This window comes from Pezoporus wallicus, unplaced genomic scaffold, assembly GCF_028554395.1.
Source record: "Pezoporus wallicus isolate ANWC-B61680 ecotype Strahan unplaced genomic scaffold, APGP_CSIRO_Pwel_v1 scaffold_3294, whole genome shotgun sequence".
NCBI lineage: Eukaryota > Metazoa > Chordata > Aves > Psittaciformes > Psittacidae > Pezoporus > Pezoporus wallicus.
The window spans coordinates 1,996,131-2,140,309 of NW_026635478.1; the positions used below are offsets into that span (position 1 = coordinate 1,996,131).

Below are 144,179 nucleotides of genomic sequence, written 5' to 3' on the forward strand. Positions count from 1 at the left end.
AAAAGATCATGTATCAAAAGTATAATCTGTCAGAGGAACATGAACTGGTGAAATGTACCTCTGGTGCTGGTTTCCTATGTTATTATGGAGAGTGTTTGTAATTATCTTGCTGAGTTGTAATCCCTGACATTTGCTTTCACAAAGCATCTAGTGAAGAATGCAATACCCTAATTATCTTTCTGTGAAAGAGTTGTGGGGGAAGACAGGGAGGGGGAGGAATTGTGCTCTTTAGCACAGCTTTTTAAAGAAAAGCTATTTCATTAATAAAAATTTTGGGAAAACTAAGGATACCTTATCAACTGTAATTCCTTATTGGCTTACATTACAGTGTACAAACGTAGTTGAGCATATGTTAGTTGTAAGTTCTTTTCTAAACTACATGCTGGACTTTCCTACATCCTAATCAAAACAGGCACTGGCTCCAGTCTAAATATTTTTATACCTTTAGCTTTGGTATCTTATGTTTTTCAGTATTTTCTGAGATACAGGAAGTCTAGTTATCACATTTTAAACAAATATATTCTGTTTGAAAGCAACAAAAAAAAAAAGCCCAGTGCTTTCTCATATGATGATTTACAGTAGCTTTTATATTAAGGAAATGAAGATCAAGAATAACAGTGAGTTAAAATTGAATTAGAGCTCATGAAGATCCCCTTATGTTATATTCTTTTATATGGGGAAGTAGCCATAAACAATGTGAAGTTTTAAAACTGATTTTTAATCACAGGAGAGCTCACTTTTTATGGATAGGTTTGTCCAAAAGCTGAGGCAAAAGGTTAATTGAGGTTGCATACTTGAATACATTATGTGCTTTTCACCTCTGTAACACAGTTGCTGGAACGCTGTGCTTTTCTTATATCTGAATAAGTTTTAAATACAAAGGTATTTACTAAGGAATCATTAAAATGGAATCTCCAAAGGAAACTGGATACACGATACCAGTATGTGGCTTTGTTCACCAAAGTGGGGCTGTGTGGGTTAGCTGAAAGAAATGATTCCAGCAGTCTGTTCTCAAGCATATTTCTCAGATGCAGGATTGTTCTACAGGACATACCTGGCTTTCTTTATGCTCTCCTTTTGGTAAATCAATTCAAACTGTTCAAATATCACATGGTACATGAGACTAGTTATCCAATGCTTTGCCCATAATGCCTGCTTTTATTAGATGAGCTGTACAATTTTCATATATTAAAAAAAAAGAAAGTAAAAAATCCTTGCTTTTCTTCCCCCTTAAGCAGCTCTGTTTTCCTTCTCTCTCTGTGCTTCTGTGTTTTTGTTGTTAACCCCCCCCAAACCAACCATTAGAACCAATAGACAAACATCACCCTTTACATAAATCCCATCATTTGTACTTTATAACAAGGCATCTTATTACCAGTGACTTGGGGTAGACTTGTCAGGGAAGAATGGCCATCTTCCTGCTCAAAGGTGACCTCCAGAGAGTGCAGAAAGTCTTTGGGCAGAATACTTCCCTCTTGTCTCAAAACTTGAAGAGAGTTGTTTCCCTCACAGACACAGCCTGGGTTTCTTTCTGTAAAAGCAAGGAGGGTGTTTGAGGCAGAGGTCATGCCTTCTTAGCAAGCGTTGACTTCTCTGACTTCCCACAAGCTGCCATGCTCTGACATGAGCTCCCCGCAGAAAGTTTTCCTTCCTTTTCATTCTTGCATAAACTGATGTTTTTTAATGCTGCGTTGTTTTTGAACGACGTGTGTGTTCATGTAGCTACCAAACCGGCAGCTGATGAAGATGTAGCAGGTGTTGGAAGATGTACGGGAGGCTCAGTTCAGGGTGAAATATCCCAGGGTATTACACTGAGGAAGGCCTAACCAGTCATTTTTGAAATCGAATATGACTGTGCTCAGGAACCTGTCACGTGGTCCTTGGTGGGACCTCAGACCATTCTTTTCACAGCACAGTATCCCTGGTCTCCATTTTGCAGTGGTATTTGTGTGCTGGGTAGGGTATACATTACCAGGCAGGAAAACGTGTACTCCACAGCCTTTTGGTGATACGGCTTCATGGCCACATTGTCATTTGCAAGGGGCTGGTACAGCTCTTTTTCACTCTACACTAACTCAGGGGATCTGCCTGGTATGTATTTCCCCAGCAATTTTTTACTCAGTTTAGTGACAACAGTTTGCTCAAAACAGAAGGGAACAGGTGCAGAATGCTTTAGATTTTGTAATAAATTATTTTTTTTAATATATGAAAACTATTAATTGTAAATATATTTATGATTGAAAGTTGTTTGGGTTTTTTTCCCTACATGATGCCAGGCATTTACATAAGCTAAAAAGTACAGTCCTATGGATATCTCTGTCTTTAAGAGCTGGTATTCCATTTGACATGAATGAGATACTCTGGAATTAGACAGGACCAGTGCTGAATGCAGTGTCCTGGTTCTTTAAAACGCATTGGGTAGTCTAGAGGTATTCTGCCACACAGGGTGACTTACACTGAATAACCCTTATTTCCTTTCCTGCTTGTCTGCCTGTTTTCTTGTTGGACTGGAAGAATTTTGAAAGGCACTGGATGCTTGGCATTTTTTGTATGAGTGTAATTAAATTGTCAAACATGCAGAAAAGGTTGCTTTGAAACACTATAAAGTGACCATTGGCAAGTTTCAAAATAACTGACATGCGGAGTTTTTAACATGGCGTTTTGAAGTTGCTGATAAAGTGATTATTTATGGAATGGGTAGGGAGGCTTCTCTGAATTGATAGGTTCTGCCCGGTTAAAATACTGGTTTTGATGTTATGTCTCTGATTTAGCAGTCTGAACTGTTTTTAAAAACCCTACGTTTTATAAATCTAATTTTATTGCTATGTGAAATATTTTCTGGTAATCTTCAACCTTTACAGCTTAAAATTCCCTTGGAACAATCCAACCCACCCACCCTAAGGCAAGTATACCCATACACATACGCATCTTTCTGCAACCTGCTTGAGATGAAGTTAAGATTGGCTTAAATAGAAGGAGAAAAGTGTTTTAAAGCTGAAGTCTTACATATAGGCTGAGCTTATACAATACTTATACAGAATGCAGAATCATTAGCTTTTCATATAATAATGCATTGCTTCCTGAAAGTCCAACACAGAGTGTAAATGTGAGGATATTTTGTCAAACAGCTTCATTGACTGTGTCTTTCTGAATAAATTCTTAAGCTCCATGTCATATAAAATAAAAACACCCACCTTTTTGTGCAGGTAAAATCTCCTCATTGAAATATAAAACTGCTGCAAGACTGAAATGAGTATCTGCTGCTTCTTATGCCAGATAATTGGCTATCTACTTGCTCTAGCACAATTTTCTGTTGGAGACACTAACTCCATTTCCAGTCACTGCTGAGAACTGAATTCTGATGGAAAAACTGCTGAAGCATTTGCACTAAATTGCTCTGTTTCTTAATACCTAGAATATTTGAGCAAAGATGCATGTTATATATTCAAACTGTTTTATTTCTCCATGTATTACGAGAATTCAAAGGAAGGCAGAGCAAGAATTATTTACCTTAGAGAATTGGAATCCTGTTTTACTGCTGAAGTCTTATTGCTGTGTTGTCCAACAGCAGACTAGATGAGATTTCAAAATTAAAATCAATACTCCTAAATTTGCATAGGATTACTGCCTATGTATGTGAAACCTAAAACATTTTTCTCTAGCACAACCAGAACAATTTACTGATTTTTTTATTATTTTTTTTTTTCCCTGCCCTCCCTCTCCAGGGTGAAAGAAGATCTGTGTAAAAAGTAAAGTGCTAGCAGATAAAGAGTTAAACTGAAGGCAGGCTCACTGGTTTGTTGAGATCTGTCAGAGTCTGAGTGGCTGACTACATATCTGTCTCAGGAACAATAGCTACCTGTATTCTGCACGGACTGTTGGGCAGGCACTAGCAATATGGAGAAGGTCTGCCTCTCTTAGAGGCTTTTCAGTGGGAATCCCTAATGACAGCCCTACTTCTCATTGGGAGGGGGGAGGACTCTTGTCTACTTCGTTGATGAGGGACAGAGCTTTGATCATTTTCATTCAGCCTTGACTTGGCCTGAGGTTTAGGTTCCCAGTCCTGAAGTCAGCAGGCTCTCTTCTCACACATGCACGCACACACATTCACACACACCCCTTTGCTGGTCTGTGCAGGCAGATTAGTGTCACGGCTGTAACTGAGGCACAGAGCAATAAACATAGCAGAACCAATCTCCATGGTGGCAAGAGGGGGCACTGGAGGTGACAACAATGGAGAAGGATCTTTCTTCTGACAAGTTTTAGGTAAGAGAGAATATTTATACCCTCAGCCAAGTATTTTATAGCCTTCTAAATAAGTTGGAAATTGTTAGGTTGCAAACGTGCCTTGTTATAGAAATATTTGAGTTTACTGCTGTATCCAGGCTGTTACTAGCTTTTACAACCTGTAATTGCTGTGCTTTGTGTTATGAGAATGTTTGCAGAAAGCAGGCAGGGTTTTTCCATGGAAGTACTAGCTACTATAGTTACCTTCTTAAAAATACAATATTTCTAACATTTGCATTTTTAAAATTAACCATGAAGCTTCATTTTTGCCTATGTTAAAATTATGCTTAGGTATAGTAAATATCCATATCTGGTAAAATGTTGTGTAGCTGATAGCATACATGCAATATTAAAACAGTGCTCCCTCAACCCTAATTCGTAATTATTTTTACACCCTTAACTGCATTGGGGTCAGAGAGTTTTAAAAATTAATGAGGTTCCCTGCTGAGTTCAAATAGTATAATCTACATGAGTTGTTTCTGCAGAGGGCTGAAATTACTTCTGCGTATTTTTAATTAGGTTTAGAAATTTTGCTTAAATATATTGCTTTCAAACACTTTCTTTTAAATGTCAGTTTATGCAACCTGCAGTAAGAAAGGAACAACGATCCATTTATAATAATGACAAATTGAGTGAGAGAAATACAGGACATACAGTGACAATACAACACAAACATTTGCTGGATGCGTTTTTTGATTTCTTATGTTAGATCTGTGTTAGATTGCTGAAGCTGTGATCAGCTTCACCTGCTTACAAATAAATACTGCTCTAGGGAAAGGAAAAACAACAATACTTAATGCTTTGTGTAAGATTGGAGTAATAGGTTACCGATGTGTTTGGAACGTTAAGAAGAATTGGTGGAGCACTTGAAAATATATATAAAAAGAGAATAGCAGCAGTGTGAAAAGAGGCAGTAAAAATGAAATAACGTGCTATCCTTTTTCCTGGAAGCGCGAGACAGATAGTATCATCAGTGCTCCTGGAAAGTAGAATTTGCTGAATATCTCAAATGGAAGGACTAGGAAGAAAGGGGGAGGGAGATGTTTACTATGAGATTTCCATATTGAAATGATGACAAAGTTTCATATCAAAAGATTTAAAACATTGTTTATAATTTATTCTAATCTACAGTGCATTATGTTTAAATGGTAAGCGTTTTAAAGCTGAATGTAATGTAATCAGCAATAAGGACGCGCCTACCATTTGCAAGACGGACTCTGAGCTTCCTGTGATATATTGTTATGTAAATATGGTGCAGCAAGGAAAAGCAGCACTATGGAGATTCAATTTACTTTGAAAGTTGTTCATTATGGAAGGGATGAATGTTATTTATTGGATGTGAATCAAAGGCTAGAAATGACTTTTTCACTGTGAAGTCTATTGTGATGGGTGCAGCGTGATCTAATCTTTTTAATTTTGGCTTTCACACCAGTGGAGATGAAAAGAGATCTGAGCTCATTTATTGGTTGCTAAGTCTTACTGGAGGCCTAAGTACCATTCTTGGTTGCTATGGCCAATCTGACCTCAATCTATGAAGTTTTAGAGACTTAAGCAATCCCTTTTTTATTTAGGAGCATGTACCTTGATTTATGTCCAAAATTGTGCCCGAATGTCTTTGTCTACAAGTGATAAATGGTGGTGTACAATTCATCAGTTCTTACAAGTAAACACTGCTGTCCCACTAAAAATATGTTTTGTTCTGAGTTAATGGTATGGAACAAGCCAGTCTCCACAAACAGCTATCTTTTATTGTAGAGAGCCACTGAAACTTGGAGCAAAGTGAAGGAAATTGGCATTCATCTTCACTGCCATTAGCATTTCATTTGTGCTCTCTGGTGATGAGACTGTATGTCAATTGACAATGAAAGGCCAGCATTGTGTTTCCTTGCTTGAATATATAATCGATCAATTATGAATTTATTTATTCTGTAGAGATAGTAAAAAGTCAGGATTTCTTACGCAGTTTGCCTTCATTATTACTAACTGTAAAAGTATTTGCAGCCAAATAAACTGTGGCTTGGCTGTAGGAAATTCCCGGTTTCTCAGGCAAGTTCCTTGTATTCAAGTCATATCACATATTTTTTATTACCAGGCATGTACTACTTGTGTGGTTCTTAATGGTGCTTAGTCTCTCATGTATATTAGAATTTCATTCAGAAGGAGCTGTTCTAAGAGGTAATTGGGAATACAGAATGGTTTTTATAATATGAGCAGTAATAATTTTGTTGCATTGAAATTGCTGGGAGTCACTCAGGCTGTACCTACACCAAGCACATGTAATACTGAATACACAATAGCACAAGCAAAATCTTTTCCTGGTTTCTTTGCTGGTTTTGTTTTATTTTAGTTTTGTTTTGTTTTTAAATAGACTAATAATAAATAAAACTATATGGAGCTGGATGTTAATATGGCTTCTACTAAAGTGGCTAACATAGATTTACCAGTCCATAGAGGCAAAAGTCATCAATTGTTGATCTTAGGACTTGATAGTATAACAAACGTATTGTTTAAAAACCCAAATTCTTGCTTTTAAAAAAGGTAAGGAATAGGTTGCTGTAATAGAGTTCAGTACAGCTAAGCACATGCGGAGCAAAAATAATTCTTCATTGTATGCATGCTTAAGCTAGTGTCCTAGAAATAAAAGCAGTATTTCCTGAAGCCTGTTTTTTTCTTAGCTTATTTTTATTAATAGGCTATGGTGAGATATTTTAATTGAGCCCATTGAGACAATTTTTAGTCTACCTCAGGTGGATCTTTAAAATTTGATTCAATAGTGGTAACAGATTTTCCCAGTATACTCTGTAGATGGTAATTGCTACTGGAATAAATTCTCAAGGAGATGGAATTTACAAAGGTTTCTGGAACCACTGAGCTGCTTTTCAGCATCAGATTGATAGCAAAATTTGCAGAGGCAGTTCTTTGGGGTTACTTCACAATAGTGCGACTGTTTCAGGGCTTTTTATTAGTAGCTTTTGCTAAAACTGGTTTGAAATGCTACTTACAGAACTAACCTGAATGTTCTACTTGTGCAGGTGCTTTGTAATAGTCCATGCTCATCTACTGGCTGCTTTATACAATAAGAAACTGTTAAACCAGTTCTGCACACTTGGAAGCAGATCTTTTGATTTTCTCTCTTTTTTTTTTTTTTTAATTTAAGCACTACCAAAGAAAAATACCTTTTTTTTTAAAAAAAAAAAAAAGTTTATGAAAGAGAAATATCTTAGAAAAACTTGTAAAAATACTAATGAGTAGTAATTTGTTGTGAGTGTGATGGTATTTCAGTGTTAACTATTTGTTTCTACAAATGTAAGGAAAATAATAGCTAACTCTTTAATCTGATGAAAATTTTAATTGGGTAGCACAATGATTAAAGTTTTGTTGAAGGGTGTATTTCTTCTGTAGGTCTTTTTCACACCTGCATTTAAGTTAACTGGTTTCTGCATGCACAGACAGAAACTGCTTTAGGTGTAAGGGTTTATAGGAACAGGACACAAAGTATGCCCTTGTTCTTGTTATATTTTAGTCTTCTATAATGCAAGTGTGATAACTGACATTCCCACTTCAGAGCTCAGAAAGTGTACTTAAGAGAATGCAAATAGACTATCTCTGTAGTTCAGTAGTGCAACAGTGTTGATTAACTGGCAAAAATGTCACCAGCACCTAGGTGGAGTACCAAAGTGAGAAAGAAACATCACTGCATTTTTTGGGAGTCCCTTCAGCTTATTAATCAGGTTTCCTTCACTGATATTGCAATTTTAAGTTTTGTAGCAGACTTTATGAAACTTAATATTAGTGAGATCCATCAAATTGCACATTGTTGCAGCAAAATAGGAAGTATTTATAAGCTTATTTTAATCAGTGGTCATCTGTAAATAAAGTTAATCATTATTCTTTATTGTAAGCCGCTGCCTTATTGGCTAATTTATAGTCCAGGTTTTGAAATAAGGGTATAACAGTGGAGGAACCTGCACAGTTTTGCATGTAATCTTGCCAATAACGTGTACAGATTTTTTAATATATATTCACTGTGGAATCCTCTAACATTATTAACTAATAGTATCTTTTGGAAGAGAAGTGGAAGAATAGATGATATTATAATGTACCAATCAGTGCATAATCATAAATCTTAGAGGATTTTTTTTTTCTCCCCCTTGTGTTTTTCATGAGATGTTTGCATGTTCTCTTACATGTGTCCACCTGTGACATGTAAAACCAATTCCCTTAACTTTTTGAATTTTGGATGAAGCCAAAACTGCGTATGTATTTTTGGAAGGTACATTTAGTTTTGACTAAGGTCTTTGTTACACTGTACCAGGTTACAGCAGGTCATACACCAGTAAAACAGCATGGAGGAATTATAAACCAAAGAATTTGTTATTTGCCTTTGAGTTCTCTCGCAGCTTTGGCACAGATCACATGCTGGGGACACCAGAGATGAGATAGTTCCCAGATGAGATCTGGCTTACCCAGCTTACTCTTCCCTCTGGCTGGAAGTGGCAAGCAAGGTATGAGTGGTTCACTGGGGAAAAAGCCTGTGGCTCTTGTTCCTTTCACCTGGGACAGCTGAGTCACCCACCTGAGCACAGGCTGGGGCAATCTCTCCGTCTCTCACAAGTGAACACCATGTATTTGTCTCTACCAGTGTCACTGTCATCAGACATGCATTTATATTTACCTAAGTGATCTAAGGCTACTAATGTGTTCTTACGCTCAATTTCCTGGTATAATTTGCCATACCTCAGAGTCTGTCTGTGGGACTTTTCTTGTTCTCTCTCTTGAGATATCATTTTGACTAAAGTCTCATGGAGGGTGGAAGCAGGTGGTTTTTATTTTACCTGCAGAGGAAGACTTAAGTTTGATGCTGATCAGTAATAGCACAAACACTTTTAACATCTGATGATTGACCCAGGTATCATCAGTGTGCCATCACTCCTCTCAATTGGATGCCTTTCCATCTTTGATACTGTCTGTATATCACTCTACAGTCTAAAGATGCTTGAGAAAAGAGTAATTTGGATTAAATAACCTGTTACTCAGTAGCAGTCTTCCTGTACACTTAATGAGATAGGGGCCCTATCAAAAAGACAAAAAAGGTAGTTGTATGATTAAATGTAGCATCATGAGGTCCAATTCTGAACTCATCATGCAATTTTGATGCTTCTCCTGCTGTTTATTTGATAATTTTGCACCCTCTATCATAATCTTTAAGATTAATTTCTTTGTGTTTATGTGTATATAATTTGTGCATGGTCAGTTTACAGTTTGTGAGAAATACGGCTTTGAATAGCATCCATTTTGTTGAAGTGGCAACCAGAATACACCCTCAAGATTATCTGAATTTTTTTCCCTGTATTGTTTTATTTGCTGTAAATCAATAGATTCTGCCAGAGCCCAGCTCAGCAAGAGCAATCTGCTTTGTCTCTCTCTATCAATTTCATCATCTTCAATCATCCTGATGATACTATTGACCAATTATATAAAATATTTTCATTCCCCAAACAGGGGGTGATGCATTGTTCTCTTTGCAAAATGCAAGGAAGAAGTAGTTACCATCCCTTCAGCTGGAGATCTTTTGGGGCAGCTGCTCGGTAACGATCTGCTTGACTCTGCTTGAATTGCGGGGTAAGCTGCCTTACACTAAACTAAATACCTCTCCAAAGGGTGTGTACACAGATGATTATGGTGGATCACTTGATGCATGGTCACCTGCTTAGCAGCATAGCGGTTGAGTGCATGAAGGAGTGAGTAAGAGCCTTTGAAGAGTTCAGGTGACCTGGGGCCCGCAATGCCACTGAAAGCGCCTGTCCTGCCTCCTCTTTGTTGTAGAAATGACTTCTAAAGCTTTACTGATCAACTGAAAACTAATCTTTCTTTTCTTCTCCTGGTAGGGTTAGTTTTCAGACAGATCAATCACCTGATCCAACTGTCTGCATGGCTGATCATGCCCTGGTGTCAGCACCAGACAGTGGCTGTAATGCAGTGTGAGGCTGGCGAGGGCCGGTCAGCCCTTTCAGCAGGGGCAGTCCTGAGGCTCCAGCAGGAGCTAAACCAGTGTTTGTGGAAAAGCAGCTCTGGCACACCATACCACCATCCCTCTCGATTTTTTTGCTTTCTGGAGAAAAGCCATGCACCTCAGTGATTTTGAGTCTCAAATAGCACTGTGATTAGGATGCTTTTCTTTGCTACACTTGATTCTTAAAAGGGATCTGGTACGGTGTTTCTTGCTCCAGACTGTCAGTGTCATTTCTTTCACAAAAACACATTTGAATCCATCTGTAGGTCACTCAATTTGACAAAGGTTTTACTCCCTTAAACCTGAATGAGAATGGAGATCCTCTTGAATTGCAGATACAATTCTCAATGCTCTCAGTGTGCCATCCTCTGATTAAACCGCAAGTGCACTACTAAACCTGAGAAGTTACATTTTCCAGAGGCGTCTCTTACCTCTGCAGGTTTTTCTCTAGCCATCAAGGTATTTCCTTTAGCTTCTTTTGCTTTTATTCAGTCTGTTGTTATTGATTACATGGCTTCTAGCCCTCTCGTTTAAAGAGGTAGGAGAAGTTTGCTCTTTCATTTCTTGCTAGTAATTCCTCGAGCACTTCTACAGCATTATCTTTATCTTCTATAGCAGCTGTCATCTTCCTCTGGCCCTGCGGCATCAGAAAATGGTGGCAGCGTATTCATTGCTGATGGCATTGACTTGAATGTGAAGAAATCCATTTTTGTAGTGTTATTCTCATATTTTGGCATTAAATTGTGATTTTTTTCTACATCAACTATACTATATAGGCAGCAGTATGATCTTTACAAATAACTTGTGTAGCAATCTTATTTTCATTGCTTATATTCTTAAAAATAGTAATTCCTGTTATTATGACAAGGCCTTTGCATCTGGGGATGGAGAACTGAGGCCTCCAAAACTTTTAGTTGCCCATCAGCTGGAAACTAGATTAGAAAAATTGACTCATTGTTGGAAACTGAACCGGTCTTCATTTTGCTGTTTAGCGCTGTAGCACTATCCTTGTTTTCTATCACTGATGAAATATGGCAAATTGAAAGAGAGTGAGTGTGATTGGAGAAATTATAAGTTTCTCTGTCAAGTGAAACGATCAGCTCAGCGTGTCTTAGTAGGGTTGTTGCATTGACCCTACCATCCTATAATAGGAATGTTGATTTGAGCAGACTCTGTTCTTCTTTCTATGATGAGAATCCAAATGCACACTTAACATCCAGTGAAATGCACACGGACATTAAAAAAAAAAAAAAAAAATCCATAATACTGACTATTATTGCCCAATAAATTATACCTTTGAAAACTTTTATTGAAAAAGAAATTATTTACTAGTAGGTTAAAGTACACAATTTTAGAAAATTGCTTTCTGGAAAAAGGAACTATTAAGTGGTTTGGACACAAAATTTTGCCAACATAAATAAATGTGTACTGATATTGTAGAAAATAATAGTCTCCCTGAGAAGTAACTTGCGATCACTGCTGTGTTCAGCATGTTGCTTCAAAACTGTTGTTGCAAAAACCTGACATTTTTCCTTTCAGTTCATCGCCTTCTATGTCCATGAAATTCACTTAAAAACTAATAATTGTCCATATACATCCTTTATATTTAGAAATCCTTCATAACTCTAGATGTAATAAAAGCCAATTATGCAAATGTATTCTTGCACCGTGGTACATGTTTGGATTGTTGATTTGCTTTAGCATTTCATTAAAAACAATAAGAGTATAGTCACATATTCACGTGACTTGTATATTCACATATTCATGTGTTATTCATGTTTATAGTGTAATCTGTAGACCTACCAACACCCACCAAAACTCCAAATCTGTTGTGTAATGCGTGGTTTGATTTTTCAGTAAGTTCATGTTTCATGTAGAGGTTGAGGCTTCAATACATTGGAAAAATAATTTCTGTTGCTTCTGGATTGCCAAGATATCTGACACACAGTTGGAACATCTCTTGAACAGAAACTGTCTGCAGGGCCTAATAGGTACAAAGGGGAAAATAGTATTCAGGTATTATTGCAGTAGTTCTCAGACATGTAACGACAGTCCACCTTTCTTTGGATTTCCACAGGAAATAAAAAAGAGATTGACACTAGAAAGAGCATTCTCCTTCCTAAATGAACTAATTGAAGTAGACAAATACCATGGACAAAAGGCTTTCCAAGTGTGTCTTTCTACAGTAAAGTTGTTATTACAACGCACTTCTGAATATTCATACTGTCCGCTATGTTTTTCTAAGAAGCAGGGAAAAGGGAGTAAGAATTGGAAAAGTCCCCTGATTAGCAGCCAGGTAACTTTCATTGTGCTGATTACATAGATTGACATCCCTCCATTTCACTGATTTTCCAGCCCTTGTGGGTTTATGAAGACTGAGGTGTGTTCTTCATCCCTGTCCATGTATGCCTCTGTCCGGGAGTGGTGGAAGAAAGGGAAGCAGCTGGGATTTGGTTCAGCCGTTTGCCCAAGTCTGTGCGATATGGTAGAGATGACTTCTATGTTTCATATTATGTGGTTTGCACACAATGGGAGGCCAGCAACATGGACCTTAGCACTGAAGCAGTGCTGCCATTATCCTCTGCTGGCTTGTCTGGCCAGGTTTGGCATTGACTGAATCTGAAGACTTCAGGATAGTGAGGCAGGCGATGCTGCTGCGAGGTTTCCATGGATACCAAAGTGGGAGATGAGAAGCAACTAATAAGAGCTCAACTCAGCCAGCTCCTGGATGGTGATTTAAAAATACGGACTTTTAAAAACAACCCTTTACCTTATTTCCCCGCACCTAATCTTTGTTTCTGAAGAAAGGGATCAGAAAGGCAGTGTGATGCTAGCAGCAATGAATGAGAGCTCTCACTCACTGCTTTCACCTGTTGGCTGTCATGCAAGAGCTGTAAATAGCAGTTTACTAAAACTGGCTGCAGGCTTATAAAGTGTGTAGTAATTGCAATTTTGGACTAGAAGAAAATGTGAAATACATTTTAAAGGTGTACTTCCACTCTTGTTTTCATCCTTGTGAATGCAGTGACTTCAGGGATGGCACAAAGGCACTTTCCAAACCATAAACTTACACTAGATACTAACTCTAGTAGAATGTATGTGTATTTTACTGCATGCAACATACTGTTTGGTATTATGAAGAAGTTTATTATGTATCAGTGAAAAAGTGAATTCTTTGTCAGTCCTCTGTTAAATTGCTTCGATTTTTTTTTTTTTCCGAAAATTGTTTAGGAGCTAGAAAATGAGAATTGTATCATTTTCTTATATATACATATGTATATATATATATATATACACATATGTGTGTATATATATATACATGTGTGTATATATATATATATACACACATACATATATATATAAAACTGAAAAATGGTACCACAGGCCATTGTTTGTGTTAAGGCTGAATTTAGTGCATTCAGTCTCATGCTGAATTGATTTTTGCAGTTGTTATTTTAATATGACTCTTGGATGCTTGTATTAACCTTTAGAATACAGTCTTAAACTCCTGCACTTCACCCTCACTAAAGGAGTACTTCCAGAATTTTAAAGCAAGACAATCTGCTTGTGTAGATAAGTAGAGGCAAAGTGGCTAGTTAAGTAGAGAGAGAAAAGTTGCTTTGCTGGAAAAGGCCATGTGCACCAAGGAGGGGGGGGGCAGGGGAATGGGGGGAGAAGAAGAGCAGAGGAGGGGGGCATTTAAGCTATTTTCTCTGTGCAATTAGTAAACATTTTTTTCTAAAATTTCCCTTGGAAAATTCAGTTATCTTTAGAAAAAAATTACTAAAACTGAAGCTCCACTATAGTGCAAACCAAAGGAATTTTAATTCACCTCTGAATGCAAATCATTGAGGTTGTGCAAGTTTCTGTTACATAGCCATTTCAATTTTTCTCAGACTTTCTGAGGGAGCAGCGAGAGGAAAGGGAATAGGGAAGGACTATCTAAGGCTTATTTTAATTAATAGCCATTTAAGCATGAGCAATTTTCAGCATCTTAGTATTTTCTCCAGTAAAGAAGAAAGTGGTTACTATCTGCCATGAATTTTATTTTTCCCTTTGATGTGCTCTGCATTCCTCCTGGTGATTATAATATACTTAACAGTTGTGCTTGCAGAGTTGCAGATGTAACGCATGCTGATTTGTCCTCCCAGAGGCATGGTAGCTTTGACATGCAATTTTTGAAAAACTGTATTTGTCACTGTTGAAATGCTTCTAAGACTATAAACATCATTAGCTCTTAAAAAAAAACCCAAACCACATCAATTGCTATAGCTTGCTGTGTCTGTGCATATACACAGGTATATGTGTAGAATATTCGTAAAACATTGAGTGTTGCCGTGGTGTCGATACCATAATTTGTAAAAGCACATTTCAGTAGGTTTTTACTGCTGCAAAATAATCACTTTATTCACAATAGCTGTCTTCCTTAGCACTGTGCTGACAAGGACTTGCCTTTTTGAGTACATTAGAGATGCCAGGATAAAAGTAGGGTTATAGTGCTGGCAGTAATGGGAAGCAGGTCACTTTCCAGGGACAGTCAATGAAATTTAGTCTTGTAAGTATGGGAGATCCCCTTGGAACATGATCAAGGCACTTAAGCACTTATTAATTTTTACAGCAAATCATAAGCTTTCCTGGATTGCCTTTTAAATCTGCTACCAAGTGACAGCAGTGGAAATGCTGCCAGAAGGATTGGTAGACATACTATCCATTTGTGGAAAATAAGTGAGACTGTATGTAAGTCTGGGTGTTTTCAGGGTAGCACCCACCACCACAGGCTCTGAATATGATTTATTAAAATATTATTTTTTCTTCTTGTTAGCTAGCCCCGCTGGCACAATTTAAGCTTAAATATAATATTTAATGATGTTTAATAATATTTAGACTAGTCCAGCTGGCATGAGTCACACTAAGTTAAAAAAACGGTAACAGTTTTCATGTAACTTGCTTAGCTCCTAGTGCGATATGTCCTAACACGTCTGTAGAAATGGAATAGTGTTAACTTATGTTAGTACTATTGCAGGGCACTTTCAGGGTGTGGGGAGCAAATGTTACCATTTTCTCTAAATGTTTCTTTTGGAAGAAAGAGTTAGGAAAAAATTTACAGCCTTGGTTCTACTGCTGTCTAGCGTTGTTTTTTTTTAATCCCTCCTTATGAGGTTTCCCTCTATTGCTCTAACAATTTCATTGTTCTTCAGGAATGTTGCCTTCATGAGAGATAGTGCCCATGGGGGAGAGAAACAGAGAGAAAAGAGGGCTTTTAAGTAACTTGAGTTAATCCCATTCGTCCTTCAAATGATTGCTGTTTCAAAGGGGCTATCTACCCTGTGACTATATGGTAGCCACCTATAACCATCTGCAACTCTGTAGAGTTTGTTTCAGGCTGAGGTCAGGTTTGTACAGCTTTTATTAAAGAATCACTGGCACTACAGGTGGAACCTGTTAGAAGGTCTGTTTCTTTTTTTTTTTTTTTTTTACTATACGGAATTATGTCTTTAAATGTTTTTTTATCTTTTAGGTTTAAAACATAACTTGCAGTGACAGGGAGGATGGTTTCTTGCCTTAAGAAATGTCACTAACTGAAGCTGCTTTCTACTATTCAATCAATTTTTTCCCTTCTTAATGTCATCTCATTAAAACCATCGTATCTTCCATGTCTCACTAAGTGATTTACTGAATCTGGTGAAATACAGACAAATATGTTTCTTCGGCCATTGGTTCAGTCAAAGAAGTTTGGCTACCATCAGCTCTCTCTAAAGAAATTATGCCTTCTTTTCATCATCCCCTGTCAATTTCCTTTTCATTCATTTTATTCTTACTGGCAGGGCTCCTGGTAAATGAATTTCACCTTTGAGACGTTTTTTATGACTTCTGATCTAGACCCTGAGCCTCCAGCTTTCTTGGGCCTGTATCTGAAGTGGCAGTTTTGGGCAGATTAAGCATATGCTAAAATAAAGAAATCAGTAAGCAGGTTAGACAGCTTTCCATGGTTGTTTTAATGATCACAAATACTGTAGCTAATTTAGATACAGCCATTACTAGTTATAGCTGCCAGCTCAGGAAGAGAGGTACTGACCAAAATGACAGAGTTGACTGATGGAGCAGTCATGAGTCTCCTGGCAGGAGTGTGCCAGCGGAAGAGAGGGAATTTCTTTGAAGAGGAAATTTACTGCTGTGTTCACAACAGGCTGAACAGGTTGAAGTAAGAATTAAGGGAAGAAAAAAAGAGAAGTCTCTCTCTTATAGTACAACCAGTTCAGAGGTGGCTCTTTCCACCAGGATGTGTGAGGAGAAGGTGACCAGAGAATGGCTAATGAATGTCTCTTCTGGCTGCACAGGAAAAGCAAGTTTTACAACTCCAGTAGTGTGAAGCTGGGTTGTGGAACTCAGTGCCATAAGAAATTAAGGTGAACAAAGTTATAAATGAGTTAAAAATGGAATTAGAGAGGTTCATGGAAGAAGGTGAAGGTTTCCATGGCAGCTATTAAACATAACTGTCCAAGATGCAGTCTGCTCATTCAAATTAACTTTAAATCCGTGATTTAACAGAAAGTGGGAGGAGTGTGCCCTAGTTTTAGACTCTTCTTTAACTGCCTCTGAGCCATGGTCAAGGACAGCATTCAGGATAATGGCAGGACTATTCCTGCAAGTTGGGGACCTTGGATTGTTTTCTCCAGAAACAGTAGATACACATTTCAGTGCATATTTCTATAGTTTTTAAAAGTTGCACTGAATGTTGCTTCTTATATTATATTATTCAGGCTCCTGTCTGTTTTAGGTAAGGAGATAATTCACAGATGTTCATTAGGAACTCACAGTGATCAGGGAGGTTGGATCTTTTACTGGAGTCCTCTAGTCTTCGAGGAGCTGTGCAAGTCTTGGGTAGGAATTATGTATTTATTGTTGCACACTCAACTTACAGAATGGATCCAACTGATGCTTCAGTTTTGTATTTCTGGAAACTTCATGCTGCAGTGTTTACTACTTTTCTGATGTCAAAATGATATCATAAGCAGCTTCATTATGTGTCAGACAAGACAGATTTTTGCGTCACACACATAACTGCGTATCAGACAAGATAGACTGAATAGATTCTTCCTCTCTCTCCTTGATAACGATGATGTTTGGGGGTTTTTTGTTGCATTCTTTTTTTTCTTTTTGATTTCATACTGGTACAGATAGAGGAATTTGGTTGAATACAGTCTTATTTAGATTTTGATTTCAGGTAATTAGGGAAGAAAAAAATACCAGAAACTACTTCTTACACAAATTCTTTTTATCTGTACCTTATTGATAAACGGCAGGCTCAGGCATTTTTTCGGAATCAGTATGTTGGCGTGTACTTGAGGCTTATATTCCAGGTTTATGTCAGTATGTTGATTATTTCTGAAAAAAATTTGGCTGGTACATAGTGAATTATACTGTTGAGTTCTTCAGGATTGAAACAAACATTTACAAATACATCACAGTCCTTTTTCCACTGTTCTTTCATTTTTCTATTCTCTGTTTCTGGAAGGAGTAGTAACATAAGACTGGGGAGCTGGTGTGGATGGGATGGAATTTCTGGGAGAGAGATTAATTTCAGTATTGAAAGCAGATAACTATTTGATTTTACTTTAGATTATTAAAATTCTACTTGGGTTTCAAATCCTAGTGTATTTAGTAAAGAAAAAAAGCTAATGTCATTAGCATTTTCATTTATGGATAATTCTGTTTTGCGTTGTCCTTTCCCATGAGTAGTTTTAATATTGGTGCTATCTATTCCAGGACAAGAGAAAGCAAAGATTGCTTTTGGGTTTAGGGTTGGGAATTTACTTAAGCATGAATCCCCGAAGAGCAGAACCACTTGAGTTCTGTTTAGCACTACCTTAATTGGTTGAAATGTTTCAGGAGATAGATATTGTATAAAATATCTTCCATCATTTAGAAATGCATGTGAGATTATTTTAAGAGTATGAATTGTAAGAATTACCTCAGTTACTAGTTCACAATTTTTGAACTGTGGAAAAAAAATGCATAAGTTTTGGGATGAACGTTAGTTCTCTTTATAACTAACTGCAGTATTTTGAGATATGTACATAATTATTACTATATCTATACAGCATAACAACGTTTCAGTGGAATTACCCTGGCTGTATACCTCTTTAGCAGGATATATGCCTTGATCCTGAACTCTTGGAAAATATTTTCTGGTTATATTAATAAGTACAGCAATACAGATTGTTAAAGCCCAGGGAAGCCTGTGTTTTACCTTTATTGCAAATCTGGTTTGCAAGTGAGTGCATATGATGACATGTACATCCTTTCCCTTCTAGACTTCCAGAAATCAACAAAAACTGTAATTAAATTTTGCTATTATAATCCACATTTTATATCTGTTTGAAGAGCAAAATCTAAATGAGTTAAGTCTACAGATTCATAAGGTATAGGCTTATATTTCAGATTTGGTTCCTGAAAATATGTGCTTTTCCTGGAATAAGTTCCGAGAGGGTGTGCATTGGTCAGAAATAGGCACAAGTTCCCAAGCTCTAAAGATCTTAGTATTTCATAGCTCTTCCCATCTGGATTTCAGCCTAATTTGACACATATATTGTAGTTGACCTCAGACAGAATAATTCAGATGTTTGAACCTCTTAGATGTGTAGCCAAAAGCGAATAGTCTTCTTGCATGTATTTTTAAACATCTGCAAGCTGAGCTGGGAAGTAAAATGCAAATTCTAGGACTTGAAGATACCTGTGAGGTTATGAAAATCCCTTTGGGACTGTGGGGAATCCTGGGGCTTACGAACATGCTTTTTTCAGGCATGCTGTATTTAGAAATTTAGTATTTGCTTTCATTTCTCTTAACTGAAGTACAAATGACAATAGAAGTAGTTCATCAATAATTTAATGGTAAAGATAATATCTTTTGTTGAACCTTTCAATGCATATTCCATGAGGGCTAGAGGAATCATTTCCTGCAGTTTGTATTTCTGCTGTGTTTGGATATAAGAATCATTTATTGTTCATGTATGCCCAAAAAGATTAATATTGTAGCCAGTTAATACCAGCGGAACTGTTTCTGTCAGTAGCTCTCTTTTACTCAGGTAAGTGCCAATACATAGACAAATGAGGTTTCCAGTATATGCAGAGGAATTCCCATGCCTTTTAGTTAGGAATAGGAAGGGGCTAACTTCCCAGCTCATAATCATATGATCATGTGGGGTTTAGGTGGGGAGTTTTGAGTTAGCACTTTCAAACTGTTGGCTAATATAATGATGTGTTCATTGTTTTAGCTTGATTACATGTTGCATATATATGTAAATGCCCTACTTCAGTTATTCAGTAACTCTTGCTTGAGATAATACATTCTCTGACCATGTTTCTCTAAAAGCAGTGTGGGAAAGCCTGCATTTCAGTAGGATGCCATACATCCACCAGTTGACCTTTGAGGGAGAATGGTATTTAAGCATTGATTTTTGAAATACTTACATTGTCTGTAACCACGGGTTTGATTCCAAGAAGGGATTGTTTGGTCCTTCACCACTATAAAGCCTATAGCATGGGGTCTGCTGAGGTGGTGGTGTTTTTTTTTCTGTGGAGGTTGTTCTCTCAGCTACAAAAACACCATTGCTTTTTCTGTAATGGTAAGCTCTTTCTTTTAGCCAAACTCCTGTTTAGTCATAGGTTCATAATTTGGACCAACCCTCTTCTACCAGCCATCCTGAACAAAGTTGCTTTTCAGTGGTTGATGAAATGACTTGGTGCAGTGATGCACAAGCTACTCGCAAAGTCTTTGAAAAGTTGCAATCTGTTTTCAGGATCATTGTGAGCATTGACTAGAACAGTAAAAGATCTCTTGTAGTAAGGAAATGGGTGTGAGCCACAATGTTTTAGATGACTTTGCATCATGTGCTATGATGCAACTAGAGTAGGTTCAAAACTTTCCTTACACTTGCTTAGCTCCAGTCTTGTAAAGTCCTTTGTTGTAAAAGCTGTTGTTTTGTGAAAGTGAACAAACCACACAGGCCCCCGCAAGTTTGTGAGTTGATATGGCATCCCCATACAGGATCTGCTGCCAGTACGAGTCTGCAGACAAGACCAAACATCCTATCAGCTCTCCACAGCAGTCCCTTTTCTTCTGAAGATCTTGTTTTGAAAAATAGACAAATATGTTAGTCTGGGATATTAAGTTTTCTTGGCTTTGATTTTTATCAGGAGAGTGAAGTGCATTGCTTGAGGAAGCAGTAGAAATTTCCATGTTTTGTATAATATTGGGGTTGTGTTTGTCTCCTCATCCTCAGCAATGAGGCATGCAGGAACTACTTCTCTGAATAGTCCCCTCATTGATCTTATTTCACTAAACAATATCTCATATCCTGGCAGTGATAACTGAGTGTGGTATCTTTTTCAGTCAATGGATGTGAGGAGCTGTGGTTATGATCTATTTCCCATCTGTGCCATGGGAATTAGCGGTCTTTCTCCCATGTGCCTCAGTAAAATGTTGGCCTTGAGCTTCTCCACCTTGAGGTGGAGAAAAAACAGCAAAATAACTTAGCTCCATTCCATAAAGCAAAATACCCAGCAAAAAGATCCAGATGGGAACCTGAGCATTAAAACCACCGTGTTTAGGAGTGGTGATTTGGTACCTCAGCAACCAGGAGTAGGAAGTGGCCTTAGCTGGTGTAATTTCAACTGAAGATGATAAGACTGTAGTATTTTTCTGAACCAGAAGAAATGTGTTAGAGAACGCCCTCAAATCCTTTTTTTATTAATCTTTTAAAATCCTGGTTTGAAAGGTGCCAGTGACTTTCAGGGATGCATACTGTCTGGGAAAGCAAAGGTCCTCTGAGACTGGCAGTTTTGTGGTGATGAGCTGAGAAACAGCTGCCTGAGCAGTGTTTCAGGAGAATGAAAACAAGGAGGGAGATCTGCTACAGCTTGTTTGCAGAGAACATCAGTGTGCTGTGGTTTTCCGAGGTTTTCTTCCCTTGTAATTGTGACACTTTTGATTAACTCTGAAGTTTTCGGTGGTGTCTCATTGCGAGATAAACTGAAGTGTAGAGCCTGTTAAAGACCTACTTCAGCTATTAAGTGAAGCTTAATTTGTAATGAGCTTGAAAGGAAAACGTTTCTTGGAAAAAAAAAATATAATTAATCAGGGGCTATCAAGTCAAGCTTTTATGTGAGTCTAAGTGTATTTGGCAGTGTGGCTGTTTTTGTGAGTTTATTTCTGTCATGTCTTAAACACCACACTTGTCACAAAGCAACTCCAACTGTGTCATTTCAAACTAGGATGTCACCTGTATTGTAGAAAACAACCTTTGTACTTCGTGCTTTTCAGGCCTTGCTGACAGAGCAGTAAAGCTACCACAAATCATCTTTCTCTCACCTTGTGCTTTCACTTCACAGATGCTGGGGGCTCGCTGAGCCGTCACTGACCCTCTGCAGCAAGACTGTGCCGAGCAGGAGGGCTGCAGTGAGCCTCTTCCTGCATCCTGCAGGAGCCTGGCACTGAGCGTGGCAAAACTCTCTGGGGGGTAACACAGGTGGGTGAAAAATGGGAGGGACATGTCTCCTTATTGATTTTGCATTAATGTTTGACACACAGAGTAGGGATAATATTCCAATTACCCTCAAGACACTCACCATTATACAAAATAAATGTCAGCGCTTGCCCTCCGTAGTGCACGCAGCCTTCTAACACACGCACTTAATTTGAAGATTTCAGAATTTTAGTTTGTCCATTCCTTTCTCTTGGCAAAGTACAATTAATTAGTATGTCCTGAAATAATAATTAAAATGTAACCTCAGGGCTTTTTTTTCTGCTCCTTGCTGTTTTTGGGAGCGTTAGAGCAAGAATAAATGTCCAGGCTTGTCAACAAGGTTAAATGCTTAGGTCGGATCCATCCTGTTTTCTCCTGTTCTCTGCTGCACTTCTCCTTGCATCTCTTAGCCTTTCTGTTGAGTTCTTAGTAAAGGACCAGTTTTGGAGAGTCAGTACTGGACAATGCTGATGCTGAGCATAGATTAATTATTGATAAATCATGAGTCAGTGATTGGACAAAACATGACTCTCAGGCCTCAGATTTGGAGATACATAGTTCTTATTTGTTTTTTTTTAAAACAATTCCTATATTTTTCTCAAATTTGTTTTCTAAGCTACTAAGATTGCACTTGGGTGCAAGCTTTTGTAATTTTATTGCCTGTGAATGGTGCAGGTTTCATAGCTAGAGACTGAAATCACTTTTTAGTCCAACAAAGGTGCACAAAAAAAAAGAGAGAAAGATACTTTCGCATTCTACTTTGTCAGAGTAGGAAGGTTGTAGTGTGGGAACTCTCTGAGATTTGCAGAGAAAAGTTTTGTTCGTTTTTTCAGTCTTCTGCTGAGAATGGCGACTGTAAATGTCACTGTGGAGAACACCATCCACTGATACATGGGGAGAAATAGCTAATTAACATATTTTTTTGCCTAGAGAAATAATCTGAATAATGTGAAATAATTTGATAGTGGCTATTCTGAACCCAAAGGGCAGGACTGGAAATGACCAGGGTGTGAGCTTTCTATGGTGATTGAAATCACCCAGACAAGCGGGACCTGTGCAACTCATGCTTGTAGATAGTATCTTCTGGGATGAGAACTTGATTTTTCATTGTATATTTTCTGGAGCTGTTTCCGCCTTTCAGTGGTCTTTAATTTCTTATAGACTAAAAAAAATAAAAAATAAAAAATAAAGGTATAAATTATCTTAGGAAGAAACTGTAGAGATACCAAATCAGCTGCTTGAAATAAATAAATTCTTTTTAGGAAACACAGAAATACTCACTTGTTTACTTAAACAGCAGCTGCTTTGTGGTCTCTGTGCCTAGTCTTGGGCAGGTAATATATTCAAGGCTTAAAGAACAAAGAGGTATAAGCTTCATCTCTTCTCCTTTTATTCTTTTGAATTACTATACAGTAATGTATGTAAGTGGCTTCTTTTGCTCCCTTAATAACTACCTACTTTCCTTGCTGTGTTTTCTTGCATAGGATCACAGATGAGTACATATCTACTTCAGTGATATCAGAAATGGACTAGATAATGTTAGATTTCTATAATGAGATATCTCCAAAGTATGTAAAAAAAAAAAAGGGGGGGGGGGGGGGGAGAAGAGAAAGATTACAATTTTTATGCTTGAAGAAATATAATACTGATTACAAACTAGGGCAGTGGAGAGGTATTGCTTAAAACTGTGTTAGTATTTCATATCTTAATTTTAAAATGGTACCACAACACATTGCACAAAAAAAAAAAATAAAGGAAATAAAAATTGACTTTTTGCTGTGTACCATTTTCAGTGTTCTTTGATTCATAAATATTTTAATTTCTTCCCTAGTAATCTGCCAAATCTAGAAACACATTCCATTATTCACAGTAAGTTGCTGAGCTTGATTTTAACTGGATATTACATTTAAAGTATTATTTATTTTTTTACTGACAATATGCTGGTGTGAACTGTAAACCAAGTTAATTGAATTACATTTTTCTATTACTTACTCTGTCAAACACATAAACTTTTTTCAATAGGATAGAAAATGTATTTTAACTTTCAGTAAGAAAGACAGACTCTTGCCCATTTTTTACTTAATGACACTTTTTATTCAAATATTTTTTAAGAAAAGAAAATGAAGATTATTTAATGTTTTGGGTTTTTTTTTCACCAAGGATGACAGCACTGAGAAGAGCAGAAACTTCATGAGGAGTACATTTCTCTATTCTTAGGAGATGCAAATACCGTTTGTTTTATCATGTTAACAAAGTTCTCATGTTGTGGAATATAGTCTGTTTATAGGTTCTGGTACAGAAAATTATTTTGAGATGCAGTTAAAGAAGTAAGCCTGTAATAGTTTATTATGTGAATTCCCATTGCTCGTTCCTATTGTGTGGCTAATGACTGGGGCCGAGAGTGAAGTGAAATTCCCCATTGGGTAGATATACACCCATTTATTACTGCTTCTCTGGGTACCGAGTTATAGACTATATAGACTATATATACTATAGATACTGAGAACCTCCATAAGTTCTTAGCCTTTGACTCTGGATGAGTAAGGTAATTACATGACATAAATTGCCTCCAAAGAAAAGCTCCTCTTCAGAAAGAGTTGTTGAAAGACTGTGGCCACATTATTAATAAAAAGCAGAGGTAACACAGAATCCCTGATGTCTCAGGATGATGTGGTGAGACTTTGACTTGTCCCACAGGAAGCGGTTTTATTTTACTTATTTTCTTCCAACAAGTTTTGGATTTACTGTGTTGCCACAGGCAGCTGCAATGCTTTCAGGTACTGAGTACAAAATGGAAATAGCAACTCTACAGTTGATAAGTTGTTGGAAATGTTTAGTGCCACAGCATGGCAAACCTATTTGGAATGTGTTATCTCTAACATACATTTCTATTTTGTAGTACATCTGCTCAGGCTTCCTGGGCAGCTTTAACTAGTAAGGAATAACGTGCAGGGATGCTCATGCTCTGGTAATGTCACAGTGCTGGCTATACGTTATGGGGAAATACTGAGGGCAAGTGTCAAATGAGGATAATATTGCTTCAGTGAAAAAAGTCACTGTTGCTAATCGCTAGTGACAGACTTTGAATTGGTGAAGGGTATATAGTCAGGGGCTCATTGTTTCATTAATGACCAATGACATAATTCAGTAATGTCATTTAAAATTCATACTTAGTAAGAAATCACCTATTCTTAACACATAATAACATCCCTATTATTCCAATGATACAGATTCCATGGTCAGCATCCCAGCCTTGGGGACACTAGCTAGAAAGTTTGGCTGGTAGTGTATAACAAGAGCCAGAGGAGCAAAGCCACCTAAACTGTGTGAGATATGAGGAGCAAGGGAATCCCTCTGATCTGTTAGATCCCTATTGCTCACAGTTCACTGTCACTGTCTCTTTCAAAAGGAACCACTTATCTTCATAATACATTGCACTTCTTTATATTTCTTTCTTAACGGACGTAAATTTTTTCAGGTGTATGAAAACATGATGTTTATTTTTGTGACCCCTGGTTTTGAATAGCAACTAAGAATGTTTATGTGAAATGTCCAACAACCTACTAAATACGTAGCTAATGAAACAATAATCTTTACAAACAATATGTATTGGATAGGTGATGAAATGATGTAAAGGTAAGTCACACCACAAAAAGTGCAAAATTTAAGTCAATGAGGCTTGGGGTCTTTTAATTTGTTCAAGCGGCTTTAAGTTAGGCAGATACATATTTTTTATTGCCCATTTGAGAGCTTTATTAGGAAAAACTGCTGAGGCACAGTTGTAGTTTAAAACCAGTAGCACTCAGCAAGTGTTAAGTGCAGCAGGCAAGTGTATTTGTGTATTTTGGCAAAGAAGAGGATAACTTCCTTCTTCATTGTTAACTTATGGAAGTTAACAGTGTGTTTACAGTTGCATATCATACTTTAGTTAGTCTGTGGCTTTCATGCAAGTCCAAAGAAAGTCAACCAGGAGGATCAGCATTCCAGAAAAATGGAAAACAAAGACCACAATTTGCAAGAATTATTCTGTTGAAGAAAAGATATAAGGTTTAGAATCAAGTACATGAAAGGTTGCTGCAAAGACGAAAATAATAAACTGTCCTCTTTGTCTGTGGGGAGCAGCACAAGAATAATAATGCACTTAAATTGTAGTGAGGGAGATTTAAATTAGACATTAGGGAAAACTTTATAAATGTAAGGTTGGTGAAGGACAGCAGGTGATTTATTAGAGATGCTGCAGCATCCCTGATGTCAATTTTGGGAATGAGTTAGGGAAACATCTGGAAGACCCAGGTTATTGATCCTTGTTGGGAGCAGAGGGGTGGTGAGATGGCTCCTGACATCCCTACCCTCCCTGCCTTGCCCAGCTTTTTTAATATGCAATGAGGTTAGAAGCTCTGAATTGCTTCTTTACCCTGGACTGTTTTATGATTCTATGACTTATTTTACCCTTGTTAGGGTATAAGATAAAGTTTTAATATACTTTTCACTGGCAAGTTTCCATAGCTTTCTTTTCCCAAGACAGATGTTGAGAGAATAGTCAAATCCAAACAAGATTTGGATGCAGTATGTCTATTTAACACTATTTAAACCCTGGTTTTCTGTAATTTGTCAGTAGTCTTTGTTCATAACTTGTAAACAAAGTATTTTTTTCTAATAATTTGAGACAAAATTCACATATTGTGTAAAATTGAACATCAGAAATTTATGGCTTAAGTTCTGTTTAAGGGAGATTTGCTGAAATTAACTTAAATGGTGATTGCAAAGTGTCCCTTTTTTATATGTATATAGAAGCATAAACAAAGTCCCTTTTATTCGGAGTCTACATGGCATTACATCCTTTTCCACATTGATTTAAACTTTTGTTCTCCAGAAAAGGTGTTATTTACAGTAAAATCCTACGGTATTCAAAGTAATATAATGTGTCTGGTCACAGCTGATGAAGACATTGTTTTCTAGAATAGATGGTAAAGTTCATTGGAGCATTAAAAGAGGGTATTCTTGGTATCTCATATGCAGATACAGTCTAGACACTTGAATAATCAGCAGTCATTAGAATGTCTGCCTGTAAGAATACCAGTGTTGATGGTGAGAAAATGCTCATCCTCTTTTTTCCCTGTTTTTCTTAGCATCTGACCTTTCATGCTTAGATACTAATTTGCCCTAGTTGTAGTTTGTCTTTTTATTTCTTCTTTTTGTTTCAGTTCAAGAGCTGTAACAGGAAAATAGTATTGAAGCCCTACTGATGTGTTTTCATTGAATAGTAACAGAAGTTAACTGACTGATATGCAGTCCTAATTAGTTTTATTTACAGCATTGGAGATTAGAAAAGCACTTTCTAAAATAAATCAAACCATTGTTTTCACAACTGCTTATTCCAGTGTGCTTTTAGATTTGGAAAAAGATCAATGCAAGTTCTATCAATATTTTTTAATTAGGAAAAAATTTAATTGTGATCTCAGACTTCAAATAGATACATGGTCTTTCTGACTACTAAAATGGTGGCATAGGTGGCTCCTGCTTCTCTTAAGTCTCCTCTTTGAAAAGCACAATTAAAAGTGTGTTTTTGTTGCTATGTCCACCACATATTAGTTCTGCAGGAGTTTTAAAGGGAGAATTTGCTTTCTGTCCAACAAGATGGGTCTGAAGTGCGACACATGAGAGAAAATATATTCTAGTGGGTTTTTAATAGATTTAGAAAAAAATACTGTTTGTCTTACAGAAACAAGTAAAGGGCCTCCTGTGACACATAAGATTTTGTAAGCACACTGAACTGGCAATCAGCTAATCTCTAGTGTCAGAACGATATCAGTAATTGGATCCCCTATGAAACAGCAGGAGTCAGTGGTGGGTGGATTGTTTCTTTGCAGTACAATGCAGGCAGCTGAGTTCTCTGTGCTCAGCTGTGAGGTTGTGGGAGCATGATTGCCACAGTACCAGGAGAATTGAGGCAGGTTTTTAATTACTGCTTTATTGAATTATTTGGTGTTATTTCTTGCAAGTGCACAGTGAAGCACCATGTGAGAATACTAATTTCTATTCAGTTAATCATGGGTGGTGTCACTTCCGCTGCATGCTTGTAGCCTGCTTGTGTCTTAGTTTTATATTATTCACGAGAGATACCACTTTTACATTTCTATGGTTAACATAGGTAAATTTTTGAATCAGAAATAACATTATTAATGTGCTTGTGATACTATGATTGAAAGTCACAGGAGAGATTTCAGCTTTACGGGGTACCTCCATGGGAATGCCTTGTTGTTTGAGAACAAAACCAACCCAAAATGTAGAAGGCAGAAATAAGAAAGGATTTTATTTTCTGTTGTTTGTAATACATAGACCTGTTTTGACTCAACTAATTATCAGAAGTCCTAGTTCTGCTGTGATTATTTTCACCAAGAGCAATAACTCCTACCAGACATATCCTGATATTTTGAAAGAGTGGTTTAAATATGTGTATGTATGGGGTTTTGCATCTATTGATGTTTAAGTTAATTTTGCAGACAGCCATAGATGTAAGATGCTCTTTCTCTTTTAACTGCCTCAGTCCATACTTCTGCAAAATAGTACAGCATATTTTTCAAGCCATTTAGGTCCCTAAAAGGCTAACTTTGTAATCACTAAAGTGCCAAATAAAGCCAAGCCTTTGAAATTGTATAAACAAATGGTTATTATCATATAATGTATTTAGCATGACTTGAACAATAATTTCAAGCTTTTGAAGTTGTTTTTTTTCTCCCCAGGTATGACATAATTTCCCCTCCCCCATCAACTGCAACTGTTATTGGTGCTTGAATGAGCCAAAATACTTGGAATCTGCTTTTCTATCTTATGCTAAGCATGGAAGACCTCAAAGTTAGTCCCTATTCCATTAAGCAGAATTGGAAATGGAGAATATCTCTGGGGGGAATATATATAGGTGGGAAATAGGGAATATATAGGCAGGGGAATACATAGAAGGAGCATTTTAAAATGGGGTTTACTTATAATTGATGCTTATGTGTTCTACATGCATACTCTTTTAATAACTTTTTAAGAAATTATTGTATTTTTAGTGTTTATCCTCATCCTCGGTGTCACTTGATTTGTTACTTTGCAGATCAGAACCAAGCAAATGGAGGGAGAACAGTGTTGTTCAGCCTTCTCAGCCATTTGCCATTGCTCTATGCACTGTAACTACAGTAAACTGCTGTTTCATGCAGTTAAAGCAGGATTAAAACTGGCTTTATAAAGAGATCAAGGAAGGATGGTTTAAAGCCAGTAAGTTTTAATAACATTTCAGAGAAAGAAAAACTTTGATCTAACTGGAAAAGCAGGGAGTTTCTTCAAGACATCATTGCAAAGAGGAATCACCAATTTTTCTAGTACTTATTCAGCTACTCAGCCCTATTATTTGTCCTTCGTTTTGTAAAGTATATCTTTTATCTTTGAACTTACTTGCTTTTCTTCCAAGAACTGTTTCACAGAAGTTACTTCATTAAATGAAAGTATTTACTACTGGTGAGCTCAAATCAGTTTTGTCTTTTCTGCCCTAATCTAGCTAAATAATGATAATAATAATTATAATAATAATAAAAAAAAAGGTGTATTGGCCTAATTTGATTGTCTAATGAATGCTACAGAGAAGTGAAGTCTCCTCTTGCAGAGTTCTTAAATGTCTGACCATGACTCTCCCCTAGCTTTCCTGGGGTGTTAGCCCTGGGGCATTCATTCAGAAATTGGTTTGGGGTTTTTCCTCTTTCTGTTCAAAGCTGCTGTTCTGGTCGACACGCACACTGTTATGTTTTGGGATTTTTTTTTACATTGTTTCCAAACCTCCACTTCCTGCCATAATTTCCCCAGTCTTAAAATTTTTTTCTCCCCTACGTTAAGCAAGTTTTCTGTGAGAAGGCATTATGTGCAGGATTTAGCTGCAGACACTTTTCACTACGCTAAATGAGTACTGCTTTTCCAGCTTATTTTGGCAGATAGAGCAAAGTGATAAGATCGCTACGTGGGAAAGTTGGGCAAATACATCAGTGCTGTACTTGGCACTGATATTTTTCCAAATGCCCCATTTTCTTAGTTATCTTTTTTATATTCCACATAGTCCCAGTCTTACAGTTTCAGAGTCTTAATGAGATCCCAGCTTGTTGGTTAGCACTTCTCTGTAGATATTTTTTCAACCACATTATACAAAGGGTAGTTTCCTTCTCTTTATTTTCTTTATGTGAGAAATGCCATATAGGTTTTACTTTACTTTGCCCAAATACACATCTTTTCACCTGCTGTTCCTGTGGCTTGGTGTGCAGTGAGACAGCTTCTTGGTTCTTAGTGCTGGGTTGCTCTGACAGGCTGTGTTGACTAATTGGTCTCTGCCATTTTCTTGATCTTTACCTCCTTTTTCTTGCTTTCCTAGTTAGAGCAGAGCCTCGCTGAGAACAACCCACAGGAAAGCGCTCTCCTTGAGCTTCTGACAACACCTTGTCTCTTGCTTGGTGCTATTATTAACAAAACAAAAGCAAAAGTCCTCATGTGGGCTTCCTGAGAGTAGTGAGGAGTCAAACTGTGAATTAAACATCTTTTGCCTACATGTCAGCTAAGAAACAGCTGAGTGATGTTCGAGGCACAGATTGATAGGCTTTTTAAGGTCACCAGAAACTAACTTTTAAGGTTTTGATGCTGTTTCTTTTAAAGGAAATAATAATAAAAAAGGAGTAATATGATGTCATATTTAATAAGGTAATAGTCCTGACAACTGACTCACAAGGCAGGCATTTTAGAAGTACAGTACTCCATTCTCACACACTGTATATAATTTATAGAATCCTTCTTTTTTTCAGATTAAGTCCATATAGAAATGGATAGCATTATCTGTGTTCAGAAAAAATGAAAGAAATTAATGCTGTGATTGAATCTTGTATTTACCTGCTTCACTTGAATTTTAATTCAGTTCAGAAATTAAAGAAAAGCTTTCTATTCACAGTGTTGCATGTCATTATTTTAAAAACATTTTCTGGTGAATTGATGCCACTGTAGAGCAGAACAGGCAACTTTTTACTGTGAAATTCAAGTTGGGATTTTTCAACAGATGCAGAGAGATTGCTTTGTGCATTCAGATTTAAAGTTCCACTTTAAAAAAGTGTACTGAGGAGAATACAGGAATTTACAATGACAGCATCCAAACTGTCTTGATTCTGCCCAATCAAAATGCCCACAATATGACTGTGCTTTAAAGATTTCATTATTCATGATGCTAAAAAATAAATAGCAATTTAATTCTCTTTTTTTCTGCATATTTTCTTTTTCTTTAAGACAGACAAATGATCCAAAGTTAAAACTTAGCTAGTTGAACCAAGGCATCATATATGCAGCAAACAGACAACTTTTGGGACCCGTTGACTTCAAATCTCTTAGCTGAATAGACAACACCAAATGAGAAGTGTGAGCACACTTTGTGGGGGGAAACAAAGCAGAATTATGACTTGTTCTTTGCTAGAGCTTGCTGCCTTTAGTTGCTCATAGCTGTGGATACATGTGACCACCTTTTCTTTGCTATTATTGTGTAAGCAGCTTTAAGGTAATACTCCTCACAAAAAAAAAGAACAGAACAGAAATGGATCCTAAATGAGGAAAGCCATTCAAAGAGTTTTCTCAAAACTAAATCGTCTATGCAAACTACCTATCGTTGTTTTTGGAAACAAAGGTAAGATTTCTAGTGTGAGGTGTCCCTGCCCATGGCAGGGGGATTGGACTAGATGATCTTAAGGGCCTTTCCAACCCAAACCATTCTATGATACTATGATTTTGAGAAGGAATTAGAAGATTGCTTATATTTGGTATGGGTTTTTACTCAATACTGTATGAACCCTTGTTTGCTAGTTAGTTAGATTCATTTGCAAATACGAAGAGAGGGGAATGAGATGATTCAGAAGAAAAATCTGTATGGTTAAAACCTTCTATTACATAATAGGACTCAAAATCCAAACGCCACTAGTAGATATTCAGTAGTTAACAGTTATTATTTGGTCAGTAGCAAAATGAGAACTCAAGATGACACTGACTTGGTATTTTTGAAAAACTCTTTTCAGTCTGAAGCAAAATGTGTTTCCTGATGCTAATGGACATTGTAGGTGCACGGGGAATGAAGCTGGAGGTGTTTTGTAAGTTGTCCCTTATTTCATGATCATGACTTGTACTTGAGCTAGATGAGGCCAGATGTTAGATGGAAAGTCCTCTGTTTTGCTAGCATTTTAATATTTTTTAGCCTTTCTTCCTGTGGTGTTTATGCTGGTGTGCAGTTTCTATTAATGTCAGTGGATGTAGGATCATGACATTATTTCATAATTTTACTGAGTTTTATTGGAAAATATGTTCATATAGACCCTAAAAATGCTTAATCTTTCAGAGGAGACAGACCGCAATAAGATTTTGTTTTGAGAATGAGGAAGTAGAGTCAATCATAATTCCTATAGGTGGTACTTGCATTAATAGCAAGTGGTAGAGATGTTTTCATGGTTTAGTTCTCACATGATGACTAGGGAGAATAGTAAAGAAGGAAAGCACTTTTTTGTCAGTGCTTTTACTCATTAGTCTGTTCTGTAAGTACAACCGAATTTCTGGTTGGTCATATGGAAATTACTGAAAAATGTCTCTGAAATGAAGAAAAAAACTTTTGCAAATTTACCATATTCAGTAATAGCTCATCTAATTTTAATATATGCTGTGGGTTCAAATTTATGTCCCTTTGTCAGTAAGCTAGTCCGAAAGAGTTTAATTGGGAAGTACCTTTCACCCTTTTTCTCAGTGGGATTGTGCTTTCAAACCTATTCAAATTCATCATCAGTCTTGTACAAATTATCTTAGAAAGCCCAAGAAAAAATCAATGGGAATATTTCCCTCAGGGTCCACCATACTGATTACAATATATCCATACTTAATACTAAGTTTATGCTTGTATCTTCAGAACTGATCATGAAATAGATTCAATGTGTACATTCATATGGAGCCAATGATTTTCCAAGTGCTTCCAGTGCTGATAAATTTGTAACGACTTGCGTTTACACTAAACTATGCTTTGCATTTCTGGCAAAAATACATATGTAAGTTCCAGGGCATACCATGAGTCTTCATTTTCTCACCACATGTGCAAATCTTGACAGTGTACATTGGAACATGTCCCATTTTGAACTAGCTCTGCTAACATTCTGTCAACTTCTGTAATAACCTTTTAACTTTCTTAGGGTGAATTACAAATGTTTGCACTCATGCAAAGCATAAATATTAATGTTGACATTGTCATGTAACAGTGACTTGTTGTTCCCACCGGCTGCATGATCCTGTAATGTACAATAGCAGCTGGAACTCAGCAGTGAAATGAAACCCATACAGTTGGCTTTTGGGGACCCCTGTGTTAGTGTTGACAAATTTCTATGGAGTGTGACATCCTGTTTGATGGTTTGGGTTCTGTCTTGTTTAAAAGAATGCAAAACTTGTACAAATAGTGTTTGTGTTTACCTTCTAGTAGGCTTTCAAAATTGTCAGTGCTAATGTTTTGATAGAAGTTTGTTTTCCTTTTATTGTTTAGCTTAACTTTTGCTATGGTGGAAACACAACCTGAATTCTGTCAGACTGAAGGCTAAATTCTTTTACAGGTGAGGACAAAACTGCATTAAGTTCCCTATTTTTGGAGAACTTCAGTAATGTTAATAATCCTTCACTTCCTACAGCAAATTTCTGATGGCTACGGAGTTCTTCAGTGTTAGCATCACTGCTGTCAGAAAGAAGGCATCTAAGTAGTGGCAGGGGAGACGTCTAATTTACTACTGGTATTTTTAAACCCATGACAGAATGGTAAAGGCAGTAGGAGGTACGGAGTTTCCGCAGTGTCCACCTTATCACAAACTTCTGTTGCCTGGTCTTATTTCAGTTTTACAGGCAAGGAGGTGTTAAATTTTGTCCCTTCTGTTCTGCTATGTATGAATATGGGCCTTTGACTGTTCAGAAGCTATGTAAAATTACTGACATCTTTAGCATCTCTTCCTTTTGCCCAAGAACGTTATTTTACATGTGATGAAAACACTGTTCCTCTTCCTCAAGCAACTATGACACACCAGCCTTGTTTGCTCAGACTCTGGAATTAGAGCATGATTGTTTTACCATGAGCAATCAGTAGCTGCCTTCTTAAGTGTTTTAAGACATGGTTGCTGCTTTTTGACCTGGTGGGTACTTTAGGTTAAAAAATTCATGCTGTCAGAACCTGCTGGGAGCCACAGGCAAGTCACTGAAAAGGGTGCCCCATTTATATCCTACCCAGAATTACAGGGATTTCTTAGGAAGAATGGAGTTTGGAAAGTGGTAGCCTTACAACAGAAGTCCAAAATTGGGTTCCCTGTGCTTCTTGGGCAAAAGGAAGGGATACTAAAGATGGCCAGCATAATGCATCTGCAGTCATAGTTGCTGGTGCTCTCCTGGAAGGATGGAAAGCTTCAGCTTGCTTGCTGTGGATGTGGGGTTTATCGAGCCCTGCAACCTAAAAGCATTGTTTATTAAACCAATCAAACAAGGGAATTAAACAGATTATAGGATTATCGTAGAGCAAATGAAAGACAGAAAGCACATAATTGGAAGGAGGAGTGTTTTGACAGCTTCTGCAGATGGCAGCAGACAGAAGGGAGGATTGCATTCCTGAAGTGTAACTTTTTATTAATAAGGTTCAAATAATTCTAGCAGCTCTTTTGAGAGAAGTTTATTTGTCATGAATAGTATGAATGGATTTCTTTCTAGATATTGGTTATGGCAGTTTTACTTGGTTTTTGTTTTTTGTTTTTTTTCTTTTCAGAACACTTTCTGAACAATGCCATTATGCAGATTGGGTACTAATTTTTGAAGCACAGCTCTGATTTGTTTTTGTAATGCTATGTGTTCTCCAGAAGGATCAGGAGCTCAGCATTGCCTCAGAGGCTAAGCACTATTTTATCACTCAGCAGTGTTTTCACATTCAGTGTCATGTTTGAAGCAAAATATTTAAATGGAATATTATTTCAGAATACTGATTTTTCCAAAAACATATATAAAGATAAAAATAATACAGTGAAGAATTTATTTTTTTACATGCTTTTGGCTTTTGCTTTTTAAAAACCAGAAGGATTTCCTTAGGGATTTGCTTGTCTAAATCTATTTTCTCTCCAGCATATGAAATGACAGGCTATACAAAATGCCCAAATATTAATTTTTGTGGCATGTCTGTATATTCATCTGTCAACCTTCAGTGAATTTTCTGGTTTTCTATTAGCTTGTCCCAAACTGCTGGCAAGCTAAATTTCTCTAACAGGCATCAATTCACTGCATTAAATGCCTGTTCTGCCCTGCAAGACGTATTGATTATTTTTTTTCTCAGCAAAGTGACAAATACCATTTTCATGACAATAATAGAGATTGATTACGATTTTATGGAACAGAGAAGGAGCCGATATTGCTGAAAGAACCTTGGGGCTCATAAAAAATTGAAAAAAAATCGTTTGAATTAATAAAGAAATTAATGAATTCATCTGTTGCTGATGAAGCTGAAGCATTTCTGATATAATGGAAAGTACAGTAAATGCATGATCATTGCTGAAGTGAGGCAAGTTTAAATGTATTTATAACATCTGGTGTCTGAAATTACTTGGAGGAATGATAGTAATCCATTTTGAAGAACTCGACTGAACTTTTTAAGTCTTTAAGATAAATTTCTCAATGGATTTAGGTATGCGTGATCACGTACTAGTGAGTATCTGCAGGGCTGACTTGATCAGTGGATGCTGAATATGAAAGACTGAGGAAATATTGTTAGGTTTTGTGTAGGGGCATTTATTTTTAATCTGAAAGGAAATAAATTTCTTTAGGGGTTTTTTGTTAATTTTCATTTTCATCGCGTTACATCTTTTGCTATAGATACAAACTGTAGGTCAAACACCTTTATGTTTGTTCTCACACTTCGTTCACTCTTTAAATGAAGCTGGAAAGATAGTTAGATTTTGATACGAGACTGAATATTTGAATTTGAACACAAGGTTAGGTAATTTATGACATTGTATCAAAGCAAATGATAACGACTGAATTCATGCTGTGTGCAATAGCATTTACAATTTGTATGGGTTTTTATATATTGTCTTATCCTGAAACAACACATAATCTGTTGATGGAGACTTTCATATAGGCAGGGGTTTGTGTGTGTGATATGGCTGTAAAATTCGCCTTTCTCATTCAGTTACTTTATATAATTTTTAATACTTTTTTAACTTAGAAAAATAGATTTTCCTGATTGATGTATGATTGAAAAACGAAGGTTAGAGTATGATGATGTAAGACTTTCAAGCAAACTGGAAGGAAGGACAGCAAATTAAAAAGGTTACACTGATACCTATAGTCCCTGATGTGACACTATATTTTGTATTTATTCTCTGATACATTCTCTATCAAGAAATACGAAGAACAATATTTTTTAGTCTAGGAAAAGAAATCTGTCAAAAGAGACAAGCCAGAGTAGTACACAAAACCAATTTGTCTGTCGCACATGTGACATGTCAGTATGACTTTGAAAATTTTAGTCCTGCCTCCCTAAAAAAAACGTTGTAAATAATCACAGTTCTTATTCAGTGTCATGCCAAAAAAAAACAACCCCAAAACCACCACCACCAACAACAAGAAAAAAAAAACACAAAAACCCTCATAACTGGTTTGAGGGCAAATACAAAGAATAAATGTTTCAGAATTAGGTGTGAGGGCATTCTTTTTGTTTTGTTTAGCATACTTACAAGTATGTTCAGATTTTTTTTTTCCCTTGAAATCGCAGGTGAACTATAAAGCTTAAAAAGAATTTTTGTTGTGATTTTTTTGCTTGAAAGAATGAGAGAATGTATTGTATTCTTTCCTCTGTATCTATATGCATATATGCTGGAAAAAAAGTAGGACAACAGATAATGAGAGCTGAGGATGCAGTATTCAAATAAAAAGTGAAAGAAATAAAAAAACCCCACACATCCCACTGGAACTTGCTTAGAGCTTAATGGCTGAAGTAACAGCAGAGGCAATTTCTGCATTTGACTTATGAGCTTCTGAACTGTTCACATACTGCTCTAAAATTTTCTACTGTATACTTGGAGCGCAAAAGTTACTTCAAAAGTCTATCTAAAACCATCCAGCTGTATTGAAAGGAAAAGAAAGTAAAACAATGCCCTCGTTATAAAAAAAAAAGTAAGAGTGGTTATGACCTTTTAAATGACGTCTGTAGTAGCAAAAATACTGGGAAAACAGGTTGAAATGTTTCAAAGTGGTAGCTCTCTCAAGAAATGTACTTGAAATGTCGCTATGAAAATGGTTGTGATTTGATCTGAAGTCATTTGGATTTTCCCATGGGTACTAAAATTTTAGTAATAGTGTAGCTACCAGGTTACTTGGAAGACCAGTTAGTTCAGTCTCTGCTTACATGTATAATGTGAATTTTGCAGGATGTCCACCTGGGATTTACAGGAGTCCTGGTATCATTCACTATTGGCTGTAAGTTGTAAAATGTTGGTCTTCCTCTTGACTGATTTACAGTGTGCTACCAAGCATGTTTATGCCCCAAGAGGTCAAGTAATTGGCATTGTTAAAGATTTAGGAGCAATCCTAGTTCTCCATTAGGTTTTCCTCTTCCTGAAAAGAGAACTCCCTCCAGGTGGGATTGAGAGGCTGCAGTTAGACTTGTATGGAGCTGAGGAGCAACCTGCGCGTCCTTAGAGCAGCCATAGTGCTGCATGAGCATGCATGCTTTCCCACTAGTGTCTCCTTTGGTCCACAGGCAGGTGGAATAGCACTTGAGGGGCACCACCACCATTCAGCCCTTTAGGACCCAAATTCGTTTTATATAGAGGCAGTGGAGAAGTCTTAGGGCAGTGCACCCCAAAGGAGCTGCAGTGGGAAAGGACCAAGGACACCCCATGTCCTGCTGCATACCTCAACCTTTGTTCTTAGACCGTGGTGAACATGGGCTGTATGTTGAACTCCCTGCAGTACTAACTGGGTGGCCTTCCGCTGTGTACTTTAGCATCTCATTTAGGCTACATCTATGGTGGAGCTGTCTGAAAGTGTGTAATATATTCAATAATGCGTTTCATTACTGTTTTCCAGTACAGAATGCTAAGTTCAGAGGAGTTCCATCAGCAATCAATGTATTCATAACAGCGCTGTGCTTCTACACCATTTTGTGAAGCAGTAAAGTTCAGCGGCCATAAAATGGTGTCAGAAAATAAAAGTTAAAATGCGCTCTGTGAGTTTTTGCTGACACAGAAAATGAGCCTGTTTTGTTTATAGCAAAGTAATTCTATTTGACTGTGCAAGGCTAGGCAAATGTTTCAAAAAGTTATTTTAAATACTACCCACAGCTTGAATATATGCGATCAGGAAGCAATATATTACCAATGAAACAGCACATAAACTTCCTCATAGGAATACTTGCTGAATTTTGTTTTACTGTTCTCATTTTGGCTTGGCGCGCTGAAAGAAACACTGTGGAAATTCTGCTTAAAACTGTGTTATGCAAATTCATATTTGCAACTAATTTTGGAAATGTAATGAGAGATTTGAAAATGCTTGTTTCTTACTTTAATTTTCACTTCTAAATATAAATTAATTTTAAATCATTAAAATGGAATGTAATGCTAGCACATGATTGATGATTTAAATTATCATTGCATTTGCTAATTTTTTAATATCCTGTTTTCATAGTGAAATCTTTAAGTATTTAGCCAGATTAGGGGCTGTGGGATGAAGCCCTGCTTTCATGCAGTAGGTGAAGGACTCTTAAATCAGTCTCTGGAGTTATTTAACAGTTACCAATTACTGCTGCATTGTAAACAATCAAAGTGCTTGTATCTGCAGGCAGTAGATAACCTGAAAATCAAATATATCAGCTCTGCCTAGATCCTTGAAGAGATTGTCCTGTCAACTAAAACAAGAATAAAAGGTGTGATTGTAAATAACATTCATGGGACAAGCAGGTTAGGAACAATCATTTAAAAAATAAATAAAAAGCCACCTGTAGGAGGTGATTGACGTTAATTGAACATGTAGCAAAAAGCAAAGCCTTAAGAAATTTTCACACATGTATACGTTCAACTGGCTTTGCTCCCTGATTGTTTTAAGTTATGGTTTGCCATCCTCTGATGTGAGGGTTTTCTTTGTCTGTTCCTTGCAAGAAGGTGTAGCATAAAACACTGATCCTTTTGGAGGTTTTAGGAACCTCTGCAATTTGGCTCCTTTCAGGAATGGAGTGACTGCTAGCACTACATTTTCCTTATGCAAGGGTTGTGTTTATGGCTAAGTGCAGACCTTATAGTATGAGAATTCATTGAATTAATTCAATTGAATAGTGTTTCTTACCTGTTATTCACGGGTTTTTTTCTAGTTTTGTTTCTCATTAACAATGATAATAAGAGAAAAGAAGCTAATCATTACCTATACTTTTTGATTGTTGAAATATCTCCATCTAATGAGTAGACGAGAAAAATGAAGATTTATGTATAACATTATATAAAATGCCACCAGTATTAGGAATAATATAAATTTTAGTGACTGTCAGACTTATTTAATCCTGCAGCACTGAAGTCGTTAGAGCTTTGACCATTTATCATAAATTCTGGATTACAAAGGGATTCCAAACCAGTAATACTGTGACAGATTTTCGTTTAGAATCCTAGGCTGACCCTGCTATATATGGATGATTGTGTCTATAATTTAAGTACGTGCTAAGCTTATTTTTTTTTTCTCAAAGGAAGGAGAATATGGCAATAACAGTTTCTTTATAGCCATTTCTGATGGCAATATTTGGTAAATAAACTAAATGGAAGGGCAAGAGCAAATCTGTTAGCTGCTGTTTTCTTGTATCGACTCTTTTCTTTTTTTCTCTTAAAGATAGCTATTTAGTCCATTAGTGGATTTCTTTCCCCTTCCAGGCTGGCTTCCTGTAGGTTTCAACTGTGGAGTAGCAGGTGTACAGTTCCAAAGTGTCTTTACAAGTGGCTCAGCAGGGCTTCCTGTGCCGTACATTCACTGGAGACAGCTCATCTGTTTAATCCTTATGTTTTAGTCAACCTTTCTTATTATGCGGACAGGGCTCCCATGCTCAGCTGGATTTTGACTCTCAGAACGAATTGATGGAGCTCTTTGATCTTTGCTGTGTATTGCATCTGTTTCATCTTTCATCTTAATGCATGATCTTCCTAACTCCTAGCTAGCACTTTATTTATTTTATTTTTCTTACTTGAATCCATCAATTTTACTTTGTTCTTTTTGTCATGCCTTTTTATGTGCAGTGAACTTGATTGCATAGCTTTTAAGATAATGATAATTAAGTAGGTACGGGTATTTAAAAACACAGGCAAAGACCCAGGGAGCTATGGTTGTATAGGGTGTGCATTTTGCATTTTAGAGCCTTGATCAGAATCCTTAAATGGGATTCGTGTGATTCTGTACAAACTTGCAGATTGTTACACCTGGTATTTGTGATAAATAGAAGAAATACCAAAGAATCATAGGATGTGACAGTATATACTTTTGGAGTAGCCTGCTACTGGCTGTTGACACCTGACCTACAGCAGCATTGAGCAGTATTCTGCAGAACTGGTATAATGCAATACTTATTTTGAGGTGTAGCACCTCAACGGCCTAACACATGACCATGTATTCAAGTTCATCCTTCTAAATTCCTGTTCAAAATTAAGCAGCTCTTTAGGAACCATTAAGCAGTTCTGTTTTCTCTTAACTGGGGGTTTTGATTTAAAGACATTATAAATTCCATGTTCTAGCTCAGTTAAATGGTGAGTTATGTTTAGGTTTTGGGTTTTCTGCACCCCTCCAAATTTAAATACGACAAAAAGCAAGGGGTTATTTTTCAAATGAAACCAGCAAAGGAACAATTTTGATTATACTTTTTAGTTTAAATTAGCATTATCAATAGAGCACTTTGTAATGTTGTATTTGATTCCTGCACTTACACAGTAGAGTTTAAATTCCCTTCTAAAAAAGACTTAAATCAGTGTTCAGTTTTAGGTGAGAGTAGCAATTTTTCTAGCGATCGTTAATGCTAGAGTAGCAAGAGCATTTTCAAATGAGCAAAGAGCTTTTGGTCTGCAACAGCTAAAATTTTAAGGAGTCTTGGCTCATAAGAGGTTTCATATATTTCACTGGAAGTCAGCATTTTACATACATGGCGTACTCATAGCTATTTCCTATTTTGCTCCATAAACTGGTTGTATTTTTGTCTTAGAAACACTTTGGAATACGCGATATCTGGGCATTGAAATTTTTGGTGTGTTTTTTTTGTTCTTTCTCAGGAGAGAGCTCCTTATGCAGAACTTCCACCTCCCTATTTGGTGTGATGAAGCCTGGGTCAGCTGACTGTTACATGATAGGGAACTGTCCATTTACAATTAGAGACAGGTTGTTCAGCAGTGCTTCATCAAATGCATATGATCCATGCAGTCACATTACATCAGACTCTTCTAATGTCTTTGAGCAAATACCACCTTTATAAAATAGAAAAAAAAAATCCCATAAACCACTAATTTTTGGAAAACAGTAACTTTTTTTTTTTTTGAACTTGATAGGTGTTATTTAGAAGGAACATAGCATGATGCAGAGCGCACTTGAAGATATGAATGATTTGAGTAGCCTTTGGCAGCTTTGAAAGCTTCAGTGGCATATAACACAGCTGTGTATTCCTAACTGCAAGACTTTGCAACAGGTGCATTTTGGAAGTGAGCTCGCAAAATTACTTATGTTAGGCTTGGTTTCACTGTGGCATAGGTAGATACTGCTGTTTCTAATAATTTATGTAATAAAAGAGTGAAAGGACCTCAGTCTTATAGGATACAATTATACCTGCTGCTGCTGGAAAAAAGAAAAACCCAAAAGGTTTGATTATTTTTGCATGGTACAATAAATCTTCCCTCAAAAAAAAAACCAAAAACAAATAAACAAATGAAAAAAAAAACACAACGCACCCAAACCTCCAAAGTGCTCTTCTGTTCCTGTTAGACTTTCTTTGTTTAGGTATTGCTTGACATGACTCTAAAAAAGCTTGCTGTCCTCTGATACTAAGAGGTAACAGCCATTGATGTAGAGTCCAGATTTAGAATATATAAGAAAGAACTTCAGATTCTGGTTTTAATTTGCCTTTGGAGCTATTGCCTTTTAACTGCTCTGAAATTAATCAGGTGTAAAGTATTATCTGTCAGGAAATTAACTAATTGTGTTGAAAGAAGCTCATTAAGTCAATCTAGAAAACTATTAAAATCCTGAATGCCTATGTTGGACAGTTTCACAGTTTGAGACCTACCCTTGGAGAATGCAGACCCAAAATGTAACTGCATTAACTCTTAATTTTTATTTTAAAATTAATTATAAACAGATTATTTTAGTGTTTTGAGTTGTTGGATCGTAATTTTCTGTCAGTTGGGTGTTTTAGCTTATGTCACTTTGATTGGATCATTGCAGATACCACAATTCTAATGGATAGTGTGCCAGAGTTTTTCTGACACATTATCAGTGTTTCCCAGGCTTTCATTCTGAAAATGGATTCTTTTAGTAGGCTACTTCAGCTGTAAGTGTATCTTTTGTTTTATGGGAAAAATATAAAATGATGCATTAAAATAAGTACCCTGCAATCTAAAGAGGTTGTTTTCCTCTAACACAGCAGTATGTTTTCTCAGTGTATTTTGTGTTTGTTGTCTCCAGAATAAGCATTTATTTAATTCAGTTGTTTCATTCTGTGTGTCTGTCTGCCAGTGTCAATTTAGTGCAGGTGGGAACTTTTGTATAGGAGAAGCCTTAAGGCTTTGTAAGGCTTTTCAATCACAAAATTGGGAATTAATTTCTGCCCATGAGTTTCTTGTAAAATAATGCAAACCCTGTCTTTAGGGAACAGCTACAGCCATCTCCTGGATCCATGGTGCTCAGATGTCTCACTTGACCTAGTGAGGTGCCCTCTCAGAAGGTGCTTTACATATGAAAATATCTTTTCATTAAGACAATGCAAGTTTTTTATTGTCTCATCTTTACCTAATGATACAACAAAACTTCCTAATACAGAAGTGTTAGTAGTCTGAGTGTGAATGGCCCTTGCCTTTTTTCTTTTTCTGAAATTAAATTAAAATATAATTATTTTTGTAGATTTCATCTCAGTCTTAGTGTCTTATTCATGTGAGCCTTCCTGTTTTACAGATACGTTCCCAGTTATTTAACTGTGCGCTCTTGGTACTGATTTTTGTTATTCTGCGACACAGGAGAACTGTACTGAAATCCTGTCTAATGTGTTGCATTAAGCCATCCTGTTATTTCATGTACTAAGTAAACTTTTATGAGAGGGCAGATGTTGGGAGCAAGGGACAAAATAGCTATAAATGAGTATACAAGGAAAAAAAAAATAGCTCTGTGCTTGCCCTTACATGTTTTTCCTGGACAGCTGCTACTGGACACTGTTAAAGGCAGGATGCTGGTATTTGAACCAGCATCATTTTAAAATGTGGTATGTCTGACTATTAGTGTAGGAGGCAGAATAACAAAATATTGGTGCAAGGAAAAGGGAGTGGCAAGGGAAAGAATTCAGTTTTCAGTCTCACCTGCAGCTAGTCATGGCAGTCCTTTAGTTCACATGTACTGATGTTATAGCAGGGTACGACTGGACCTCTTCATTTTGATGCAGGTGGAGGAATTGTCTGCTCCCTTTTTTCTTTCTTGGTCTGTTCCTAGAGTTATAAGCACAAGTGTTTTTCTTGCAGTGCATTAATATTTCACCTCTATTCATTCTGTGCTAATGATTAAAATAACACTGTGGCCTCTTCAAATCTTCCTTGTGGCTCTTCCCCCTCAAGAGTTACACGTGACCTTTGCAGGCGTGGTTTTGCGATATGAAACTTCATGGTTTCATAGCTATGCGTGCAGTTTATATACATGCAGTTTATGAGTCAGGTTAACTCTTGATTTGCACTACTAAAAAAATAAAATTAAAAAAGTAAAAGATCCGTGACTATTTTTGATGCATATGATGTGACAAAATGAGAAATTATACCATAAGCTCTCTGTAACTACATATGGTCTTTCTGGGAGTGTGGGGGGAATCAAAGAGTGAGAGGGTCAGTGTGTCACCGAGCCTTTGAAGCTCCTCATTTCAGTAACAGGTTCACTCCAGAAGGATGTTGCCTCTCAGACCCAGTCTCTGCCACATGTCTTCCCCTAAACCTGCCGACTGGCATATGTGAACCATCCTCCATTGGCTTCATGCCCTAGTGTTGCTCCTTTCCTTCCCCTAGTTTGTGTGTTGTAGCACAGTCAAACATGTAAGCTCCTTATTAATTGGCAGCCATTGAACATTAAAAGTTAATTTAAAAGCCCACTGGATTACATTGTGAACAGTATTCCTTTCATTACATTTCCCATTATTTAAAATGTATAATTTACATATATTACCACTTAATTTCACTTAATTTTTTGTAATGAGGTGCTGAATGGAAGATTTTCAGGATTTAGGAGAGTACAAATGAAAGGTTTATTAGACAGGCATTTTTAAGGTTAAGCCTATGAATAGGTATACATAACTAAAACTAAATATGTTTCTGTCAGTCTGGGGTTGTAAAATGGTATTGTGCAGCTGTATCTCTAAAACATGCAAAATGGTTTAGAATATTATTTTCTTTCTTGCTTTAGGTCATGGATCCTATTCTTTTCTGTGCTTCCTTCTAGGAAGTTATTGGAAGGTTTTATGGTGGCAATTTTCTGTGTTCTGAAAATGCAGTAAACACTGTGGAAATCCTGCAGTCGTCTTTACTAGAATAAACCTTTCCTTTGAGCCTAGACCAAAATTATTATGGTTGTACTTCTGGATTTTTTGTTTGTTTTTTGTTTGTTTAACTGCATGTGCTTTAGGTTAACCATGGCCTATCCTTCGCTTTACCTCCCTCCCCTTAAGGAAATTTTTCTTTTTCTTCACCCTGAGTCTGCTTTACCACTCACTTTCCTTTTCTCTTCCTATACCAACTGCATTGTCTAGTTGCTTCCATGGAGGTCTTTGTATACTATCCTTTTGTATTCCTTTTGATATGTTTCCTTTTCTCTGAACCTCTTGTTGTATATATGATTTGGTATTCTCATCTTTTTGTCTCAATGGAGGGGAAAAAAAGGTAAAAAATGACTGCATTTTCAACAGGTTTGAGGAAGGTGAGGGCCAAACTACTCAGGGAAGCTGTCCCGCCCTCCTGAAAGAATTACATATGTAATTCATGTAATTTGGATCATCTAATAACTTTTGCTGTTTATGTTGCTTTGCTTTAGTGAGTTCATAGATTAATAGAATAATTCAGGTTGACCTCAGAAGGTCACGTAGTCCAACCTCCTGCTCCAAGCAGGGTTAAAACTGAATTCCAACCAGTTTTGTAGCTTCCATGACAGCTAGTAGAGCAGTACACCCAGTGAACAAGTTGTTCCACCAGTGTCCAACTCTGGAAATGAGTATGACAATTCATTCTCAGCAGATCTCTGTCATGCTGTCCTTCATCCTAGTGATGACAAAGGAAAGCATAGATGACCCACCTAGTTCCTTTGTTTTTAATAGCTGAGGGTAGGATGAAATGAATTCCATGTTTTTCCACAGCAAACCCTGAAGTCATGAAGGAGTGTGAGTGAGAGAAAAACCCAATGTGTTTATTGAAAATGGGCAAATATAAGTGCTGCTGGGAGACCAAATTCGATCCCTCTTTCATGCTACTCTTAAGTAACTGTCAGTCTGGACCTGTCAGAGAAAATCCTGTTTGTTTTCCAGTTCCACTGGCTCAGATCTGTTCTGACAGCTTAGAAACCCAGTCATGTCTACACTGGTGCCTGACTGGAGACATTGCTATGGATAGCCTTATATATCTGGTGTGTTTTGTACACCTTCCAGAAAAACAAATCCGTTGTTACGGCAGCCGTCTATGTTTATGTCCTTCCCAAGTCCCTCATTCATTCGCTACACTCAGTTATTTCCTCTTGCCTTAAAACTCTGTGCTAGGATCAAGACTACTTCTTCATATTTAAAGGCTGTCTATAGAAAGCAAGATCTGATTCAAGTACAGCAATAGAAATAAGAAGGAGTAATGCACAAAGGGCTTCTTTAACTTCTGATTAAAATGAAGTGAATTTGTCATTTTTGTTCGGTTAGGACTGAGCTTTCTAACAACATCTGTCGTTGCATTGGTGACAATGTGATGTGGAGGTATTTGAGCTAAACCTCAACTTGTTAACAAATTTGTGTACAGGTCGCAGTGCAGAACTGGCGCAGTCTTCAGTATCTGCCTGAGAAGCTGGGTGAATACTTCATCAGTCATCCAGAATGACTGGAGTGATGACATTACGTTTGAGCATGTAATTTATTTTCCTGCTCTCATCCTTTCCAACAAATACCAGAAAGCAATTAGTTGTGTTTCGACCAATACTGAACACCGTAACAATTCCTGTATTTGGCCTTGTAAACTTTCCAAATTAGATAGATATATAAAATAAAAGTTTGACTTCTGAAAGGGAAGGCTCTGGCAACACTGTTTTCAAGGGAATGAGGTCAGGGTATAATTGCTACTCCCACAAGCTTGTGTTTTCGAACTGTCACTGTTTTCTGTTTGTATTTCAAGAACATGTGAAAATTTTATCTGAATTGTATGTGGAAACTGGAGAAAAAAATTATTGATGTCAATGGATTTACTTAAGGATAATTTTATGCTGCAAAGTCCAGAACATCTTCTTGTTAGGCATTGAGAATGTATTGCTGGATACCACCTTTAATGTTAAGGTGAAATAAACAAGATCAGTCTGGTTTTGGAAAAGCAGCCTTCGGTCCAAGTGCCAGGGCATGCAGTGTACCATTAATCCGAAAGTGGTCATAACATCTTTTTTGCATGCCCTTATAAATTTGTGTTAGTTGACTAATGTACTGTGCTCTAATTAGTTAAATAGAATTCTCAGCAGGCACTTTGAAATGTACCAAACTGGGGGTTTTTGGTACCAGAAGGCATTATTGTGATGGCTTTTATTCTATTGTAACCTTTGTTTCTACTTTATATGAACTACCTTTCACTACTTTGGAATGTATTTGGTTTGTAAAAAAAAAGGTCTTACAGCAAGAACGCACTATTGTCTGATGCTGCTGTAAATGAAAAGCCCAAGCATATTATTGTTTTCTAAAGCAATGCTGAAGTTCAGTATCAGCTCAAATTTTGTTAGGATGCTTTTATATTTTGGGCTTCTAATGTATTTGCATGTTTAACCTTCTCAAAGTGTAGGCTTCACTACTGGGGATTTATAGACGATCAGACTAGTTGAGAGGAAGATGTATCCAAAGAAGCCTTTAATGGTAGCTAACTGCTTCTGTGGGCCCAATTAAGACTATCCAACTGTGAAACACAGTCCCCTGAGTAACGATGCATTCAGCTTGCCTGTTTTTTTTTGAGGTGGGGGGAAGGAGGCCTGGAATAAGGGAATATCTGGTGCAGCTGTGAAGGAAAAAATATTTTAGAGTTCTTTTAGGGAAAACAACACAAACAACAACAAAAAAAAACACCCTTAATCCAAACTAAAACAAAAAAAAAAAAGAAGAAGCCCTCAAACTTTTGGTATGTAGTATTAATAAAGGTTGAAGTCAACTTTACATATGCACCACATTCTAGACTTGATGCTGTAGTAGCTGTGCTTGAGATGTGGACATGTTGGTCCAAAATCAATCTTGTCACTCCTCAGAAGGCAACGAGAGATAATAAGTACTATTCACCTGATTGCTTTCCTGTTCTGAGACAGCTGGTGATGCTTGTCTTCCTGATAACCAGGAGTTTCAGATCTAAGGCAGGGATAAAGAAAAGCTGGGAGCTTGCTGAATCTAAATTTGACAGTCGATGGCTGTGTAGAGGGTCAGGAGGGATAGAATCTGTGACACGTATAAGAAAGGAACAAAATTTATCTGCTCTGGTTGCAATGATTAGATGTCTTTTTGTCTGGCTTCCTTACAGTGGATGATTGATTGTACCCGCCAGCTGGCTAATATCATAATTAACAAAGTTGCTACCATGTCTGAGAAGTTTAATCGAAAAAATTGCCGGCAGTATGATGCCATTGTCACAGAGATCACAAGCACTGCAGTGTCAACTTTTGTACTGATGGAGCCGCAGGACTATGTAGATGTGCTGAGAAGTCGTTCACTGGGATCACTAAAGGTATGTTTCTTTCCCCTTACATTTCTTCTCTGTTTGTTCTTTTGAAAAATACAGTAGATAGTCCTTTGATGGTACCTTTCATTTCAGGGTACCGTGTGAAGCTATTCTGTATTTTACAGCAGTTGCAATAGCAATCTAGGATATGTTTTATCAATGCATCAAAAGCTGAATAATCAAACCCATAGTTTAGTGCTACTCACCCTGTCTAAATGGTCTTTGCTTCTTTGCCAGATGCTTTTCACAAAATATATGGACACAGTAGCTTTCATAGCTAATTTCCTCAGTTGGAGGAACTAAAAATGCTGTTGACAGTCTATATTCAAGGAACTCATAGTTCAGTTCAGGTTTATGTTTTGTGATCTTTTCGTTCATTAATTGAAGTTAGAATGTAATTTGAAAGGCAAAAAATCCCCCTGGGGAAATTCCCGTATTTTTGTGTTCATAATTCAGTGTTAAAATATCTTGCTAACATATTTGCTTTTGCATGTGCATATCTCTGTGTGTGTGTTTGTGTGTGTGAAAAGAGAGCAATGTCGGTGCCGTTAGCTGGAGAGCCACTTCGCAGCACCTTTGTAAAATGAGAATCTCGTTTATTCCTCTTGTACGTTTACGTAGTTTTCCAAGTTAAAAATTATTCTGCTGAGCTCTTCTTCTCTGCTATTGTATTTTTACATGTGTGCGTGTGTGTGCTGCGTGGTAGTTCAGTTATGCTCTGGAGTATGTGTTGAAAATGCCAGCCTGACATATTGCTAATGAGTGTGCATATTGACAGTGACGGGGGCGTGTGTCTGTCTGTGTGCCATATATTAAAACAAAAAGAGGGGAGAGACGGAGACAGAGAGAGACAGAGAGACAGAGAAGGAAATATTGGGATGGGAAAGAACAGTTTATTTACATTACGGTATGTCAAAATGTTATTATGGCTAAAAAATTAATTTTAAATAGACATGAGATGGAATATGACAGTTCCTTCTCACTCTCATAGGAGCTAATATAGCTATGGTAGGAGAATAAGGGAGACCCATTTATTTTGGTGGTACTATTATTTCTCTGGCCAAGTAATTTTGACTTTTTGGTGTCAGTTTCTAAAATTTGGGAAGTGAATTGTTTGCATTGTGTTTCAGTTCTGTAACGAGCTTTCCTGAGTTTTCTGTTGCTCCTCCGTATCTTTACAGGTAAAATAGTTCTGAGCATTCAGGTGGAATTGTTAGAGTAGACTTGTGAAGGAACGTATTGCTATATAACTAACATAGGTGATTATTTCAAACCAACGTATTTTGGGGATGAGCTATTTTCTGTTTTACAGTTTTCTGTTTAGAGTTAAATGATTTTCTAGTTTTGAGCTGATATTATTGCAATGGCAATTTGCAACTAATACTAACTTGATTTTTTCAGAGATATTTTGCGGTTCTCAGTCAATTTAGTGGCAGATAAATTTTTTCAATTACTAGACCAAGTTGGGAATGCCAACTAAAATAATTTTTCTTTATTTCTTTCTTTGTTTATGGTCTATGCCTCAAAAGAGATTTCTGGTTTGTGAGGAAATACTTTTTTCCAGGCCAGTAAGATATTCCTGTATCATGATTATTCCTATCATCAGAAATGGATTCTAGGTTTTAACTTATCCTTATAAATCTACTGCTTTTCAAGAGCTGCTAAGCAAAATTAAAAATCTATGTTTTGTTTTGAATAGAAAATGCTGTGAACAGTTGCAAAATAGATTAGTATTGTGATTACAGACAATGGGGAAGATTAAGTTACTAAAACAGTATATTGTTGTTCTAAACTAAACCCTGTAATATTTTGTGTAATTGAGACTTTGTGCATTGTTAGAACTCGGTTGGAGTATCAAACGGTTGTGAGGATTAGAGTAGACAACTAAAGCAATGTCACAGTAGATGTGGCTGGTTTTTAACAGGATTATCTTCTGAGATGTGTAGAAATGAGCTCTTATAATAGTTTCAGAGGAATTAATGATTTTAGTAAAATGTTAATAGCAAATGTGCTAATGTAAGGAGTTAGAAGATTAGTGATGCATTCTTTTGCATGGAAATAAGAATATAATAAATGTCCTGCAGGTGACTGAAGCTACTGCAATTTTATTGGAGATTAAAGTTTGATTGACCTTTGCTGAGGTGATTAACCCTTCTGAAATTAAAAGCCAGTGGTAAATTATTCTGTCCAATTTAAATGCAAACACAGAACAGTATGCTGTGTCATTCGAGTGTAAGGGGAAAAAAAATGTTTTAATTTTCCTTTTGCACTCAGCAAGATGTGATTGCAGACGGCGCACAACTGGGCTCTGGTAGAACTGGCCAGTAGCAACAGCCTTTGCTCTGCTCGTCACCACCGGAGCAGCTGTGCCATGGGAACACAGAATTTGGGAGCAGCTGCCTGCGATGAGTCCTCACATGCAGGAATGTCAGCAGGAATGCACGGAAGCCCATCAGCAAGGTAAGCAGTGAAAATCACTGTGAATGTGTTTTATCTGCTAGTGTGGACCTTGAGCCGGCTGATATGTGCATGAGTGGGCAGCGTAGCACAGGTGAGGATTCCTACCCAGCCTCGCAAGGCAGCTCGTCAGAGTGGGGTTGCTTACCTGCGCGCGCCATTGCAGAATGAGAAGTAAAGCTGCATGTATGTTGCTCTTTGTGTGTTTTTATCTTCTCCCTAACCCTTAAAAAGTCAGATTTACAAGCTTGCAGAACTGCACTTTCTGACGGAGCACTTCCTCAGGAGCAGGCTATGTGCAGGTGTGAAAATCACTGCTCTGCTTAAATGGTGTGATTCCAGCCCTTCCTACTAAATGTGCACAAATGGCTTCTTAGGTTGGAGCTGGTATGTTCTGCTGGATGGATAGGATCAGGACATGATCTTAGCAGTTGACTAAAGCTAGTGGGATTACTCACATGTGGAAAGTCACACAGATGGTCTGAGTCGCTGTGGCTACGCTAATGAATGGCCTTTGAACACCTAGAAAGTTAATTCCTCATAGATCTAATAATCCTGCTTCATGTTACAGTTGGTATCTGTGTGTGCAAACTTTATTACTTAATATTAAATTGAAAAGACCTCAGTGATAACGCTTGCTGCATTTTTTTTTATGAATCTTTCATTAAAAGTTGAACACTTAGAAATTCCTCCCAGAGTGTCTGCCTTGCTCTGTATTTTTTTTTTAGGAAACGAATGTCAAGGCAGTGGTTTGTTTTGTAATGAATTACACTTAATTTTCCCAGAGTAAGAGATCAGTGTGTTGCTATAAAACAGTGTACTGTCTAAAAGCAGTTCTGGAGGATTATAGTGACTTTCTGAGGGCTTAACTTTACACTGACTAGTAGAACCATTATAATTGGATCCATTTTAAATTCATGTGTTCTTGTTGCTTTGGATAAGAACTGTTTGAATGAGTTTGTTCAAAGTCTTGCACCAAAATAGTGGTAAATTAGAAGCAGTTTGATTACTTGAGATTGATTCAGTTTGCATAAACAAGCCCTTGAAGCATCAGTGCTTCATTTTTTTTTCCTCCCCTTCCTCTCCCTTAGTCCACACCTCTCTGACCACCTGAAAAGAGTTAAATTGGCTCTTTGAAGGCTTTTTCTTGTGTGCCAGCAGCAGTAGTGCTGGGAATTGGGCGGAAGGGCTACTGCAACTGTTTGGCCTCAAGTGGACTTTCTGCCTAGTAAAATTTCCTATTCTTTCCTGCAGCTGCAAAGCATTAAAATGATAATGAATGTGCTATCTGCATTCCATATTCAGTTTTGCTCCTCACTTTTCATCAAGGAAGACTTCATATTGCATCTGCCAAGGTAGGGAAGTCCAAGGAATTGCAGTTCAGAAATTAAGGACCCTGAGGTAGCAGCTCACTTCTGTCTCGTCTTTTCATTTACACTTTAAACAGCCTTCAGAGAGATGGGCTGCTGCTTCTGGGACCCAGTGAGGAAAGTGAGGAATAGATAAAAGCTAAAGTTGTCGTGGAGTGACCTAAATGGAACAGCTGGCAAAAGTATAGAGGAGATCCTCCAGGGTACTGAATTATACCTTCAGGCTTGGATTAGTAGGATGTTTAACAAAGAGATCCATTTGCCAAAAGGATCTCTGCCTGGCTTTTAATTATGGAACTAGCACTTCCTTCAACATTTGTAAATTACTGAGCTTTTTTTCCTCTTGTAAGGTGTAGGGTAGCGATTGCTGGCTTTGGGCTCTTGCTTCTGCTTTTCTCAAACAAAAATTTTTGCATGCTCTTGATTTAACCCTATGAAAACTGGGGACATGAAACATTTCAACTGTTATTATGTTATGAATATTGAGATATATGATCTATAGACAAAATACATAGTAACTTTACGTATCTGTTTCTTTGCTTATAATCCTGCTTTCTAGTATTTGAAGTAGGATGAAACTTTTCTTTAAATTGAGGAAAACAGTATTTATAGGATTTTTTTAGTCATATGTATCCACCGTATTTTAGTTAACAATAGTAGGTATGTAGCACCCAACTTTTTTAATTTTAGTAGCTAGATATCTCCATCCCTTTGCATAATTTACAGTAGAGAAATGCAGGAGAAGGAAAAGAGTGGGGCTGCATATGTGAGAAATTCTTTTTTGAACTAGCCAGATTTCATAGAATTTTTTTTTTTAGGTATCCATTATGTCTGTTTTCACCTAATGCTGCCATGCATTTATTAAACCTCGATACCAAAAAAAAAAAAAAATCCAAATTGCAGGAAATAGTGATGCTGCGGCATGATAGAAAGTTTTCAAATGAGTGGCACATCAGGACAATCCATGGTGAAGTAATAATGTATGCTGTATATGTGTTCAGTGAAGAGATGCTCCTAAATGTGTCTGTTTATATTTACCAGTGTAGTCAGGCAGAAGAGATGGAGCAACGTAGTAAAGTATTTCTGGAAAGTCTGTTGGAATACTTACTGTATTTGACTACTTGAAGCTAAAAAATACTAACAAACAGGTGGGTGGCAGGGGGGGAGGCTAGAATGTTGTCACAGTACTCACTTCCTACAGAGTATAACATCTAAAATAAACACTGTTAGTCATTACAACTTCTGTTTTGCTCTTTTGAAAAAGCATTTGCTAAACAGGGCAAGTTCTTTCAGAGATGGGCCACATAAGTTTGTTTTGATGATATTCACTGTTTATTGATGTTGATAACTCTTGAGAGACTGGACAGCTGCTTACTGATTTGTATGACGCATAGGTGAGTGTTTCTTTCTTGAAACATTAAAATGGAAAAAAGGTGAAGTTACAACATTGTTTCCCATTGCCCCCAGTGAGGATGGCATAGGGATCTGCATATAGTTTTAAGCTGGCCTGATAATTGTTTAGAAGTTATCTTGTTCAGCATTCTAACATTTTACTACATTAGCAGTTATCGTGATTATTGAAAACAATTCAAGATTTTATTCCTTCCACAATCTTTATTTTTCTTCTGAATGCTCTGTCAATATTCTCTACATGTTCTACTGTGCCAATAGCCAAATTAGACGTTAATAAACTTTTAACTGAAGTATATGTTAAGCATATTTCATAAAAGAACAAGTCACGCTTTTCTATATAGAGAAAACTTCTGAATAGTGATACATGCATTGTACTGCATATGATTGCAAACCACACTGCAATTTTTATAGCTATATAGGGTTAGACCTTAAAGCTGTAAAGAATTTTTTTTTTCAAACTGAAGTTTTTAGCGAAAGCTACGTATTCCATGGTGAGAATCTGCACATGATTAAAATGTGTTGTATATCCCTCCCCAAAATTTACTCTGCAATCAAGGCACAAGATGCATGCTGACTAGTCTGAGTAAATGTATTATAGTCTGAGTAAATGTATTATGGTCTGAATAAATGCATTATACTACCATTATACTACTTCATTCATCTCTTTTTTTCCTGTTGGGGGGTGGAGGAAGGAGGAGGGAGAGGAGGGAGTTTAAAGCAGGCAAATATGACAGATTCATTTTAGGCTTCTGTTAAAAATCAGTAATTGCCTAGGCATTTTTTCTTTTTTTATCATAGAAGATTATCTGCAACTTGATAATTGCATTTTTTTGTCCATCAGACTTGTGTAGTTTTCTGAAAGAGTGCATAACAGAGAACTGAGTTTGAATAACTTGAATAGCTGCATATGAAAACTCTTGGAGTCTAATGTTACAATGACTACTCCTTTTCAACAGAAATGAAAATTCTGTTATGAATATACAGTTTCTTACACTGCTTTAATGTGGCTTTTGTAGTTTTTGGAGGGTTTCAAATTCTAGTTTGGGAGTGAGGGAAAGAGGAAGAAAGGATGTGAAACTTGTAGTTCTTCTGGTAAAACGTTGAAAGGCAAGGCAGAATGTTTTTGAAGTATTTACTACTTTACATTCTTGAAATGGGTGGTGGGAGAAATTTCTAGAAGCTTGTCTTTAAACTAAACTAAAATATGCCTTCTTTGAAGAAGTTAAATTGAAAATGAAGTGAAGGCATTTTCGTTTGAAATTGCATGACTGGAAATGAGAATGCGTTGGGCCATTATGTTCAACAGTTCAAAAATTGCTTGAGGAAACATTAACTTTTAAAGTCCTGTTTGAATAATCACTAAATCTTTGGTCAGAAATGAATCCAGTCTTCCATGCAGAAACACTGAGGAAAACATTTATATGAAAAAACATAGTCCAATTTCTGAAAATACAGACCAATTAGTGAGATTTAATTTAGATATTTGTCACTGAGTATGCATCACGTGCATCTTCGAACTGATTTACCATTATTTCCTTGTCTTATTTGGAAAAAGAGACTCCTACTTATTGAAATATTACTGAAGAATCTAGCTTTCCCCACAAATTACACACTTTTTGCATAAATGTGCCTAATTACCTGAATTCAGTTTTGATTAGCAGTGTTAATTGATGCAGCTGTGGATGGGCTCTGTTTACCTAAATTACCATGTGCAAACAGCAATACGTCTGAAAGTGAATATGCTAAACTGAAAATACTAATTAGCTAAGACAGATTGTTATTCAAGTCACATCTCAGAGCCTTTTAATGAAAGCCTGAATGTGTCAGGGCTTTATGATATTCAGACAGAAATGTCTATATTACATATGAATTCTAAATTTAATTCATGGGAACAGATGGGATGTCGGCCGGGGTTCTTCGCTATCGCTTCCAGTATTAATGTGAATATTTTACTCTTCTGGAGACATTTTTCTGTGTATGTGAGAGAGAGGAGGGAGGAACTAATTGTGTGCATTGACAATGTGCCAGCCAAGAACATCTAACTCTATTTTTGACCGACATATTTGCAAATTATAGCCACCTACTTTCCCAGACTGAAGATAAACTATTTTGCATATTTGATAAAGATAGTAAGTGTAATAAAACCAAATAAAAGTTAAACAGATCTCAGTAACAAAGATATCTTTTGTAACAACAGAGATTTTTCCTTTTGCAACAATAATAAAAATATGTCAGTTTTTGATATGAGAGGAGGATTGGGCTTCGCATTTCAAATTGTTGTGGAAAAGCTTTTAATTACATTAAACTTTGTTGTGAAATACGAATGCAGATTATTTTCTCAATATTATTATTTTTCAATTTTATTAAGAACAGTACAGGTTTAGGTATTCAGATAATGCACTTAATCCCTCTTATTAATTCTGTTGGACACAGAACTGTAAATAAGTTTGAAAGTAGTATATAAGTACATCCATTGACTTAAGTGTTCTTAATATAGATCAGCAGCTGTACTGCATATGCCCAGTCTTCAATCCATTTATTCTTAGTTTTGCTTCAGAGCCTGAATGTTCAGAGGTCAGCTCCCATGTGAAACTCAGTAATTCCATCAGAAGCTTTTCCCACAACGTCTTGTCAAAATGCAAAGTAAGGATTATAAGTACTATGCCTAACTATTTGTACCAATATAATAGTTACAGTCATAATGTTTTAATTTTCATACTTGGACAGTTCCAACATAAATGTTCTCAAGATATCTGTAATGTAGGTAGCTATGGCTATAGTTGTAATAAGTATCAGATCTTTTGACCTAATTTGGTCAGAATCTGTCTTCTTCTGTCTGTTGCAATGGGAAAACTGACTGTTATTCCACAGTTATGGTGAACATAGTGAAGTGAATTTTGCTTGGTTACTTAATTTTGGGAGCACTATGATCCCTTTTCAAAAGGTTCAATAGCTCTGTTTTTGTGTAAGCTGACACGTAGAGCTGATCATATTTTCTGCAAGTAATTATCTAAGCTCCCGAGCTTTATACGTGAATCCTTGTCATGGCCTCTTGTACTTCATTGGTGTAGGCTTTACAGATGGAGCATATGCCTAAATAAATCAGCCACACATAACCACATTGTTCAGCTGGCAATTAACTCAGGCTAAAGAGGAGAACAGTAGTGGTGCGAGTCAGTTGTGGACCACACTGATAAAAGAATCACTTTGTTCTTATTACAGTTGAAATATATAAGTGATCCTCTATAATGAACTGTCTCTTCAGTCCAGACATCTGACCTAGAAAAGAGCTTTTATCCCAAATAAATCATATTTATCAGGAGTTCTGAGTCATAAAATGTGATACTAGACCATTTAATGACAAGTATTTCACCACTCTCAATAAAGCTTGACTTCCTTATGCAAGGTGCAGCTGAAAGAGTAAATGAGAAGCATTACCTTCTGGAGCGCAGAAAGGGGAAGAGGGGGACATATAAATCCAAACAAGTTTTGAGATGGAACTTGAAAAACTCCTGAAAAGTTCCATCTAATGATCACTTTAACCAGTAAAATATTGAAATAAATTAGACTGGTAGTCTAAAGGAAGAACAGATTATTTAAAAGGATCTACTGAGGACTTTTTTCCAAAGAAAGTAAGGTAGCAGCTTCCACATAAAGGTTTTGAGAAAGCCAACGCTTAATGCAGAAAATCTCTCCAAACTTTGACCTTTACTCAACCATCATTTGAGAGCAGAATCACTGAGAGTGCAGTATTTGCTTTGAGCCTTCAGAACAGGAGTTAAGGCCAGAATCTTAATGGCAGCAACTGCAGATAAACAATTTAAGAGAACATACAGAACCTAAATGATATTTCTACCTTTCTGTAACCTTTAATTCAGCTGGTTGATCAGCTGCTACTCAGGACATCTATATGATACAGCTGCAGAAGTTGGCTTAGCATTACAATGGGATCTTGTTTCTGTCCAAGAAATTAAAGGTGTGTATGGTATCTTAGAATCACAGAATCATAGAATAATTAGGGTTGGAAAGGACCTTTAGATCATCTATTTCCAACACCCCTGCCATGGGGAGGGACACCTTACTAAATCATATCACACAAGGCCTCGTCCAACCTGGTCTTGAACACTGCCAGGGATGGAACATTCACAACCTCCCTGGGCAACCTATTCCAGTGCCTCACCACACTACCAGGAAAGAGTTTCCTTCTTATATCCAATCTAAACTTCCCCTGTTTAAGTTTTAACCCATTACCCCTTGTCCTATCACTACAGTTTCTAATGAAGAGTCCGTCTCCAGCATCCCTATAGGCCCCCTTCAGATACTGGAAGGCTGCTATGAGGTCTCCATGCAGCCTTCTCTTCTCCAGGCTGAACAGCCCCAACTTCCTCAGCCTGTCTTCAAACGGGAGGTGCTCCAGTCCCCTGATCATCCTCATGGCCCTTCTCTGGACTTGTTCCAACAGTTCCATGTCCTTTTTATGTTGAGGACACCAGAACTGCACACAATACTCCAGGTGAGGTCTCACAAGAGCAGAGTAGAGGGGCAGGATCACCTCCTTCGACCTGCTGGTCACACTCCTTTTGATGCAGCCCAGGATATGGTTGGCTTTCTGGGCTGCAAGCGCATACACTGCCGGCTCATGTTCATTTTCTCATCAACCAACACCCCCAAGTCCTTCTCCACACGACTGCTCTGAATCTCTTCTCTGCCCAACCTGTAGCTGTGCCTGGGATTGCTCTGACCCAGGTGCAGGACCTTGCACTTGGCATGGTTAAACTTCATGAGGTTGGCATCAGCCCACCTCACAAGCGTGTCAAGGTCCCTCTGGATGGCATTCCTTCCCTCCAGGGTATCAACCGAACCACACAGCTTGGTGTCATTGGCAAACTTGCTGAGGGCACACTCAATCCCACTGTCTGTGTCAGCGATGAAGATGTTAAACAAGACCGGTCCCAACACCGATCCCTGAGGGACGCCACTCCTTACTGGTCTCCATGTGGACATTGAGCCATTGACCGCAACTGATCCCCTCTGTTGTGATGTTTCCACTGGATTCAAGGTTTCTGCTGTTGTGAACTCAGTGCACTGTTTCTGATCTTCAAAGCAATTAATGTGTCAGTATTGGCTCTATTGGCTACCTCTTCAACTTGCCAAGGTACTACTCAAAGCAAGGAGCATGCTATTGCTGTACTGGGAAATCTCTTTATAGACTGCAAATCAAAAAGCATCCTCTGCTTTTATAAATAATAATTGACATTTTTCATATCTATCTTAATTCAGTATGATGGAATTTTGAGGTCTGGTCTGCCTGTGTTCTGAAGTACTTTTTTTGTTATAAGTTTACAGGAACACCTTGCATTCACTTGCAGGAAAGCACGTACAATTCAGTTATTCACTTGATCTTTTTTTTTTTTTTTAAGTCACTTTTAGTCTACTTCTATTGTTCAATTTCTTGTGCTTCCATCACATCAAAACTGAGAACAAAACATTTCTTCTTTTTCTCATTACTGGTTTTTGCTGCGTCTACTTTTAAATTAAATTTCCTAAAGTTTTCTCTGTTCTTTAATACAGACAACATCATTCTGTGACATAATTTCTATGCATGAATTACAATAAAATCTTTTTATCTAAAATTACTTTCAACTGTATAAAATCACGTGAGATAGTAAGAGAAGTAAAACTGGGGTAAGTCAGTACAATATTCTCTGTCAGAGGAGATATATTCTGGTTTTTGTGTGGTGGTCCATGTCTGTGCAGGAGGAATGTTCAGAAAGGAAGACTCAGTTAGGTAAATAAATTTCCTTCTTAGTTTACTCTATTAGCTCCTTTGTCAATCACACTTGAAAGTTCTAGTCTTCTTTTAGTCTTTGCATAGCTCCACTCTGACTACATTCTCCTTCATTTTTATTATGTATTTCATAGTCCTTCATTTATTACTTTATTACATTTATTATTATTTCCTCCATCTGCACTGGACATTGAGGATTAAATCAATGCTGCTGGAATCTTCTCTTCTAGCAAATACTCTGTGTGTGTGTGCACGTGAGTATGCATGTGTATGAACCTATGATATACATACTTTGGGCCAGTTTGTATTTTAGACAGAACTGTCATGAAATGAATAAACCTCAACATGAGACAGTAAATTTTCTTATGTTAGATTGTCTATTAATGAACTATTTCAGGTGTCAATTTTCAGTTGTGCAATTTGAGAAGTAGAATAAGCAGTATCCATATTTGCATTTAGTTTAATTCTTTCCAGAGTGTGTATGTGCTGACTGATGCCTCTGTGGTAGTTTTGAACCAGTCTGCGTGTGGCATTTTTATGTTGCCCTAAACATAGGACATTTCATTTGGGTGTTATAAGTTACATGACTTTTGAATAATGCCTTTTCTAAGCCTGCAAACTCTCAGAAGGAAAATTACATGAGCAGATAAAAATATGCCTAAGTGCATTTAGACTAGTGAATAAGCCTGCGTAAAAAGTTGTGTTTTGCATAGTATAGTGAGTGTGTTTCTATTTGCATTTGGTATATTCATGTGTGTGCAGGTACACATGCACAGTCCATCAAAATGTCTGCAAAGATCACATGGAGATTTTTAAGATCTCATCACCTCACTCTTCTTTTTCTTGCCAATTCCACTTTGAGTCACCGTCATTCCAAAATTTGGAGCATTTTTTCAACATTTCCCATTTTCTTTTTCCACATATCCTGCAAAAAAAAAGTTATTTTTCTTTTAGATGAAAATTTTCTGTATGCTTCTTAGTCTCTAGAGTAGTATCAGACTATTTTTATATTAATTTTGGTTTTGAGTGTGAGAACTGTACTTTTGGAAAGAAGGAAGGAGGCTCAGCCAAATTCCCAGTAGAACAAAATATTTCCTTTCAAGCACATGAGTTCTCGGATATGAAAAAGAAAATTTTGATACCATCATTACCTTTTTTCTGTTAGATTGTATAGTTTTAATTTTTTTTTGCCATGATTATCCTTTTCCTTTTGGATCTGCACAGCTTGAGTCTGCCTTCAACCATGTCAGTGTGTTGTAAGATGTTATGCATGATCTTAATTATTTCCCCATTTCCTCATTATAGTACAAACTTTGATTCCTTACTTGAACAATATATATCTCTGTAAGTGCTCTTTCATCTCTTTTTAAAAAAAAGATGTGTCTCCATGCATGTGTGGAGGAGGGATAAAAAGAAGTTTTTAGGAAAGTCACTTGGTTTCTCTTTCATTTCCAACTTCTGTTTCATCTGGATCAGCTGTGAGGCCTCTGAGAGACCAAAGTGAAGAATGTGATGGGTTCTAGTCTGTATTGTGGTGTTGTTCTCCTAGCTGCGGGCTCCTGGTACAACTTCGATACAAATAATAAAATATAACAGTGCTTTTGTACAAGCTACATGTCATGGAGGAGAACCATAAATATCAACAGTACCATTTTAATGGTTGTGCTTGTGTGTCAGTGCCGTACACTGTAAAGTGAACAAATAATGGAATGTCATTGTCATGGGCAGCTAAAATATAATCAAAACATGATAGTTTTTAAGTTTTTCAGGGCAACAGTTATATCGACTGTTGCTTGTACAGTACAAAGACCATTCATTCTGGGCCTTACTTGTCATATAAATATTAAATATTTATAGATGTATACATATTTATATACACATATTACATAACTGAAAGGTTGGTTTTGCTTGACAAAAAAGGGAATCCAACAAAAAGAAAATGCATATTACTCCTTTCTAGCTTTGGTGTGGCTGGGGAGGGGTCAGTGTTCTGTCACATCAGAAAGTGAAAAGTGGTTCACCAAACCTATGTTAAACAAATGATTGAACTCCTGAATTAACAGTATAGACATTAAGGAAAGCCTGACCTTAAAAAGAGATTTTCTTACCGTGGCTACTATGTCTAAATTATTTTAAAACTGAACTTTTGCAGTAGAACCCACAGAGAGTGAACTTCACTCAGACTGAAGTCAGAGGCCTAAAAAAGACACACATCTTTTCGCAAAACAAATTTGAAAAAGAAATCTGTGGTGTTTGTACTGCATTATATAAACTTTACTTTGTTTGATGAGATGATGAACAGCATGAGGAGAACTTGGCTGCATCTCCATTATACTTTTGTAGGGCAGCCAAGCATTTCACTCACCCATATGTTCTGGGTTCCAAAATAAGTTATCACAGAATCATAGAACAATTAGGGTTGGAAAGGACCTTAAGATCATCTCGTTCCAACCCCCCTGCCATGGGGAGGGGCACCTCATACTAAACCATGTCACTCAAGACTCTGTCCAATCTGGCCTTGAACACTGCCAGGGATGGAGCATTCACAACCTCCCTGGGCAACCTATTCCAGTGCCTCACCATTCTCACACTGAAGAACTTCTTCCTTATATCCAATCTAAAATTTCCCTGTTTAAGTTTTAACCTGTTACACCTTGTCCTATCACTACAGTCTCTGATGAAGAGTCCCTCTCTGGAATCCTTGCAGGCCCCTTCAGATACTGGAAGGCTGCTATGAGGTCTCCACGCAGCCTTCTCTTCTCCAGGCTGAACAGCCCCAACTTTCTCAGCCTGTCTTCATACGGGAGGTGCTCCAGTCCCCTGATCATCCTCGTGGCCTCCTCTGGGCTTGTTCCAACAGTTCCATGTCCTTTTTATGTTGAGGACACCAGAACTGTACACAATACTCCAAGTGAGGTCTCATGAGAGCAGAGTAGAGGTTGGCTTTCTGGGCTGTGAGCACGCACTAAAGCTGGCTTATGTTGTTTTTCATTGACCAGCACCCCTAAATCCTCCACAGGGCTGCTCTTAATCTCTTCTCCACCCAACCTGTAGCTGTGCTTGGGATTGCCCTGACCCAGATGTAGGACCATGCAGTTGGCTTGGTTGAACTTCATAAGGTTGGCATCAGCCCACCTCACAAGCGTGTTGAGGTCCGTCTCGATGGCATTCCTTCCTTCCAGCGTATCAACTGAACCACACAGCTTGGTGTCATTGGCACATTTGCTGAGGGTGCACTCAATCCCACTGTCCATGTCACCAACAAAGATGTTGAACAGTATCGGTCCCAGCATCGAACCCTGAGGGACACCACTCCTTACTGGTCTCCATGTGGACATTGAGCCATTGACCACAACTCTTTGTGTGCGGCCATCCAGCCAATTCCTCATCCACTAAGTGGTCCATCCACTAAATTGCAGTCTCTCCAGTTTATAGACAAGGATGTCATGCAGGACAGTGCAAGCTTTGCACAAGTTCAGGTAGATGATGTCAGCTGCTTTGCCCCTACTCATCAGTTATGCAGCCCCATCATAGAAGGCCACCAAATTGGTCAGGCAGGATTTGCCCTTACTGAAGCCATGCTGGCTGTCGCCAACTGCCTTGTTTTTCATGTTCCTTAGCATGCCTTCCAGGAGAATCTGCTCCAAGATTTTGCCAGGCACAGAGGTGAGACTGACTGGTCTGTAATTCCCCGGGTCATCCATTTTCCCCTTCTTGAAAATGGGTGTTATATTTCCCTTTTTCCACTCATTGGGAACTTCATCTGACTGCCATGTTTTTTCAAATATGCTGGGCAGTGTTCTAGCAATTTCATTCACCATTTTCTTTGGGATACACAGATGGATTTCATCATGTCCCATGGACTTGTGCACATTCAGGTTCCTAAGATGGCCTTGAACCTGATCCTCTCCTACAATGAGCCGAAGGGCTTCCTTCTCACAGTCCTTGCATCGGCCTTCCAAGACTTGAGTGGCATGGCTAGACCTCTGAAGTTCTAATAACAAAAAACTAATGTGCAAAAACAAGGATTCTATTTTGTTATGTAATTATTTGTTGTGTGTACAACTTGGAGAACATTCAACAGTTCACCAAAGAAAGATTCTTTCTGGCCACTGAAAATGACTGCCGATTAGAATGATATATTCACTTTTTTTCTCAGAAAGACAGAAAAATTCATGTGTTAGCAGCTGTTGATGATGCAAATATTCAGGTTCGCATTCTCCATGTGATCAATCAACATTGAATTACTGGTTGAAATGCTGAGAGAAAAAATTGGTTATAAATTCTTTCTGTACCTATACATGGTTTTAGACATCCTTCATTAGAGACTTTAATTACAAGAAAAGATTTTCTCTTTCTGCCCACTAAACATGCATAAAATCTTATCAGTTTCTGCTGCAGCACATACAGTATTTTAATTGCATTTCATTGTTCCCAAACCTAATTTGTTGGAAGTTAATTTTAATGATACTGGAGCTGGGAGCTGAATCTGTGTTTGCATGAGAGAATTTGGTAAGATGGATTTTTATGCATAGTAAATCCACAAGTTGGGTCTTATGTCTTTAAGAAGGTGTAATTTATTTTAAGAATGAGTGCGTATTTATTTAAGACATAAACATTATATCTAGTAAGTGTACTACAGCCTTTTTTGAGTGCTTTAATTCTTCTGTATAACACAAAATTGGCAGGCTGAAATTATGCACATGAGAGAGTGGCTTTTAAGACAGAGCAAATTGTTAGTAAATATTTAACTGACACAGAATCATAGAATCATTTAGGTTGGAAAAGACCTTTAAGGAAACTGAACAGATCTATTCTGTAGAATGCAAAATGGACTTAGTTGCCTCAGTGTGATGTAGGAAGCTGGAATGTTTTCTGTGCTTTCTTCCTATATTAAGCTTTAAAAAAAAATAAAATCTTGAAGACACTCTTTCAATTTTTTAAGTAGTCTTTGAATCCTGGCTGATTTGAGAGAAGGGACAAAATAAGTGAGGGTCTCACAAAGATAGAATTAGGTGGCATCACATTACTGTGTTGCAAACGACATCAAAATATGTTGGAGGAATATCCATTGGAAATTGAGCCTCTGAAAAGAATTTTTTTTTTTTTTCCTTGACCGTTCCCTATTTTAATGATGAATAAGGGTTTGTGGTTTTTTTGGTAAAAAGCCTCACAGGGTTCATGAGGGGGATGACAGAACTTAATTTCTCTATCACTCCTGTTGTTAAAAAGTTAGAGGAGTAAAAATCACAATATTGTCATGTTGCTGCAGAAACCAGAAAGTTCCTCTGTAGTTACACATCTGTGATCTTAAAAAGTCTAAATTCCTATTCTGTTTCAGCATCATCCTGAAGCTGACAGTGAGAGCGTGATAAAAAGAAAGAGTAGTAGAGGCTAAATCATTATAAATCTAGTATGGGATTACCTCTCCCCAGTCCCCTTTCCATATTTCTGTATAAATAGGTGCACATGTCCTTTTTCAAAAGCTTCCTAAATTGTTGAAGAAAGTATTGCATTTAAATGGTCCATGTGTCTTTTCTATTCGAGAACAGTCCCATTTCAATTTAAAGTATTAGCTTCCATTAGAGGAACAGTTCCCATGCTTTTTGTTCCTCACTGCAGCTAAGCCGTTTTGATTTCCTTTCAGAGTTACAAAGTTCTGGAGGAGTGAATATATATGTGACTCTTCCACTGCAATTTCTTGTTACTCTAGGAATATATAGAGCTTTGAGGGAGGGAACATGACCATATGGAAATGGCTTTCTTATCCAAGTGGAAACAGTTTAGTCAGCTTTCAGGTGGGCTCCGTAAACATAATACAGTAGAGGAGCTTATAGAGCTGTACTTTAATGACCATTAAAATTGCATTTGCAGTGAATTCAGAGCCAGGATACAGTGAATACTGATGATTTGTATTACGAATGGAAGACAAATGTCTTCTGAGCAAAAGAAAATCTAATGTTAATTAAACTTTTGTAGGGGTTGGGGTGGGTAATTCTGCTTTTGTGTTGTTAAATCTCCTTTGATTTTAATTGCATGACAGAAAAATTGACTGTAAGTGTAATGTTAGCAAATGTTCATATTTGATTATGAGCATCTGTGTATGCTATGTCAACGAATTTAATGCTTTTAATTGGGGTGGCTTTGCCTTTTTTTTTTTTTCTTCTTTTTTTCCCTCCAGTTCAGCCACACTGATAACAAAGGTTGTACTATCAGTGTGTTCAAGGTCATTCTTATAATCTGTTCAGTGAGAGCTGCTCCCCTTTAGGTGAAAAGAAAAATCAACTGAGCTTACCTAAAATTGACTAGGAAATCCTATTACACTTACTGAATTTCAGTTATATATTTCAGATTCACATGGAATTCGATGAACGCTCAGATTAAATATGAAAAACTGTAGCAAGTTTCCAATGATATGCACAGGTTCTTTTCCCCCTTTTGTGGCTGATTTAGAGAAACAAGGCACATTCTTTTCAGAGATGGCAAAGGATAAACTCAAATGATTAATATTAAAACATACCTAACACTGTGGTATGTTTAGAACTGGAAACAAAGGTAGGATATGTCTTATCCATCTGTCTTGCCTCCCTGTGCATCTCTCTGTCTCTCTAGAGCAAGTCAATAAAAATTATTAGAGCTGGCATCTCACAAACGTGCACCCTTAAACCATGAAGCAATAATACTGTGAGGGAAATTTTTTTCTGACCTTTTCAAATTACATCCAACTGTCTAGGGAATTTCTCAGTGACTAGGGGTAATAAGGTTCAATCCATTTTGCTGGTTGGCTTCAAATTTAGCTCCTCAGAAGCCCTAACTTATCTATTCTTTTTATCTTGGCCTTGGCGTCTATTCAGTACAGTAATCCATGCATCTAATCTTTTTTTCTTTTTTTCTCCCTTCTCAGGTTTAGCTTGGGGATCACATTGTGAAATGTGCAGCCATGAAAGGCCTTCCATTTACTGCACCCTTCAAAACGAAATATTAGCATGGGAGCTAAGCTGGTATGTTGCCTTTGAGAGGCTCTTGTTGAATTTAATTAGCTTTTACATTTCATCTCCATCTCGCATCTCGGCTTTCACTATTGTATGTGATTTAGGCTTCAGTGACTTTCATTATTTAAAAGTTTTCCAACTTAGCTGTGCCACCTTAGAATACCAAGGGGGAAATAAAGTTTCAAGTTCATTGTCTTAAATTGACTTCTGTTTAGTTTTTGTGATGCGAGCTCAGAAACAATAGAGACACAACCTTCCAGCAAGTTAGTGAATCATTCGAGTGAGAAAGGCAAACAAGTATTTATGCATGGCTTGTTTCTTGCTGTACTCCATGAAGTAAAACTGGAAATGGATAAAGGATATTTTTAGCAAAATATTTACTAGAGTATTTTGATGGCAAATATTTTATATCTAGGAGAAAGTGCTTTCTTTTCAACTCATTTGGATATTTGTTTTCATTTTAGTGACTTGCGCAGGGTATGTTGGAGTAGTGACTTCAAGTTACGGTTCACAAGTAACTTCAGGACAGCATGAGGAGCGCTGTCAATAAGAAATGGTAAGCTCTTGGCTTTTAACTTATTCCCCATGTGGTTAGGACCTAGAGATTTGTTTCATTTCAGGTAAGGGAAGGTCACAAAATTGGCTTTTGCTGCTGTTTCTTCCCCCGAGTTTTAAGTCTGTGTTTAGTTATATCTGATATGCTGTTGAATGACCTGCAGAATATTGAAAGTGAACGCATATCAAAAAGCACCTGTAAAACATTTGCTTTTAATCATGCAAGAAATATAGTTGAAGACATATGCAGCTAGCTTACGTATAATCACATGACAAAGCAGTAGCTACAAAGAGATTTGGTAAGGACAGGTGGTGGGTTTTTTTCATTTTTGTTTCGATTCTCCCCTCCAAAGTGTAGGGGAACATGGTCAGATGGATTAAGCACAGAACTGGGAGTTTATAGATATTGTCCCTGTATGTAAATGGACCCCTAGTAGGCCTATAATGTTTGTTGAGTTTCTTAATCATTTTCCATCATAACCTTGGCTTCAGCAAAAAACTGTCCTCAGAAGAGGATGACCACAGGGTGCAGTCTATTTCATTGTCTTAAACTGATTCAGCTGAAATAAAATAGGTTCATTTTAAGTCATAATGTACCAATATCATTGATATTAGCCGTGTTAAAAGTGGGATACTCAGTAATCTCAAAGCCAGTCATATGTTGAGTATATCTTTAATTCTGAAATTAATTTAAGGAAAAGAGAATCCCACATTGGCAAGCCTTCTTGTTGTTTCTTTAGTGTCCTTACTGTCACATCATGAAAAGAAGTGTTGCTAAATGGACTGCTCCAGATATATTTTTAGGCAAGCAGGAATAAGCATTTCAAAATTATTTTATGAGTTTAGTACAAAAGATAACTATATTGGCAGTGGGCTAGATGTTGTTGGAGATAATATGAAAGGATGTATACAAACACACAACTTGTCACTAAATTATAGTCAATTAAATGAATATTTGTGCAGATATGTTGATTTACTTTCAAATTGTGGAAGCTCAACTGATATATGTAGAAGTTATTCCTTAGAAGAACAGTTTTGCTGCTCTTAATTCTACATGAATTAGTCTTCTCCTGGCACTCCAGCATTCAGGTTGGCCTCCAGATGTGGAGACCAGCAACCCAAAAGGGTCCATAGTTTGCCAGGTGTATCAGAGGACTAAAATGCCTCATGGAAGAAGCCAGTTTTAGCATCTGAAAGCAATGACTCTGGTTTTGACTGTATGTATATTTCTTCTTACAGTAGGTGCTTGAAAAATGTATAATAAATACACCTCATAATATTTCAGGCAGAAATACATAGGGATGGGATTATTTTGAATTAAGATGGTGGCAGTGTGAGGTTTTTTCCACTGGGCAAGTTCTTGTTTCCAGGACTCTTTCTAATTTGTAATCCTGAATGCTGGACAGAAGCAGTTCCATCGACAGTTCTTTCTACCATACTGATGATTTTCAGCTCATAAGTGTGGAAAGCAAATTTGAAATGAGAAGGAGAAAGGATTTTTTTTTCCTTCCTATTTATTTACATTCTGTTTATCACAGTATATGTTGCATAAAAGGAACTCTGTGGTGATATCTGTGTTTACATTTCATTTATTGAAGTGGTTGTTTACCAGTAGTTACAAGCTGTGGACAACAATTGAGCTAAATCTGTTGTCCCCTTGGAATGTAGTTGAATAGTTTTTCCTTTGCCAAAGCCAAGCTTCCTGGATCACTGAAGATCCTGAAACCTCAGAACTCTATTCTGGTTTTTGGTATTACTGGAGAAGATCAATCTCTTCTTTGCAAACTAAGCAATTCTTGAAAGTAATGGATTTAAAAAAATTAATAATAAAAATTAAATGCAACTATTTTTCAAATAAAACATACTACATTATGTTTTATAGTAGGAAAAGTAACAATAGAAGTCCTTATGTCTGTGGTTTAATGTCTGGTTTTATAGCTTTGTTTTCTATTCTGTCATTTATGATCTTTATTAATTGAAAGTCCATCAAAAGGAAAACAAAATGGGTGCCAGGGATAGGTAAATGAAAAACTGTGTTTCAGCTTTGCTCTTTTTCCTCAGTTCTTAAAAAATACCTAGTTTAACAAATCTTTATGAGAGGAACGTTCTGTTGATTGAGTCAAAGTAACTTCTGTCCATGCATTAGTGGTGTTAAAATGGGAGATTGCATTGTGCACATCAAAGGGATTGTGTGAATGCTATTGATACACCATTCTTTATTGTTCTGTGTTATTTATATTTTCATCATTAATCTATAAAGCCTTAATAATTAGCTCTCTAATTTCCCAGGAAAAGTACGTTAATTTATTGAACTGACTGAAGGAAAAAAAAACAAAAAAACCAACAACAACAAAAAAAAGAAGCTGATCAATCTGGCATTGTAAGTTAATAGAATAGAACAAAGCGAGGTCGTAATTAGTTGAGAAAAGGACTTTCCTTGTTCATTCCAGTTTATAATAAAAAGTCCCTTGCTAAAGTGACTTAGAAAATAATGCATTCAGACTGAGCAGAATTACTGCCTAGCAGATTCTATTTATCTGTAGCTTAAAAAGCAGCTGCGTTTTTGTAAAAAGCAATGAATGTGGCAGTCCTACTTAAAGGTAGAAGAAAAAGAACACCCCTTGTTTTGTAATAAGGGGATTTTCAATTTAAAAAAGAGAGAGAAAGCCTGTTGTGTGAAGTATGGTTATTACATTCACTGTATTCTATCTCACCCACCAGGAGGCTAATAACGAAGGAGTCAGTGAAGGAGACCAATGCCATGAGGGTTATCTCGCAGCCCCAGATGCTGGATAAGTTGAAGGAGGCAGAATCACTTTTGGATGACATTCAGGAAGGCCTTGAATGATTATTTGGCAAAGAAAAGACTATTCTTTCCAAGGTAAACAGCCCATTTCATGGCTGCTGTCGGTGTTGGTTTAAAATACATTTATATAAGTACTTCTAAAGTTAATTTTTTATCATTTTTCAGGATTTTTCTCTGGATGCAACAGCGATCTCTCAGGAATCCTTTCTGAGATAAAGGATCCACTCCAAGTCCAACCACACCTAAGGAAATGCTTTGAAGGAATTGCCAAGCTCACTTTTAATCACGAGAAAGAAATTACCCACATGGAGTCAGCAGAAAATGAAAAAGTAGAGCTCGTGCTGCGAATAATTCCAGCAAGTGCCAAGGGGCTAGTTGAGAAATGGCTTCATGAGGTGAATATCTTTAGCTCTTACTTAGGGTTTAGTTACTGTATAATCATTTTCTCTTTTAGGAGCAATGAATATCATAAGCGTATTTCCTAACTAAATGGCTCTGTGAATATTTGTCAAGATGTTGACAGATTTCAGCCTTATTGTTGTTATTTATTGCAACTAATTTAGCATCTGCAAACCTGCAGAAATTAATTCTAATAAAAAGCTCTTAGAATCAGGTTGTCAACAGAAGTGGGTCTGTGTCTGAAACCATATATGTGAATATATGTTTGAGTCTACATGTATGTGTTTTTGTGCTTTTATGGTGTAATGTCTGCAGTTCAGGAGGATAACATTTAAAAAATCAGAGAAATGTAAAATTTTAAATGCCTCCCACCCTGCTGAAAGTGTGTCCCATTGTCCTGGAGGGGTTTAATTTCCCATCATTTTAACAAAAGGGAAGAGAAATTATGTCACTGATACCACCCTAACCTTTCCCCTTTGGGTCTCTCATCCGAATTCATTGGTTTCAGTATGAAATTAGTTTGGTGACCTTCTTTTTGTTTGCTTTGTTTAACCTTCCTCTGCCAGTAGATGGGAAAGGGCCCTTCCCTACTTTATTTTTCTGGGCCAAACCCCTATTTCCCTTCCCATGTGCTTCCTTTTCTCCTGAGGCAGGATCAGCCCCAGGAGTACCGCTTCCCCTTCGTCTGCTGCTGTGGGTGCTGGTTGTGTTCTCAGCGGCTTGTCCCTGGGTGCCCCCTGCACAAAGGCAAGTGGCAGGGATCAGCACACAGCTCTAGTGGGAGAGGGAAGGGGGAGCTGGGAACCGCTATTTTATACCCAGCCAATTCAGCAGAAGCTGGGAGGAGTCCCTGGGCAGCAAAACCCAGAGCAGGTGGTGGGTCAAAAGGGTTTGCCCCGGTATGTATTGTGTTTCTCCTGGCTGGGTGAGCAAAGCCCTCTTGTGAATCCCTTTCCCACCTAACAGGGCTGCATGGCAGCAACGTGCATGGCAGCTTCAGACTGAGCCTTTTAAGAATGGACTGCATGCAGTTTAAAATGGTCCATCTGCAGCATCATTCAGGGTAGGAAAGGGAAGAAAACAGGGCAGGGTTTAGGAGAGGCCAAACACTCCTGGCCTGTTCTTCATGTCAAGACGCTAGCTTGGTTATTGGACTAATTTCCAGTGCAAAGTTGTCTTCCTAGCCAGACCAAACCAACCCCCCAAAAAACCACACAACCAAGGAGCTGCAGTGGGTAAGTGGCTGTCCTGAGGAGCACAGAAAAAGCACAAATTCTCAGTACACCAAGCCTGCAATATACTTTTTAGTTTGTCTTTTTCCCACAAATGAAGCAGGGCTGGGGAAATTGAGCAGCTGTGTTTATTTTAATGCATCTCATTTAACCCTCTCCTGAAAACAAATTGGAAGGTTTGGGAGTGCATTAATCTGGACCCGATTAGTGTCTCTTTCACCCTCAAAAGTGCAACCTGAGATTAATGAATATAAACTAGAGTTTCATATGCAGTCTTTAAATCATTTGCATGTTTTATGCATGATAATTGAATTTATTTATGCACTTCCTCTCATTTAATGATTTTTTGCTCTTTTCTCTGCTATCAACATTATAGTATGCAAGAAATAGGATTTGGTAGGCAAGAAAGAATAGCAGTATATAAATCAAACCTGAGTTAATTTTTAGTTCTAGTGTCAAAAGAGTAGATTGGAATTAATATTGGTACTGTTACAGTGGGGTTATATGGCTGGGAAAATGTAAAATACTTCTGGTAAAATGGAGACTTTAAGAGTCATTTCTGGTGCAGCTAAGTTTGCTTGCAAGTGTGCAAGCAAAATTATTTTCTAATGGCAGTTAAATTTATTATATTGGCTTTTCAATGACCCTAGAGACTTGTGTTTCAACTTGGCCAATTAGTAGTAATAAGATGAATAGTAATTACATTAATAAATAACTGTTTTCAGACCAGGACCTCAGTATTATAGTCTGGCTTAGAAAATAAGGATATATTATCATTTGTCTCATTTGGTCTTTCATCATGAGAAATATGGACTTTGGAGCTATAGTAAATTTATTGTAGCCAAGAAGGTAGAAGTCCCAGTAATGAGTGAGTTGTGATAGCTAGCAGCTCTGTGGAAGTAGCTGTTTCAGTGCCATAAGCAGGGAATTTTGCTTTGTTTCTCTAATTAAGTTCAGATGCCTTAAAGACGTCCTAGGGATGGAGTCTAAATTTTTTAGAATGCATGCAAGGAGGCTACTAAGGAAAATAGGTTTAAAAAGATGCTGGTAGTGGTGCTTTCATAGCTTTAATCTATACCAGTTTCTTTTGTGTCTCGTCTTTCCTTATGTGTTGAAAGATGTATGTGGAAGTGATATTTTTATGTGGTGTCCTGTCTTTTATCAGTGGATTAAATGGTTGTCTTGTGATTGTTTCTTGATTCTCGTAGGTAGGAATGTGTTTAAAGGCTAAAGCTCTGTTAATTTGTGATGTAACCATTTCAGTGTCTTTCTTGTCATTGAAATGTAGTTTAAAATGTTCAGTAATGTAGCATGAAATCATTAGTTAGTTTTGGAATGGTGGTGAAATCATGTGAAGAAAATAAGTATTGCATCTGATCAAGATAAATTCACTCTAGTGTTTTATGGCTTTTTATTCCTATGTGATAGTAATAAAGTCTCATGTAGGGATGGAAGCCATGAAATACATTGTGAAAAATCATCAACTCAGATGGGGCCATCAGGATAGCATGCTGTAGTTGTAGAGTTATTGAGAATGATTGGAAGATGATTTAGTATGCCACTACGTTGACTACCATGGTTTTGCGTTTTGTTTCTTCATCTTTCACCCATGTAGTTTGATGAGAGGAAATCAGTTTGTAACAAGCCGATCCATCCCTACATCAGTGTTCAGTGTTTAAATTGTCCATGCATCTTTCATTTTCTGCCAAAGATAACACTGTATATGAAACACTAAGCTAAGAATTTGATATAGCTAATAAACACATGCCGAAATGAATACAAAGAAAAGCCAATGAATTTCTAAATGTTTGAAAATTAAGAAGGAATCAAAACAAGGTCTACACTGTTAGCAAGTGTTCCAGGTTCTGTATTTCCATGTTCAAGAGCATCTGAGAGATGATCTGAGGATTTAAAAAATAATTATTTTCCCTGCTTACATGTCTTCCTGAAAGTGCATGATATTTTCTCTCTCTGGAACTGAGATAAAGGCTGACATTGTTGTGAGCAGAACACAGTTCCTGACAAGTTCCTTACAGTGCTGCCATTTCCCATATTGCCTTACTGCTCCATCTGGTTTGCTCTGGGGTACCGCTTTATTTTGGGAATATTTTGGGGAATGTTATTTATTATGTATTCCTTCTCTGAAGCATATGTTAATAAAACATTATTGATTTTTTTCTTTTGGTACTTTGACTCTGTTTTTATTTCTCTCAGGTGTGAAATTTTCTCTGCTATAGCAAAGTACTTTCTCATAATTGTAACTAAGGACATCTTCTGGTGAAAAACCCCAACAATAATTAGGCAGGAAGTATATTTCATATTTTATTATAAATTAAAATTTCTGGTTAAATCAAATAGCACACAGAGAATGTAACCTTGATTAAATTTACAGTTGCCGCGTGGCAGTTATTTCACTCTTACTTGGGCTTACAAAGATCATAGATGCCAGTTTGCTCCAATGCTGCCATGTGAAGAAAAATTTATAAAAAACTGTAAAACAAGTTTACCTTCAGACTCCTATTAAAGGCGAAATATTTCTTCCTTATGTTTTAACAGAGTTGCTTCAGAGAGTATCCAGTGTGTACTGTCAAGAGAATGAACTGGGCTTACTTTTCAACTGTGTATTCAGCTAAGATAAAAATTGTCTTCATGTTTTCAATATATACTTTGGTGATTACTATTCAGAGACCTGGAACAAAGTTCTTTAAATAGTTTCACATGGGCTTCTGTACTCTTTTTCTCAATTTCTCCCAGTTTAATGATCACTTGCAGTCAAAATATATTGTTGTCACTCCTAAATAATATGCAATTAATCTTTACTGCAGACTACACTTTGAAAAGTAATCTACAAGTCCCACCTGTACAGTGTATTTTCAGTACTGTATTTATCTCCAAATTAATTTCAGAGCCAAATATTCTTCAAGTTGATGTACTTCTTTTAAATGTCAAGCCAAATGGTTGAATATGGAATCTTAAAGGAAAGTGGAGCTTTTTTCCTGTATGTCAGTATCAAGTTGGAAGGGTTCTACTGACCAAAACTTAAGTTCTCTGAGCAGTACCAACCCATTAATCTTTCTAGATTACTTCCTTTACATTGCATTGTTTTCAGTAAATTTACACAACTGTGACTGGAACTTGTTAAATAACTTAATTGGTAATAGTTGAGGAGAATCAAGCTCATTCTCCTGTAGTAGTTCTGGTTCTGCAGTGGCCAAGGGAAGCTTAGAAGTACTGTGCATTTTAGCAGAAACTACTCTGAAAATACAATGTGCATTTTCTGAATTTGATGATGCTGGTTTTAAACCTGGTATAAATGGGTTGAGGCACTTTGCTTTATTAGCATGGCATAAACTTCACTGTGCAAATGATTGCTTCCACCTTGGCTAGTGGTTAGGATTAAAGGAAGGAATTCAAAATTAAGTTTCAAAGGGTAGGCTCTATCACTGAGGCCACTGTCACACCTGCATTTTTTGTGTGGGACATCTAATATTACAAACCAGTGTAGTATGTTCACTTAGGGAGATACGTACTTTCTATGATCCTAATGAGATTTGGCCAGTAAAGGAAAATTTATCCCACCCCTCACTCCCATTAAGTTAAATGGAGTGCCTACTTTACCTTTTGGTCATTGGCATGGGCTTACTCTGCCTGTGTTTCTAGGGTGAGGTGCTGAAAGGGCAAAATTTGGCTACACTGCTTTGTGTCCACTGAGAGCAAACCTTTTTCCTTGGAGCATGAGCAGGATGAGTTCATGTCTGCCATAACAAAGCCTGTCAGCATACCTATAGGAGCTTTCATCTTGCCAACTTTATTTCTCCTGTTTGCTTAATGAAATATAGGATACAAGTAAAGATTTCAGCATGGGGTTTGGAAACTGCCTAAATCTGGTTTTCCAAATAAAAGTTCCAAAGCTGTTCTCTGAAGTGTATGGAGAGAAATGCCAGCCAGGGAAGTTAGAATCCTCTGAAATAACACTGGAGGTAAACACAACCTTTTAATGGAGGCATTGGAATGGCCTAACAGCACTGTTGCACTTTGATACCTTATTCATGTGTGTCTGCTGATGTAACTGCACTGACTTCACTTCATAAGCTACTCCAAGTGCCATGAGTGTTCGACCCAGGAGTTAGTAAACAATGACCTGTCCTGGGGTGGTCACACCTTAAACACATTTTTGATTTTCTGATGTGTTTTTCTTTTCTTATTGGAGAAGAAAATATCACTATGGGATTATTTTTTTTTGTTGTTGTTTTCTAGTAGTATTTTCCATAGAGGTTATAGACACCTTCTTTAGTCTGTTCTTTCCTGAAAAAGTCGTCATTTCTACCCTATTATTTTTCTTTCCCTCTGCTCCCAGGGTGGTGCTGATCTGTTTATTTCCTTTTTTCTCTGAGCAAGGAATATGCTTTCTTATAAATCCTGCAACATGACATCAGAAATACCTCTTTGAATTATGTGTTATAAGAACATGACAATCAAGTTTTAAGTGACACCTTGCTGTGATGGCAAAGAAAGTACTTTTCTTGTCAGTGTCAATTTGAGTAAAAGGTGTGTGCATGTATTTTCGAAACATAGTCACTTATCAGAAAAAAACCAAGGTCTTGTCACAGAGATGAAATGTTAAAGTTACCACTTCGCTTAACATTTTGTAAATGTCCATATTGTATGTGTTCTTTATTTATTAACAGCCTGAGTCAAGAGCAAGACAATATGCTACTTATGCCTTCAAAATACTGTCTTAGGTACTGCACATACCAGCATTCAGGAGATGAAATCTCAGATCCAAGCAAGTCTCTCTAGGACAATGCAAACAGCTTGAGTGTCACATGTGAAAGGGTACAAATGTCTTAAAACAAGCATAATGTGTTTTCCAAGGCCAGGAATATAAAATCAAGGGCAGGTGTTTTCCGCTAGAGCTAGTGCTTTAAAGCAGTCTTCAAGAGTAGCATCATGGAGAATAAATTACAGCAATTCAATCTGGATGTAAGAATGGCTTTGTTAACTGTTGGGAGGGGCACACTACGGGAGGAAGAAGAAAGGTTTGTAAGAGCTGTATAAATATACAATTGGAAAGGCTGTTTCTGGAAACTGGCACTAATCTATACTCCTAGCACTATCATTGTCTTGCTGATGTGAGCGTCAGCTGATTTTTCATCCGCACCCCTGTGCCTGGGTTTTGAAAAATATATACAGTGTTATGAGACTAAGAAGTTGAGGTGCTATTTCAGTTTGTGGTGTTAGGGATGGAAGGATCTATTCAGAAAGACTGAAGATTTTCCGATAAAGTTTCTCAATGTTTGAATTCCTCAGATTGGTTTAACAGTTGCCTTGTCAACCTAGTGCTTTACTACCCTTTACAATATTTGATATATGTTCTAATTGTTGTGTTTGGGGTTTTTATTTCATTATACATTCTACAATGAGGAAGATGTCTCCTTGGTTCTTTTTCCCTGGGAGCACTTGTGTTTCTGAAGGACTTTGGAAGAGGAGGTGTGAAGAGGTGCCCTGGTTTGACAAAATACGGAGACTAGCAGCGCTCAGAGTCGATACAAATTTGGTGCTTACTCTTTGGCCAAAATTCTTGAATTTTCTGCAGAATTTTCCATGAATGCAGCTCCGAGTCATGCTGAAGAACTCTTCACTTACAGCCCATTTTAGTACATTTCTGTAAGATACTTTTACTATCTTCATTTTAGCCTTTGTTCATAGGAAATGAGACTATACCAGGAAACAAGACATGGGGAGCAGGGAGAGGTATGTAGGCAGTGGAGATGGGGAGCCAAAGAAAGGATCAGTGGGTTAGGGAAAGCTGCATGACTCTGGATTCATTCCAGCTCTCCTTTGCACAGAAGCTTTTGTGAAACTCACTGTGGCTTCTGAAAGGAAGGTCCCTATTCATTTGGCCACTGAAGGAGATCATGCTAATAGGCTCCAGGATCACAAAGACACTCACCACCTGCTGTCGTGAGTGCAGGTCAGGCTTTGTTTGCTGTGCTGAATGCTTTATTTCTTTAAAAACAGAAGTGTAGGTATATATTTTATAGATTTTATGATTCTTTCATATCAGCGTTTCAATTTTTGAAACATAAGAAAAACAGATATCATCCATATTTTACAAGTAGACAGACGTGTCTCTTGCCACTGACACAAGGTAGAATTCAGAAGAAATTCCTTAAAATCTGTATGCAAATGTGTAGATAATAAACCCAAATCCAAAATAGCTTGATTTAAAATTAAGGCTTCTTAAATTTAAGCTGAACTTCATCATTTTTCTTGAACAGTAATGAATTATTTTGGCAGACAATACTAGTTTTCTCAAGTTTTCTGAACTAACATATTGCAGCTAAACACCCATTGAACTTTTTACTTTAATAAAAAGATTATATTTAACTTCACATTAACAAAATGGATCTGTAATTTTATTTGGCTTGTTAGAAGGAAAAATCTTTTCTAAAGAGTCTGTCAAATTCGTGCTTTGAGAGAGATATAGTCTGTAATGTAAAAAAAGTTCAGTGTAGACTGTTTCACTTTTCCAGAATTTAATTCTTGATAATCCAGGATTCTCAAGAGTGTTAAACTCTGTCCTGAAATAAATCACCAATTTGAAATGTAAACATCGTAAAGAATCTGTATTTTAAATTACGGGAGTTTTGCTATTGGTGTCAGAGGCATGTAATGAGTCTTGTATATGAATCAACAGATAATGTCTTCCTTTTCCTAACCCATTTTAAGAAATCTATTTCTTAGTGTGTTGAGATAATAGGAACTTCTTGGAGGATATAGTGTGATAAAAATTAAATTAAAGCAGTGCTTGAAGCAACAAATGTAAACATCTCCTGACGGATTGCATGCTGTATCCCAATAAAAGCACAGCTGCAAATAATTTGAAAACTAAATTGTATTTTTATATCAACATGGTTAGACAAATATGACTTATTAAGTAATTGATATTGTGACATAAGCTTTATGCAGTAGCTGAGTTACTTGGCACAGATAAAACTTCAAACTACCTTGGGAATTTACCACATTCTTTAATTTTCTGATTGATTAAATGGATTATTTGACATTTTGGCAGAGCTTTGAAATCATGGCATAACAAAGACTCCTTTCATTGCTCATTATTTGCTCTCTTCAGGCTTAGCACAGATTCTTTGAAATGAAAGGTTTAAGGTGCTTCTTTCCTTGGTAATTTTTGTTCCAGTTCACGTTTTCACTAGCAGTGTCACATTTCCAACTTAAATTCCCCTACTGTTTAAATGCAGTTCCTTATAATGACAGTATAACCTATGGAGATATTTAATCCTGAAAAACACTTTTACATACCTCACAACACTGTGACTGAAGAATTCAGCATGACTAGTTTGGTATCAGAGAAGCTCTTAACCCTTACACCACTGGCATTGTCTGGAGTGCAGGAAGCTGGGCAAAATGGATTGTGTCTTTGTTCCTTTTGTGATGATGTTCAGTTTTCTGCTGCCTGGGTGGAAGCAGACAACATCATGCAGGAATTTTGGGGCACAGTTCAGAGATAGCCAGGTAGGTTGGAGGTCATTTTCAATCATCAGCTTGACACCAGTGAGCACATGCGTTGCCTGCCTGCGCTTTAATTATTAATGAGCTGTAGCTGGGCAAAAAAATCCTACTTTCAATGTAACTGCATAGCCCTTTCTTGAAAAACAGCACATGAGGGTACCTAGAGGTATTATAACCTGTTCGGTATCACTCTGCTTCTCAAACACAGATTTGGTGGAGTTAGGTAGAAATAGACAGATGAAGTGAGACCTTCAGTGTTTTGTACTCATACATTTTAATATCAGAAATCCTTGGCAGTGCTGGGTAAGAGACTTCTGATTTCAAACCCATGTCTTTTCTAGTACTATGAATAAAATTCAGTCAAATTGCTCTGGCAGTTGCTCTCAGCAATACTATGTGTTCTCCTTCACAGCTGTGAACAGCAGTCTCAGGCTACACAAGCATGAAGACATGGTTGCAACAATTCCATCGCTGTGGCAAGATTTCTATTCCAAAAAATCCCTTCCATGTGCTCCATCAGTAATGGAGCATAGCTCTCTGGGCTGCATAGAGTAAAATACTTACATGGCCTTCTGTGAACTGCAGACATGCTTTCTGAGCCATGGTGTATTCATGAGCAGTTGGGAATCTACAGTCTACTTGATATTCTCTAAATAAAACTTTCCTTGCAAGTCACCGCTTGCTATGTTCCATCTCTTGTGCTGTTCAATACAAATACCTTTGACTAGGGAAAACTGTGGGGTCCAAGCTTTACAAAGGTGAAGATGTGATTCTTTCATTTTCTCATTTCCAAGAGAAGAGGAAATGCTATGGTCCTGTTCAGCTTCCAGGCATCTACAAATGTGTATCAAAGGTATTAAGTTCTGCTATGTGTCTAAGAATCCAAGCTGGTTTCAAGTCATTATGACTGGTTCAGAGGTGATGCTCTTCCCTGTCACACTTCTCTTCCTGAGAGTGGGAGCAGGATCGTGGTAATTGGCAAGCTTTTTCTGAGGTTAAAGATCAAATTGAAAATTGTATGGTAGCCAAGTCTGTCCTGACATTGACAATTTTTGTAACTGAAGAAAAGCCAGTGTTTCTGATCCTCCTTTATTACAACTCAGTTTGGATGCTAAGGATGAAAAGCACTGCATTAGCCTATATATGATTATGGTTTTATTCATCTGAAGTAGTGATTCTTGAAGCCAAAGCTGTGCAGTGCCTTATATTATAATATATTGCTTTTAATTGCAACTGTCTTGTTCAGGCTGCAAAAGAAGTTTCAGCATTGTCGTGCTAATTTGAGGTGAGGATATAACCTTTCCAACACTATTAATGAGCTATGTTTGGCTCATGTGATAGAATTTGTGGTTTAAAAACTTAGGAAGTAACAGGCACAAAGTCAAAGAAGAAAGCGAAGCTTCCCAATTCTGTGTTTAGGAATGTAAGAGCGCATAGATCTCAAAAGAAGGGAGATGCAAACTTTCACATGCATTTTGACAAAGTCTTCAGTTACACATTAATTGTATGTCCCTGTCTTCATAACAAACCTGATGGAAACTGACACTCAGATCCTCATCTAAAAAGACAGTTATTGTTTCACCTGAAGTGGAACTTCAGTTGGAAATACTGAGGAATTCTCACTCCAGATATACTGCCTCAGATATCTCATGAGAGTTAAGGGCTCTTAGGCAAAGTCTTGAGTATCCCATTAACTCATCAGCTGGATAAGAAAATATAAACACCACCAGTTTCACCTCTGAGGTGTGATGTTTTGAGAAGTCAGAAGGGTTTAGGTTATCTAGAGTACTTTTAACAGTTGTGCAGCTGAGGTTGGAACATATCCGAAGGAAACAGCTAGTGCATGAAATTTAGGATCTGGTAGGTTCCCAGGGCCAGAAAAATAATGGTATATCTGTGTCTGATTGCTGACAAGCTATGTAAACATGAAGTGAGATTTGTGGGTTAAAAATGTGATTGTGCAACTTATAAATGACAAGGGAGCCTGTGGATAAAATATTGAGTATAACTTCATGTGCTCTGATGGTTGAGGTTTTAGACATGCTTGAATATGGCTGAGGTAGTGGCAGAGGGGATGTTTGTAGTGTTCTAATTGTCCATGTGTATGCTTTTAGTCTGCTGCATATGGGAGGAAGTATGACTTTGCACTTAAAACAAACCCCATCCCATCTTAATCACTTTAGTTTGCATTTGCTGAGGGCTGGCAGCAGTTACAGCAGCTCAGCTGATGTGTGGGACTGAACCTGGGGCCACAGTAATCAAGTGCATGCATGAATATTGCATATGCAGCAGGTTCCAGCTGTGACAAAGTCATTACTGACTTAATTTAAAATGAAAGATACCAACCCTCCTTGAAGGTTTTACATTTTACCTATAACGAGAAGATACAGCAGTTGTATTTAGTGTAAGGCTATTTAAACCATGGCTCTAGCGCTAAAATCATCCCATTTAGGTCACATCTGCATCTGAGGTGCCTCAACTCTAGGAAGAGCAAAACCCTAAGGTTTCATTGCTGTCAGACCAGTGTCATGTGTATGGTCAACCACCTGTGCAAACCCCTTCCTAAAGCACCAGTCCAAGGTGACGCCACCTTGTTGTTAGTTTTACTTCCCACTTTATTCTCTTATCACTGTATTAGCATAAAGTTGTCTACCACCATGCACATGGATTATAGTAGCATGTAAAGTTGCTGAAGAAAGGCTCTGATTTTAAACCCATATATCTGTGCTGGTATGAAATCTTGTTTGAATGTGCCATGGGTCAATTTTCTTCAGTTGCAACCCTGTGTTTTAGGCCTAAGATTTACCTTGACTGGTTTGGTAAAAATTTCAGTTCTTTTTGTATACTTTATATTGCAGTGTCTATCTCTAGTCAGCTGAGTGTAGAAATGCATCCTATGTAACAAAAGTACAGCCTCAGAATGAACTGACCTCAGCATTCTATTTTAAATAAAAGCTCAGATTTTCTTTTGAAATGGCTTTAGCTTTTGCTTTTTATTTTGCATTGTGGATATATTTAAGTGTAAAAGCTTGATGGGTTAGTTCTACCCAGTGTAAGTGGCAGTTAATGAAACCTTTTATTAGTAAAGTTTAGATAATTACCTGGGTAATTGTAGAGACAAATAATTCAGTAATTTGAAATGATTTATTATGTGTATAACGATACTTTACTCTCTTTAAGTGCAGCTTAATATGTTAATTACAGACATTGAGGGGACTTGCAAAAAGTTGTTTTAGTGATCATGTACTGTTAATTCTCCTGGGACACTGCTTTTTTTGGAACAGCACCTGCAGACAGATTCAAATGTCAAGCCAACAAGCAACACTGGATTTAAAGATTAAAAAAAAACAAAAACCAAAAAACCAAAAAACCAAGAAACCAAACCCACCCCCAACATTCTTGGTGTTGGGATGTTATTTTGGTTTGCTTTTTTTTTTTTTTTTCATTCTTGTAATGTTGAGGGCATTTCATTTCTTCTGAGAGTGATTCTCTACTTGGAATCAGGGTAGAAACTTTCTAGAGCACTTGTCAGGACTTTGTCATGCTGGTATGAAGGTACACCAAGCCATTTGATCCTATCTTTTCCTGTGACAGTTGCTGTAAGCTGCTATTTTTCAGGTCCTCCTCTCTATAGCTACCTACCAAAGGTAACAGATCTCTTAATTTTGAAGGTCAATAATGTTAATATGTACCGCTGCTTTAGTTTCTGATAGCATCTTTTTCATTGATACCTGAGGTGATGCCTTTTGCAAATGCAGAATACAGCAGTCTTGCAAGGACTTGTCCACTGAGAGCGATATTGTACATATGATCCTGGGCTAAGTGTCAGAACGCTGTCCGCTGTGACATTGAATAGTGCTGTCTGACAAAAATATTGAGCTGTTGGAATGAAGAGGTTTGGTGGGTTTTCTGGTTTGGTTTTGTTTGTTTATCTGTTCATTTGTTTTGTTTCTTTTGGGTTGTTTTTTTTTTTGTGTTCTGGGGGAACGCTGGTGATTTGGTAGATTTGGTTTTAGGTTGGTTTTTTGTTTTGTTTTGTTTTGCTTGTGGGTTGTTTGTGGGTTTGTAGGGTGGGGTTTTGTGTTTTTATCTTTTTTTGACAAATCTCCTATTAACAAAAGGCAAAATTTCCTGAAAACTTGACTCATTCCTGATGTCCTGCTGGAAATGGCACAGTTAGGTTTGTCATCTCTTGGGAGCTTGGCTGTACTGCAGCTGCTATGGTCCTTGTTGTCATGTGGTGGTTGAGTACGAGCTTCATGTGAGGGCACTAAGAGCTCCATGTCATCCCAGGATCTCAGGATCTCAAACCTTTTCTGTGAACTTGGGAGTGGGGCTGTCTGGCCACGCTGTTGTAGACACCTCTGAGACCTCCCTTGGGGCTTGATGGTGAGTTGTTACTGGACAAGGGGAAGTAAGTCTTGAAGTGTGTGTGAACTTATACTCTAAGTGTGGTTCTATTCCATGCAAATGTGAAACAGAATAATGCCAAAACAATGACAGTTAGTATTCATCATTTGAGCAACCTGTGTTCCAGACAATTCTCCTGAAGAGTTATTTGTCAACAGTGGTGTGTCCTGCCATGTCGTATTTTCACCCACATGTACTGTGTAAGTTTGAATGGAGGCAGAGGGAGGAAATAGTGCAATGATATTGAAGCTGCAGTAACATATTCACATATTGAAGCTGCAGTCACGCACACCAGAAGTTCAGCTGTTGAGATTGCCACTGAAGTCCTGTTGTCTCTGCAAATCCCACTGATCTCTTTTTAGAGCAACTTTAAAGCAGTAGTTTAGATTGCCCGTATGCCCACCTGACCTTAAATTTGGTAGGAGAATAGGTGCATTTGAGTTGAGTAGGCATCTTCTTTCTTTTACACACAAATTCCTTTTTGCATTCAGTATATGCAGACCTATTATGTAGCTGGCTGGAAGACATGGAGGCATTCATCCCACTTGAGAAAACATGCTTTTTCCTTTATCGTATTATCATAGCATAGTCTGGTCCCAGGTTTCACTTTGGTGGAAATTCCAGCTCCTCTGGATAAAAAATACAAGCTTCTGAAAGGTGCTGTATGTTTTATAACTTCAGAAAAGTCTAATACATTTTGTTTTTTACACAATTATAAACAATATTTAGTTTAGTATAGCATAGCAAAGTTGAGGAGATTCCAGATAGCACAGGGGAGGTAGTGACATTAGAAGATATTTTGAAAGATGCAGCAAGAAAATCAGGTCCCATGAAGCAGTAGCATGAAGAATATACCTGTAATTTATGCAGTAAATATGTAGCTCTTCACTCAGTGGCATTCAAAGTGTGCTAAACTGAGAATGAATACTGTACTTACATTATTAGAAAACCTTAGTAAGTCTGTATGTAATGGTTCATTCAGGATTATCCCATGCATGTGGATATTTATCATTCTATTACTGCACCTAATACACCAAAGAGATGTATATCTTATTAAGCTAAGACAAACTTTAATAGCTGATACTTTAAGGCAATAAATCAAGGGAGTCTTTCTAGACAAGCATAAAAGTTCAGATATTATAATATGTACAGTAACAATATTGATCCTTCAAACTGATGCCAGGTGGGAACAGCTATGGAAAAGCAGGAAATACACAAAGGGGTGGAAATTGTGACAGGTTTCCAAATCTCGCTTACAGGGATTCTCCAAATCTATTGGCTAGAGTAGCTAAAAGAGGGTAGAAATGTGGTATTAATTGGCAGTGTGAATTCCTAAATCAAATCCATCAAATTTCTGTTGGTTTGAGAAAGGATCTGCCTAACAGCAAATGAAGAAAATAGTGAAATATCATTTCTAATGTGTTTCTCTCAGTACAAGATCTTGCTCATGGGAATATGCTGAGCATGGTGACATGGGAGTGAGCAGCAGAGGTTGTCCAAAGGACAATTTTCTCTTAGATTCTGTTTCCCTGTGGTTCGCTTGCTGGTTTTCCCCCACTTCTGTTGAGAGTTCATGAGGATGCCCTCAGCAGGGGGATTTGGATACAAAGCATAGAAATAAGGAATAAGTAAGGAATAAGGATTGCCATGTAGTTATACCACAGCAGATTCCAACATCAAAGGTGAAACTAATTCAAGAGCTATGTGTAGAACTACAGAAGGAAAAAAACTCTTAGAAATAAAAACTTGGAATCCAAAATATTTGCAGCAACATAGGATTATGTGTTTGGCACCTACTGTAATAGTACACTGCATTATTGAACTGTGCTATTTTCTCATGACTCTCTTAGGCAATAGCAATGAAGGTTAGATTAAAAAAAAAAAAAAAAAGCTTATTTCAGCCACTTTTCATCTCAAGGCCTCACTTTGTGTCTCCTGTTTTTACAGTCTTCTCTTCCCTTGCAGATGCTTTCAAATCAGGGACAACTTGGAGGAGATTGCTGAAAGCAGTAAAAAGTCCACAGTCAAATGAAAACTCTAAAGAGAGTGTTGTCTTGGAAAATATTATTCTCCTTGAAAGCCTCTCTGGAAGCAAAATTTGATTTCTTTAAAAAACATTTTTGAACAACAGCAACACCAAAAATTACCTTTTTCTCTTGTGTTTGCCAAATTACCTTCAGGCAGTCAGCTAAACAGAAAAAGAATTTTTTTACTGAAAACTCAGGAAAGGAGCTGCTTGTTGGCCAATTTACCCATAAAGCTATTAGTTCCTCTGACCTTGGAGAAGAAAATTGGAAATACATGATATCCGAGGACCATTTCGGCTTTTACTACATGGAAGCTTAATTTGATTCATATTGTGAGAATTTATATCAACCACAACTTTCAGCCAAGTGTCTTACTGACTGTGACATGTGCATTAAAATATTTTGAAAAGGAAACAGTGTGATAGGAAGTTGTTCTTGTGATAGGCAGCTGCAGGGTTATTCCTTCTCTGCATTGCATGAGGCACAGTAGTGCCCTTAGGGCTCCAAGAGCTATAAAACAATCTCTTACAGAGCACTTCCTTTGCATCATCCTGATAAGAATTTCTGCTATGACAGCTTCTTTTTCTTGGTAACTTTTACAACCAAATATTTGTGCAGTGAATGTAATTTTTTCCACTGGTCCTGTATTTTTATAGTTGGAGTAGACAAAAAAGCCGGTGGCTTAGTTGGTTAACACCTTCTTTAAATGTTATTATTGAACTTGTCTGTAATTTTTGCTCTACCACTATCCATGTTGGAAATTCAGTAGCTGTTTCTTTTTCTAAGACATTCCCTCCCTCCTCCCCTTGCCATCATGGGATAGTGTGGCTGTTTTGGTGCTTATTACAGTCAAGTCTCAGGGAAAGGCTAATAAAAGCAAAGCGGGTTTGCCATAGCTACACAACATTATCCAGTCCCATCTTCAAACCAGTCCTTCTCACAGGGTCAGTGCACAGACTAAGATTTGTAAATGAAGACAGCAGTGTGAACAGTGTGCTGATCTCACTCCCCTGCCACCATCCTTGCAGAATAGAAAAGCAGAACTGCACATGGAGAGATGCTGTTTCTCATCTGTTTGCTCTTCTTTTGCCTACAAGTTGCTGAGAAATCCCAGGTCTTTATTACAGTTGTCCCATTGTCTGATGTTGCTTCTTTGCATCTCATCCACATCATGATATTTCTCTGCTTTGTGCTATTGGATTAAACTGATCCAGACATTATTCAGCACTATTCTGATAAAACTAGAAGTAGAACCTAGGTTCTAGTGTGACAGGTTTGAGCTAACTATTCTTTCCAAGTAAAAGCACTGAATTTCTGTGTTTATTTCATAGGATCATCTATTCTATGATTCTATGATTCTGTGATCACAGGATGGTTTGGGTTGGAAGAGGCATTAAAGATTATCTAATTCCAACCTCACCAGCATGGGCAGGGACACCTTCCACTGGACCAGGCTGCTCAAAGCTCTGTCCAACCTGGCCTTGAACACTGCCAGGGATGGGGCAGCCACAGCTTCTCTGGGCAACCTGTTCCAGTGCCTCAGCACCCTCATAGCGAAGAAGTTTTCCCTACTCTAATCTAAAATTTCCCAGTTTAAAGCCATTCCCCCTTGTCCTATCATTACATGCTCTTGTAAAAAGTCCCTCTCTAGATTTCTTATAGGCTCCCTTTAGGTACTGGAAGACTGTTATTAGGTCTCCCCTGAGCCTTCTCCTCTCCAGGCTGAACAACCTCACTCCCTCAGCCTGTCTTCGTAGGAGAGGCGATCCAGTCCTCTGAGCATCTTTGTGGCCCTCCTCTGGACTCACTTGAGCAGGCCCACATCCTTCTTGTGTCCCAGAGCTGGATGCAGTACTATAGGTGAAGTCTCATGAGAGAAGGGGGAGAATCACCTTCTTTGATCTGCTGATCGCACTCATTTTGACACAGTCCAGCATATGGCTGGCTTTCTAGGCTGCAAGTCCTCACTGCCAGGCATGTTGAGCTTCTCGTCTACCAACACCCCCCAAGTCCTTCTCCTCAGGGCTGCTCTTAATTCAGTCTCTGCCCATCCTGTATTTGTGATTGGGATTGCCCTGACCCAGGTGTGGGATCTTCATGAGGTTTGCACTGGCCCACCTCTCAAGCCTGTCCAGGTCCTTCTGGGTCCCATCCCTTCCCTCCAGTGTGTCGACAGCACCACAGAGCTTATCGGCAAACTTGCTGAGAGCACACACAATCCCACTGTCCATGTTGCTGACAAAGATGTTAAAGAGCTCTGGTCCCAGTGCCAACACCTGAGGGACACCATGTGTCACTGATTTCCACTCGGACTTTGAGCCGTTGACCACAACACTTAGAGTGCAACCATTCATTTCTTTTTCCTGGTGGTCACTGAGCAACAGTGTTCTCTGAAAACTTCCCTGGTTCTCAGCTGATCAACAGCTTGGGCTTTAGGCCTTACTTTAGAGAGTGTGTCCTGGGAAGGTGACCTAGGCACAGGGACCCTTTTTCCCGGAGCTTAGCTGCAGAGCTACCTGCTGTTGCAGACTACAGTTTGGGAAGGAGGTAATAAAGCGCTTCCCATATATATGTGAATAAATCTCTTCCCCAACTTACTTGTGACATTATTTCATTTTGGTACCTTCCTCCGTGAAAGTACCCCAGTAACTCACAAACAGAATAACTCCTAGCGCCAGGCACTGTGCTTCCAGTCAACCAGGCTTCCTTGCTTCACCAAAAACCCTCATACTTTCTGAATCTATTAGGTTGGGTAGGAGGTAGATGTTTGGGGATTTTGTAGTTTCAAGCTGGAAAAATTTGAAGTAACTTGGGATTTCCCAGACATGATGCAGGGACTAATCCTTCTGAGAGACACAAGGAGTGTGATGAAAGCACTGTGTTGGCTTTCTGTAAAAAATCCCAAAAGATAATAATTGCCTACCCTAAGAAATACTTCCCAGAGGAAGTTAGCCATATGGTGCTGTTCTTACAAACACACCTTAAAAATAATGTAATGAACAGGAATTTTACCTGAAAAAGATTACAGACTCAAACATAGTATTGGTTTGGCCCTCTGCTGCAGAAATATAGATGAGATTTAAAAACCACAGTAATTTATGAGCTCTACTTAGAACCCATAAAGTGATATCTTGGATACAGAATTGTTTCATTCTTGATGTGATTTAGAAGATTAAACTGTCATATTTTAGCATGGATATATGGCCATCATTGCTATAATTAATCATGTACAATAAATTCCATTACTTAGAAGCTACTTCATATAAAAGTTGAAAATAGTCTTTATATAATGCAAAATTAAGTAGCCTTATAATTGTATTTTCCAGATATATTTTGATTTTTTTCATATGCAGAGTCTATGTACTTTACAAAATAATCCAATATCCTAAATGCATACTGCAAACAAAACAATGCAGTAATGGAGTGTTTGCTAATGGCTTCAATTTAAGGACAGCCTGTCTGATAGCTGAGATGTTACTAAAACAGTGTGTTAATGATTTGAAAATTACTATCAAAATTGTGTTCAGTCTACGATGGGCTGCAGACATAATTTTGCTAATAAATACCTAAGTCAATCCTGATTTTCAAGCTTGTAGCATAATTACTATGAGTGTAGAAATCAGACAGGTCTAAATCATGCTGTTCTGCTCACACGAATAGCTTCTTTGGTGGTACTGCTCATCTGAGTAAAGAGGGCAGGCACACCCTTACTGGACAGGAATGAATTAATCACTCATAACTGACTGATCAAATTGCTTAATTGTTCATGTTCCTTAAACTTCTTTCCCCTGAAATTTGCTCTATATATTATCCTCAATATAAGTTTGTATGTAGATATGTAGAATTTTAATATGTGGCTAAGATAGGGTTCCGTTCCTATCTGTAACTAACTGTAAAAGCATTCTGCGTGTACTGGTATCCCTATCACCGTTTCACATGTTGTTTAGATGTTGTTTAATCAAGCACAAGGTAGACCTGAGTTCAGTTTCTTCTCTGCCCGTATGGCACTAACGTTGAATCTTCCAGCTTCTAAGAAAATGCTCTAAAATGTGCAAGCCAATTACAGAAGGTCAATTGTAGCTCCTCATGGAAGAGATTGTGTCAGTTTGACTGGTGGCTCAGAGCATCTTCTTGGTTTCTGGCCTCTACTATAAGCTGCTTATGTAGTTTACCTTAAATAGGAAGAGAATAAAGTACATTAAATAGACATTGGGACAGAAACTGAAACATAAGTCATTGTTTCTAGCGAGCCAGTCTCAGCATGGTATCACCCCAGAGGAGCCTTCAGTTTGGCAATTAGCCTGTAAGAAGAGGCCTGTGTCATCGTGCCCTCTGATGAAGCATGAGCGTGAGATTAGGTTAGAGCTGGACTGCCTTACCAATACTGAGATATTTCTGGAAGTTGCCAAAGGCAAAATTCTGCAATCCCAGAGCAAGTGTTTGGGTTGTTATAGTGCTATTTCACAGCTGGATCAACAGTTTATAAATCAGGATTTGGGGGTTATGCGTGAAAAATCTCTGGGGTTTGTAGTCCAAAGCTTTTGAACAACCTCCCATTTCAGTGCTGATAAAATTCCTGCCTGTGTTCTTAAAAAAAAGCTGGCACAGTAAATTATATTTTTTTATCTGTTTTTTGAATTCAGAAACAGAATGAAAACCTGTGTACAGCTACTTGTAAAGTGCAACACTTAGTATCATAGAATCAGCTAGGTTTGAAATGACCTTGGAGATCAGGTCCAACCATTACCCCATGACTGCCAAGGCCACCACTAAACCATGTCACCAAGGGATTCATCTACATGTTTTTTTAATACTTCCAGGGACATTGACTCCACCACTGCCCTGAGCAGCCTGTTCCAATTCCTGACCACCCTCTTGGTGAAGAAATTGTTCCTAATATCCAATATAATCTAAACCTCCTTTGACACAGCTTAAGGCTGTTACCTCTTGTCCTATCACTTGGGAGAAGAGACTGACCCTCATCTCACTACAACCTCCTTTCAGGTAGTTGTAGAGAGCAAAAAGGTCCCCCCTGAGCCTTCTCTTCTCCAGACTAAACAACCCCAGTTCCCTCAGCTGTTCCTCATCAGACTTGTGCTCCAGACTCTTCACCAGCAAAGTTGCCCTTCTCTGGACCCACTCTAGCACCTCAATATCTCTCTCGTAATGAGGGTCCCAGAACTGAACATATCATTCGAGGTGCAGCCTCACCAGTGCTGAGTACAGGGGGATGATTGCTGCCCTGGCCCTGCTGGCCACACCGGTGCTGATGCCCTTAGATGCTCTTGGCCTTCTTGGCTGCCTGGGCACAAGCTGGCTCATGTTCAGCCGCCTGTCAACCAACCACCCCAGGTCCTTTTCTGCCAGGCAGCTTTCCAGATGCTCTTCCCCAAGCCTGTTGCATTGCATGGGGTTGTTGTGACTCAAGTGCAGGACCCATCACTCTGCATTGTTGAACCTCAGGCCATTGGCCACAGCCCATTGACCAAGCCTGCCTGTCCAGATCCCTCTGCAGAACCTCCCTATCATCCAGCAGACCAACACTCCCACCCAGCTTGGTGTCGTCTGCAGATTTACTGAGGGTACACTTGATCCCCTCATCCAGATCATCAGTGAAGATATTAAGCAATACTGGCCCTAACACCAAGCCCTGAGGGATACCACTAGCGATCATTTGCCAACTAGACATGATACCATTTCCCACCACTTTTTCAGCTTGGCCATCCATCCAGTTTCCAACTCAGTGAAGAGTACACCTATCCAGGCCATGAACAGCCAATTTCTCCAGGAGAATGCTGTGGGAGACAGTATCAAATGCTTTACTTGAGTCTAAGTAGACAATGCCCACAGCCTTTCCCTCATCAACTAGGTGGTTACCTTTTCATAGAAGGAGATCAGGTTGGTCAAGCAGGACCTGCCCTTCATGAACCCATGCTGACTGGGCCTGATCCCTCTGTTTTCCCACACATGCTTTATGATCTCACTTAGGATCATCTGCTCCATGACCTTCCCTGGCACTGAGGTCAGGCTGACAGGCCTGTAGTTCCCAGGGTCTTCCTTCCTGCCCTTTTTGTAGAGAGGCATCACATTGGCCAATCTCCAATTCTCTGGGACCTGACGACTAGACCAGGACTGCTGATAGATGATGGAGAGTGGCTTAACAAGCTCCTCTGCCAGCTCCTCCAGCACTCTAGGGTGGAATCTATCTGTCCCTATAGACTTGTGTACATCTGAGTTGAGCAGGAGGTTGCTAACCATTTCTTCCTGGATTAAGGGGACTTCAATCAGGTCCATATCTCTGCTATCCAATTCAGTGACTATTAAAGGCTGAGGCAAAGGTGACCTTAATTAACTCAATCTTCTCCTCAGTCACAAGGTTTCCCCTAGAATTCAGTAGATGGATGTTCTCCTTGGACCTCCTTTTTTTGCTAATATGTTTGGAAAAGTCCTTTTTATTACCTTTTATGACAGTGGCCAGATTTAGTTCCATCTGTGCCTTCAACTTTCTAACTTTCTCTCTACAAAACCTAACAACATCCTTGTACTTTTCATGGGGTGAAACTTAAAACTGAAAACATGAAAACCAGTTTGCCCTCCAGTTTTCTGGCAAGGCAGGATTGTGCGTTTTTTCTGCTCCACACTGCCAGGTGAGGCAGCAAACCAGCTAACCCACTGTTGTGTTGACTCCCTTGCTGAAAAGTGGTGGCTGAGGCCTCCTAAGATGCTTGATTAGGATAAGCTCTTTATGAACATACAGTCAGTGGTGTGTGCTGGCACAGCCTGGGAGGTAAGCTGGAAGGATGCCAAGGAAGGCAGATGTGGCTTTACAGGAGCAGATGAAGGCAGAGCAACATGGTGTACCTGCCTTGGTGGTGCAAATTCCTTACTACTGACCAGACGAGAGTTAAGAGGCTCCTGGCAGTCTCAAAGTTGTGCAGCTGCAAGCTGGGCAGAGCAGTGGTAAAAGGCTGTATCCAGCTGTAGGTCACAGAGAGAAAAGCAAGGCTAAGCAAGGAACATAGGAGGCTTAATTCACTTGGCTGCTTCCCTTTCCATTGCAGCTGTTGTACTTCAGGTTATTTACCAGACCTCAATTCTTTCTTTATTCGTTATTGTTGACTGCAGTTAGCTTGCTTTGGGGTTGAAAGGAGCTAAGAGTCAATTATGTTTCAGGGTGCTTCTGAATGTCTTAAGTGCGGTAGATGGCTGCATCCCCTACTGCTCACATCTAATGAGGCAAGGCAAAGAGCTACTGGCCTCCGGTCTGGTGTGGGCCCATGGAAATGCTCCAAAGAGCCAAACAAAAGCAAATGGGAAGGGGGAGGACCATGTCTGTGAGGGTTTGCAGGGCACCTACATTTATGCTACTGTTAGTTCTGCCTCTCTGCTTGCCCTGGAACTTCCCCTTTCTGTGCAGGGCAGGGATGCTGCTGTATGCCACATGTTCAGTGCCACCTAATCAGGTGGACTGTCTTCTGGTGGCTTCAAGGTATTGGGAAGCTAAGTGTAATGAGCAACGAGTGGAATGCTGGGCTGTAGGGTGGTACAATGTCAGAGCTCCAGCTAGTGCTCATGGTGTCTGGCATTGCTCACTACCTGCTTATTTGCTAGGTTGTATCTTGCATCTGCTCACAAATGCTTGTGCTAAAGCAATAGTCATTACTGACATATACTTTACAGCATCAGATATCTCACCTCTGCTTCTAGTCCCCAACCTCTTGAATTTAGCCTAGAGAGTTCACTTTGCTGTTCACCTCTTTTCACTCATCTGCCTTGTGTCTTAGTTAATTATCTGTAGATAAAGCCACACTTGATGCCTTATCAACTAGAAAGACTGAATTAATCAGCTTTGTTAGGCAAAGGTTATAGCAAGGGGTTGACCATCCTATCCATCTGTTCGCTCATCTCCTGAAGAGTAACCATAGCAGAACTCTTAAAAATCCTGTTAATGGATTATAGGTCAATAGCCTAGACACTCCAATAGCACTGCAAGGAACTATGGACAAAATGTCTGGGATTAATGGATTTTCTGAAGACTTTTATAAGGTCTTTTACGGATGTTTCCCTCTCAAATGCTAATATGTTCTACAAGTAGAAAGAAAATGGCTTTTTACCACCGTATTCCCTTGATGTGGCTAGGCAAAGCAAGGAGGTACCTAAAACTATGTAAAATGCATTGACTTGATCAATTCTTATGTAAAGTTCAAGGAGAAAACTTTGGCCTTTTGCCTTCAGAAGTAATCGTCCAAGTCACAGAATTATCTCATCTTGACGCATGAGGAGTCACATGCATTGAAATTCAAAGGTTCACCCAAGTTACTACTGGTGATCAAATTGGCAAAATGTACTGGGGAAGCACTAGACAATTCACTGTGCAGCATACATTGCTGAGACAAATCCAATCTCCCTCAAAGTCCTACTTTTAGAAAGGTGTTATACAAGTAGGCTAAGAAATTATGTCAACTTCTTTATCCTTTTATTATGGAAACTTTCATTCGGAGGAACATTGTAACCTATTCAAATGTTAGGGCTCTAAATACTGTGTTTGTGTTTAGTTTGCAGTAAGCACAGCTGTGCGACGGGGTGACCATTTGTCTCTGTTTTTTTTTTCCTTGACAGCTAGACTTAACATCTCAGATTGCCGCAGCCTACACTCATACCCAGAATAGGGCACAAAGGGTGCAGAAATGCTTATTGAGTCTTTTGTCTCTTATGTCCATTAATGCACAGCAGTGAAGAAAACAAAATGATTAAACATAGGACATTGAAGATTTATGCCACTGATGGAGATTTGCTGCTATTATCTCTCACACTATAATATCATATAATGTTTGCACCATTCCCCATTACTATTCTGCAAGAAGGATGGGATCTGCAAAGTCTGAGGATGAGTGGGACTTGGTCCCAAATAAATACACAACCCACATCTTTTCTGGAAGAATCGGTAATGACAGGTGTTTAAGTTATTATGTGTTTTTTTTCTGTCTCAGGGTTTTTTCTTTTTGGGGGGTATCAAGATTTCTGATTATAAGCAGAGCAAATTTGACTGTTCACTAGGTCTGCTAGCTCCCCGAGTCCTCTCTCTCTGTGCTTCTTCGGGCTTGCACAAAAGGCTTAATTGTCATGTCATGCTCTTCAGTCTCTCAGGATGAAGGTCTGGGCTCCTATAGAGAATTTTTTCCTTGCTGAGGCATACCCCAGAGAAAGGTGATGATAAGATCCCCTCCTCTCACAAGGCTTGGGCTCTATGAGGAACTAGTCTCCTCAGGTTGCTGAGGTTCCTTCTGCCACCTGCAGAAAAACAGAGTTTACAAAAGAATCCTCTCCCCATCCCTCAGAAGCAGAGAGTTCAAGAGGAGCCCGGGATGTTGGCCAAGAAATGCCAGCTCATCTTCCTCACCCTGAAGCAGGGACCACTGAAAGGGGAGCACTGGAGAACTGATTTATACTTTTTATTATTTTTCAGGAGTAACCCTGAAAGACAGCAAACGGAGCTAGAATCAGGCTGAGAAAGTGTTGACAAATGTCTGAAGTGGCAAAGGTCCTTCTTGATAGCACCAGTAGTCTTAGCAAAACCAGGCCAGGAACCATCTCTCAGCACCATGCTCTCAAAGGTGCTTCTGGAGGTGTCTAACCCAGGAACTGACCAAGACTGCTGAGATCTAGCTTTGAAGTGTGAAAACCTCTCAGCATAAGGTCATTGGGCTGTGCATTGGACAGAACACAAACAAGGAACTGTGCAGTGATGACAGGTTGTGCTTACTTGTCACCCTAGCTTAAATGACTGCCCAGCCAGATAGGCACTTAATTCTCTTTATGTCACAAGTTACTTTAAAAAAAAAAATCAACTTGCAGATATTTGGACATCTTTATGAAGGTCAAGATTTGCACACAAATTGTCTCACTAAATATCACAAATTCTTTTCTGCCTTCTCATTCCTGGGAAAGTACATGCAAATCCTAGATAGGTATTGTCTAAACAGTTCTGCGTAAATCTTCTTTGACCAATTCCCTAAAAGTTGTGCCAGCAAAAGGCTTTGTTTGGTCAAGATTTTGTTTTTAATCTGGATCCACTGATCTGAATTGATGTTTCCTTTTGCTGCTTTCACATCTTTGCTGTTGTCTGTCACGCATTTCATCTGGAAGCATATGAGTAACAGTTTGGCTGGAGAGCAGGACGAAAAGAGAAACTGGCTTGTAACTATAATTGACACAGTAAGAATTCAGGCCAAATCCCTTTCACAGTCCTGCTGTAGTCAGTGTGAGTGGTTGTGTGAATAAGACAAACAGGATTTGGCTCTTGCTGCAGTCCCAGCCACCTTTTCTCATTTGGAGAGAGAGAGAGAAAACCACCATAAAATTAAATAGGTATCATACTCCTCGCATTCCTAGTGTAACTATTTTAACTGGAATGCCTCATAAACAGATAAAGGTACTTCTGAGCTTTGGGTTGATCATTTTTTAAATGACCATTTAGGGCTGGATTGTGGTTTTACATTTTCACCTTGGAGCTTTTAAGGGCTGTTTGGGACATTAAGTGCTAACATATCAAAGCCTAAACTGAAAGGCAATGTTGCTTGCGGTCATACAGCCCAGTGAAATAATATCGTTTTGCTGCTGTTAATAGGTAAATACTTCCATTTGTGGAAGGAAAATGGTGATTCAAAAACATTTGATGCCCCAAACCTCTCACAGCAGCTGGATATTTTACATTGGTTTCTATAATATTCTTATGATAACATTCCTATCCCGCAGGGTTCTGCTTGAATATCAGAGCACTCATCTTTTTTAAGTTTTGCATAATGTGAGATATTAAAATTAAGGCTGGTGTTTACTGTTCAGTTCTTACACACATATTCGACATTCACAGCTAGATATTATTTCCCCTGGAAATGCTTTCTGTCCCTGCCAGTTACTGAATGCAATCAGATAGCTTTGCATGGGCCAGCATACCAATTAAGTACCATGCCTGGGATATGCGCTGTTCCCTCCATCAGAAGCTCAATGTTTCATCAGCAAGCGAGCTGTGTATATTGATAAGGAGAAAGCCTGACTCCACAATGGAGGCAGAATCTATTTCTTGAAAATGCTTTCAGCTGGCGGTTTGAGGAGGAAAGGAGAAAGGGGGCAGGTGACACATGAAATGGCTAGAAAAATGAAGCAGGAGGAAAGATTAATGGAACTGGGATCAGAAAAATATTCAATTAGAACTTGCAGGCCTGTTCACATTATTCTGTGTTACTGTACATCTTGTCATTATCCAAATCTGTTGCTAAACTGTTGGCATTTGTCTTCATTATGCAGTAAAATGGCATAATGAATAGGTTACAAATATGATGGAGGAAATGCCCTGGAATTATCACAATGCCTGAGAATGGAAAACGCCTTAATTTAAATTATTGGTGTGTGGCATCTGCCAAGTGCACAGACAGATGTGAAGAGTGGAACGTGATTTTGTTCTGATGCTGCCTTCAAAGTTTCTATTTCATTTCAAAGGGGTTTTCAGGCTGAATTCTTCCTTGAAAGCCAATGTCAGATATGTGATACAACAGAGAGCATCATTTGACGTACTTCTTAGCTGCGAGGAACTGCGCAGACTGATACCTTAGGTCTGGTTTTGGAGCCTTCTGCAAGTAGCACTCCTCCACATTTCAGGTGGAGAGCTGGTTAATGTATAGATTATGACTTTTAACAATGAAATGAAATAGGAGGTGGGGAAAAAGCTACTCTCTCACCCTAGCTAATTAGGCATAATTTAGTCTTCAAAATTGCACTGATCCATGCAGATGTGTTACCTTTCAAGCTCAATTTTACATTTGACTGATTATTATCTTCTAGAAAGACATTTTCAGGGTATTTAAACCTAACATTTGCCCTACTTTAAAACTGCAAGTCTGAAAATCAGTACAACTACATAATAAGGAATTTTATATTAGGATCAGGATATGAATGAATATTTCACTAAAAGTTCAAATAAAATCTTGAATAATATTAAAGTACTGTATCAGTAGCCAAATCTGGAGCATAGCCTCCCCTTTCCTAGATGTGCATTAACTTTAATAGAGGTTCCTAATGACTGCAAAGACTGCCCACCCCATCTGAAGTCCAAGCTTCCAAACTCATTAGAAAGTGTGTATCATAAAAATAAGGTGTACTTTATAGAAAGAAATTGAGAAGTCACACGGTCATCCAGTGGGTGTGCAAACCTGGATCTGGAGGAAGTCTGTCATCTTAGACCTCTGCTAGAGATTTTTTGTGTGATCTTCATCAAGTCTTGCTGGGTGCCTGGTCTTAATTTCTCCATCTGGAGAACAGGCACAAGGAGGGATGGAAGAAGGAAGGGCTGAAAGGACTGTCCTAGCAGGAATTTCTCTGACTAAGTTGAAGTTTGTGGGACATTCAGCAGTTAGAGCAGTGAGATTGCTGGAAACAATCTATTAAATCCTTTGTTTCCATTTTAGAAGACCGTCAAGCACTGCTGCAGTTCATGGCACTGCATGCGGATGCTGCAATACATAAGATGCTTTCTATCTTGTGTGTGAAAAGTGAAGCACTCTGATGGAGATTTGTACAGATGTTCTTACTAAATTCCTTATCTTGCGTTGATATCTTGATCTGGATTTACATGTCTTAATTATTTAGAAATCAGATCTAGTATTTGATTGAGATTTCACTGTATATGAGCATTTATTTTATATTGCATTAGATTTAATGATACAGAGTTATCTTTCCTTCGCTGGGAATGATAGCTGCATTTGAAACATATAATCTGCTGAAGCTGATAGGATTGCATCTGTCATTCAGAGGGTAGTGCTCGTCTTGAACTTCATAAATTCTTGGATGTGATGTCTCATTGTTAAACTGCATTTTTGGAACCAGATGGCTCAAAAAATTAATAGATAATACCAAATCCTCACCTTCGTCACTGTCAGGTCAAATCTAGCCCTGGTTCAGAGTAACCAAAAGTTGCTTCTGTCTGACAGGATTTTTGCGGCTTAGAGGTTTCCAAGTGGACAAGGGTCTACAACAGAAAATAATAACAAAAATCACCTTCACGAATAGAAGGTTGCAGCAGAGAGAAAATGTATAGGCACTGAAGCAGAGTAGCTTCTCTGAGTGTTGGATATGTGCGAACAGAATAGAGACTACACCTGTTTCTGGAGATACCTAAAATGTCTACATTCTGCTGCACCACTTTGGTGCATCAGTGCCTGACAGTAAGATCCTGTAACTTCTTTCATGAGTTATAAATTCAGCAAAGCACTGTGCTGGTTTTGGCTGGGTAGAGTTAATTTTCTACATAGTAACTAGTATGGGCTCCGTTTTGGATCTCTGCTGGAAACAGTATTGGTAATACAGGTTTGGTTTTGTTATTTCTGAGCAGTGCTCACACAGAGTCAAGGCCTTTTCTGCCTCTCACACCACCCCACCAGGGAGTAGGTGCACAACGAACTGGGAGGGAACACAGCTGGGAAAGCTGACACCAGCTGAACAAAGGGATATTCTTCCATACCACATGGCGTCATGCTCAGCAGTATAAAGCTGGGGGGAGAAAAAGGAAAGAGGGAATGTTTAGAGTGATGGTGTTTATCTTCACAGGTAAAGTGATGGAGCCCAGCTTTCCTGGAGATGGCTGAACACCTGCCTGCTGATGGGAAATGGTGAATGAATTCCTTGCTTTGCTTTGCTTTGATTGCTTTACCTATTAAACAGTCTTTATCTTAACCCACAAGTTTTCTCACTCTTACTCTTCCGATTCCCTCCCCCATCCCATGGGGGAAGGAGTGAGCAAGTGGATGTATGGTGCTTAGTTGCCAGCTGGAGTTAAACCACAACAAATGCGCATAAGATGAAATGCTATAATGTTTTCCCTCCCTTTGAAATAAAGCGCTGATCTTTACAGCTTACAAGCTAGCTCCCTGATGAACAAATAGTTCATCACAGAAACCTTGTAATGTCAACAGTGTAGGAAAATATTTATAATAATAGGGGGATGCCAAGACTAAAAGAAGCAGGTTGATCTCCATGGTTTTTTAATCATTATTTCTTAGCATGGCATGACTGCTACAAAAAGGAAAGAATATTCCCCATTTTTCAGATAGGGCCAGAGGGGACAATCTATCATTGATAGGAATTAGATGTATATTTACAAGAGGGATGTATGGTATGAGATCTAAAACAGTGATTCTGACTACTTAGCATTAATGTCAGGGGGGAAAACTGATACAGTAATTTATGTGGTAGCCTGAAAAATGAGAAGCCCATGTCCTTTTGCTGCTTTTTCCCAGGAAGTCTTTTTGTGTCTTTGAACTAGTCCCTGTGCTTTCGCTTCCTTAATGTAGAAGAGGAACAATATCACTCTTCCTCCTAAACACAGCGGCATGAGTTAAGTGCATTCAAGTCTGTGTACAAGTGTCTTGCAGTGACAGCCCTGTCAGGAGCTCTGGCTCGAGAGAGCTCCCGTTGAAGCTCTTAGGATAGAAAAGATTAGCAAGCCTGGTTGCATTTGCTTCGCATTAGTATTTTGATTGCTTTTCTTTCTCACACATCCATGTCTATTGTGCGCAGCATGGCTACGATATTCCCAACCTGCAGGCACACCCAGCTGTGACTGCCAGAAATGCCTCAGTATGAGCTGGGGTCACAAGTCTCCTCCAGGGATGAGCAAGGAGCAGGGATGTGTTCCTTGGTGCCTGGTGTTCCTCCTCTGCTGTCTGGAGCAAGAGGCACACAGCAGCCTGGCATAACCAGCAGACAAGAGGCTGCTGCTGAGATGAAGATGAGCGTGGGCAACAGCAGCCTGATCTGCAAGTTCAATTTGGAGTCCCCTCTCAGTGAAAAAGCATGATTTTGATACTGGGCACTACTGGTGGAGTATCAAAGTGGTAAATGTGGCATTAAGTAAAAGTTGCACTCTTTGCAACCGTTTCAGAATAATTTTATACTGATTAATTGAGGAAAATGGCATCTGATATCTGTCAGTGTTCTGAAGTGTCACACATTAGACCCCTAAAAGTAAATGTGTTAATTCATTTTAATTAAAATGTTATCAAGAGGTGCTGTTGACCAAGAAGCACACTAACAATAATCTGCGTTAGTAACAAGTGAGTGAGTCAATTTATTGAACTGAACTAAAAAACAAACCTGGTAACAACTAATACTGAGCAAGTATTTGATCTTTCATCTTTCCTTGATTAGCAGAGGGAGGCATTCCCTAAATATTACAGACTTTTTTCTTCTTCCTTACTACATTGTGGTAACTTTCAGAAACTGTCTCCATGGTACAATCATTATTTGCCCACCAAACTTACAAGATCCAACTTGAAAGAAAACATTTATAGAGGGATCAGTTGCCAAGTACCATTATTTCTTCTGTGAAACTTTGTAGAGGATTGACCATTTTCCTTGGAGACCTGGCTGCTCTGCACACATAGGTTAATGCACAAGATTTGAGGGTTGCAATACAGGTTACTTGCAGTGAAAGCTAACGTGGTTGTGCAATTTTACCTTTCAACGTTGAATTCATTAACTTCACTGTGTGATTTCCTGCGAAGTATTTTGCCTGTATACGAGGTCTCAATATGGACATAAAGCTGGCAATGGTGACCTGCTTACTGCTTGTGCCAGGAGCACTGGGAGGTTTGATGTGCTACACGTTGTTCTGCTGTCAACATCAGAAAGGAAAACAGCCCTGCTGCAGCCCTAACCTCTGCCTGACCCATTCTGGGGAGTCACACCTGGCTGCTCCCTGTGGCCTCTCTTTTCTGTGCCTGTACAATGGAGCCAATGGTTATTTAGCCCAAGAAAATTTACAGACTCCCTTCTCACCTTCCTTTTCCTTGGACAAAAAGGCCAAACCCTTTGCTATATGGGCAATAGACATGGAAATGCCTCATCATTCCAGAAACAGACATTATTTCAGAACAAAGTCAAAAAGCATTATACAAATAAAACAAAGGTGACTTATTCCTACATGTCCAAATGACAGTACAAAAGACAGCAGGTTCGTTCTCTTTATGCAGGAAAGAGTTCAAAGCTTTGGATTCTTCCTGAATCCACCAGAAGTAACATACATTGGTTTTCTTGGATCCAGGATAGCATACCAGGTCCAGAAGCCCTTCAGATGTCCTTCTAAAAGCTCTGTTTTAACAGTTGTGATCCAGGAAGAAGGAATTTTTATATTAATTCTGCCAACTTCTGTCTGACAGAACATTTTAGGTGGAAAATGAATCCTGTCAAAAAGGCACTGATGCCTTTTAAGTCCTACTGCGGACAATAGACACAGCTGTCACTTACTGTTCAGGGGGCATGGCATGTTGAGCAAAACGGAAAGTCAATGAGATTTAGTGTACTTCAGTCTTTCTGAAAACAATATCCACCAACTACTGGTCCAGAAGTTCACCCATAAGTCTATTTAGAATAGAAACAGCTGCTACTGAAATGGAAAAGACTGATGCTAAAACCAATTATAAGGTTTCTTATTTTTTCATATTAAGTGATCAACATCCTTTTTAGAAATCTAGATGTTTATGAAGATAAGCTTTATTATACGTATATCATCTACTCTGCAAATAGAATCTGAAGGATTCTTCTTGCATTTCATTGTGAAACATTTTGGAAGATTTGGCAGGAAATAAGAATTGAAAAACTGATGGAACTTTAAAATAAAAAATATATTCTGACAACTTAAAAGTAATTGTATTGACACTTATTTCAATTTTTTCTAGTAGAGGAATTGCAGTGAGTAGATATTGGAACTCTTGACAGAATTAATATGATGTAATCTGTTTATGTCTGATCTGCAGTTCATCAACAGGGGAGTTTCTTGGCTCTGCAAGAGTATTTTCCTAGCTAAGTATAACAGCATATTATATTCAGACATTATATATATATTCAGTATTCAAACATTAAATGCTCTGATAAAATAGCATCTAGAAATCTATATTACTTTCTCCACCTGTTGTTTTGTGAGACACTAGTGACTTTTCACTTATTTGCAATAAAGTCTTTTGAAGTTCCTTTATAAAATGTCATGGTTTAGTGGTTTGTAAACTTATCTGTTTAATTATATTTTTGAATAAGTGTTTCTTGGTCACTCGGTCTTGATCACTTTCAGTGGATATCCTGATCCAAGTGAAGCAGTTGACTCATTTCTCACACATGTGCATTTTATTTTTAGGAGCAATGGGTCGTTTCTCGCCTAGGATGCTGGAAGGCCAGCAGCCTAGTGGGCCATCAGCTCTTCTTCAGTCTGTGGGGATGGATGGGGATCCAGCCCAGAGTTAAAACCCTTTAGCTTCACCAGAATAAACAATTGGCATGAACACCCAGCAGTCTTGTTGCAGGCTGATCTCTTATCTTTGCTGCAGTGATGCCTTCTTAACCAGGCTAAATGGTGATAAATTGGAGAGTGAAATGATTTGAGGTTGCAGCAGTCTTGGTCCCAGGGGTCACTCCCAGGACAGGACAGAAGTTGGTTTGAACATGTTGCAGATGGTGTTTTCCTCCTACCCTCAAGGAAGGATTCCCTGCATAAGCCTGTCTGGTTATCATTTGGAAATGCAGAATTAGAGTCTACTGAGGATACAGAACATATATTTAATTTTTCTGGATTTTTGTGTGATGACTCAGCTATTATTTAGTAAAAACCCTTAGGAATTAATTAGGCCTGTTGCTGATAATCACCATCTGTAAACAGATTATGGAAATCCTGCAAAATATACTGGGCCTGGGAGAAGTTACAGCCTATGGTAGATTTACCGTTTAAGGGATATATTTTTAAATCTTAATTGTTATTAGTACTGCAGGATTAGGAAACTTGGGTGGCTTAGATAGTCATTCAGGATGTAAGTGCTATTGTTGGTAAACACAGAAACAGATTTCAAGGTCCAGGCAAGAGTTCTGCTTTTACAGGATATTCTATTCCTTTCTATTTGTAACATAATACAATTTTAATACACTGTTTGGACTTTATAGGATTTTTTTTTCTTAAAACATAAAATAATGGTATCCTAATGCCATCCTAATTAAATAGCAGGATCACAATCAAATGTTTGTTTCTGTCAAGAATGAGGAATGAACCTCTGGATTATTTCTTTTATTATTTTTTAAAGGAGTGAGAAAGCAAACTTCAGAGGATACATGGCCTTCAAAATTGTCTTATCTCAGTGAAGCCCTTAAGTATGCATGGAGGAGGAGATGAGGCCATTGAAAATGAGGACTAACAATAATCAGACGGGTTTACTGGAAGGACTTTAAATATGATCGTTCTTGTCCCTGACTCCAGGTACAGCATCGCTGTGCTAGCAATGCAGGTCTCCATCTCAGTCCCAAGCACTGATTAAGTAAGTATGGTAACGCACCTGTTTGTACTGCAGCAGCATGCGGCCTAGTCACATGAAGTGTTTTTGTGTAACCCATAGAGGTGACCAGGCATGTAAAAATATAAAAAAAATAATCTTCATATCTTTTTCTTTTTTTTTTTTCTTTAATGAATGAAAAATTTAGGGTCTCAGCAAGAAGAGGTAATCTGTACATGTTCATTGAAGGCAGGTGTAGCTTTCCACATCCTCCCTGGGGAACTAGACGCCCACTAAACTGTACTGAATAAAAACATCTAATACACATTGACTGCTTTTATTACAGTAAGTTCCTATATCGCTAAGAAAACAACACCCAAAATGATAGTAAATGTGAAATTGTCAACATTCTCCATCATTCTTATGGGTTGTGGCAAGTAAATATGGATTGTTACCATTATGAACTGAAAGTAACATTACCAAAATAACCGGAATTTACTCATTACCTGAAAAAGTGGAGCTATTACAGTCTACTATGATGAGTGTAGCTGGAGGTGTAGACATGTTTTGAATGTACAAAACAGCTTCAAGATAGGGCACCTTGCAAACATACTTCTGAAAACTGCTTCTTTTTGTCTTGGTTTCTCTGGTAATGCTAAAATAATTTGGTTAGAGAGAAGACAAATACTATTCCCTCTTTACTGCTAACCCTTTTCCAAATATCTCATTTTCTCCATATTTGTAGGTTTTTTTTTGTGATTTTCTCACCCTCCTTGTCTTGCACATGGCGCTAGTGGAAGTTACATACTATTTGGTCATAACACTGTCACATTTTAATGAGCTTTCACAGCCTGGTTTGTTGGCTACTGAATCTGCAAGAGCAAGGCTTATTTATAATTTACATTTTACAAATCAAGGCTTATTTACAATTGTGGATGTGTATCTATGCTGATGACCTGCAGTGTTTTGGCATGTATCTGGTGTGAATAAGTGCTCTCAGCCTAGCTCCAGACTTCAGTTTCCCATTTGCACTTCTCTGATGTACTTTTGAAGATGGAAGTAGGAATAGCTCCATAGCTCTTCTGGTGCACTGAAGCAACTTCTCTCATTGCTTCAAAGTAGTGAGGAAGAGGCACTTCGGTTTCTGTTCATAAATGTGCCAAACATTAACTTTCCAAATTTCATGTGCTCTGGCTGACTGAAGGGTTCCTTTTCTGGAAGATCTTCTGTTTTAGCCTGTCCCTTTCAGAATTACTCATTTCTTTTGGCAAAAGTACATTTTAGGACAAAAGAAAATAGAGACTCAAGTGCACACGATACTAGATTGGTAAACCTACCTACCTTTGAGAATGCTCATGAAACTTAATGATGAAACAGAGCATGGGAGTTAAACCATGACCTGGAAGCACAATAAAACCCAAATAAATCTTACACATGCAGCAGAAGCATTTTCTAATGCTTCTGAAATATTATGAATGAAAAAAAAGGTACTGAAGAGTATGCAGAATGTTTTTCCCCTTATAACAGAACATATTACATTTATTTGATACAACAATTAGCACAATTTAACTAATTTTCTCTTTTGAGTCAAAATTGCTTTAACTGTGCTCTTTAATAAATAGGGTTTTGTTGAATTTGACATTATCTGTCACCAAGGTTAAATAAGGGAAACTCTGCCTACTGGTAATGCAATGGAAAGCTTTAATCTAAAATCAATATTGTTTTAAACACAATTTGCTCTAATTAGATTGAGATGGTAACATAACTGATCTCTCAAGAAGTAAATTAGCTTTCTGTATATATTCAGAAGTTTAGTAAATGTCTCATTAAAAATGGGAACTCACCTCAGATCCAGCAATTTGAGTTGAAAAGCTTCAGTTTGCTCCCGGCTGATGTGGTGATATCAGTAGCAGAGTTTCACATCTGCAAAGAATCAGATTTTTCTCTGATCTATTGTTCATTTATTTATTTATTTATGTGAGTGATTTAGACTTAAATATAATCTGGTGCCAAAGAAAAAGAATATGTCATCACAGTGAAGTTACTGTCAAAGTGTGCTATGTCCTTAATGCCTGTCTAGGCTGAATAAAAATGGTATTTTTTTTTTTTAGTTTATGGTGATTCATAATGATGTGATCTAAAATAATGTTGGTATAGTATGGGCTGTAACTTGTAGCAGTTTATCTGAAACCATATGTCAGAAGACACTGGCTAAGTGAAGAGGATGATGGCAGAAGTTTCTTAGGATATCCATTGTGAATAAAACATTTTTTTCAGTATTGGAAATGCAGTGACAGGTGAAGACATGAATTGTATGGATAAGTGATGATGATGAAATAAAATATGTGCATTCCATAGATGTTTCTGGTGCAGTATCACAGAGATTCCTTTATGTGTAAGCTGCTGAAAAAGAACTATGCAAGCAGCTTCAATACAAGGACACATAGCTCACCAGATTTAATGCTTTTCTGTAGTACGCAGGAAAGTGAGTCATCTTATACAAGCCATTACCTCCTTCACAAGCAAAAAACCCTGTTGCAAGTCCAGCCTAAAACTAAGGACATGATCAGAAACTGTGCTTCAAAAGAGAAGCATGGTTATATTGTCATTTTTACTATAGGTAACCCAGATTTATTAACCAAAATTGTTGACAGACTTACCGATATTGGATCGATTTTAAAGCTTTCTTGCTCAGTTATAACTACTTGGAATAATGCATGGATGTCCTTAGGCCTCCTCTGAAGTACTGAAACAATGCAGACTGTGCACCTTAGAGTCTTTGTGATCTAAGGATAACTTTTTTCAGCCAAATAATTTCTTCTCTGCATGATCAAGTATGGAAGACAATACTAAAAATCATTAGTTTTATACAGATCTAAAAGATGGTGCTCACAGTTGGATATATCTATGTATCAAAGAATCAGTCAACGAAAGAAAAAACAGTTTAAGTTGCTCACAGCATGGGAGAAAGAATATGGCTGAATTTGTTGTCTACAAGTTTTATTTGCATTTGTGATTGAGTTTTGGTGAGAGATGATTGTTGAACCTCAATAATAGGCGCTTGGATAGTTCCACAAATGAACTAAAAATCCTGTCACTTTTATGTATATAACTTGTTGAGTAGATCATAAATGCACCAAGACACTGATCAAAACAAAGCCTTGATGGAGAAAGCGTGCAGAGATTTTCTTGAGATTGTAGTGAACATTGCATCTGAACCTAGTATCTCTTCAATCTGCCTAGGGTCAGAGGTAAAGAATCAATGGAGAATGTGACTCCAAATCTTCTGAGAAATAAGTTGAAAAGGGCAGCAATGAAACCACTTTCAAAATCAAATTACTATAGAGTTTAGAGATACTGATAACCTGCTAATACTCCAGCTACAAAAAAAGCAGATAAGCAGTGCCGCTTCCTTCCTGTCTTTTCTTTGCCATCACATAAATAAAGAAGTGTCCTTATCTCACCGGATATTTAAAATGCTTAGACATTCAGGGATAAAACCAGCAACAGTGGTGTCAGTGACACTCATGGTGGCAATCAATTGAGACAAGGCTTTGGCAGGGAAAAAGATTTTGCCGGACACCCAGCTGTGTTTATTCCTGAATGCTCCTCAAACCTTTTTAGGTTAATAAACATTAACATCACTGCATGTTAATATTGCTGCAATGTTCATCTACTTTCACATTATCTTAGTAGCATTCATAACACAGTCAAATTAAATGATGCCACCGAGGATGTCTGTTAACTCTTTCAGCATTCACTGTACAGCTCTGATGGATGAGTCTTCTAAACTGCAGATGGATCAAACTCTTCTCTGCTGGTGGATTTTGTTGACCTCAAGGACAACTAATCCTCAAATGGAAGTTAGATCTGTAATACACCTTCCTTTGCTATGCCACCTTAGAGATCTAACGTCTGCTCTAGGTATGTTAATATCAGTTGCCAGTGTCACTCCACATCTCTGGGGTCAGCTTCAGCCTCTTTGGCAGACAGCCTTTGTGACCTTGGACATTTACTTAATCTCTCCATATATTACCCTTTTTTCCTCTTTTCTCGGTTTTGATTGTATTGTCTCCAGGGCAGAGGAGCCTGTTGCTTATCACAGCATGAGGGTATTCGGCTACTATTGTTATGCAAAGTTAATTATGAAGTGAAGTTATTAATACTAAATGACTTATACTGGCGGAAGTTGAGCATTAATAACTTTTCCCTCTTTAAAAATGTATTCCCTATCCAGTTGTTTTCATAGCAGTTTAAGGCACAAGGGCATAGATTTGAAGTTGTTGAATAGATCATCACCACCTTTTCAGTCAGCAAAAGCTGCTCTCCTCTTCTAAACATCTTTCCCTGAACTTCTGAAAAGACTTGACCCCTGTTATATATTTGGCTGGCTGCTTTTTGTGCTTCTCTGGACCCGTTTACACAGAGACTGGAAGAAATCTGAAAATAAATGTATTTTTTTAGAGGGGCACACTTGGATAATGATAGAGGAGAGCATCGCTGTGTCTGGAGCTTTGCTGGGTGCACTTTTCAGTGGCTGGATTTTCCCCTCATGTCCCTGTTTTCCTTCATTTCTCTATTACACAATAGAATATACTTCTTTGCCATTATTGACAAATGGGATAGCTTTGAATAAAATGGCAGTCTTAATATTTGATGAAGTAAGCATGCAGGTAAGTGACATTTACTGGGACTCTAGTGCAGTAAAAAATGTAGGAAATGCTACTTCTCAGACCTAGTGATGTTTGCAGTCTACCACTCACTGCCTTATGAACACAAGTGTGAGAAACATTAGTGACGACAAACCATTGCCAGCCAGGGCTTCCTCTGGCATTGAGATACACATAGAAAATAACGTACCCTCTGAGCTGACCCACTTAAAAATTTTCTTCAATTAATGCATCTAGCAAATCTTAACCTTGAATAGCTTTCTGCTGCCAGTACCTGCTGGCTTACCTCACTCACACACATGACCAAGGAAGCAATTTTCTACTTTGCAACTGTAATTCAGCTACATCTTTTTGAAAGTTAGCCACAGTTTTGTCTTGGCTGGCTTTTTGTGTAGTCTGTCTTTCTCCCTCCCTCCTTCCTCCCTTCCTCCCTTCCCTCCTTCCTTCCTTCCTCCCTCCCTCCCTTCCTCCCTCCCTCCCTCCCTCCCTCCTTCCTTCCTTCCTTCCTTCCTTCCTTCCTTCCTTCCTTCCTTCCTTCCTTCCTTCCTTCCTTCCTTCCTCCCTTCCTCCCTTCCTCCCTTCCTCCCTTCCTCTCCCCCTTTCTCTCCTTCCTTCCTCTCCCTTTCTCTCCTTCCTTCCTCTCCCTCTTTCTCTCCTTTCTCTCTTCTTTCTCTTTTACTTTCTCTCCTTTCTCTCTTCTTCTTCTTTTTCTTTCTCTCTCTTTCTCTCTTCCTCTCTCTTTCACTCTTCCTTGCTTGCTTGCTTTCTTCTCTGTGTTTTCTGCAATGCAGCTGTGTCTTGCTGGCAGTCAGAAGTGTCTGTAGGCTACTTTTTTTTCCTGTTGTTCAAGTATTCATTCTGCATCTGCTATCTCTGCAACAGGGACCGTCCAATTTGCGAGTGGGCACTGTTCCATCTGAACAGATGGGGAGGAGTGGAGACGGACAAAAGATCATATGGAGTAGTCAGCTAAAAAGTGTGGTGGTGAACCTGATCAAGTGGCATGTTTTTTTATTAGTTTGTTGGGGGGGGGGTGTATTTGTTTTGTTGTTTTGTTTTTTGGTTTGGGTTGTTTTTCTTTTTTTTAGAAAATCCATCATAAATTCTTTTACAGGGCATCCATAAACCCAACTGACAGTAACAGTGCAGCCTGAATGAATGTGGGGTTTGAAAACTGAGTCTCACCTCCTCTCTCAGCCTGTGATTTCTTGTTTAGGGGACTGAAACGAAACCCCCCTACTTTCTGCATTTGGTTTCCATGCATATGTCTCAAGTGTATTCAGAAGAGCTCTTTTCAGTGCTCATGACATAAAGACTTATACAGCAGTATGAAGAACTGATGTCTAACTCTGCTGGTCTTCAAAGCAGAGAAAAGCTTCCAAATTTTTTAAGCTAGTTACATGGCTGATTATGATCAGAGTCTAACACGTAACTGAAAAATCAACCCCTGCCTCTGCTGATGTTATGACAATGTAACCTGGGCACAGAGCTTAGAAAAATGTTTTATCTGGAGCTGTTTTTTTCTTTTATTTTATAGTATTTGTTCTTTTTACAGTTGCACAGTGTTAGGTGTCATAGGGTACAGAAGGTTTAAAAAAAAATAGCCCAACTTCTATTTCTTGCCTTTTTCATTTCCTTGCTTTTCTTTTCAATCCTAGCCAGTTCTGTCTCCTCTTTCTTTTGCCCTTCACTAAGCAAGCACATTTTAATCAGATTTATTGAGAGATAGGAAAGCAGAAATATAGAAATGGAGAAGAGAAGCAATTCAGCATGGTTACAAGTTACTTGTGCATTTCAGACCCAATATGACCATGTTTGGGGGGACTTGTATTTCCTCATGTAGTTCTGTGGGCCACTTTTAATTTTTATGTCAAGGAATTTTTTGAGTGGACTGATTGAAATATTTTCCTTTTTTTTTTTTCTATGTTAGAGGCCATTGCATTCCTCTTCTCTCTAAATTTGACTTTTCTATACAGGTTGCACCCCTTGTCACTGATTCTGATCATTGATAAATTCAACAGGTTCTGCTCTTATTATTTTTAGCACTGCACAATTTTTAGTCAGAAAGGTTGTGGGCAAAAATGACCTGCCTGGGTAGAAGAGACTTTGTCCCCAAGTAGAATCCTGTCTTGATAAGATGCATAGTAGAATGTGTTGCTGATTTTTTGAAACTCCAGACCCTGGTCAGGAGGGGGCTCCTTTACCACACTCAAAAATTACTTTTCTTGAAATTAAACTTAAGCTTTTTATTTTACAAGGTTAATTTAGAACCCAGTATTTAAAAAAAAAAGGAAAAAAAATCAAAGCAGTTTCAGCAGACTTGTCAATGTTAGCCTCTTCCTTCCTGCTAAATTGTATGAGGTAGGTGGATTTTTGACAGCCCTGGACTGCAGAAGTATGGCTTCATCATGTGTCTCAGATGTGGCATATTTTAAAATTGTAGGTCTGTGACTCTTTATTATTATTGGGTTTTCTTAATGAGAACCTCAGTTCTCCCAAAACCTAAGCATTTTTTCTTTTAGCTCTTCTGCAGGGAAAACATTGAAAATGTAACTTGAATGCACCTTGCAGGCTTAAAAACCTGACCTGCAAATAAAATCAACCTGAGGCTTTTTACGAAATCTGACAGAGTGGAATCCATACTCTGCTGAAATCAAATCTGCCATCTACTACACTAGGAATAAATCTTCATCTCAGATTTTTAAGCTGAATTTATGATTCCTGAAGGTCATGTATTTATGTGTGCTTTTTGAATGCTTGGAGCTGATATGTCCATAGTTTCTTTAAAAAGCTCCCTTCATATTTTCATCCAGAAAAAAAAAAAAAAAAAAAAGAAAAAATTTATCCTCCATAATGGAATGCAAGAAAATATGCTAACTGTAGATACTGACCCTTATCTTCTCCATATTGTCCTTATTCTATATAGCTTTTGGACAGCTGTTGCAAAGGAGGTGGAATACCTTCTCTTTCAAGGATGAAGAGATTGGAGACTCTTCCTCTTTTGACTGGAAGAAGGCTTTTTGCTGTACAGCCTGGCAATTTTGCTGTGCTCCTGAGCATTTCATCTTAATTTCTTAAGCTGGCTTTGCAATTGTCATTTGTAGTTTTAATTGACTGTGTTTTGATATTTAGGACTCTAGTGATTCCATGGCATTTGAACAGCTAGCATCAAAACTCATTTGTGGGGGTCATTAATGTAGATTTGAAGTGTTGGCATTGTGAAGAATACCAAGCATAACTGATTTCAGATTTACACTATATCATTTGTCTCAGTTCTTCATCCATCTCCATCCATGGGCATGTGAACAGCAAACTTCAAGGAGGATGTGTTTTGTTATATGTATCCTGCAGCATTTTTCTTCCTCCATCTTTCCATCAGTTCCACCCATATATTTTCCAGTTTGCTTCAGATTATAACGATTTCTAGAATCTGTTTTATTTTTGTTCAATTACCTAGGGAACGTGCAAAAGTTCGGCAGCTGTAATTTGGAGTTTACAGAGTTCCTTGTGTGTATTGCAGTCAACAAGGGAGCAAAACAATTTGGTTTTCAACTTGCATGATAAAACATACAGTTATGTGGTAGTATCTCCAGGCAATTCATAGTATAAATCTAGTAACACTGTTTCATTTTTTATAAATATGTAAGCTGTATCTGTTGCTATATAAAGATATCAACTGTTTTATATATATAACTATATATATTAAAAAAAAAATAAAAATCCAGGAAGTCATTACAGACTATAAAGAATCTCTGATATATCTTTCATTCCAGAAAGAAGTTTGACAGAGAAGATCAAAATATTTTTACAGCCTTGCTGACGTGTTACAGAAGCCCTGCCCACTGAAGCAAGATTTTACTATGCTCTGTTAACACAGGTCTAAGAAACGAGGATGTTTGTCTTCCCACCCATTGAAAACAAGAAATGTCTCCTTCCAGCCCAGTAGTAACAAAGGAGGAAGACAAAATCTTTAGTCCCTTGGGAATAGCACAGGTACTGTCATTCTGGTAAGCACTAGACTTGTTCATCATGGCGGTGAATATGCTGTGACTGCTGCTTTGACCGGGTCAGAAAGCTGCAGCTAAAGTCTGCTGGCTTGTACGTATGAAAGAGAGGACTTCTACACCCTTTTCTTAGGCTGCATTTTTCTGTATCAAAACGTGCAGGGGAATAGTAACAATTTGCTGCATTTGTACATGATGTATAAAAGGCAGGAATTTACTTACAGTATTTTTGCTTTCAGAGATGTTTTCAGAAGATGAGTGGATGATTTTGGACTAGAAATCAGATATCTGTATATGTTGGCAGCTGCTAGTGCTGGATAGCTGGGAAGTGAGGAGGAAGCAGCAAATAGTTTCTACCCAGCCTTGTCCCTAGTGCAAAGCTACTGCCATCCTGCAGTATAGCAGTACTGGGTGGATGTTTAGTAATGTAGCCATAGTCATGGTGAAGAAACAGAGCTGAATTTGACCTGTTTCTACACTGAATGTTACAACCTGAGGTTTCGAGAGTATATCATGGGTCCCAGTTTATACTGTTTGGGGCTGTTTATTAAGCAGCACACACTACTGAAAGCTACTTTTCTTACCAGCTGTCTGGCGGTGATTTCGCAGAGCAGGTGAACAGTGGCCTTGGAGTTGACTAATAATGTTTCAGCTAGCGGCTTCCATGGGGCTTTGCGGTCTTGGAGGAAAAGACAAGAAATCTGGTGTCCTGGCTCAGAGTATATTGAAAGTAGCCTCTTCATTTAGAGAAGAGAAATAGCTGCAATAAGAAAGCTTCAGTTCATGGTGATACTGATGAATATGAAGAGTATGGTAACTTCCGCCACTTGTGTTAAGATAGCAGCAATTTTGATTTCACTGACAAAAATGGTCTAATGAAAGACCAGAGGCTCTTTGAAATTCAGTGATGCAAATATACATTTTTTTTATTCTCGCTGTCTTTCAGGGCAAGACACCAGCTCACAGGATGTATAGGTACAGCACTGTGCAATTTGATCATATACATATTGACCTTCAGCCCCTTTAATTTCATGAAATAATAATTAGATGAAAAGACACTACAATGGGATGTATGGATATTCTTACATTTATAAAGGGAGTGATCACTGGGAAGTGGGCAGGCGTGGAAAATAGAATGAGAATTCAGGACAAAGAGGAAGGTACAAGAAAATAAAGGATAGACCAAGAATAAATCTATTACAACTGCAGAAAATAAAGAAGCACTGATTGTTTTCATTAAGAGGATCTCTTAGAATATGGTCAGTCAGATGGTGCCTAAATTATTAAAGATTACCATGCTAATACAGCAGGATACAGTTACCATGACTATGATTAGAGAAGAATTAACTGCGGAAGTACCCCAGGAATTATCAAAAGGAAACAAGGTAGTATTTTTAGCAGCTGGTGTGTAGTACTGGTTATGGTTCAGCAGGTAATTTGGTTGCCTAGTATCTCACAAGCAAATTAGGGGCAGATATCTTCTGATAATGCTGTGGTTTGGGCATGGTGTTTCTTAGGCTTTTCCTACCTTACCCTGGTGTTTAACACAGTGAGAAGAATATGTCCTCTTCATACTTTAACAATTTTTCCTAAGTTGTTGGAGCCGATTAGAGGGCTGAAAGCAGGATATAGTGGAGATTGGCAGTGGAGCTACACAAAAGAAAGATAACCTGTACCAGGTGAGTCAGTGCCTACATAGGTCCTAGATTCAACCCTTCCTCCAGAAGTCAGGGGCAAAATGCTTACTCCTTTACACAGAAACAAAGTCTGAGCTCTGTGCACTTTTAGTGCCTTATATCTAATTTAGTTAACATTCTTTTACTATTTTAGTCTGGCTAATAACAGCAGTTTTAATGACAGAACTTCTAAATTCTTGTCTGGTTTTCATGTGTAAGAAAAAAGAGATGGAGATTTTTTAGTATTACTTATAAATAAAAGTTTTATGTCTCATCTTTTTAATCAGAGTTTGCCATGTAATGGTGACACTTTTAAAAACATACCAGCTCCACAAACAGTAAGTGGTAATCATAAAAGCACTTTCAGATTGCAATTGTTCTCATTGTCACGATTTATACCCTGAGAAGGCAATTGCTGTGTAGGTTGAAGAAGTTGAATACCCTTTAAGTGTAACCAGGTTTCTTCTGCATATTATGTTGGTTTGGGTTTTTTTAAGGTATAGCTATTAACCACGGCTGTATTTCCTTGAATAGTACTTTTTAGGTAATGAAAAGAGTGGTGTCATTTGTCTGTTTAGGAGGATAATGTAAGCAGCACAGACCTAGATGAAAAACATTATTGGATTTAAATCAGTAGAGGTTGTCTGCTGTTTGCAAAGTCTATGTGAAGTAGATCGTTTTCCAATCTGAATTAATATGCCCTACCATTCCTCACATATCTACACTGGATTTTTCCCTTTTCAGGACATACAATAGCAATGAAATTGGTGCAGTTAAAACTTTCTTTACAGGGCAGCTCCCATTCACTAGTTCCTATTTCTTTTTCCAAGTTGTTTTCATTCTTGTCATTTCCTCTTTTGGTTCATACTGCCCCATGCCACACTGTGAGCCCCATCATGCAGACAGATTAAGAATAGGAAATGAGAAAAAATATATTGTTTCCTACTACTGTGCTTACCAACTTTCATTGCCTTTCTCAGGCACCTGAGGCTTCTCAGTCTTCATTTTACACTCCTGGCCTCTGATTTAGAAAGAAAGGAGATGATGCAGTTGTCTTGAAAAGAAGCAATTTAAGAGTTTTGTCAAAAAACACCCAACTAACCAACCAAAAAAACTTTTTTAACAACTCATAAAACCCCAAAATCTAGCACCCAAAGTAAATGGCAGATATGACAATACTTTTATTTGTCCTTGTGAATTTCATAAATAAGCTTTACAAATACCTTCACTGGCAATTTTGCTGATTTTGACCCTCTAGTTCTGCATAAGCAAGGCTTTGCTGCTTCCAGCTGGACTCTGTGCCTGGCTAGGGAATAGCTTTAGGAATAGCTTCAGGTCCTTCCCTTGCTTGCTAGAGAAGTGAGACTAACAGGGTGCCTTCAGGCTGAACTGGCTGACTTTGCACTGAAACACCAACAGAGCACTCAAAAAGCTGAACTTGGGTCTTCCACAGGAAGCAGCAGCCAGCAGCACCTTCTGCCAGCCATGCCCAGTGCTGGCTGTGGCCACAGCAAAGATGGAACTCACCAGGCTGTGCCCTGGCACCTGAGGTGGGACCACACCTGGAGGATGCTCCAACAAATGGCCAGCCAAGAATGAGAACCATAAGCACTTAGGCAGATTGGCAAAGATCCTCAGCACCATTGCTCGGATGGTGGTGATTTGAAGGTATATGTCATGCCCTAAAGCATGTTAAAAGAAACAGTGGAAGAGACAGCGGTTGCCATGAGGAGGCCAGCTTTCCCTCTGAGCCAGAGGGAGGAAATGGGTGTCTGTAGGTGTGGTGAATCAGAGTGCTTTAATTGGACACCTGAAATAGTACTGTTGGTATTCAGCCCACTTCAGCCAGTATAATATGACATCCTGCAAAGGTTAATCAATTTGAATGTTAATATCATTCTTATTTTCCAACCAATATCTTTCAAATATATGGTGTACACTTGTCATCATCCCGAATTAACAAAATGACAAGTTTGAACTTTTAAAAGCACGACACTTTGTAGTTACTGGAGAGCAGAAAAAGGTCACAATGCTTTGTACAAAACTGAAACATGTAGATTTCCAGGCTCATAATTTACCTGTTTTTCTCAGTAATTTCTAAAGAAACATAGACAAAAAATAGGCCAAATTAATAAGAAGAGGGACTGCTTTGCTTGCATGTACAGTGTAAGAGGCAATCAGATAAAAGGAATGATGACTTTTGCTGTCTTCTGGTTTGCACAATATAATTTTGTTTGTTCCTCAAAACTGAAAACACACTAGGCCCAATTCAACATTCTGACTCTCTCTAATCTTTTGGCTTGAAGTTATTTTTTGGTTGCAAATAATAGTCACAGAGAAATGTGAAAATGTATTGGTGTCAGTGTTTCCTTGATCAGTGTAAGGCAAAAGAAAACCCAAGTATTTATTTTTCTGCTGTAGCTGCTGCTGTCCTTGGGGACTGCTGAAACTTTAAATCAAGAGTCCTAATTAGCACTGGGATAGCTATGAAATAACAGAAGCTTCTAAAGAAGCTTAAGAGAGTAGCTACTGCTTTTGCTCTGCTCTGTTCTGTACTATCCACAGCACACACATAACAAGGATTTGGGAGGTAGAGTTATCGGCATTAAATCTCGCTGTGTGACTAGCTCAGACTTTATAAGACTAGGCGCCCCAGAGCAAGGAGCTGACACCAAAGTCATAAATGTGGAGCAAATTGCACTGCTCAACTAAGTGATTGGAAGTGTGACACGATTTGCCCTGACTCATCTGTTGGTGTTCTTCTTGCAATCCAGGTAAGTTTATAGTGCTTTTAAGAGTTTTGTTGTCATTTACAGCTTTTAAAAATTGAGATAGCTTGTCAAAAGTTAAGGTGTTCATGTGTCCATAGCCTCAGTAGTCAGGAAGGGTGAAATAGGGACGAAAGGGATGAATACCACTTGTGTGAGACAGGAGGCAGAGAGGGTCTATGCTTGTCTGGTAGAGTTGCACATCCCTGGTTTGGAGTTTGTCAGTTCAGAGCAACTTGGTTGACTAACAGCTGCCTTCACTGCTCCTCCATTTCTGGTAGATACTGTACATATTTTGAAACTATTGTATTGTGGGTTTGTGTTTTGGTTTGGGTTTCTTTTTGGTTTGTGGTCTTTTTTTTTGTCTGTTTGTTTGTTCTTTTGTGGTTGGTTTTTTCTTTTCTTTTGTTTTGTTTTTTATTTCTGGGGAAAACAGGGAAGTGTTTGGGTTTTTTTCACACTAAACATTGTCTACTCCTAATATTACAGTATCCAGCACAGCTTAATTTCTCCAGGATAGGACTGCTATCCAGCTGCTGTCTTGGTGACCATGTGTACACTGTGCTGGAGAGACAACATAGCTCAGGTAAATGTTCTCTCTTCTTCTTGCTGGCAAAATGGAGGAAAGTGGGGAAGGGACTCTTAATCTCTTGCTAGGGTAACTAAAGCTGTTCAAAAGTCACTGGAAATAGGTGAAACTTTACTTCCAACAGAAAGCAAAAGCTCCTTGTGCAGTGATGAGGTAGTAATACTGCGCTTAACAAAGCAGGTCATTGTATGCCTGGGCATTTCAAGCAAGTTTTACTGGATTTTAAAAAATCCCCCAAGAACTAAACCCCAAAGATAGCTGCAGGACTGATGCCCTAACACCCCAGACACCTCAGGCTAGTATATAGCAGTTAGGTACACTAGGAGGATATCAGAGAAACATTTCTTGTTTTGTTCTTTTTCAGCTGATGCAATCTATGTGCGGCATAAATTTTGAAAGGTGCCACAGACCCCTATCAGTACCCAAAAAATTTTGCTTTAGTGGTTATAAGAGGGAATTGGCTGCACCATGTGCTAAGCAGCCTTTGTTCCAAACCTCCCACTCCTGCAGTCCTAAGAAAGGTTATTTTAGAGAAGGGAAGACCCGGCATTTTAAAAGGAAGCCATGAATTTGGTAAGAGAAACATAAATATTATATGGGTAAAACAATACCGTTTGTATATCATTGAGACTAGACTGAAATTCTGCTGTTTGGAGTAGCTTGTTTTTGGGGGGTTTTGGGATGTTTCTTTACAGTTGTGTAGGTAGATATGTTTTCATTTAGAGAGGCTGATTGTTCAAGAGTTATGCCATGGAAATGGCGTTTACAGAGGGAGTATGGGATTTTAGTTATGGAAAGGCAGAGAGTGAAGCTTTATAAGATCATTCCCCTTCCTGCATGGGAGCAGTCATATAGGTGCTCACGGGGTCTTTACCTCCAAGAAAGCCATCACTCTGCACTGCTGTGACTGGTGCTCAGAGATTCCTGTAGTTGTGTTCCCATGTCACTGCTGTCACTACCTGCAAGCTCACCAGCTTTCTCAACAAACTCTTCTCTCACCCCCTTCTGCCGTAAAAGTGTGCATATGTATGCAGGTTTATTCAGAAATCATATCGGAATGCATAAAGATAAAATAATTAAATATAGAAATAGTGAAAAATAGTTGTGGGAGCTACTTGGGAACCCTCATTTAATTAGTCCTTTGTGAATTTTCAAGTACCTATGTCTTACTAGCATTAAAGGCTCTTAAAAAGGGGCTTAAACTGAGTTTGAGTTGGTTTTGGTTGGTTTATTTTTGCAACTTGACTGATTTTGCGTCCAGTATTAGTATTTTCGTCAAATGAGATGGGTTGTAGGTTGTTCTTTTACTTTTCAGCTATGGAAATTCAGCTTAAAGTCAGTTAGGTTAAGTTTTCTGTAACTGTATCAATTTGGTAATACCAGTTTGCCAGGAAAAGGGCAGTGATGCCTGAGCAACCTCACTGACCATCTAGGGTTTGCCCATGTGTGTCTGGTTGGAGCCTGGAAAGGCAATTCAGATGGCAATATGGTGTGATGTGGAGTGAAGAGTCCATCCATCCCTCCATCTGTCTGTCTGTCTCTTTCAATGCTGGAATTTCAAGGAAAGTAACATGCTTTTTTTAGTTTGTATAAGTGGAAAGTGCCCATTTCACATTGTTGCTTTCTGAATGAGAGGAAATCAAAACCTGCGTTTTGATTCCAGGTCCCTTGTTAGAAGAACACTTTTATAGGTCTAATCAGTGTTGTGTTGTTGGGGGGGGGGGGGGGAATAAAACATAGCAAACACCTTTATTTATTTTATAGATCTATATGTATTTATACATTATGCAAAAGTAATTTAGTTTTACTTCCTTTTTTTTTTCACTTGAAACTTAGAAGCCATACTGCACAGCTGGAATGAAGAGTAACTTTCAATTATTCATTACCGTATACCTTCTTTCATAATAGTACAGTGCCTTTGAAAGAAGTAATAATATGACAAATATTGCTTTTTGCCAAATAGAAGAAAAAGCATAATATTGCAATCACAAAATATCTGTATCATGTTAAAAAAGAAAAAAACAAAACATAAACCAAAACGTTTTCCAGTCATGAATGCATTCATTTACTGGAAACTTTGTTAAATAGTTTGTTTTTGTTGGCACAGGCTGGTGTCTGCTGCTTCCTTTGTTAGATGATCTCCATTGTAGCCACTTTAACTTTTGATGTTGCTCTTATTTTAATCCCCTGACTGTTGTTGGCAGGGATCTTTACCTTGAATCAAGGCTATTATTATATAAAGTCCACAGTTCTGCAATGAAAATGAGATAGTAAGCTATCTTGTCAGGCTAGTTTAGGTAACGCTTCAGGTGTGCTTATTTAAACAAGAGATGCATGAGAAATGTGGAAAATGCTAGCACTTACCGGAAATGCAAATGTGGCATTTGTTCAGCTTAATACGAATGCCTCTGCACTAGGCAACAACACCAGAAGTGCCAATTAGGATGCAGTCATGGTTCCAAAAATTCACCCTTTCTTTTCAGCTAATATGACATTTATGTGTCGGGTCTTTTTTCTTTCAAAGAGTAGCTGTGCTTCAACCGACCTGCACAGAAATACCAGTCTTGCTTGAATTTTATTTTAAGTAAAAACCTATTATCGTGCCAGGCATCAATACAGAACTGTTATGCCTGTAATGTGTTTTATTATGGCTAGAATTTGAAGACCTGTGCCATATAGGTCAATCAGTGTTACCAATGACAGCAGTTGTTATCTGCTAGTGAGGACAGCAGTATAATAATAATGTTTATTGCGCATCATTTTTCAATGGTTTTATGCTATCATTTAGGAGATGAATGAAATGGCTCTCTAGCAGACATGAATGTAAATAAATTAAACATTAAGAACCAGTGAGTTCTAATCATCTTTCTTTAAGATTGCACTAAATGGTTGCAATCAGTGAAATAGATGAGAGATTGCATTAAATTGCTCTTCCAGATACTATATCATGCCAGCTCAAACAAGGTTCACATGCATTTCAAAACAGCTCAGGTTGAAGGAGCAGCTGGAATGCCTCATAAGCATGCATTACCTGAGAATAATGTGCTGGTTGCTTACTGCTGCTTACTGTCTTTTACATTAACATACATGGAGTGACAAAGAGAAACCCCAAAAAATAAACAAGGGAAAACCTATACTGTTTTGTTGCAGGGATTTACTCTTGTTATAGATTTATATTAATATATGCCATGTTTTAGGGGATTATACAGGAGCATTGCATTGGTTGCAGGATTTTCTCAGGTCTTTCATTTGGGCTTTGATGTTTTTTTAGGATGTTATTGGAAATTCTTAGGTCAAAAAGATGACAGGCTGGAGAATGAAGGGAGGTTTGTTACTGTTATGAGGAAAGAATACATGAGCTGTGATATGGGCAGCAGATAGGCAATATCTGAGAAGCTGTCAACAGGACATGTTAAGGCTGGATTTTCAGGAGCTGACCTCTTATTCTGCCAGTACAAATCCACAAATTAAATTGTGTGAGCAGATAGGTCACAGAGAAGGAGAGACTTCTGTATCCATCTGACCTAAGGTACACGCATGAAAGTGAACCTGAAATAGGGAGGGTCTCAGGGTCAGCAAAGACAGATTGGAAATCTGTCTCTTCAAGTCTTTAAATCACAGCATGGTGAGCAGAATTATAATTGTGATTGTGCAGGTCCTCTGCTGCCAACAGTAGAAGCAGCATCCCTTTTCATTTAAGGGTAATATGGTCCAACATTATTTAGTTACTGATGGCATGCTAGTCCCTGGTTCCATGATACTGCCTCGGTGGGATGCCCCAAAAATCCTCCCATCAGCTGCTCTGGAGCCAGCTGCGGACCTAGCCTTTAGCATGAGGCTGTGCTGGGAGGACAGGGAGACTGTCACATTTCCCAGCTTCTGGGTTCAAGTCCTGCTGGAATTAAAAAGTTGCATATTTCTAGATTTCCTTCCCTCCCTCCCCAAGGAGATGCTGTTGACTGAGTATTAGTCACCTTCCTCATCAGTCTTCTTACTTTCTGTACAGGAATTTTCTCTAGCTAACTGCACAGAGGATTTTCCCAGAGTGCAGAGATTAGGGCAGGAGTCAGCAATGTGCAAATGGCCCGAGGTCTGGCATTCACCTCCTCTTCGAAACATGACTTGAACTGACTCTCATGCTCTGCTGCTGCCTCTGAGGGATGTTGGCTTCACCCTGGACAGAAACACTCCTTCTGGGGAGGTTAAACTTTGGCATTTCAGCTTGTTTGGGTTTTGATATCTCACCTTGATCAATAGTTTTAGATCAAATTCTGAATCCAGACATCATAGCACTCAGGTATCTGAAGATGTTACTTGAGGTTTAAATCTTACCCGTATCAATTCTGATACTAGCTATCCATGTTCCCATAGTCAGCAATTTGAAGGTGGTGTCTGTGGTCTGCAAAAGGACCTTTTCAACCAAACCACACTCTGAGGGACAAGTGCAGTAAAAATGATGGAAGGCACCCCAGCAAAATAAGGCCATCCATCTTTCATTTACCTATATTAAGAGAGCAGGAGGAATCCAGAATATTACTGGTGTCTTGTGTTCTTGTAGTAGAAGGGATTTTGGTAGCTGAAACCGCGGTTAGACTGCAACAGAGGAGTAGAAGAGGGGCATATATTGCCTGAAACTACGTCTGGATTTTACTTACTGATATTCTAAGAACTTTGTGATACACATCCAGATACTTGAGGCTGTACCTAGGCAACTAAAGGGAAAGTGTATAAAAAGGGATATACAAGTTCTGTCCCTTTTCCAAAACAGGTAAAGAGTAGTGAAGTGATGAAAGCCTGTTTCCACAGTGCCAAAGAACTTGAAGTATATACCCTGGTTTTTGGGAGGGGGATACTTAGAGTCGAAATGGATATAGACCCATGTCTGGCTAAGAAGAGACACTAGTAATCAATACATCTATATAATGCATCGACATGATGATGGGGAGAAGGCAGTGTTACAACTTGCAACTTCATGGTGCAAAACCTTTGGTAACAAAACAGGATAATGCCCCCCCAGACAGAGCATTCTCCTGTTCAGCAGTGCCAGCTCAGCCACTTGTATGTGACAGCTCTGTGAGTTGAAGGCAAAGACCCCACAATTTCCTCTTGCTCTTCACTTTCTGGGTTAATTTTTCAACCAGTTAACCCCCAAGCTGGTTTGCTGCATGGTGCAGAAGCAGCTGTGCTGCTAATGCTGAAATGTATGTGTGAGATTAATCTGGGAGGTGTCCAGGAGAGCTGTGACTCTGTTTCAGGGTGTCCACACCTTTCATCCGCCCTTGGTCACTCTCAGCTGGCCTGCAGTCCACAAAAGCAAAATGTTATCAGCTTTTGTGTATGTGCATTTGCTGATGTTGTTCTAAGCTTCTGCCTGACTGCAGGTTTTTAATTGCTGTAACTCTGAGCTTTTTTTTTCCCAAAGTTGTAACTCCGAGCATAGATACCATTAAATCAACACTGCACTACCTTCTGCCAGTAGTTTATTACCCTACGGGAACTAAAACTGAAATAACTTGTACTGAGAAAAGCATTTGCTGTGGGTCTTCTTGTGTTCACACCCAGTTTTGACCCTGAAATATTTGAGACCATACACATGTCAGAGCTTTGTCCTTTTATCTCCAAATGACCATCAAGTTGCTTGACACTGCTGGGAAACTGCATTAAGCATTTATGGTGGAAAGACCAGTCCCTGGCAGTGGCACAAGTGGTCGGTGATATCTGCTGGGAATGTTTTCAGGTACAGCCTAATGCTAAGGCTGAGACCCAGGTCAGTGGGTCTGTAAAGAAGGCTGAGACCCAAGTCAGTGACTGGTAAAGAAGAATCAACTGTGATGTTGATGCCATCCTCTGAGATGATCTCAGTGGAGAGCTTTGGTTTTTCTATCCCTTGAAATGTCTGATACCCTAGATGGGGAATTCCTGATTCACTAGCTTTGATGCTGGCTGGTAGAAAATAGACTACTGGCTTCTAAACTTGGTGGGTAAATAAGTCAAGAGTTCATTGGACACAATGAAATGGGAGGAAGATGCACTGGGGGAAGTTCAGATTGCACATTAGGAAAAGGTTCTTACTGAGAGGGTGGTTGATCACTGGAACAGCCTCCCCAGAGAAGTGGTCACAGCACTAAGCCCGTCAGATTTCAAGGAGCATCTGGATGACACTCTTAGTCATCTGATTTAGTTACAGGTAGTCCAGTGAGTTGGACTTGATGATCCTTACGGGTCAATTCCAATCTGAGATAGTCTATGACTCAATGACCAGTCCAGGTGTGTTAGAAGTGCAACAGTTGAAAACACAGCTGAGAGAGATGCCCTGGGGGATGCTATTGACTCAAGGTTCATTACTATTTTTCACGATTCATCACTAAACCCCAGGAACCCTTATTTTCCAAATTTTCCTTAACCTCCTATAGAGAAGTTAGAAAATTCTATGGTGCACCTGCAAAACACTATAGCTGGTGTCTGTGCTACTACTTGTTTGAAGTTCACAGCCTGGAGACACTGCTGGCCAGGTACTGTGCTTGCAGTTCCAAAAGTTCACTCTTATGTCTGTCCTGAGATGTCTTTAAGATCCAGAGACATTCACATTTCATTTCACCAAAGGAAAATGAGAGACCTTGGAGGCTGCATGATTAACCTGGAAAGGATTCATGTCTCACACTGTTTTCAGAGTAGCAGAAATCAAAGCTAAAATCAGTGAAGGGTATTTTGGAAGGAAAACCAGCAGGGGTTGGGTTAGATGAGGGTACCAAAGCAACGTTCCTGCTAGCTTGCATAAGTTATTGTAAGTACTCCAAAATCACCATCATGATCAAAAGCTACTAAATATCTCTTATCACCCTTTTTAAAGAAATCGAGTTCAGGACATTTGCTGATTGTGATTAAATAAAATACAGAATTCTGTTTCAGGTATCTCTTGCTTCCAAAATCTATTTATCTTGAAAAAGAAAATGGAGAGAGAATGAAAGAAAGAAAGACTTTCCACAGTCTTACAGAATTAAGGTCCTTGCAAGCAATTACTTTGTTGACTAATTGCATATTCCCATGAAGTAGGATTTGGTAATATTTTACATTTTACAACCACAGGCTCCTCTATTGTATTGCAGCAACTCTAGAAAATGTATGTTGGATGGGAAATGGAAAATGTATTCTGAACACAAATATTAGTCTAGTAAAGAAACTGAAGATTTAAGTTGTTAAAGATGTTTCTCTCTACAGCCTGCTAAGGAATAAAAGGTGGGAACTGGAAGCTCCACAAGTCATCAGCTGGAATTACCTTCCTGGAGAATTAGGAGAAAATTGAAGTCTGTGGGCAAGACCACTTCTAACAGAAGTGAACAGTAAAAGCTAACTGAACAGGTTATTTTTCTTGCTGGTAAAAATGCTTTCTTCTAAAAGAGTTGCATTTCATTGTCTCTTGTACTAGATTTTTCTCTTGATTGACCAGGTATTTTCAAGGGGCAAATGAGAATAAGCTGGTCTTGTATTTTTCTTTGATAATGGTTATCTACTTTACAATAATCTGTGTGTAGCAGGAATATAGATGTGCTCAAACATTTTACTCTTAAATCAATAAAGAGAATAAAGAAAAGTCTTAAAGTAAACAATGAAAATGGCTGGAGGATTGGTGGCAAGTATACCCTATACCTCAGGTTTTTGATAAATACGTTATTTAGTCTATATTTTTCTTCACTCTGTCACAGCAGTCAAAGATTCTAAAGTCCAAAGATGCAATGTTCTAAAGGAGATATTAATGGCTTCTGATATTTTTGAATTTACACAGTATGGAAGGGCTGTGACAGTGAACACTAGAGGTAATTTCAGTGAGAACCTTGAGTGGAGCCAAGTTACACAGATGAATGGAGGCTGATATGTCTGCCAGGACTGGGAGAGTTGACTATCCTGCTGACTATCCTGCTGACTAGAGCTGACTATCCTGCTCAGCTTTGGGACTCAGCTTTTGGGTATCAGTAACAAAAGTGCAGACACAGTGAAAGATATAAGCAAATTCTTAATGGCTTGACCTTTCAGAAGACTCTGTGTATGTGACTTTTGCCCTTTTCATTGTTACCACCCAGTAGCCTTTCCTTAAAGAAAGAAAAAAGAAAGAAAAAAAAGAGTCTAGGACAAAACAAACAAGCCCCGAATTAATTCATGTGAATATGACAAGTTATAGGAGGATCTCCTGGGAGCCAGGCAGAGATATGGCTGGGATTTTGAAACATCTTGCTTGCATTTAAAGAATGACATTCCTGCACAGTCCTCATCATTGCACATGATAAACTTTGTATCCAGGCTTAATGAGACTGTATGGCTTCTGCATTTGCTGTCTGTTAATTTTCGGCATGGGCTTTTTTTTTTGTGTATGTGTGTGGTGTTTTGTTTTGGGGGGGTTTGTTTGTTTGGTTGGTTGGTTGGTTGGTTGTTGGTGCGTTTTTTATTTTTCGTTTCAGAGAGTTAGTGGAAATAATAGGGGGAAAAGAAAGGAGCAATAGGGAAAGTCAGAATCCAGGTATTTAAGAGAAAGAACCTGAGCAGAGCTTTAATGGACTTTGGCACAGGGCTTTTCAATAACCAAAGGTAGACTCACAGATGTTTCCTCTGACACAAAGCTTAGGGTTTGTTCACAGACATCATTCTTCTCTAAGCATTTGGACTGAAAGCAGGCACAGCCTGACAGACATTCCAGTTTTTGCTAGCATAGTGGGATATGCCAGCCAAACCTCAACTAAATTCCTGTAGACATTTTCTAACATTTAACATTATTCAGGTGTTTGCAAAAATGGAAACCTAGTGGATCCTGTGTGAGTTCTCTTAGTAAAAGCAGCCAGCAGTGAAAATGTATATCTTGTAACTATATATCCTATAAAATGTAGCATGGGACACTGAAAGGTGATGCATCTAAGTTCCTGGGAAATGGGCTGCAGGCTGGCAATAGCATGGTAAATCAGCTGTAATATGCAGCAGGCAGCAGGACAAGAGAGATGTACTATAAAAGGTGTCCATGAGGTTCAACAATGGTACTTCCTGTACAGTACTTGGCATATCTAAGCATGAAGGGTAGAAAACAATTGCTTATGACATTACAAAGGGTCGGTAATGCTATGGCATAGGGGAACTGGAAAATTCCATCTGACTCCTTGCAAATGCTGATTCTCTACAGCAATACCAGATGAGGAAATGACCTTTCGAGAAAAAGCATAGGATTGCTGTTGTATGGGCTATTTACAGAAGAGTTTGACACTACAAAATTGAGTACAGAATTCTGTACAGTATTTCCCTTTATTTTTCAATGATTAACTTCAAGAGCTTGGATGATATAGCACCTGAGGTTTTCTCTGATGCTAAATCAATTTTCTTTTGCTCATATTTTATTATTATAGTTTTTGGTTCTGAATAACTTCTGAAAGCTTACTGCCATATATGAAACCGTTTCTTCATTAATGACTCACTATCCACAGGGACATTTTCATGGAAATTTCTACATCTTGACCTGTAGTTTTTAGAATTTTAACAATCTTAACGTAAGCAAAAACCTGCTACTACAGAAAGGAGGAATTAATTATATGTAAACTGAATGTTCAGGAACTTCCCAGTTAGAAAATATTTTCTGAACCTTTCCCTGTGTAGTTTTATGTGGTTTGAATTAGAATTTGTTAAATATATTATGGCATACTATTTACCACAGACCACAGGTTTGAGACCTTTGTGTGTCTGCGTTCCCTAGGAATTTCATAAATAAATTGCTGAAAGCTAGATATATACTTCAATCCCTTTTGCTGTGTTTTACATCTTCTGAATGATATCTGCTTTGACTTGGATGAGACCAGGTTTATTAATGTTGCTTTATCAGCTGCTAAGGGCTGTGATGTGCTGAAGTGGAATTTGGACATTGCTTCTTCTTAGCATGTGTGGCTTGTACACCATAAAGCTATTATCCCAGCTGGAGGGAAAAAAAAAAAAAAAAAAGAAGAAAGGGAAAAAAGGTAGTTATTATTCAAGACAGCTGAAGCAAATTGAAAACTCTTGGTTCATCTGAAAACCCCTACTGAACTTTCTCCAAAGAGGAAAATTGATGAAATACTGCTTGAATATTTGGCTTTTTCTGCAATGTATTTTGACATTAATTTGATCTGAAATTTCATCTTGACTAATAGTCAGCATCCTTAATATTCATATTGCTTCTATGGCCTGGGTCCGTGAACTCAAGGATTTGCTGTTGAAATTCCAGTATTTTTTAAAAGTTGGTGGTTTTCCTTTTGCTTGTAGAAAGTAAATCTAAGAGAATCGGTCTATTACCAGATGTGCAACTGATTCTGAGTCAGTGAGAAGTGTAGCTGTTCAACATATCTCATTATTGAGACATACAAATAAGGAGATAACTCAGACTAGCTCATGCAGGCTTTTCAAAAGAAAAACGTTCCCTCATTCCAAGCAGCTCTGTTCAATTCTTCCTGCTTATCCTTCAAGCATCGTCCATCCACTAATGTAGCCTTATCATACAAAACACTTATGCACACATCTGGATGAACCTTAATTCATACTTCGGTGCAATATTGTGTATGCATAAGCCTAAAGGATGTGGTTTTAGATCCTTTTGCTGGAGCTTACATGAACTGTATGCAAGTAAGGCTCAGGGCAGTGTTAACAAATGTCTGTGCTTACTGCCCTGCCACGCTGGGACCAACTGTTGTCACCCTGTCCTGTAAAATGCATTCCCTGTTCTTATATTGGTTAAATTGAACATGCCTTCTGCACCTCTTTTGTCATATTCATTTTGTGAGCGGAAGAAAAAAGTTTAATCTGAGTAGCCTTTCTTTGTCACGCTTCCACTAAATAAACAGATGAAAATACGTTTGTTTCAAAATCATACTTCCTTTTGTGATAAAAATTAGTTGTGATCCTTACCTACCATAACTATTTTTTAATCATGCATCATTCTATGGACTTTTTTGGTCATATATAGACTCTTTGGCTATATTTGTATACATATATTTTTATATTTCAGCTATACTGAAATAGAAATTTTTAAGTTGTTCTAATTCTTGTTATATAAAAGTATTTGACTCCTTTCCATGTGTAAATTTGGGAAGTTCTTTTCGCAAATAAGCTTGCTGTTTTCTTACTTTCCCTCAGAAGGCATACCAAAGTACTTTGGGCGGCAGAGATCAGCCATCCATTTATGAAATACCCTCCTGGCGTTTAGAAGCAGTATCCATTCTGCAAGAGCAGCAATGTGTGAAAACCTGCAGGAAGGAACATAAATGGTTTATCCAGTTGAAACGTACAGCCACTGGTTTGTAAATAGGGCATATGTAGCTAACATGCTGCAATCTGGACGCTACTCTGTCATAAAACCAACTGACTTGCCGCATCTGAGACATACATGTCACATAGTGTATACCTGTTTTTTATTCCATAGGGGGTGGATTGTCTTTGGTGATCTTTGGTAATGATTAATTTGAAAAAATTAATTATTAGATCCAAGGGCTTTATGAGATTAGATAAATTCTCAAGCTGAAGTAGAACGTCTTTAGTGTATCTCCCTCTGTCTTGGGCCCTCCCAGTTGCCTCTCAATAAATATCCTATTTATTCTTAATTACAAATATGTCGTGTATTTACATTAACCCTTTTTTATTCTGGCACTGGAAGAAGCAAATTAGTGGCACTGATACTATAACCTTGATTAAAAAGTAGAGCCAACTGACTTGCTATAATCTCACAGTACAAAGCTGACAGAGGTGTTTATGGAAACTTGCTGAGATTTCAAAATTTATCAGTAGAGAATTAAGGTTTTTTTTGTGTGCTGTGGAATAATTTGTCTTGTAATTTAGATTTAATTCACATTTTCACAATTAATTAAACATCAGCCTAATCATTATACACATAAAGCATTTAAATTGATGTATGAAGAATGATGAGGAATGAATAATGCTTTGAAGATCCATTTCAAATTAGTTGTTTGATTAATGAATATTCCACAAGGGCATTTGTGTGATGACCTCTGTTGATGACTTAAGGAAAGGCATGCCTGTTTAGATAATAAGAAGACAAAGTGAGTGAGAGTTATCTCTGTGAGTAAGCAGCACAGAATTACAAGGATTAATCTATATGAAGCATATTCCTTTTTTGCATTGTTTGTAAATGATAACATAGAACTAAGTTCAGTAAATAAATTTGGCATTTGAAGATGCAGCTTAATGATAAATTGTGCTGGTTGTATATGCCCGTCATCTTCCTCTGATTATGGAGGACCACAGTGGAGGGATGGACCACAGTGGAGGGCTGTTCTCTCTTCCTAAGCCCATTATGATCCTTCACAGCACCTGATCTTTTGATTTCTTGCATGCAACAGAAGTAAAATGCTTCACACTGTAGCTCATTCACTTCCCATTGGTTCTATAGTTATAAAGACGAAATACAAATGTTTTACCTGGTAACCTTACTTAACAGATTGGGTTTCCAGCTGTTTTACTTCAGCTGTGGACAAAATGTATGTATAAAAGTAATCTTATATATCAGCAACAAATTGTACTTTGGCACGTAGAAGCATTTCTGTAGTGCAGGTTTCCTGACCCTGGCTCAGCACCCTCTGAACTGCTGACTGTTCAAGGCAGTATACAGCACTGGAGGGGCCAGGCAGATGCTGGGTCTGGTCATGCCTACGTTCCTCAGCAATAAAAATGTTGGGAAGAAAATATTTCTGGGTATCAAGCCAACCATTTTTTTTTATTTTTTTATTTTTTTTAGTCTCAGTAAAAATCAAAACAAAATTCTAATATTTCATTTTAACCCAGGCAGTCATGGAGCACCCAGGCTTGCTATCTTCTCTTTTCCCCAAAGTGGGGAGGGTAGCCATCACAACACAGCTCCCTGTCTCCTCTCCAGCTCACTCCAGTTTGAGTTGACAGACTGGGTAAGATGTTTTCAAATTTTTATGAAATATGACACTTTTTCCTTAACCTACGTGATTTCAAGGGCCATATTTGAAAATCTGAAAAGGGTTGCAAAGGGTGCGGAACAGAACAGGGACAGGGCACTCATGCATGTAACATCCACAGCTTTTAAACCGCTCAGAGAAAAATCACATAATTCTCAGGTGCTCATCTTTTATATTTCCTCAGTACAAAATGAAAACTTAGTCTGGACCTCTGCATGCACATCTCTTGCCTGGGAGGTAGTATTTCAAACAACAGCTAATACTGCTAGGATGACCCTTTCATATCAGATGGGACCTGAGGTGGTGCATTAAAAGAACACAGATCCTGTTCTCTTCTCCTTGGTGTAACATCCGCCTTCTGTCATTCCTGGTTTCTCAGGCCTGGGCAGGAGGGATTTCTGCAGCTCTGGGTAAAGGGAGAGCAAAAGCTCCCATTTCCCCAGCTTAAATATTATTAAAAATAATTAAAAGGTAAACTAAAGCAGACTTGAAGTAAGGGATAATGCAGAGAAAATGGTGAAATAAATTTAGAAGTAGAGAATATCAACACACAGATCTCAATCATAGTAGGATAAACTGCAGTATTTACACAAGAGAAATCAGACTCATGCCCACGGTGCTGTCTGTCAATATATTCCTTTGAAAAAGCACCATTTGTAGCGCAGTACTTTTTCCATGAGTAGAAGCCCACAGATACTAGTACTTAAAATACAGAATACGTTTGCAGTCAACAATGGATTATCGTGATGTGAAATTTATATCCCTAAAAGTGATGTCCTTCAACTTTGTCATTATTATTTGCTATACTTTAGAATTTTGTTGTTGATAAAATTATTTCTGTTTGTGACTACAGTAAATGAGAGTGACATGAAAATCATAGAATCATAGAGTAGTTAAGGTTGGAAAGGACCTCAAGATCATCCAGTTCCAACCCTCCTGCCATGGGCAGGGACACCTCACACTAAACCATGTCACTCAAGACTCTGTCCAGTCTGGCCTTGAACACTGCCAGGGATGGAGCATTCACAACAACCCATTCCAGTGCGTCACCACCGTCACAGTAAAGAACTTCCTCCGTACATCCAATCTAAACTTCCCCTGTTTAAGTTTGGACTTGTTACCCCTTGTCCTATCACTACAGTCTCTAATGAAGAGTCCCTCCCCAGCATCCCTATAGGCCCCCTTCAGACACTGGAAGGCTGCTATGAGGTCTCCACGCAGCCTTCTCTTCTCCAGGCTGAACAGACCCAACTTTCTCAGCCTGTCTTCATACGGGAGGTGCTCCAGTCCCCTGATCATCCTCGTGACCCTCCTCTGGGCTTCTTCCAACAGTTCCATGTCCTTTTTATGTTGAGGACCCCAGAACTGCACACAATACTCCAGGTGAGGTCTCACAAGAGCAGAGTAGAGGGGCAGGATCACTTCCTTCAACCTGCTGGTCACGCTCCTTTTGATGCAGCCCAGGATACGGTTGGCTTTCTGGGCTGTGAGCACACACTGAAGCTGACTCATCTTAAGTTTCTCAACAACACCCCCAAGTCCTTGTCCACACAGCTGCTCTGAATCAAATACATTTAATAATGATTTGTTTTTAAATAGCACATTGAATCACTAGTGTAGATGAAGTTGAATGTACACAGAACGTTAAGCTGTGGTCAGACAAAGCTTTAAAAATAATATGACAATAATGTTAATGTAACAATTGTTTCACTGCTGACATTAATATTGAACTTGGTAGTAGATAAGGTATTCAGATACATCTAAGTCTACTTTTAAACACAAGGAGCACTTACATGCTTATGACTGACTTTTGGTGATACTTAAGGGCATATAGGATAAATTTATTTTGAAAATGGGACACAGACTCATAAGTAAAATATTAACTTTAACCTTTACCTCATTCCAGTATAAAGTCTCTCAATAAATTTAGGAAGTTACTGCATTGCGAAAGTTAGAAAAGAAACCTGAAGTGAGATGCTAGTAAGCAGACATGTTAAGCAAGGAGAAGGCCATTACTTGATTCATGCTGAACACCTAATTCCCTCGAACCTGTCATGTGATATTTATTATATTAAAAGTGTATGGCCAATTAAATAAAACAATTTTAAAATATTCTGTATAACTACTTCATTTCCAATTATCCACATATCCTACAGGAAAACTCCTAGGAAAGAAATAAGGAATACTCTCCCTCAAGAAAAGAGAAAGTGAGTGCACTGCTCTCAATCCTCGGCTGGTGTAAATCAGTGCCCTCCACTGACTTCACTGCTCAGGGATTTGTCGCATTAAGTATTTGTCTTTGCTTGTGGTAGAGCTGAAGTGAAAATAAGGCAATTGTTTATCTCTAATCTTCTTATCTGGCGAACAATATGTGCTGGGGGGTGTGTGTGTGTGCGTGTGTGTGTGTGTGTGCACGTTTGTGTGTGTAAACATAGATTCACAGCTGTCACTGGAATAATGAAACTACCATTTAACAAGGAAGACTTCTGTAAAATTGTAATGCCCACCACCCAAGTGTTTTTAAAGCCCTGTGATAGAAGATCAATTGAAAGTTCAATTGGAAGTTTTCAGTTCCCAGTGCCCAGTGGCAGCAAACTCCCCCATGTGACTTGCCCTGCTGGTCTCCCCAGAAAAGACAGCTCTAGTGGGAGTGATTGGAGCAACCTGACTTGGCTCAGCAGTCTGGGGTAAGAGCAGTCTGGTATTACTGTGCCTTCAGTAAAGGGTGAAGTTCTTCTGCAGTTTCTTTGCTACTTGTGTATGTCAGGGCTTTTTTATTTTTTCTCCCCTGTACAAGGCTTCTCCTCATTAGTGTCCTAGAAAAAAGTACCCTTTCTGTGAAAATAAAATGTTGAAGCTCTGCTTGTAAGCGTGTACTGTTCCACCCTTGCATTTTCAGTGGTGAAAACTAGTTGTTACATCTACAGCTGAACCCTTAAAAATCCTGAGCTTATTGAAAGAAAAGAGATCAATTTTGAAACTGTGCTGGAATGATTAAAAAAAAAAAAGAGTGGAAAGTGTTCAATGACAAGGTATCCAGCTGTGCAGAGATGTTTGGAGGGGAGAGCTGCTGCCTTTAGTCTTGAACAGCACAGTTCAGAGAGCTTTTAGAGCAATAAAATCACACAAAATCATGGGGGATGATTTCTGCACAGAATTGTTGCAATGTAAAAGTCTGGGTGATTGCCCTTAAGCTTGTTTTCCTGGTCCACCTTGAGGGATGTGAGCTGTTGTTTATGCATTACTGTCCTGGTTATCCAAACTTACCCATAGAAGCCTTCATTTCCAAAAAGCCAGGAGGTTTACCACCTGCCTGGAGGGCCAGGTACAATCCACTTCTGCACTTTGCAGACCCTGACACAAACGTTTAGCTTTCCACAGGGGTTGATTCCTGAATTCTCATCCAAACCTCCCCTGCATTTTTGGGTTTAACCAAAGGTAACATATCGAAACAAAATTCAGCAAAGCAATGGCTTTATTTCAACTGGTCTCATTCAAAATCTGTGTGGACCAAGAGGTATGTGGTCTGTCAGGTACCTGTCTCTCCAAAGAGAATAAACTGTAGCTCCTGTGAAGCACTGTGGCAGCTCAAGGAAAGATTAATGTTGAACTGCCCTGAGACAAGATATTTTAATTGTATTTAGCAAAGTAAATTAGTTCTGCATGGATCAATCCAATCTAAGCCAATCTGTTTCATTTTCATTTTGCACATTTGAAATTGAAACGTGACAGAAAAATTTCAATTCTCCCAAATGTGCTTTCTATTAAAAAAAAAGTTTCACCACCAAATTCCCTATAAAATTCTCAACTGACATGTAATATTTACTTTCTCCTGCTCATGGCTGAAATCCAGCTTCCTTCAAGGTTACTGTTTGCAAAATCCTGTTGCTGGATGGAAGACATGAAAAGATCAAAGCTGTCCCTGAACTGAATGGTGTCATTGGGGAAAGCTGTCTCTCCATCTCATCAAAAGGTATACTCTAAAACTGGGCAAACAGCTCAGGATAAATACTGTATAACAATTTCAGTCAAAGGGGCAGGTTTGGGGTTGTAGCCATGCCCCCATGAGCATGGATAGCTTTAGTCAGCTCGGACAGTGGGTTAACTATGCTTGCTTCTGTCTGCAGTAAAATGAGCTGTTTGAAAGAATCACAAGCCAGCAAATTCAACAGCAGGAAGGAGAGGGAGAGGGCATTGCAGAGTCACTTCACAAGGACCAGTAGCTGCTGCTTGCTGGTGAGAGCCATTCCAGACCTTATGTTTGTAATTGGCAAGTTAGGATGCTTTTGCTTTTTATGTTTCCAAGTGAGACATTCAGCTAACGTTAATTCCATTCAATGGCAATAAAGGCGAAATCTCTCTAAAAATAATTTTCTTGCCTTGCATCAAGACATGATCCCTAAGTAAACAGGCTTTAATTTATGGTAGAGAGCATCCTGTCAGCTAGCAGCACTCCCTTCCTCTGTGGAGCTACACTAAATTCATGAAGCTTTTAAAATGACTCCTCAGATAGAGCATCACTGTTTCTCTTTCATCCTACTGCCCAACACCCCTCTTTGCAGTGAGACACGGTAGTTTTGAGTGATCTGATGCAAAAATAACACCGAAGCAGCTGTCCCAGGTGAGTCTGCTGTGCTTTGGAAAGGAGAAAATCTTCCAGCTTGCTTTGTGGAGGCTGGTACAGTGGTGGCATTTCAACATTTTTTAAAAACTTCTCATCTCTTTGAGTGCCTGTACTAAGAGATGATAGTCTCCAGCACACACAGTGTGCATACCATCATCAGCTTTGTCTAGGAAGTATCCTTACAGGCAACAAGGCTGTTTTGATGACTCACAGGTTAGGTAGAACAATGTTGTACTTTTCAGTAGCTGGGGGTTTTATCTGTCTTGCTTTGTTGCTGCAGGGACTAAAGAGACACATGAAGGGTCATCTTAGCCTTCAGAAGTGTTTGGCAGCAACTTGCTCATCCGAGGTATCCCACTTCAAGTCCCCTTTCCTTCCCCAGTGTGCCTGTGAGTTGGGTTGTGCAGACACCGGTTCTTTCTGAGCTTTTTATCATTGTTTATGGCTGTTTGAAATTAGCTCTCTGTGCTGATAATATTTCTAAACTGATGATTAACTGCCTGCTAGAGTTCTGCCTAGGGGATGCTGAAAGGATTCCATTGTCAACACTGAAGAAACCTAGCCATGCAAGCCCCCACACGTAACACAAGGGAAAGGGCTTCTGGAAATACTGCCTCATCAAAGACTTCAATACCTTCCTTCTGTTACCTCTGTAAGGGCACTTCATTGACAACCTGCATGTGTTACCTGCTAGCGAGATTGATCTTTACCCTGTGTCAGAAAGATGCTTAATGATCATTCAGATTAATTTCTAAATGTCCTTGTGACTATCTCTCAGAAGGAAGGCAAACAGTGGGTTTGCTATATTTGACTCAGTTTTGTGAGAGATTTGCTTTCCTGGTAGATCCAGTCAGTGAAGAAATGCTTGTCAGCAGTTATGACCCTATTGATACCCTTGACCAAAAGGAGGGACAGCTATTTCTGCTGACTAGCCTGAGCAGGTGCTGGCACGTCTACCTATGCTCAGAGCAATAGAGGCATTACTGGTAAGTGATGCTTGAGCCTGTACACATTGAGGAGCTGCTTGCTGAGAAATACAAGGAAGGACACAAAACTTCAATTACAGTGGGGACAATGAAAATCAAATAGGCGAAAAGCAGGGTGCTGTGGCCGTGGTGTGCTGAACAGCTTTCTTGTGGCCATGCCAGTGCAAGCACTAGCTGTTCCTGCTCCTGGCTCTTGCATTGTGTTTCATGTGTCTCTCATCCCACAGTCCCATGCTGGCACACCTTCTTTCCAGGCAGGCAGTGAAACAGTCTAGAAAGTAAATACTCTTGTTTATTTTCTTTCAGAGTTTATTTTTCATCTGGATCAAGTTTCTCCAGCCTACCTGATCACATGGACACAAGTGTGGCAGTAGGGACATAACAATTCCTGGCCAGGATCGCCACTGGAAAGATGGGTCAGTGACTGGCTGGAGCACATCTGCCATCAAATGCCAGACCAATACTTTGGTCCAAGCAGTATCGTGGAAATGCTTTGTCTTTTGATTTAACATGCAAAAACCTGCAAAGTAGAAATGATGCCAATTCACTAACTGGATTTCTGGAAAGGAGCCCATACTGTATTTTAAAGGGCTTTGATCATAAAGTCAAAGGAGCATATATGCATAGCTTTGGCTCTCTTGTATCTTTTTCCAGCAAAGAATCGAGACAGTTGCTGTTGATTTTCAAGGGAAAATGATAACCCTGTGGCAACTGGTTGCTTGTAAAAATGTTTTATGGTGATTCTTGCCTTGCTTGACTATTATGAGTATGAAAGGGATGTATCCAACACACTCTGTTATTAGGGAAATTCTCCAGAGTTGCAGGCGGCTCCCATTCTGGTCCCCACAGTGACGTGGGGAGTGTCCCCTCATCCCAGAGATGTGTTACAGATGCTGCTCAGAGGTCAGGCCAGAGGGCTGTGAGGAGAGCCTGAGATCTTATTCCTGGGCCAGGCCAGAAATAATGAACTGGGATTGTCTAAAACAAAACCTAAACATTAAATAAAAGAAAACCATAAAAATGGCTCTTTCTCACCACGTACAGAAGACTCCAGAGGAGTTTATAGGGGTCATTCACAGATGGCATAATCACCATGTGGCAAAATAAATCAAATGCGGCTTTAATATCAGAGTTATAATCAAGATTTGGCCAACTTGTTGCACATTTCATTTTATAAGTAGAAGTTATGGGTTTATGTACTGGAACTCTCTTTATAACAGCTTATCAAAAGTGCTTCACATGAACATATGTTTTCCCAGGGCTGTGTTTCTGAGCATGCTGAACGATTTAGTAATGCCAGCTAATGATGCAAAATGGGTTTCAATAGCAATTTTAGTGGCTAAATGAATCACACTTAGATAAGGGAAATCTAAAACATTCCATTTTATGCAAAATTGCTAAATGACCTATCCAACATACCTCTGAGGGGAAGTTAACACAGGATGGTACATGAAACTTGAAAAATACAGCAATGTTTCTCCTTTACAAATGAACGGGATTTTTAAGAGAACTTTAGCATGCAAGGCCAACTATTTTATTTACGCTTGTTACGTTTAAAAAGATTCATGTAAGTCTTTGGAGATGAATTCTTTACTTCCTTTTTGTATGTAATCTGCTGAAATACTGGTTTATTGTAATTTGCTTTATTTTTCCTGGATTTCTGTGTGTTTCTCTGCTTTCTCATTAGATATTAATAAACTGAGGAAAACAGAAAAACACAAGTGATGTGACTAGACACTACTTTATTTTATACACCTATCAAGTAAGGTGATTTTCTACAAAAAGAGTTTTTCAAATCTGCTTAAAAAAATATGAGATTTCTTGCACAGTTTTGAGCATGCCAGAGTTGATTAACAAATGCATTCATATTTATGCAACTAAAATCAAATTACTGTAAAAAATACAGAAAATAAAAATGAAATTAGCTGAGTTCCATGTCATGCTTTATATCAGAAAATTATTTGGAGTATCCATCTGCTTTGCATTTTTCTTAGGTCGCTGTCCAAAAGAGGTAATCTACCTGCTGATTTGGGAAAACAAGGAAAAAGGAAGAGACAATAAAACACTGGAAAATCTTGTTGACATAATACAAAGCAACCTATCCAGAAAAGTAAGTGTTACTCTTGAGACACTAATCACTCAAGATGTTCATGGCATATGAATTTCATTAAGTCTTCCAGTAATGGTAGATTGTATTTCTAAAAATGGTGCCTGAAAAAGTGTTTTATTAAAGAAGCATATACTATTTACTGCAGCACTGGGTAGCATTTTATATTGCAAAACACTTCTTAACTTTTAAATAAATTTTATTCCTGGTGACAAGTTAATAGATATCACACTAGGCTATTTGCTATGAATTGATTTATGTTGGTAGTAGACAGAAACAGTAGCCTTCTTATTCTGAGAGAAAATTGGGAGTGGGATGTGGAGGAGGAAGTAGAGGAAAAATGAATTCTGTAGTGATCTTAATTAGAAAAATATTAAAGCATCAGGGTCACACAATGGGAGTAAAGCATCGTTTTACTTTATGGCAGAAAGATTGATAGATTCTGCTAGGATTTCTGGTAAAAGCCCATTGTAAATTGCCATGAAAAACAAATGAAAATTGCAGCCAGAAGCAATTTTTTTTATGCAACTGATTTTCACAACCAGGATTTATTTTTTTTCTTCTTTAGGACACATTCCTACCTAAGGAATCTACGTATTTTCAAAACAATCTCTGTTGAGACATACAACAACTATCAATCAAATACAGGACTTAAAATGAGTCCGTAAGGATAAGTTATCTTCAGTGCACATAATGAGAAAACTAGAATATTAAAAGTTGACACTAACCTATTTTAATTATTTCTGTGCTTCTCAGACCCTGCAGCGTGAAGTCTGGGGCAGTAGAATCTAGAATGTGTCCACTCAGTAGTCTGGAAATGTACTCAGGAACTCCATTCAAGTGTAAAGAAACATTATAGGGTAGCACCATAACAGATAGAAGATTACAGACTCTGATTAAATTACTGCAAGCCAAAATCAGTGAAAATAGTGCAAGAAATTAATTTACAGAAAAATCAGTCTTGAAATGTTCTCAAGCAACACTAATTTAAGCTTTTCATTGCTTTGAATAAATGGTGTTACGTGAAACTCAGAACACATTTATGTGAAACTCAGAACACATTTCGATGGCCTTCAAAACCCTATAGAGACTAAAATGGCTTTCAAATCACAGCTCTTCCTACCTCTCTTTTCTTTTGAAAGAGCATGGTGGAGAGGTGGAGATCTGCATCAGGATAAGGTGGGTGTACTTATTGTGCCTGGGAAGTAAAGAAAATCTCCTAGAAATCACAGGCCTAGAACTAGGCATGTCAAGTAAATATTAAATTTGACTACCAGGTAAGCAAACAAATGCCAGCAAATAGCTTCATGAAAGGAAAATTAAGTAAATTCATTGTTTTGGGACTTCAAATATTTTTTTCTCAGGGCTGCAACTTGCATTACTTCAACCATGATATACCTAGGCCAAACCCTTGTTTTCTTCTGTGACTCCATGTGACATGCCACAGTGTGTTATGCTCACTGTCCTAGTATCTCTGTCTCTAAAGAAAGGGCATCACAAATGGGTGATAATTTAGAGGATCATGTTCTGAGCTGGTGGCTACATTAGATATACTGTATATGCAACCGGTATTCATTCAGGTGCCTACATTTAAACACCTAGTTTCATATGGCTAATTGTTACCAGCTACTTCAGTGGAAAAGGTAGGGAGTCCTTCCTGAGGCAGGCATGGTATATTCTGCCCTACTAAGTTCCCTGCCTGCTTCCAATAACTGCAGACTGTCTCCCGCCTTGAAACTTATTCCTCACCTCCAAGATACTTTTTATTTTTTGATGTTAATAATATTCCCATATTAATTTGATGTTATCATATTCCCATGCTTTCTTTTTCCTTGTTATTATTTTAATACCTGAAACACAGAAGCTCACGAAACAGGCTATTGCAATGATTCTTTATCAATATGTTTCCAGAGAAAAAAGACACCTTTGAATGTCAGCGTAGAAACTGAGAACGCATTTTAATGAAAATCTAATGATTAGTTCAAAAATCAGGAGTTAAATATGTTTCTTAAGAAACAATGTCATAACATCTAATTGTACAGTGTTTATATCCTTACTCTCAAAGCAAATTGTTTTCTTTAAATATTTTTTTGAAGTCTCAAAGCAGCAGCTGTCTAAACAGAAGACTAACATTTTGCTTGAAAATTAATCCTGGGCTTAGAAAATATTACAAAAATGATAGAAAGTAAGATCTCATCCTTTTCTTTTTTCCACTGTGAAATTATACAAATGACATTACAAAATTTCAGAGTGTTTTTTACTAAATAATTTTCACTTTACATTGAATATTTGCACATTAATAACTTGGGGATTTTGTCATTTTCAGTGTACTCTTCTTTCATGAACACTGTGTGATTATTCATAATGAGCAGCCGGCGTCTTTGAAAGTACTGTAGACTGTGCAAGTAAGATAAAAAAACTTATTTTTGTAGTGACTGCAAATGAAAGACCTCATTAATCAACCAGATCCAATTTAAACATTAGCATTAGAAACTTCAGTATGTCATCATTATATCATTAACCCCTTGAAGCTGGGCCCCTCAAAGTCACCCCCTGGAACCTATGTGATGACATTGCATGGAGAGCATGCACCCTGAGCTAATGAAATGTGTTCTCCAAACCAAGAGCAGAGCTGAATGTCCCCTCCTGGATGCATTCTCAGTCTTCTTGCTGTGTTTACTAAAAGCATTGTTTGAACACTGGTGGGAGAAACAGTTCTCTTTCTGAAGCATTTGGATGGGTTAAGAAACTGCCGATTCCTCAGTAAAGGGTATTTGTGAAGCTAATGTTGATGGATTTTTGTATTACAAAGTTAGCCCAGTAATGCTGACTGCATTTGCCTTTCTGTGTGTGCGTGTGTGTATTGGCATCCTATTTTATAGCTCTTCAAAGAAATATTTGATGTATTATAGAAATGTTTCTCTGAGGAAGCTATGGAGGTATCTGTTGCAGCCCATGGTTAAAGCTGAGACACATTTTGCATTTAATAGCCATATAGCCCCTGTTAATTCTGAAATATATATTTTGAGACTATATTCTTGAAACACCATAAGCAAAACAAAAACCAGCCTGAAACTGTGTATCTTTCAACTCAGTTTAATGAGGAGATATAAGCATAAACCACAAAGTTTCTTTCTTGCAAATTATTACAGGGTGTCAGCAGAGATGGTGCATTTTTTTTTTTCCTTTGGTAAAAGAAAGTAAGCCTGCTAGAGGAATAAAAATACCCTAAAAACCACATTTTTCTCAGTTTGGTGTGTTGCATCTGTATGTCTTATGTGCTTTTTCCTCAGTACTTCAGAGCCCCACTGGATTCAAGGTTGGATTTTGCCAGCCATTGCATCCTTACAAGAGAGGGTTACTTCAGAGAACCAAGGGCTGAGAGGTTATTAAGCTCATAACTTGGTTTGTGCTTGCTTAGGGCTCTAAGGAAGGAAACGGAGACCTGAAAGTGTCAGGCTAAGGAAATGCTGCTGCTTAAGTAGCCACTGCCAATGGCATAGTACTGTGTACTCGGATCCAGCTCAGCAAAGCTGTGACTTCCCTAAAGACCTGAGTACTTCTGAGGACTGATAATTAGTGTGATCCTTGTGTGGTAGTATGGGACATGTATTTTATATATGCCAATATAAAACTTGTATTCCTGTGTGATCCCAAGGTGCTATTTATAAGTTAAGATTTTCTTAATTTTTTTCTACTTATATTACCTTCAGCTCCACAGCTGAGAAGGTGGCAGACAGAGGAGTCCATGGCACCAAAGCATCCCACAAAAAGCCTCTCACACTGGAATAGGTGGGAGCTGGCACAAATACTATCCTCACACCCTCCCTGAGCGATCATGCTTACCTGCATTACCCATGCAGTGTCATTTCCTTCTCTTCATTACCTTCCTGTGTTGTAAGACAACAGAGGTGTCCATGCAGACAGGCAACTTGTGCTTGATTTATTGTTGCTGATGCTGACACAAATAATAAATTCAAAGGAAGATGAAAATTGCCTAGCAAGAATGATTCAAATAACACCTGCTTTCCTGGGTAAAGGAGCACTTATTTGCTTCTCCTCCACTGACAGCATACTCACTGACCTTTACAGGAATGGTGAAAATTGCACACATGCCAATATTTAATAAATTAATGCCTTTTTATATCTCATCTCTAAACAAACATAAAGACCAGGATCTGTGCTCCAGCACTTACTGTATAGCAAAAATATGAAGATGCGCTCTCTTACCAACAAAGGGTAGAAAACCAACATAATAAAAATGTTAAAGATGTATTGGAACGATGTAGGAGATTTATTAATTCTGAAGTGTTGATGAATATTTTGAAATGATGTGTTGAATAAGTGATTTCTGTAACAGCAAAAGCTCTGAGAAAAATGTCAATGAAAGTTTCTGTCCACATATTAAATGCAAGTTGCAATTCTTCCAAGTGAATGAAATTCAGATTTGAAGAGTAATTTGCATCTTAAAATGACTATACCTCATTAAGCACAGTTGATAGTAGCATTCTGCCTATTTGCATGCCTTCTGGGTTTCAAGACAGGAAATAATTGTAGGAAATGTAGTATGTCTTTCTGTGTCTTCATAGCTGGAGACACTCCTACATAAAAATATAGACTAATACTCTTTTATACCCAAAAGCCTGCAGAGGTGGTATCTCCAAGCCAGAGATTCAAAAGCTAAATTGAGAAGGTCTTCAGCAACCTTCCTTCGCTGGACCCCCTTTATGTGGGAGGATGGAACAGAAGACCTCTAGAGGTCCCCTCCAGCTACTTTGTCCTCTGAGTCCCTCAGCACTTTTGCACTTCCTTGGCAGTTCATGCACATGTTGCATTAAGGATCTTGTGATTTCTGGAGGAGTTAAAGAGCTAATAGATGATGCAAAGGAGAGGTGAGGGGAGAAGTCAAAGGCACAGATCAGTTAGTGTTAGGCCTGTCAACACCTCCTCCCCCTTTTTTAATTAATACCATAGTCTGGAATGAACATCTCCAAGAAACTGAGCAACAGTGTTGCATTGAAGGTGTAACATTGATTTATGAAGCTCTCTTCAAACTGGTGATAGTGGTGGGGAGTGTTTATCTTCTGGGCCGGTCTTACTGAAAGTTTGGTGGAAGAGCAGCAATGGAGAGTACTGAGCTCTGGCTTGTCATACCTCCCAAGAGCTGTCCTTTTGAGTAATGAGTCAAGCAGCGCGTTGCATAACTGCATCATGGGCTGATCTGCTTCCTGCCATGTGCCAATGCATCAGGCAACGGAATGCAGAAAGAACACCAAGACTTCTGTTTGTTCTCCCACTCTCAACTGCACTCTGACTACTATGTCTAAGAGGGTGATATGCTTCAGCCATTAAAAGACAATTTAGCAATTTTTTTTCCTCTTACAAGGATCCAAACTGAGGATCTACTAAGAGTATTCTTTTAATGCACAGATTTGTTAAAGATGTTTTTAAATGTAGCTGTAAACTCTTTGGCTGTTTTTTTCTGTGTTTTGGTTTGGTTTGGTTTTATCTTCCAGGATTTATGTCAACACAGCTATAGTCATGTACAAGCATTTAAACAATTAGCACCCGGTATGATTTAAAAATAAGTGGCAGTATGTTGGCTCAAGGTAGAAATGCCAACATAGAGACATTCAAGTATGGGTGGTACTAAGCAGAACCTGAAGTATTTTATTACTGGTTTATGCTAAGATAATATAATTTGAGGGAAGCCTCTGTAGTTGGGTCCTATCCCTTTCAGCTGTGAGAGCCTGAGATGGCTAGAGCACCAAAATGAAACGAAATGGGCTACTGACGTCTCTAGTCCCAGTAGGGTTGGAGATGAACAGCTCTTCCCACAGCCACAGCTGCACACCAGAAACATGCTTTTCATTTAGCACTTGGGACTGACCAACCTGAAGTCTGAGAGACTGCTCAGCAGATGAGTATAAAAGTTCTTCATCATCAGAATTTGCACTGCACTGTTTGGCCAACTTCCATTAATAGCTGTCTAATAAGATAATATATAGCCCATGATATTTGATTCAACCAATATTCCATCCCAAATTAAGGAGGAAAAGAGCCTGAAATATTTATAATGACATCCTGCATATCGAGTTATAGCTAACCTCAGTTCTGAGATGAAGTCAGATATCCTCACTTTTCCTGTGTAATTCTGGACATTCAGGTATGGGTATGACACAGGTCATAGCCTGTGGGTTTCTGAGCAGGAGGCTGATAACACTCTAAGTTGTGACTGTGGGATTGCAAGATAGGAGTATCCTTTAGAGTGTGAGTAATAGACAGAAATGTTTTCTACAATGACCAAATATTATTTTTCATCAGCCCTCTAAAAAGTTTCAACCTGCCTTAATTCTCTCCATTGAATCTAATAGAACTGGATTAAACTACAGGGGAGATGAGAACATAAATTTGATTCTTTTCATTCCTTGTAATATTAGGGTTTGTATTCTTTCAAGCTGTAATAACCTCTAGACTTCAGCA

At 38.3% G+C, this 144,179-nt stretch overlaps 1 long non-coding RNA gene across 2 annotated transcripts; it reads left to right on the forward strand.

Annotated features, from left to right (window-relative positions):
- Positions 1–3,959: 3,959 nt before the first annotated feature.
- LOC130607327 (uncharacterized) lies at positions 3,960–70,718 on the forward strand. Of its 2 annotated transcripts, XR_008974219.1 has the most exons (8): positions 3,960–4,266; positions 21,692–21,828; positions 47,853–48,056; positions 50,325–50,510; positions 65,983–66,079; positions 66,535–66,626; positions 69,347–69,506; positions 69,597–70,718. It is a non-coding gene; the product is annotated as an uncharacterized LOC130607327 (long non-coding RNA). The 2 variants fall into 2 exon arrangements; XR_008974220.1 differs by lacking the exons at positions 3,960–4,266; positions 21,692–21,828; positions 47,853–48,056 and adding an exon at positions 48,847–48,957.
- Positions 70,719–144,179: the final 73,461 nt, after the last annotated feature.